Genomic DNA, 105828 nt, shown 5'->3' with positions numbered 1-105828 from the left:
TCGTTTGTCCCTGCTAGTTCATCCCTCTCCTTAATAAAGAAAGAAGAGGATATTCACAACAAATAAAGAAAAAAGAGCAGCTAATACGGAAGACTAAGAAAGTGCCACGCCCCGCTCCGAGCACCTGCTTGCTCAACCCGAGATGTAGCGTGAAACCAACTGATGTCATTATTCTTCTGAACAACATTAATTGACCCTAACTATAACTTACTTCTAATAACCTATATGAATTAAAACTTATGTAGCAGAAACTAAGAGAAATAACTTGAACAGCTTTTTAAACTTTAAACAGGTAGTCGAGGCTAAATGCCATTAATTACAAACTTACTTACAAACCAAACAAAAATTAAACAACTTAAACTTATGCAAACCATGTACATGATAAGATTAAAACCGACCCTTAAAAACTAACTATCAACAAGTTTCACACTGCAATCTGAAGACAACGGTCAGGTTCTCGAATCACGACCTCTACCTGGAAAGTGAAAAAACATTTTGAAAGGGTGAGCTAAAAAGGCCAGTGAGTAATAGTTTTATAAAACAAATATACTTTAAACATTTCAGAAATATAACATAAAGTCTTTAAGAAATCTCCTTTAACTTAACACTTTATAACATTCAAATACTTCTATCATAAACAAGATAGCAGAGTGCCTTCTATCATACTATCGCGTTAACCTCGATTAAATACTCGGTTAGGATAGCAGAGAACTGATCTTTTTATTCCTGCCTGAACTCGATCAAGATAGTAGAGTACTGATCATATTATTCTTGCCTGAACTCGGTGGTAGCGACTAAGTGGTCAGCATAGCTCTATACCTCTACTGTGCACATTGACCATCGAGAACTCGATATATAGAGTACCATGATTTTCTCTTTAAAAAAACATTCTATTGAGCTCATGCTTTTTATAAATCATTGCTTGTAAGTCTTATAAATACATGCTTGCTAAAAATGTTTCTAAACTCATGTTATAGAATACTTTTTTAAATAACATGCATTAATATTTTTCATAAACATATTGATAAATAGAAATAAGATTCACTTAAAAGCCTACTTAAATAATAGCTCGAAAAACATATTAGAATCATTATCATTTTGCAAATTATAAGTTGAAATAATCGTAGTAAATTTATTTTTCACTCACTGATCGCAGATCAAACCCTTGGAAGATAAGCTTGTCTAATTTCCCCTTGTCTTGAAATGACGGAAAACAACTCCAATTAATTCCCTTTTATTCTAAAACATCAAATACATCGCCAAAACTCTTAGAAAAACCTTCCTCAAACCAAAATGCATGCCCAACATGCCATGCTAATTTCTTAAACTCGGCCACTGCCCAAAACCTCATTCTCGGCCATAACTCAGCTTCTTTAGAGCTTTAGAACTTAAAATCCAGAACTCAAATAAACATATATCCTTCTACAAAGTTGTTGAAAAAACGTCTTGTTATTCATACCTAAAAGTTTCAACTTCAGATTTCAACGGATGTACTCTACAGCCCTCTGGAAGTCCACATTGTTCAGAACAACCAGTATTCTGACCTTTCTTGCTTTCTACCGCCAAAACGCAACTCTCTGTTACTCAAATTAAATAAAAAACCCCAACTTATAAAATAGACTCAAAATGAAAACTTTTAAGACTAATTTCACTCAAAAACACTCGAGTGGATTGTGAGAAACTTAATACTAAATTTGGCCTATTTATAGAGTTCATTGCATGAGTACAAGTTGACACCTCATCCTTGCTTAAATTCACCTTAAACCTTCTTAGGGAACCTCCTACTTACTTTACACCTTAAAATGCATGCTAACAAGGTTTTACACCTCACTAAAACCTTAAACCGCTTGCCCTTATCATGCCACATAGTTGTCCAAAACGCATAGCTAACTTCCAAGGTCATCTCACCTAGTTTCTCGCCCAAACTACATAACCCAACTTAGAAAAGTTATAACTTAAAATCCATAACTCTTTTGACAAAACTTTCTTCTACAAAGTTTCTCTAAATGTGTTTTCTTCCCTAAAAAATTTTTCCTGAAATTTTGAGGGAAGAAAACGCCAAACGATGCGTTCTGTAGCGTTCTAAGAGTGTAGCTTGCTCAGATTCACTCGCAAACTGACCCTTTTGCCTTCTTTTGTCCAAACGTCAACTTTCTCATATCCAAAAACGCCCAACAACCTTCTTCAATAAACTAGACTCAAATTATGAATTTTCAAGTCTAGATTGAGTGTAATTTTCCGAGTTGTGAGAAACTCCTTTCTGAAGTTAGCTAAAACACCTAACCTCTTTAATCTTTCTTTCTTGCCAACCTTAAACACTCAAAACCCTTTCTAACCTCTAAAACCATTTTGCCAAGTCAACCCAATACGCCTAAAAAAGTACTATTCTTTGATATTGAACCAAAAACTTTCCTTCTTTCAAACCTCTTAAACTCTTTGAAAAAGACTACACTACCCAAAGTTTGGGTCTTACATAAAGAAAGAAGAAGATAGACTCAAGATATAAAAATAAGGAAGTTAATCATCTCGAAAGAAAAGATATAAGGAGAATTTCATTTTGATGCCTCTTGATCTTTAACTCATCTTCGCTATTCCTTTCTACCTCTTTCCCCTTTATGTGGAAAGACCTGGTTGGATAGCCATAGGTCCAAGGTTTCTAGTCTTTTTACTAGTTTGGAAAGCCAACTAATTCAGTTTAATAGAGGTGTAAAACGGAGATTGCTTGAGTTCGACGAATGAAAGAGAGCTCGTACCCGCAGCTTTTCCTTGATTCTGCACTCTTGTGGGTAATAGGCTTTCCTTCCTTGTCGTAGGTTCCTTTTGTTGGGACTTTTTCCTTCCTCCTTCTTACTTGTTCATCATACCATAGTAATAAGAATTTCTTAGAAATAAGCTACTTTCTCTCCTTCAACTACTGATCAATTAGAACCTCGCGTCTGCACGCACCTTGTTTTTAGGACTTTAGGAAATGGAAGAATGTCAAATCGAATAATTTGACTTTATGTACACTAAGACAAGTGAATGGGTGTCTGTCTTTTAGCTTTTCTTGATATACATGATTTGAGCTAATACCTACGGTATTTCGACCATTATTTCTCCTTTTAAGCCACTTATCTAATAACCTCACGAATGAAAGAGTGATCCATCCTTAGCAAGAAGAGCTGAAACTGGGAATGAATAAAAGGAAATAAGAAGGAATGAGGCTTCCTGCTCCAAAAGAAGACGGTAAAGCTTTTGGTCTCGCCTTTTCTCCTCTGCCTTTCTTTTGCACTCCTTTCAAAGTCACTGATTATTATACATAATCAATTCTATTTCCCTTTCATGGGATAGATGATGGAATTTCCGCAAATTCGATTAGGATGAAGAAGCCCACGTAGCAGTTGTGAGTTTTTCACGGACTGACTCGTACATTATCGTTCTCAGCACCTCAATAGAGGGTTCCACTTCTTATGGAAAAAGTTCAAGACCTAGGCTTGATCTTTGTAAATGAGAATATATAGAAAGATAAAAATCTAAGATAGAAGAGTTGGGCACAAAAAAATATATAGAAGATTTTCGCTTGATTTTAGGCAATATCCCAAAAATACCCTATCTTATGGAGCCTTTGTTTTTGTTCAATGGATAAACAAGTCTAGAGGATGAGTAGGAGGTACGAAGAATATTGCAAAGATTTTTGGTTCATTTTGCAAAGGAAGAATATTGACAAAGATCATTGATAAGAAACTTTCTAGAATTCTTTTCTCATATGGACCCCGTCCAGAGGACTTGTTTATCCATTAAAAGAGTCATGTTCCTTTAAAAAGAAGTTTCTGATGTAGGCTTTTTATTTGACGTTAGGAGTTATTCCAATAATATCCATCCAGATTCCACTAAAGTTGCATACGTTAGGAGTATTAAAACTGGCTATCCATTAGGGAATTTGAGAGTTATTTCACTAAAGTCCTAATCCTTTATAAAACAATTTTTCACGACAAAAAAAAAGTGAAAGATAAAAAAAAAAAATCAGAACTATGTTGTATTTACAAAATATACAAGTTATTTGGTTATACATTACAATTTCTTTAATTATTTTTGGATTCAATATTTTTGGAGTTTGATTCAGTAAAAAGTTGGACAGTGTATAAAATTTCGTAAAAGAAACTTTTTTTTATATTTATTATTATTATTATTAATATTTTAAAGAAACTAAATACACTATAAGAAATAATATTTATACAAACTCAGAACCACATATATGCATAATGCATATTACAACTCAGAGCAATTTTATTAGTCATAAAAAAAAAAAAACAATGAAGGCATTCTTGTTGTATTATATAATACAATAATACTCATATCAAAAGTCAAAACATTCATGTGCTTGACTTCACAATTGACAATTGCCTTCCTATTATTTTCCTACATGCCTTAAGGTCTTTCTCTAAAATTACAAACTACTGACATATTACACCAGAACAACTTAAGCCAACAATGAAGGTTAGATTAATAGATATTGTAATGGAAGTCACTAAGTAGTAATAACATGTTACAACACAAAGGTAAAGCCAAAGATTAATGTTAGTGTTACAGGAAAATTCAGTTAGCTCAACCTCTATATGGAAAAGCCTAAGAAAGCTTAAAAAGCTTAAAGGTCGAGCTATAGTCAGAGAACTCAGAAAGCTACAGAGGATAGTAGAAGAAGATGGACCACTGCACAACTAAAAAATTTGGGAAGAATTTTGTAACAGCCTGTATTTTTTAATATACCTATATAACAAAAACATGGAAAACTTAAGAAATATGAACTTTTACAACTTACACAATTCAACGGAAGCAATTTATTACAAACAATTGTTATGTCAAACTATTCACTACCCTTTATTGAACCTTCTACCTCAAAAGGGAGAATACAAGTCAATTAACGCTAACCTAAACACAATTTAACTAACAAAATTTCTCTGATGCTCTACCAAGATGTCACCAAGCTCTTAAGAAAAAACAATTCAACTGCCAGAGTCATGTCTGATCATGAAGGCTTTAATACTGTTTTCACTCATGAAATGCACTGTTATGAGACAGCATAGTATTCCTCAAGACCGATGAATGAAAAAGGACAACAAAATCTTTCATTTAAACTTCTTTATTGGCCAATGCAATATTGCTACTTTTACCTCTGGAAGAAGCTAATATGACATCTGGTCTAGGTTTCCTTATAACTTTGTTCATAAGGTGAAGGTACCGATGCCTCATCCCCATCAAAGGGTGCTTCTCTACCAAAAAAATCTTTCTTATAAGCCTCCCGAAGAACTACAGTTTGTGTTCTAATCTTGTTTGAGACATAAAATATACCTGGGTGATGAACTATGGCTTTCTTAAACCTATAACCAAACCCCAAATAGTCTCCCAAGCAGAAGATGTTCTCCTTTTCGGTTTTCTTCGAGATCGTAAGATAAAGCAACTCATGGAGAACAGCCACAACCCATTTCTCAACTTGGTCCGTATTTGGTGCTAGATGGAATGCATTTTCATAGGGCGAAATGTAAGGCAAATCCTGCCACTCCTCCACCCAATTCATCACTTTCTTTTGCAAATCAAAACCCCTCGGGAAACTCATTGGAAATGGAATATGATTTATTTTCCTTCTCCCAAAATTTCCTTCCAGAGATTCCCTTTTCTTCAATTCAGAGACTGCAAGGTCTTTCCTCCAAGAAAGTAGCTCTAATGCAAGAGTTTGTTCACCTGTTAAACAGTCTCTCACACTACAAACTTGAAAATATTCAGGATAACCAGCAAGAAGGGTTGGAATGAACCTATAGGGTAAACCCAAATCCCATTGCAACCTCTCAATAACATATAGGGGAAATTTTCCAACCCCTATGAGCATCAATAGTTTTGCTAACCTCTTCACAACATCATCTCTATGCAGTCGAGAGTTATGAATGGTTGATTCTTCCTTGTGGAGAAGTAAAGCTTGTGAGGTGATTTTGACATGAGGATGGAGTCCAAGACTAGGCTGGAATTGGATGAAAACATAAGGGTATAACTCGAAGAACTTGGAGATGGTGGTAGTGGGAACTTTGAGGTTCTGATTAAGCAAAAAGACAAGAAGAAAGTGGAACAGATGTTAAAGGACTCGAAATTATTATATTCTTAAGGGAAATTACTTGTTTGAGGTTTTTCTCTCTTTGAACTGCAAAATCAAGGTATGGATCTCTAACCCATTTGACCTTTGCATCAATGAAAGCACAAATCTGGGTGAAACGATGAGGGATTATAGTAATTTGTAGAATCATAAGCAAGAAAGGTTAGAAAACATTGTCTAGATTGGGAAATAGAAATGGCTGACAATGGGAATCGAGAAGGCTAAACTGACCAAATTAGACAAGAGTTTGTAAAGATCAAATAATCAAAGGAAACGAAAATTCAACTTAGACTCTGCTTGGTGGCTGCTTCAGAATAGAGTCACCCTAACTACCCTTTAAAACTATCACCTGATTTTCCATCTGAAAACACTTTGAAATCAAAGATTAGTACAAAAATACTCAATAAGCAATTCTCATATCAAGCTTTGAAATTCACAGAACTTTCTGTCAAAATTTTTCTAGAAAGAATACTTTCAAAATCAAAATATTGCAAGCAAATAAGTTTTAAAACCTAAATGCTTCAAGCTGAAACTCCTATAATGAATGGTATTTTCATACTTTTTATAACACTAATATTTCAATACTTTCAAATGAAAATTCTTCAATCGGTAAAAAGAATTTCGATCAACAAATACATCCATACAAACAAAACTTTCAATCATTCAGTTCAAATACAAAGTAGGAAAAATGCATAGTTCATGTAGCCCAGCAGGTATGGCTACCCCTTGGTAAGATCAACAGTTCATTCAATCCGAGATGTCAATTAACAATCGACCACATATGAATCGCCATTTAAAGCATGCAAACAATTTTGAAACTAATTACCTCGATCGACAATCATCCTTGAAAATTCACTTCCTTGGACAAAGATTAACACCTATTGAACTTCCACGAGTGACACTTATCCCTAAGCCAAAAACGCCGCCGCAGCCGGAAACACACACTCAGTCATTGAAAACGTGATCTAGAACTTGTTGTTCGTTCACGCTGGAGTCTCGAACGAAGAAGAAACAATGCTCCTGAAGCCGTACAGAGTGAACGTAGACCGTCGTCGACTACAGAGCTGGGCGTTCGGTGGGTGTGGCCGCTGGAGTGTCGCCGGAGAAGAGGGTCGGCGGCTATTTGATAGAGAAAGGAAGACGACTGATGAGGCTAGTGTCACGTGGTTAAAGTCTGAAGCTAACCATACGTGCGGCACTTGGCTAACTACAATGCCCACGTAGCCAAGTAAGCCTTTTCGGAAGGGGTAGTGCGCCAAGCACTACACCAACGTGTTGCAGCGAAATTAATTGGGTTGGTTGCAAGACACGAGAGAGGTTGGAAGGATAAGGGAGTTTGGATGGATATGTCTTGGGAATGATACACTGCATTCCAAGAATAGATTAATACACATTTGGGTACAAATATGTTGTCTCTTGCTATGGGGGCCATGGGCAAGGAGACTTGGTATGGCAAGGTGACCTTGCTTGGCTAACACATGCAAAGTTGCAAGGTTGCAAGGCTTGGTACAAATGAGGCCCTCCCTAAGTATTTATAGACCTTCTACACCGACCTTGGGCCTTAGAAGGTCGGCCAAGGGAGTTTCTAGATGATACAAGATCATTTAGAACATTACAAGGAAGCCTAGAACATTCTAGAGAGGATTAGACCTTTTATGACACTTCTTAACCGTCATAATAGCCTTCTAAAGTGTTCCAGCACTTTCAGAATCATCCAGCACATTCTGAGGCCTTCTCGGGAGCTTCTCGCGCATTCCAGCACGTTCCAGCACTGTCTAGGGCGTTCTAGAGGCTTCTGAGGCTGTCTAGGTCGAGCATGGCGAGAGGCAGCACGCACATGGGTGTCTAGGTCCTTCTTGAAGCTTCTGGGAGGTTCTCGGAGTATCTGGAACTGGGGCAGACACGGGGCGAGCGCACTAGGGGCCGCGCGCGCCTGTCGCTGGTGTAGGCTGCGCGCAATGTTAGCATCGGCGAGCGTGCGCGGACGTCGTGCGCGCCATACCTGGGCGAGCATGGGCGGCCGACTGGAGCCCCGCCGCGGTTGCTTGGCTTGCCGCCTGGCCATACGCATGGGCCCGTGCGCATGGGCCCGATGGTGGGTGCTGCGGTCGGGTGTCACGGACATATTTTTTCCAAAGTGTGTTTACCTTTGGTTATATGCTCCGATTATCCCCAGTTTATCTCATCTTTAGTTTCCATGACTAGTTTAGTTAGGTGTTTGCTTTTCATTCTAGATCATAAATCTTGGGTGTGACGTTTCGCATTTTCATATGCAAGCCTGCCAGAGCTGAAAATGTTCAAAATGTATTATAGGGGAGACATACCAGTTGAATCCCCGCTCGAGCATTAGTTGTACTCTTTGGAAGCAACCATTTTTCCTTGCAATTGACGGTCTTTAATGCTTATCGTAACGTCTATTTCAATTTATTTTTTTCTTTCCCGCGTTTAATAAATAAAATTTCCCTAAAACGCAAAGGAAGGTTACGACATACGTCGACGTTACCTACAACTCTTGGATTTTTATCGACTTGCTTGTTCGTTGAGTTAGAACAAGTGTCGCACAATCGTCCTTCTCGAGGTTGAAACGCTACGATTGTGACAAGTGGTATCAGAGCCAAATTGGCTGACAGTTTAGACAGAGAGATGTTGACGGTAAAACGAACGGGCAAGACCCATGAAGAACGGTTGGTGGTGATCGAAGAGCAAATGCTCCACCTAAAGAAAGTTTCTGATTCCATCCGATTTCTGGAAGAACGACTTGAGAAAGTTGCCAAGAGAGTCGATGTTGTTGATGCGGGTCTGGTCGCCTGGACGGATTACCCATACATGATTGTTGGCTAGAGTTGACACGTTAGAGTCACAAATCAGGAAAATTGAAAATGTTCCCTACGAGCGTGGGAACAGTTCATCGGCTAGATAACTCTCAGAAGGATATAATGGAGATGATAAATGGTATGACAGAGGACTTTCGAGCCACCCTGGATGTCGTTAGAAATGAAATCGTAGAGGTGAACACGAAGGTGAACCTTACGATGCGAGCGTTGGCCAATCAAGCTCCGGCTGGAGGAGCGATTACAATTGGCAAGATAAAGATCCCAGAACCCAAGCCCTTCTGTGGGCCAAGGGATGCAAAGGCATTGGAAACTTTATCTTCGATATTGAGCGGTATTTTAAAGCCACAAACACCGTGGCGGAGGAAGCCAAAGTGACATTGGCGACCATGCATCTATCTGAGGATGCAAAGTTATGGTGGAGGTCCCGATATATTGACATTCAAGAAGGGCGTTGCGTAATAGACACTTGGACAGTTTGAAGAGAGAACTTCGCTCACAGTTTTTCCCCGAGAATGTCGACATTCTGGCTCGATGGAAACTATGGGAATTAAAGCACACAGGAACCATTCGGAAATATGTGAAGCAATTTGCGGGCTGATGTTAGACATATCTGATATGACCGAGAAGGACAAAATCTTCAGTTTTGTTGAAGGGTTAAAATCATGGGCAAGGACTGAGTTATACGAACAGAGAGTTCAAGACCTTGTGTCAGCCTATGCAAAGCTGAGCGTTTGTTTGATCTGTCTAGTGACGCTCAAGAGACGAGACGTCAATAAAGCTCTTCACCTGGGAGAGATCAAAACAGCCGACCAAATTCTTTCGAAGCTGTCAGTGGAAGTAGAAGTCCCGGTAGAGACCGCAAGCCTTTCTAGTCAAATACGGGGAACATGGGGCAAAGGCCCAATAGTCAGAGGACATCTCACACTCCTATCAGTTGCTACATTTGTAACGGACTACATCGGGCAAGGGACTGCCTACATAAAGCTGTCTTCTATGCCTTTCGGGCCTCTTTAGCTGCAGACTCAGATGACACGTCGAGTCAACCAGAGAAGGAAGTTGGGCAAGTAGAAGGAGTTCAGAATGTTAGAGTGGGAGCCATAAGACTCTTGTCGTCCCTTCAGAAGAAACCGAGAGAGACAAGTGGTCGTACTAAAAGGGGCCTAATATATGTTACACTGGATCAACCGAAAGCATGCAAAGGCACTATGGTTGACTCCAGTGCACTCATAATTTTATAACAGTGGTCGAAGCCAGACGACTAAACCTTCATTGGAAGAAGGTACGGGAAAAATGAAGGTCGTAAATTCTAGAGCTCTACCTGTCGTTGGGATAGTGAAACGGACAACGATACAGTTGGAAGGATTGAGCGGTTTCGTTGATTTTGTGGTTGTAGGCATGGATGACTTTGACGTAGTCCTCGAAATGGAATTCCTTCTCGAACATCAAGTGATCATAATGCCTGCAGCCAAATGTCTGATGATCACGGGGTCTACCCCCACCGTTGTGCAGACAGACCTTCGGCAACCCAAAGGACTGAGAATGATCTCGGCCATGCAACTGAGAGAGGGTCGTGTTCAGAAAGACACAAGGTGTGTCATGAAGAGATGTGGTGATGGGAAACGTGATAGTTTGCCCATATTGGAATCGCCTACGAAGAGTGATTGTCGTATGGCGCAGTCAGAGTCGTCTAAACTCCGAAGACAGTCAAGGAGATTGTCGGGTGCAGGATTCACTAGACCTGCAAAAGCTCCGTATCAAGCACAAGACTGCTTATGGAAGGAAGAGAAGGGACGGTTGAGTGTCGACAGCCGTGTCCTGAAGCAAGCCCCGAGGAGAGGGACAATTCTTGGGTCCGTGAGTGTGACCCAACCTATTAAAGCTTACGTTGAGGTGCGTAGTCATGCGTTGAGTGGTGCCTAACTGTAGAATAGACACCCTATCGCATTTGAGGGTCAGAAGAAGAGTGCCACAGAGGGCAATTATACGGTGTTTGAAGAAGAAACGTTGGCCATAGCAACCAGTCTAAAGGATGGGAGACAATGTTCCCATAGATCAACTTTTGTTAGAGAGATGAACAACGACGTTGCCAGCCAGTTCGGTACTCGGCGAATATGAGTTCGAATCAAGTAAGGAGACGAAGAGTCGTGCTCAAACTTGATTTTGGGTCAGAACGTAAGAGAAGCAATCATGTGACTCCACATGTGTCGGCTCGTACACAGGCCTGTCTGTTGGAATTTTTTGTCCTAAAACTCGTAGTTTGTAAATCATATTCTGTTCAATAAAGTTGTTTATTGAGAAATTAAATATTATAATCTTAAATCCAATAAATCAAGTTCCAAGGCTATTTTTGAATAAACTTGAACTTTATGTGTAAACATAAACGTGGATCAAGTTCGAGTATATAGCCTAAATAGTCTATAGTATATGAAATAAAGGTTGGGCGCCTTATTTAGAGAAACTATGGATGCGGCCCACTTTGTAGTACAAACGAGGTGATCCTAATCGTTCATGTAGAGACATGAAAGTGGGGATCCTATGTAAAATACATAAGACTGAACCATGAATTAGTCTTTTTTACGTTATAACACCGTTTACTGTTTAAAACTGACTATCTCAATTATTGATGACCTAGGTAACTTAGTCTTAATCCTGAGTTAACTATGAACTCCTGTTCACAAGAGATTATCCTTAGATCTGCATAGGTGAGGGCAGCTCATCAGCGTTGGCCCAATAAGCCTCCCATTTCAGAGGTAAGATCGGGTGGATAGCTGGGAACATAGGGTACAAGATGGAATTCACTCCTACCGCTTTAGGGTTAGTAGATAGGTTGTTCTCTTAAACACTGAATCCAAGTCTTGAACAAGGGGCCCCACCCTCTCATTGGCCCGAGAGGGATTAAGTTTATAGGATTGAACCTTAAACCAATTGTTCAATAGTGGATTAGTGGGACTTAAGGAGCAAGATGTAATCTTGGGGTAAAACGGTATTTTGACCCAGCCAAGGTTACGAGCAACCTGTGAAGGATTAACTTACTGATTATGGTTTTATCAAATGGACACAAATATATCTATAGTGAGGGGAGTGCAACTACGGGACTTTAGTGGAATGACCCGTTAGTTAACGAATGTGATTAACTCGGTTTAAAAGAGTTTAGCTAGTTAATCTTGAATCGTTGAGCCCATGATCTATAGGCCATTAGGTTCCTCTGCTAGCTCATATGGATTAAACTTAGAACAGTGTGATGAATAAGTCGAATTGTTCGAATTGGGAGAAGAAAGGGAAACCGACAAATATAGTGATATAGTCGTCGGTCTCTAATTAGAAATAGAGCTTTATGTTTTACATACTATAAGTATGAATGCGGATTCATACTAAGAAGCTCGGAATTGATAGAATTGGTCAAAAATAGTAAAAAGTCAAAATGTTGACTTTGACTTGAAAAGTCAAACTTTGACCGGCCTTATATTCAAATGTGATTTGAATTTTGGAAAAATGAATGTGGATCATGCTCGAGAGGTTGGAATTAGTCAAGACGGACAAAATGGTAAAAAGTCAAAATATTGACTTTTGACTAAGAAAAGTCAAAGTTTGACTTTTGACTAGAAATATCTAATGACCATTTTACCTTGACTAAGTTAGTGGGAAAATCCAACATTTTGTTGGATAATCCCACTAACTCTTAGTGGGATATGTGGCTATATGAGATATAGACACCTAGCCCACTAAGTTCCACTAATTGTTAGTGGAACATTAGGTGTTGAGATTGGCAAATGAATTGCATGCATTTTTTCATGTAATTAGGTTTAAATAGAGGTGTTTTCAAATGTTGAAAAATTTTGCCTCTTTTATCATTTTCATCATCTCAACAAAAGAAAAAAGAAAGCTTCCAATCTCATTTTATCTCCATTACTTTCTACACCAAAATTGGGTCCACAACCCGGTTCTTTGTCTAGAGGATAGCAGTTGAGTACTAGTGGTGGTCTCGGTTAGAATTGGTAAGAAGATATCAAAACCTTTTGAAAGCTTCAAAGGTAATATTTCTTAAAACCCTAATTTGATTAGTTTATGGTTACATGTTAATTGTGGCAATTAGGTAGAAATTTGATTCTTTTTCCGTGTGCATGACTTAGTTCTATCATGTGGTATCAAGAGCATGCTTCATTTTTACCCAATTGCATGTGGTGGGTTCATATTTATTAGATAAATTTGGTTTGAACTAAAATGGATACATTATGATTTTGGCTCTAGATTAAGTGTTTTTGTTCTAATTATTGTAATTAGCCTTGTTAATGGCTTATTTTTATTGTTGCAAAGTGTTTGTAATTTTAAAAAAAAAAAAAAGTCATTAGAGTTGAAGTTAGGCTGTAACTGGTTCAACCGGGTGAGAGAATTGAAAAAAAATGAAGAAAAAGGTCACAGACGCGAAAACCCGCCTTGACCGCTTCGCGACCCCACGCGCCGCATGCGCCCGCGCGCCTGCCTTCGCCCGACCCGTGTGCGCCTGGGCCGGTTCAAGCGGTTCGGTTGGTTTTTTCAGCCGGTTCGAAGTTTTTGGGAGTGGTTCTGTACTACACCAAAGTAATTATGTAATAATTTAGTACTTAGCTTAATTTAGGAGCCAAAAATCAGTCCATTTTTAGGTGTTTTTTTTTATTTATGCATGTGATGTATGATTAAATTACTTTAAATTTGTATGTGCATTTTGAATGTCATATAGATTTAAAATCCCACCATAGGTTAACATGTTCATGCATTAAAATGTATGATATAAAGGTTATATTGTATTGTATGCATGTTAATTGATTAATATGGAAATTAAAATCCCACCATAGGTGTTTGCTTTCATTCTAGGTCATAAAGCTTGGGTGTGACGTTTCGGCATTTTCATGCAAGCTTGCCAGAGCTGAAAATGTTCAAAATGTATTATAGGGGAGGCATACCAGTTGAATCCCCGCTCGAGCATTAGTTGTACTCTTTGCAAGCAACCCTTTTCGTGGCACGCGTGCGGGGCCTGTGAGCTGTCCTCGAGAGGTGCCTACCAATGTCATGGGCATATGTCCTGGTCACCCTTGGGCTGTCTCGGGACCACGTTGGGCTACTCCTGGGCCATGCTAAAGGAGTCATGGCACATATTGGCGCAATTTTGCGGGTGATTTTTGGGGTCAGAGCTTCACATGTGACATCAGACTTACTTCTTTTCATTTCTTTCTTTTTTCTTCTTCTTTCTTTTTCCCGTTTTAAATTTTATCTCTAAACCAAACTCCAACTAACTCTAGTTTATGTTTAGGAACTTGTAATTTTGGAGTACAATATAAGTATAATTGTTTGTGTTATATTGTTTTTATTATTATTATTACTATTAAAAATAGCCAAATTAATTAAAATATTTATAAGGTATTTTAAAATTTGATATTCGATAGATCGATCAATGTCACTAAACATATAAGGGCTTATCAATATCTATTATTAATATAATCTAGTAAATATTTTGTCGAATTATATATTTGTGACAGTTTTTTTCTATTCTTTTTTACATATATTCAATATATAAAATATCAATTTTTTGAAAATTTCATATAGGATTATTAACAAGTTTAACAAATAGATAAAATGATTTTCAACATTATTCTAATACTATGCTTAAATTATGTAAGAGATAAATCTCTATAAATCATGGATGAATTATTTTAGAATGGAAACAATACGAAAATGTGAGTGTTGAGCAAGAAATTTTGACCAATTAAATTACGTCACATCATCACAGTAAATGATGATTATACTTTTGTTTGAGTTTGGATAATTAAGTTACTCAACCCAACCCAATTCAGATCCAACAAAACAAATGGCTCAAGCCCAAGTCCAAGAATCAAATGGGCCCAAGTCCAAACTCATCTCGCAAATGGGCTCAAATCCAAGCCCAACAAGCAAATGGGCTCAAGTTCAAGCCCAGTAAGCAAATGACCCCAAGTTCACCTAAAGCCCATGAAATGTCTATAAATAGAGACCACTATCATTCATTTTAAAAGGGGTCTTTGGTTGAAAGAAGAATTGAAGCTCTGAAGAATTGAAGATTCAAACTCTACAAGCTCTCAAGACGTGCAAGTTCGTATCAACTTCGAGATCAACAACTTCTGAAAGATTGAAGACTTGGAAGATTAAACTTTTCTTGGATTCCAGAAGATCGAAGTTCAAATCAACGTGCAACTACAACATTCTGAAGATCGAAGATCAAAAAGTTCTAAGTTTTAACTTGTATTCGAGAAAAAACATCAAAAGAGTAATACTAGAGGTTGTATTCACAATATTCTTTAATATATCAAGTTCAACTCCACGAAAATACATTTCTTCAAAATCTCGTGTGAACAGTTTGACACGTCCAGTGAGACAATCTCTACCTTTCATCTCTTTCTCTTTTGAAGAACATCTAAAGAAATCATGTCGATTGACGAACAAATGACATCGGCAAGCAGCCAAATACTCACAGCCGCTCAAGGGAGACTCAATCATCTGAGGAAATGCCATCCTTTGAGGCCGCAAAGAACATTTGGGAGCAACTGTCCAAGCACCAAAAGGTGGAATTATAGTCGAAGAAAATCCTGTGATTGACGAACAAATTTCCTCATGTGAACGCTCGAATGAGAAGATGCCTCATCCAAATATCATGTCGATTATGGTGACTGACGTGGATACAAGTGAAGACAGAATGACTGAGCTTAAAAAGAAGATCAACATGCTCATGAAGGTCGTTGAAGAAAAGGATAATGAGATTGCATCTCTCAAGAATCACATCGAACGTCATGATGCTGCTGAATCAAGTCATACACATACTATCAAAAATACTGACAAAAGGAAGACAATTATGCAAGAAAGTCAACCACAAAATTCAACCTCAATTGCATCAAATATATTCAGCAGTTGCAGGAGATGATTGCAAACTCCATCAAAACTCAATATGATGGACTTGCTCAAACTCTCTCTCTATATTCCAAACCATATACGAAAAGGATCGACAATCTCATAATGCCGAATGGATACCAACCACCCAAGTTCCAACAGTTTGATGGAAAGGGTAACCCAAGACAACACGTTGCTCACTTCATTGAAACATGTGAAACTCCTAGTACGAGAGGAGATTTGTTGATAAAGCAGTTCGTTCGAACTCTGAAAGGAAACGCCTTCAAATGGTACATCGACCTGGAACATGAATCCATTGATAGTTGGGAGTAACTTGAGGGGGACTTTCTCAATCGCTTTTACAGTTGTAATTGAGATGACTTCAAGTGTTCCGCCATCAACACACCTTTATGATTAATGGAAAAACTTGGTCCAGTTTGGGACTTTTGAACCTGTACATGTTCGATTCCAACAAAGGATCGTGACAAAGAAATCTCAAAACAAAGAAAAGCCTATTGAAGATGATTGCGAAGGATGGATAGTCATGACTCGTAAAAAGGGGAGACAATCAATTTTCGTACAAACGAAGTCGCACTTCCATCAGAAGCATGGAAAAGGAAGCAACTCTCGTAAAAATGAGAAAAGAAATAAGATGTGGAAGTCTAAGCCTATCAAAGGAAAAGATGAGGACTTCATCCGACATCGACGGTCGATAACTTTGAAAGAATTTCTCCCAAGAAGCTTCCTTGATGATCATCCAAAGAAAGTATTAGAAGTCCTTGCATGTCATGTTGTCAGTATAACAGAAGTCGACAACAATTATGCATCTTCTGAAGAAATCGACAATTCAAATGAAATTAAGCAAAGGACTTTTGTCTTTGATCGTATCAAGCCTTCAATTACTCAATCTTCAATTTTTCAAAGATTGAGTATGACCATGAAAGAAGAAGAAAACCAATGTTTAACATCTACTTCCACTCAAACTTTAGCTTTCAAAAGGCTAAGTATCTCCACATCAAAGAAATATCAACCTTCAACATCTGTTTTTGATAGACTAAAATGACAAGTGATCAACATGAAAAAGAGATGAAAACTTTGAAGGTAAAATCACTTCATGAAGAAAATAATGGCGAGAAGATACGCAGTTGTGTCTCATCACGCATGAAGAGGAAGTTATTTGTTGACATAAACACAGAAGGTCCCTTGATCGTGAAGCCAAAAATTATTATATTCACCAATTCTACAAATGAAGAAGGTGAACAAATTTTTTACGAAAATATTTGTTAAATGTGTAAAGCTCCTTATCGCAAGAGCCTAAATTGCATGATGCTCTTAGTCCACAAGAGCTTAAAAGGTGAATACAAAAAAAAAAAAAAAAAAAACAACAAACTCAATTGAACTACGTTATGACTTGATCTCTGTGTTATAAAAAGGATACGTAGGCAGCTTAAAGATTACTTTAAGTTCAGTCGCACGAAAAAAAAAATTATGCTTCATCGTGATGATGTAATCTCAATAGAAAATGAAATTCATGAACAGTTACAACAGAAAAGAAATGGGACAAATGGGGCAAAGTCAAAGTAGCGAGCTCTACCTTTTCTCGCAAGTGTTGCAGCTGAAAAGATATTCATCTTCATCTTCTCTCAAGTGTTGCAGCTGAAAGGATCTTTATCTTCACCTTCTCCATGTGTTGCAGCCGAGAGGATTCATCTTCACCTTCTCCATGTGTTGCAGTCGGAAGGATTTATCTTCATCTTCTCCATGTGTTGCAGCCGAGAGGATTCATCTTCATCTTTTCCATGTGTTGCAGCCGAGAGGATTCCTCTTCTCCCACGTATTACAGCCGAGAGGATTCATTTTCATCTTCTCCCACGTGTTATAGTCAAAAGGATTCATCTTCATCTTCATCTTCTCCCACGTGCTGTAGCCAAAAGGATTCATCATCATCTTCTTCCACGTGTTGCAGACGAGAAGATCATCATTTTCATCTCCTAGGTGTTGCAGTCGTTATCATCTGCATCCCGATGTGTTGCAACCGTCATCATCTACATCTCTGATGTGTCACTGCCGACATCATCTGCATCTTCGATATGTCGCTGTTGTCACCATCTGCATCTTCGACGTGTCGCAACCGTTACCATCTGCATCTTCGACGTGTCGCAGTCGTCAGAATCTCCATCTGCATGTGTTGCAGTCATCATCATCTGCATCTCTGATGTGTTGCAACCGTCATCATCTGCATCTTCAATGTGTTGCAGGCGTCATCATCTGTATCTTCGATGTGGCTGTCACCATCAGAATCTTCGACGTGTCGCAGCCGTTAGAATCTTCATCTCCATGTATTGCAGTCATCACCATCTGCATCTTTGATGTGTTGCAGTTGTCATCATCTGCATCTTCGATGTGGCCGTCATTATCTTCGATGTGTCGCAGCCGTCACCATCTACATTTTCGATGTGTCGCAGCCATCAGAATCTCCATCTCCATGTGTTACAGTCATCATCATCTGCATCTCTGATGTGTCGCAGCCATCATCATCTGCATCTTCGATGTGGTCGTCATCATCTTTGATGTGCCGCAGTCGTCACCATCTGCATCTTCGACGTGTCGCAGTCATCAAAATCTCCATCTCCATCTTCGATGTACGAATCTTCATCTCCATCTTCGTCTTCCATGTGCTCCAGTTGGTCGAATCTCCATCTCCATTTTCGTCTTCGATGTGTCGCAGTCATTGGATCTCCATCTTCGATGTGTTGCAGCCGATCGGATCTCCATCTCCATCTTCGATATGTGGATCTTCATCTCCATCTCGGTCTTTCATGTGCTGCAGTCGGTCGAATCTCCATCTCCATTTCTGTCTTTGATGTGCCGCAGTCGATTGGATCTATATTTACATTTTTGTCTTCGATGTGTTGCAGTCGATCAGATCTCCATCTCCATTTTCGTCTTCGATGTGTCGCAGCCGATCGGATCTCCATCTCTATTTTCGTCTTCGATGTGTTACAGCCGATCGGATCTCCATCTCCATTTTTGTCTTCGATCAAGCTTGGTGTGCTCCACCATATAAATTGACCAAACTTCGTATAACATTTTAATCACACTTATGTCCAAATGCATAGTATGATTAAATTGACATATTAACTAGAACCAAATCCAAGAACAAATTCACTTATTTCAGCTTATCGTTTTCAGATTCACCCATCATATAAACGTGCACAAATCTCTAAAAGGAGACATTTGTTGAGCAAGAAATTTTGACCAATTAAATTACGCCACATCATCACAATAAATATGATGATGATTATACTTTTGTTTGAGTTTGGATAATTAAGTTTACTCAACCCAACTCAATTCATATCCAACAAAAAAATGGGCTCAAGCCCAAGTCGAATAAGCAGATGGGCCCAAGTTCAAACTCAACTCACAAATGGGCTCAAGTCCAAGCCCAACAATCAAATGGGCCCAAGTCCAAGTCTAGCAAGCAAATGAGCCCAAGTTCACCTAAAGCCCATGAAATTTCTCTATAAATAGAGACCATTGCCATTCATTTTAAAAGGGGTCTTTGGTTGAATAAAGAATTGAACCTCTGAAGTACTGAAGAATTGAAGATTCAAACTTCTACAAGCTCTCAAGACGTCAAAGTTCATATCAACCTGGAGATCAACAACTTCTGAAAGTTGGAAGATTAAACTTTCCTTGGTTCCATAAGATCGAAGTTCAAATCAACTTGCAACTACAATATCCTAAAGATCGAAGATCAAAAAGTTATAAGTTTTAACTTGTATTCGAGAGAAAGCATCAAAGAGTAAATACTAGAGGTTGTATGCACAATATTCATCAATATATAAAGTTCAATTCCACGAAATACATTTATTCGAAATCTCGTGTGAACAGTGAGAATATGGTTAACCAAGTTTAAATATATAATGCAACAATACAAACGTAGTGACCATAATCACAAAATTTAAACCGAACTCAAACAACACATGAACATAAAATAAAAAGCAACATACCAACATTGTTTACTATCGAATAATAGTCCAAATCAAATCATGGATTGGTCAAACATTATCTTTAGGAGAATATTACAAAGAAAAAAAAGTATGAAAAAGTGCATTTTATAAAATATTATTATAACTAAACTAAAAGTATTTTCTTGAATAACCTAAAAAACTCATTTTTGTTTAACATTTTTTCTAAAAACTTCTTAAAATAAAAACACAATCGTGTTTTAAAATATATATTTTAAAAAATATTTATACGTACAAATTTCTTTTGTTTGTTATATATACTAAAAAATATTTTTATAAAAAATCTTCAAGACTAATCGATGACAACGGTCGTCGAAGTTGATTATCGGAAGTTCGTCGATGGAGTCACTAGAGATGATGGTGGGAGATTGGCCGACCATGATCATTGAAGATTAGCCTAAACCCAAAAGATAAATAATTTTTTTGTAATAAAAGTAAACTAACATTTGACTGAACAATTTTCTCTATTCCTTTTGACTTCTTTTGGATTTTTTTTCTTTTTCAAAATAAGAATGGTCACTTTGATTCTCAATTTTGTCGGATTATAATAATTTATACTCAAACACATATTATAATAACTCGTACTATAATAATTTACACATAAACACAAATTATAATAACTAATATTATAATATTATGTACCCTAAACACGACTATAACAACTTAAACTATAATACTATGCACCAAACTTCTCCTAAAAGAATTTGTTTATATGAATATGATGTCTCTCTAAAGATGAAGAAACAATTTATTTATAGAGAGTGATATTGCAAAAAGTTAGTGAAACTTAGGAGTGAGCATTGACTTTAAAAAAATCAATTCAAACAATCGAAATTAACCAAATCTATTTATTATTTAATATTAAATAAAACAAACCGCTCATAGTAATTGTCTCGTTCCTAGATTTGGTCGATTTCCTAAACCTTAAGTCTATATTTTCATTCTATAGGTTTTGTTTACAGCACTCGGGTGAAAAAATGGCGCCCAAGGGAAAGAAAACCAATAGCCCTACTAGCGACAGCGACGAGGACGAAACCTTCTATTACCGGTATCCCTCCGCCCCCTCTTCTGACCCGTCGCTGCCGTCGTCTTCACAGTCGCACTTCTCATCGCAATCGCACTCACACTCACACTCTTCCACTAAGTCTGGCGGTGGTTCTGGAGGTTTGGTTCCTTCGAAGTCTACTCTCTATGTTTCCAATTTCGACTATTCACTCACTAATTCCGACCTCCACACTCTCTTCTCCAACTTTGGTAAGATCGCTCGTGTTACGGTGTTGAAAGATCGACAGACTCGCAAGTCTCGCGGCGTTGCCTTCGTCCAGTTTATTTCTCAGGACGACGCGGTGAAGGCCGCGAAACAGATGCACGGGAAGATTTTGAATGGCCGTGTTCTTAAGGCTGCTATAGCGACTGATAATGGTCGTGCCGCTGAGTTTATAAGGAAGAGGGTTTATAAGGATAAGAGTAGGTGCTACGAGTGCGGCGCAATTGATGGGCATTTGTCTTATGAATGCCCTAAAAATCAATTGGGGCCAAGGGAGCGACCAGAACCGAAGCGGGTAAGAAGGGGTGGAGTTGGTGCTAGGCACGAGGAGGATTGGGGATCGGATGTTGGAGAAGGGTTTGAGGATGACAATTGGGCCTCGGTGGTGGACGGAGATGCAGACCAGAGACTCCTGACTGGCGGTGAGAACATTGTAGAGAAGAAAAAAGAGAAGAAAGCAAGTTATTTCAGTGACGAGAGCGACGAAGATGATTAACTGAGCCTGTCTCTTTGGGAAGAGTTTGTAAAAGGTGCGTGGTTTTTACTATTGTATTGTTTTTATCTGCCGTTCCATTATATTTTGAACCTCTATTTCTGGTTGATTTTGGTGCATGATTTTTGGGTGGCATTGTTAGATGAGATAAAGCTTACAGAGTTTAGATTTTGGGCTGCCGGGTGCGATAAGTAATAATGAGTTACAGGTATGTAGTCTACACTTCGTGGTAATGTCAGGAGTAGTCAGGATTGGAATACTAACTCTTAACCTATGGCACTTGCTCTCCACCAATAGGTTAGTAATTGAAACTAGAAATGTTATGTTGAATTCAAAGACTCTCTTTGGAGAGCTGAAATGTATGAGTTTAATTACAAATCGGCTCTAAAACGCTGAATCCAACCATTGGTTATTGATTACATTACATTACAATCTCATCCGATGACGGTCTACCGAATACCCCAAGGATTTAGGCACCGCTGTTAACAGTATATGAGCACTACACTGGAATTTGGAAGTGGTAATAAATACTCATCTTCCAATGCCTCCTGTTTTCTTTTAAGAGTTAAGGATTTCTGCAGTCAGAGAGTATAAGTTGCTTATTCAATCTCATGAGCATGAGCAATATTTGTATTTTTGTACATTTTGGAATTCCCATATCATGATCTCGGCGTTTAATGCCAAGGGCTTGATTTCCCAATGTGCCAAGACTTGTCCAAAGGATTCTTTGATCAAACATTATTGTTATTATTATTCTTTTTGAGGAGACATTTCTTTTATCAGAAACATATAAATAATTTCATTGATGGGATGAAATTACAAAAGAGCACATATGCTGCGAGAGATTACAAAGATTATTCCATTGTGATATAAGAGAAGTAAGATTGTAATAATGAAAGTGTGGGGTGAATTTACACCAAGTGAAGGTTGTATACAAAAGATGATCGAAAAGTGAGTGAAGTCGGATTCCTTATCTTTGAAAGTACGATGGTGGCATTTGTTTCAGATGAGCCAAAAGAGAACTCTTCACTAAGATTAGATGAAAAGCAAGGGTGGGGAACTCCAGAAAACCCAAGGGACTTGGGAGAAAAATCAATCCAATGACATCAATCGATAATGAGAGTGAAGTCATTACTTAAACCTTTAAAGTGGATACACGTTCACCAATTTTAAGGTTCATACCTTGTGGTTTGGATCAGTGTTAGGTGGTCTGCTCTCTTCTAGTTAGCATCATAGTTCAACATTTTAACCTAATATATTGTAATCCTCTTCTTCCTACTGACTATTTGTCCATTTAGGCACATTTTCTAATAATTTTGCTTTTAGTTTTGTTTGTTTTCTTCTGTTCAAAGACTAGGAAAGAAAAAGTAGTTTTCAAGAACATTTTTATCAATTGTTCAAAGAAGTTTAGTCATAAGTAATTTTCATAAGCATAATTTTGTGAAACAAAATTGTTGCCAAATAGAGGCTTAAGTTTTTTTAGCTTTCAACTTGACTTTGTGATCAATCTCTTCATGTTTGAAAGAAGAAGGCATTTGCCACATTTTAGCGAAGAAGGCATTTGCCACATTTTAGCTTTCTCCCCTTTACCACTTTGTTTTAGTGGAGCTACGTGAGGAAAAGGTGCCATGTCTCTGAACTATTTTGATTTATCATTCATATAATTTCTTACTTCTAAATCTCTGATGTACCCAGCAAAAAATATTGCTAATATATTTGAATCTATCTATTCTATAACTTATATTCTTGCACTTTCAATGCTTTGATCATAGTCACAAGATGTGTGTGGAAACAACAAAATGCAACCTTAAACATATTGGGTTAAAGAAATATTCGATATCACTGATTTCAACTTTTGATTATCACTGATTCATCTATAATTTTGGCTGGATCCATGATCTTCCTAACTCATAGTAGTATATGTTTATCATAACCAATACGTCTTACTGTCGTTACAACATCTTTGTGGGTTTTTGTTATTGTTTTGCTTTGTTTTAGCTGTTGGTTTATTTGACTAGTGACTTACATGAGATTTAGTCTACCTTGACATTTCTCATAACACGACCCGTCCTTGTCTTCTGAGCTAAGAGGATCAGGCTTAGTCAAGTCTACCGTCACATTTCAATTTAATGATCTATTATGTTTGATTTTTCGTGAATTTGTGTTACTTAATGATCTATTTTGTTTCTCGCTTATCAAATAATTGGAATTAAGAGGAGATTTGTTTAACATTTGATGAGAATGGTGATGCGTTAAAGATTCGATTTTATTGCCAAGTGTCTTCGTGAGATTATGTCTTTCGGTAGTGTTGAAAGAGCTACTGTTTCTAATTTTGGTTCATTTCTTGTTATGGGAGATTGGTTTAAGATATGGAATAAATGTAGTTCATTTCAGGGTAATAATGTTGCAAAGCTTTTTAATATTCCTTCACACAACCATGGTTCCGTGTATTCAGTCACCTTTATTTTCTTGTGGCAGGCTACATTAAGATATATCAAGGTTGGAGACCAAAGTTGAGAGGCTAAAGTCGGTAGTACAAGTTAAAGATAGGGAGATTGCAACAGTTACACGAATAGTACAATCTCGAGACTTGTCTAAATTCTATGATTTCTCTCTATTTAACATTGAACAAGGAAGTTCTTTTCCACAGGAAGCCAAAGGTAAGGCTGCTTTTAAAGCTCAAATTGACAAGCTACAGTAGGAAAATGTTGAACTCCAGAGAAGGGTTATTGGCAATCAGGTTATGGTAGTTGGATGCTGTGAGATAGATACTAGTTTCTATGTAATAATTTTAGTACTAATGTTGTTTTCTGTTTGTGTGCAAAGCAAGTAAGAACTCAACAAATACATGAGATGAAGAAGAAAGAAAAGGAGTACATCAAATTGCAGGTGAGAACCTTTTAGTTATTTTTTGGTTCTAGGCTCAAGTTGGACTCTGTTAGAGGTGTTTATTATTTACAACTGAGATAGGAGCTTTTGTATGTCTAAACCAAGTCTTAAGGGAGAAAAAGAAAGAATTCCTACCAAACCCTTCCACCAAGACCATAGAATTCCCTTGAAGAGGCAGAATACATAATCATCAGTCTAAAGCTTACAGTACTCAAGAGACAAAAGAGTTGAATTGAAATGTTCATCATGTTTGAAATGCCAACAAAGTTAAATGGTAGATGAGATGTGTTGAATTCGTGATTGACTCAAAGTAAGTTCATCAACAATACGTAATATTTTCTTCTTCTTGTGTTCTTATTACAGTTTCTTTTTAATTTCTCAGTATTTCTGTGCTTACTAGGGGTGAGTAGAGATCTTATACATCTTAGATTGGTATTTCCAAGTGCTGTACTTTCGTACTTTTAAAGTATTTCATTTGGATGTCATCTACCTCTAAGCCTAAACGCTACAATGACAATGGAAGATATTAGGCTGTGCAGTAGGTGATAAATTTCAGGTTTCTCTTAGGGTGGAATTAGAAGAGAATCTAGGTGTTTTGTACACAGAAAAAGAGAGGGAATATAAATGATGATTGATCATGTAAGCAAATAATGTGTTGTTTTGTTAAGGAGTCAAAGGGAATTTAGATGAATGGGAAGGACAGGTTGGAAGGAGTGATTAGATTTTATGAAATTTATGGACCAAGTTACCGTGGGGGGGAATTACGTTGAATGGTTTGTCCAATTAAAAATTTCCATTACTTTTATGGTACCCTTATTGTCACCATTCGTCTCTTTTTCTATCACTCGAGATCCCTTCCTTGCCTTGCCTTTATCCAAATTATTGTCTATTTCTTGTAGCCAGTGAGTCCATCTAGCTTTGCTTAAAAATGTTAATTACCAAAACTTTAACTACGCCTTAATAATGCCTTTTATTGTTTGTTTTTGTTTTTGTTTTTTTTTTTCTTTTTTGATTTAACAGTTAAAATCTATGTGTTGGTATAACGTACCACAACGTATCTATTCTTATATTGCTATATCTTATTTACTTCAAATCAATGTCTTACGAGCTAACATCTTATTTCATGAATATACGCACTTACATTCTCACTTAGCGTGGCTCTACTTTTCATATTTCAAACTCACAAATGAGAAAGAGTGTTGGATGTTATGTTAAATTTACTCTCTTATCCATTAGCTTAAGCTTCTATATGTATTGGTGCTTTCTTGATACACTCAAATATTTCTCTTTTATTACTTGTTTTCTCAACTGATATGTATCATAAGACCTTTTACATGTCTTCATCAACATGATACTTAAAATACAAAGCTCAACCTCTTTTTTGCCACTCCATGGCATGAGTATCCTGGCCCATTAGTCATTTTTCTTGAAAACTTAAACCAGGTTATGGAAGACATATTTGAGAGTGTTTTTAGAAACTAGTTAACAAAATTGATTTTTACTAATAAATGTTTTGTTAAAAGTGATTTTCATGGCATATTAACGTTCGTTTGTGTCTATACTTTTAAAAGTGATTTTGTAACATAAAAAGTAATTTCCAATGACTCGAAAACATGTTTGGAACTTAACAGAGGTAGGAAAAATTCAAATGCAAAAATAGACATGGTATGTTGGCTTGTCTGATTCTTACTTGTTTTCTTTTATTTATTTTTTTGAAAAATTTGATGAGATATGACATTAGTTTGTTGTTGATTGTTCTATCATTATGGTTTTGATCTTAACCATCTTTTTCTCTCTCTCTTTGGTCTTTTGTGTTGCTTTTGATTCTATATGTTCTTAATTTTAATGTCTTGGGTCTTTGTCGGTGGTGGAGATTAGAGATGCTTGTGTTCTGAAGAAGATAATGGAAGAATTTTTTATTTGTATTATGTGAGATTGTTTTGAGTTTCATTTTGCATTTGTTGGAATGGAAAGAAAAATTACTCTGTTATCCATGCTTAGTTAAGTTTTAGTTAAGTCTACCTTGACATTTCTCATAACACGACCCGTCCTTGTCTTCTGAGCTAAGAGGATCAGGCTTAGTCAAGTCTACCGTCACATTTCAATTTAATGATCTATTATGTTTGATTTTTCGTGAATTTGTGTTACTTAATGATCTATTTTGTTTCTCGCTTATCAAATAATTGGAATTAAGAGGAGATTTGTTTAACATTTGATGAGAATGGTGATGCGTTAAAGATTCGATTTTATTGCCAAGTGTCTTCGTGAGATTATGTCTTTCGGTAGTGTTGAAAGAGCTGCTGTTTCTAATTTTGGTTCATTTCTTGTTGTGGGAGATTGGTTTAAGATATGGAATAAATGTAGTTCATTTCAGGGTAATAATGTTGCAAAGCTTTTTAATATTCCTTCACACAACCATGGTTCCGTGTATTCAGTCACCTTTATTTTCTTGTGGCAGGCTACATTAAGATATATCAAGGTTGGAGACCAAAGTTGAGAGGCTAAAGTCGGTAGTACAAGTTAAAGATAGGGAGATTGCAACAGTTACACGAATAGTACAATCTCGAGACTTGTCTAAATTCTATGATTTCTCTCTATTTAACATTGAACAAGGAAGTTCTTTTCCACAGGAAGCCAAAGGTAAGGCTGCTTTTAAAGCTCAAATTGACAAGCTACAGTAGGAAAATGTTGAACTCCAGAGAAGGGTTATTGGCAATCAGGTTATGGTAGTTGGATGCTGTGAGATAGATACTAGTTTCTATGTAATAATTTTAGTACTAATGTTGTTTTCTGTTTGTGTGCAAAGCAAGTAAGAACTCAACAAATACATGAGATGAAGAAGAAAAAAAGGAGTACATCAAATTGCAGGTGAGAACCTACAGGGTATAGGAATACCTACAGGAAAGCTGGATATGTATGTTGCTGCTGCTGGCATAAACCCTCAAAGAGTATGTTTTTCTTAGACAAGCTCAACGCCCTCCCTTCATCCAATGGTTGTTTATCCAACTTGATTTCAATCAGTTGTGGCTATTGTTTTAATTGTTTATAGGATTGCCTGCATTCAGATTGTTTTATCTTCTCATGTTGGGCTACTTCCAAGAAATTTTTTAAGCGGGATAATAGCTCGCTTGTTTAGTCTAAACTTGGGGGATTTCAAATTTTGCCCAAATTTCAAAATTTTTCAAAAGTTTTTCATTACAATAACGAGCATCATAACTTCTTAGATCTTGCATAAAAGGCATGACTGTCAACCCTTGAGCACTAAGCTCGGGTTTGTGACGTGAGATTCTGAATTTTGAGAATAAGCTTATGTCCTTTTTGTTTTTGCTAAGTTTCAACTAATACACTCGGTATTTATCTTTGTGCTTATGTGATAGATTTGTTATGCACTGTAGTGATGTGGGGTGTTTCCTTATTTTCTGCATCTTAACTACCTTATTTCCTGCATTTTAACTACCTTATTTCCTGCATCTTAAATACCTTATTTTCTGCATCTTAAATACCTTATTTTCTGAATCTTAGTTGGTACTGAAATTTGGTTTGTTTCAGTGAAAGAGGCACTATCAGCATTGACATGTACATGTGATTTTAGGCATGAACCAGGAGAGTGAGAGTTTTAGTGTGCCGTGTTTAGAATTTGCCGATATCTTTTTCCCGTTCCAGCAAGTATTCCTGATTGTGGGGTAACTCTCAAGTCTGCAGTCTTTTCTTCATGAAATTTGTAGATTATCTAAGAATACTAATATCATTTAATGTTGACATTTTTTTAGCAACTTTTCTTAACCCCACTTTTTGAATTTCATTAAGTTTACTCTTGTTTAATTGACAGATTCTTCCAGTAATGCTAGATATTGGTACTAACAACGAGAAGTTACTTAATGATTCTCTTTGTAAGTGAAAGGGAAACCTTCATGTCGTTTATCTCCATATTTTCCATGTAATGTATTGTGCTTATATTGATCTGTTTCTGTTGTCAATGGCGATATATTTGGGTTTTTTGTTGTTGTTGTGGTGGTGGTGGTGAAATATTTTATTTAAGTCTCTAGTTAATATTTATGCTTACTTAACAGAAAATTTGTTGCTTGAGCTTGCTTCATTTGGTTCTTTTACTTGTTTAAGTCCTCCTCTAACTAATTATACATTTCGTCCTTTTACTTGTTTAAGTCCTCCAAAAAGTATTCATTACTTTAATAAATTCCCTCACCAGCATCATCACCTCTTATTCAACAAACTGTTTTTTCCCAAAAGCAAAAAAGGAAAAAAAAAAAGATAAAGACAATCAAGAACAACCATCAACTACATGAAAAAAAAAAGAGAAGGAAAAGATAGCTACCGAAAAACATTACTACCCATTTTCATTATCATCATCCTCTACTATGCTTTTCCACCTTCTTCTAACCCATTTTTCCATTGCAGGATTTATTGGAGTTGAGGAGTCCCACAATCTTTATGTTCTGTTTGTTTTTCCATCACTTTTTCAAGGCTGTTCAATTGGAGTTCCATCTTCAGGTAATATTAATGTGTTTGTTTCTAAGATAATTTTGTTAAACACTTGTTTTTGTTGTCCCCATCCACCAGCTGTTTGATGAAATGCCGCATTGAATAATTTTGTGGGTTCTTGGGAAGCGTGTGATCTATGTGTTGTGGAATTTGTATAATTAGTTAGAGTGATTTAGGAAAACTTTTGTATTTGTAGTTGAAATAGATAATTCATTCCATATTTAGAGCATGATTAAGAGTTATTTTGAAATTGTTAAAATTACTTCAAAAGATATTTGGATAATTTAAATGACTTTCTATTGTATGTTGATCACGTTTGATAGATCGAAAACTTTTCTTCTTCTTCTTCTTCTTTGTTTCTTCCTGCTGCCTATTTGACCTGCAACTTTGAGTGTAGTTGCTTGGCTGTCTAATTGCCACCACTCAAAGTCACTCCTTCGCCTTCTTATCACTCTTAATTTTCTTGACAACAAAGTCAAACTGCTACAGAACAATCGAATTTTCGTTTGATTAATTTTCTATCCACAGGAGGCTTTTGTATGTTGATCACCCTTGTTTTCTTTGAAAAGTTTAAAATTCCATACACGATATATTGGGAAACTTTCACATTCCTCGGGACATTAAAAGCTCAAGAGCATTGATTTTGAGCAAAATAAAAATGAAAATCCCTTTTAATTTCCAGCAACACCATATTTGAAGTTCATTGTATTTTCTTCTTCCAACTACAGGTTGACGTGATTGTCTTGACAGATGGAAGTCGTATTCTTGGCCTCGGTGACCTTGGAGTTCAGGGAATAGGAATACCTAGATTGGAGGGAGAAGAGTATCTATCTATTGTTGATGAATTTATGGAAGTCGTGCATACATGTTGGCCTAAAGCTATTGTTCAGGTTTATTGGTTAAGATATCAAATTTTTAACTGTGTTCACTGCCAGTAATCAGTATCGTAATCTCGCAATTTGATTTTGAATGATGCCAGTTTGAGGATTTTCAAATGAAATGGGCTTTTGAAACATTACAACGTTATCGTAAGAGGTTCTGCATGTTCAACGATGACATACAAGTGAGTAGTTCATGTTGTATTCATGCAGTTGATAATTACTTAAAAGGACATTCATTTTCGTTTATTTCATTTCATAAAGGGAACTGCTGGTGTTGCTCTCGCTGGACTATTGGGAAATGTGAGAGCTCAAGGGCAGCTATTGAGTGATTTTGTTAACCAAAAGATAGTAGTGGTAGGGGCTGGAAGGTATTGTCAGCTGTTTAACTTTAACATTTTCTCCAAATAGCAATACTGCTAACTATTTAGGGATCATAAGCCTTGTCCTCTTTGTTGAAACAAAAGTGGTTGTTTGAAAGAGGAATTACTATTACTATTACTATTACTATTACTATTACGTGAATATAAGAGAAATGAAAACTTTGGAAACTATAGTTCAATCCTTTTGGTTTAACCTTCATTTGTTTCAACATGCTGTTTTTTCTCCTCTTTCAACTTCAGTGTTGGGCTCGGTGTTCTTAACATGGCTATTCAGGCTGTTTTGAGAATGGTAGGGAACAACGATTCTACTGCAAGAAATCGATTTTTTTTCTAATAGACAAAGATGTAAGAATCTTTTTCAAACTTTCATTTCTCAATTTATGCATCAGTCTGTCCAAGTTTTTCCTTCCATGAGAGTTACTGATTTCAGAAACCAATCGGATGGGGTTTGGAATTTGGGTAGCTTTATTATGGGTTAATTTGTATGACGCAGTTTCGTGTGAAAAGTATGAGGCAGTTGAAGAAGTTAAATGACTTGTGGTGGTAGTAATCAGTGTCAAACTCATGTGGTTTTTAACTTACAAAGAAAGAGGAAAAATATCAACTTAGTCCGATGCAGATTAGGGTTTTAAGTCTTCTATCTAATTGTTTGTGTGATAAATGCAGTTACTTTATCAAAAACAAAGAAGAAAAGGAAGGGACCACAAGATTCTTTAGTATTTTAATTTTATTGCATTACATTATATTCAATCTTCATTTTTCTTGGTTGTGCTGCAAATGGTGTTTCTTCTATTATGGATTTGCATTATACAACATTGCCATATTAAGTCATAAAGTTATGAAAATTAGAAACACACCCTTTGTAGGAGAGAACATGATCCTTCCTTTGAAGTAAATTGAGAGAATTTCCTCTACTGCCTCAATTTTAAGGCTTGAGGTTTGAAGAACAAGGATGAATAATCAACGAAAAAGGAATGAAGAGGTTTCTCGTTTAGGGAAAATAGCGATTTTTCGTTTTTCATACTTCCAAAACGACACAAGTATGAACTTATTGTGTATTAAATTGATCGAGAGGCCTTCCAATTGTTTGTTAATCTATAGTTTCTGTCTCTATTTTAATTAACTGCTACATGTAGAAGCCTAACTAACTTAGTTAGAGTTCTATCAAAAAAAGGAAAGAAAAAAAGGAAGAAGAAAGATCATGTGATAAATTTATAGAAATGCCATGCAATTATTTTCTAACTATTAATTTATGTTTCTGTGGTAAATTACTGCTACTAGAAATCTAATTGTGTTCGGTTAGTTAGACTTCATGGGTTTGATTTTTTTTTTTTTTTTTGTTAAAGAGGTTCCATAAGTATACCGATGGTTTTGAAATTTTGATTTGATGCATGTCTGAGAAATTTCAAGGCTAAATTATACAGAATACCCATAAACTTTGTACTTTATATAAAAATACCATTGAAAATACACTCAAAACATAAACTACCAAAAGTGTTAAAAATACAGTTAATATAATTATCCTAATTTTAGTAATAAATGAAATTGAGAGAACTTTCTTTGATTTTCAGGAACAAGGATGAATAATCAATGAAAAAGGAATGAAGAGGTTTATCCATGCAAGCTTCAAACCAAAGCCAAGGATGTCGATCCTTCCAGGGGAGTCCAAAGTTCTCCCTTATTTTTCTCCCTTTATTTTGATTTTCAAAAGTTTGCAATTTTTTAAGTGGGGGTGGGCAATTGCTTGCATGTTTAGTCTAAACTTGGAGGTTCAAATTTTGCCCAAATTTCAAAATTTCTAAAAAAAATTTCCTTACAATAATGAGCACTATACCTTCTTAGATTACTTAGATCTTGCATAAAAAGCATGACTAGCAACCCTTGATCACTGAGCTTGGGTTTGTGATGTAAAATTCTGATGTTGATGAGTATATGTGCTGAAATTTGAGAATAAGCTGCCGTGTTTTTTGGTTTAAGCCCATTTTTAGCGATATCTTATGGAGATGTGAATGCATGATTGAGAAAATGGTATGTGTGTTGTGAATGCTTGATTGCATGCATATAATAAATAAGTGCATGGATACTTTTCTAGCTTTGTCTTCCTTTGTTTCTTTGCCATGACTTACCTATGATGCGCTTAGTCCAAACCTAGCCTAGATAGAGTTAAAAAAGGATAGGAGGTACTCTTTAGAAATTGAGATGGTTTTAACAAATTTGTCTTGTCAAACATGAGTTTGGAGCCTCTTGTCTAGCCACAATGAACTAAATCCCTTTAGAAAGGGTGGGCATTAACAAATCTTGTTGTCACTTCGAAGGGAGCAGTCAAACTTAGAAACTAAGTGTAGAACCATAGAAAGGTTACCCCATCGGTTATTGTGTGCGTACCAAAGAAAGAAAAGAGAGACTTGCAAATGTAAAACTTAAGACAGCGAGACAATTAAGAGCTAAAAAAAACAAAGAACATATGCATTATACATCAGAAAAATCCCATAAAAAAATGAAGGGAAACTTCACTTTTGGCCTAACCAAAAGCAGACCACCTACTCTTAGCGTTCTAGACATAGCATTGAGTTTGATGAGGGCTTTGAAAAGAGGAGGAATCCTCCCCGTTCCACACTAGGGGAAAAACGAGACTTGTCACTCCGAAGGGAGCAGTCAAACTTAGCATTGAGTTCAAGGTATCCTTCTTAGATTCTTGAATCATGACTACATTAGGACTACAATGAGCACCATTGTTATGGATCAAAATAAAGTTCCAAATGTTCATCCAATCGTGCCATCAAATGTGTCAGAAGGAAATATTCATGTTAGCATTGGAAAGACGTCAATAGCAGTGGAAAGAATTGAAGAAAAAAGTGAAACAAAAGTGAATGGAGACAGGAAAATGAAATTATCCCAGAAAAGCCAACAATGTGTAGCAAATGGTACAAACAAGAGTTGAGAAAAGATGGGGCGTGATTTCATGGTTTCAAATGGGAAGTCATCATGTGTATTTAAGGGGAAAATATTTTGTTTTTCTAGTTCCTTTCCAGAAGATCGGGTATGTTGTAAAGATTCTTTCCTCTTATTTCAAACAGCATGATTAATGTACACTATGCACTTTAGGTTTTAGATGTATTATTGTGGTAAATAGCATCCATTTTTTAAAAAAATAACAAAGTAGAAGCCCTGTATTCAATATCAGTTGACTTGAGTAAAGAGTAGTTCATTACTGCTCCAACTCCATGATTTTAAAAGCAAGTCAATGGTGCAGATAGGATTCTAGATCTACGTTTCTTTAACACTCCGATCCTGTTAAGAGAATGATATAAAAAAAATGGAAAAATTACCTTTTTAGTCCCCAATTTTATAGAAATAGGTTTATTGGTCCTTGAGTTTTCAAAATGTACTCTTTTAATCCTTGAGTGCTTAATGTTATACTGGAGACTCTCAAAACCAATTTTTAGAAGAAGTTATTCTACCTTAAAAATGTATAAAGTTATATTGGGGACTTTCTAAACCAATTTTTATAAACTTAGAGACTAAAAAGGTGCATGACCAAATGGGTCTATTTTTCTAAACCTGGAGACTAAAAATGTACATTTTTAAAACTCAAGAACCAAACACACGTGTTCTTCAAAACCAAAACTTGGGGAGTAATTTTCCTAAAAAATTTAAGATAGTGCCAAATGTCATTTAGCATGTGAAATAATTACGATTTTCATTTTTCATTTGAGGAATATGCCTTCAAATTTTTTTTACATTTTATTTTTGAACACTAACAAACATGCATCAACTTTTGACTTCCATAATCCCAAATATTTTTTATGTATATTTTGAGATCATATTTGAAATTCTCCTACTAGAGAGCTGAAATTGTTGAATGGATAAATCAAGGGGGAGGCGAGGTTGTTGAAGATCACATGAAGCAGAAAGTGCACTTCACTGTTGAATGTCATGGTGGGATACCAAGGAGTACAGACGTTCATAGTACTTATGTGTCAAGTCATCGGGTTCGATCATGTTTAGAGGTAAGCGATAATTAATTGTCTTATTTGTGATTTCCGTTTTAGAGCTCTACTATTGGGTTTTGTTTGTGTTTCCCTTTTTGGACATAAAAGTCCACACAAGGTTGAATAGCATATTTTGTTTCATTTAGCCACTGCAAGTTTGGATTGTGTTTGGGTTGGAGCTTTGAATTTTGAGGACTTTATTTTGTTTGAGCCACGCTCTTATAATATGAAGGATGGATACTGTTTTTCCAAAACCAAACGCACATCAGTTTTCTAAGATTACAACAACTGTCGTCCCAGTGTAAAAAAAGGTATCCTCAAACCAACCAAAGAAGGGAATATGTGAGCAAGATTTATAGTAATAAATATCAAAAGTAAATTAGAGTTGGACTCGAGAACTCTTGCTGATGTATAGGAAAAGCAGACAAGGTATGGGAATATAAATTAAAACAGCCTTTAGATGAAAAGGGCTGCTACAACTGATCCTACCTCAAATGGGTACCGAAATATAGGACTTGAACCTCAGTCTTCTCCCTCGCCCGTTGTTCTTGGCAATGTTAAAGTATCTCATTATTCACACATTCATCTCCTTGTTTGAAGCAAATAACTCAAAGCCAATCTCTAATGTGTTTCTTGAAATTCTTCTTAGCCAAGTATTTAAGATTCCTCTGGAGAAGTAGCATATTGGAGTTGATGTTGATCTTGTTCTTTCCTGAGTGATAGTGACTGAGTCATCAAAGTGTCTCTGCCAGCACCCAGCTTTGTTGGTCTGATGAGGTGATGGCCGTGATCTTGTCCTCAACTGGCATCACACAATCAAATGGTCACATCCTTATTTTTTCCCTTTGCCACCAGATGCGGCTGGTCGATGACTCATTCTGCTTCTGCTCTGCTACTTTTTTCCCTAACCTGCAATCTGTATAGAACAATTGGCATAAATGGTGGATACTATTAAATTGGAAAATGGAGATTCAATCAGTTCTATCATTTTGACCTTTTGATGTTTTAGGGGAAGGTGGTAACATAAATTTACCTTCTCAGACTATCCATTAAGGTTGGTCTGAAAAGAAAAGGGTGGTTCTATCTTGGAAAACATATTTGGTTGTTCTCTTTTTTCTTCACTCTGTCTACATTTTGGAAATATGAGTGCTATCATTGTGTGAGAGGTTTCTTTATTGACAAAATTAATTGGAGTTCAACATTTGAAGAAGTCTTTCTATGACTGTCCCTTGAACTCCAAAGGTTTGCACTCATCCCTGTGCCAAACAAATAGATGATTTTTCTCTGGAATTGAGAAAGTATTGATGCACACTTCTGTTAAATGCGTTAAATTACGGCTTTGAGCCAATTTTGAATGGATAGCTGGCGTAGAAACTGCCATTATTGATGAAATTTGATACTACTGATGATTTTTAATTTTAATTTTATATATATTATTAATTTTGTAGCTAATTATGTTTAACTGATATTGAAATGAGAATTGAATATTTATCTTGTTTTTATTTGTTTACTGACTATTTCAAATAAACTCGTTATGAAGGATGGATGTTTGTGGATACCAAATGGGCACATTTTCTATTCTCCTCTTCCTTGCTGTGTCCTTTGCCTGGATTTGAAAACATACGGTTTTGTGTTTCACAATATGATGACAAAGACAGAGTATTGTTAAGAAAATCTGTGTTTTGTACTTGGGGCCAAAGTTTGTGGAGAAGCTGACAAAGAAGGTAACCCATCTAATATGCAAGTTCACCGATGGGACAAAGTATGAGGCTGCTTGTAAATGGGGGAAACAATGCATTACAGCTGAATGGATATATGAGTGTGTCAGCCAGGTACCTTTGTGATTTTGTTGCTTTTTCAATTATATATGTTCACGTACATGCATATCCTGATAGAATTCTAGACCCATTGTGTTGATATTTCTTCTCTTAGATATGGAATGATTTTGTTTGAATACAAAACTTTCAGAGAAAGATTGTCTCTCTTGATTTGTATCGCCCAAAGAAGTTAAAGCTCAAGACAGAGCGACAGGCTTATGCACTGTCAGCCAATTTCCTACTCAAGCTGCCCCAATGATAGCCAATGAAAAGCATATCCCAGTTTCCTATCCATTCTGCCATTCCGAGAGACCAATCAGCTGGAACTACAGTAGCTTTATAGGAGCAGCTGAACGAATAAGTTCTACGAAGAAAAGCGCAAGTTCTTTGACGAAGCCATAGAAAAGCATTCACTTTTGTTGGAAACAGATCCACTCAATCTGACTGCATTTTGAATTCACAAAACAAACTACATCAAATTCTTCTGTAGTAACTTCACACGTTCCTGATGTCGCTTCCGCAATTGAGGACTTTGTTGGAGCAGACAACTAAGGTAAAATCTGGTTTGAGCTACAATTCCATTACTTCATTCCATTTTTATTTTATTTTTTCCTTCAAATCCTTTGTTTTTCCTTTCTTTTTAAGATTCAAGATCAGAAGTCACCTGGAAAGACTGGCTGCGATGAAAGTATATCCTTCTATTAGGATTGATGTTTTTTATGTTTAAACTTTTGGTTTCGTTTGCATTTGCGTTTAATCCTTAATGGTACCAGATTTTCCTACCAAGACTGTTCGCTTGTTGGTCAAGACCATTCAGAAACTTCTCCAATTGGTGCTTTATCTAACCAGTGGTTAAAAAGGTAATTTTTGCCGTTGTCTCCTTGATCTTCTTATGGAAAGACCATGCTGAATTGAAGTGTTTAACAAGAACGGTCGCTGCCCTGGAAATATAGTGAGACCATTCAACGAAGTCGTTATGAAAGAGTTTATTTTCACTATAAGAGAAATATTTTTTTTATATTCTTTTAGTCTCTACTGATGAATTGCTTCCTAGAACAATATAATTTATAATTTCTTTCAAAATAGGTTCGTTTGAGTAATAGTGTTAATTATAAAACTCAAATCACACCGTTTGCAATGCTTGAAAACCAGTATTCACAAATAAATGCTATCCTTGAGCATTAACTTTTTCATGGGACATTTGCAAAAATGGTAAAACAAGTTATACTTTATTATTTGTGAAAATGATCAAATAAGTCCAGCCCACCCATATAAAGTCTGGATTTGATTATTTTTGCTATATTTTCAAAATCACAAACCTTAAAGACATTTTTGCAAAATACCTAAACTAATTTGCCACCCAATATAGTTTTCCTTTTTCATTTTAGAAAAACCAGGTTTGGAAATAAAGGCAGTAGGTTATTTCTTTAAAAACTAGCCATTAAATATCCCTGTATTCTAAGTGGATCTTAGCATAATGCACCATTAGTATGATCAAGTTTGCCATCAGTGCCTTGAACAGACGGGTGTGTTTCAACATTCCCATTCAGTTTTCTATCCTTTTTCTCTTTTTGACGATCTAGGCTCCTGATTGAAGTGTCGTCTTCTTTATCACTCCCATTATCATTCTCATTCTGAATGCATTTAGCAATTGATCTCGCATTCAATACACGCAAGCCTGGAACCCGTCGACAAATTTTTTTATCTAACTTAGCACTTTCAGCAATAGGATTCCCTCGAACATAAATATTCCTCAGATAGCCTAATGAACTCAATACCTTTAAATATGACCATCTCATGATGACATTATTTCCCAAATCCAAATTCAACAACTTCTTGTTATGAGCCAAAGCATTGGGAGCATCCTGATTTCATTGTGAGCAAGTCTAAGCTCCTTAAGTTCGATACAAAACTTGAGGGATTCAATAGATTGATGTTGCAGTTAGAAAGGGATAGCTTTTTCATTGAATTCACTTTCAACAAAGAATCTCCAATACTGTGGATTGGATTTCTAGAAAGAACCAGAGTATTCAGGTTCTTCATCTGATCAAGCTTGCAAAATAGAAGCAATCTCATTGTCATTCAAAATCAAAGCACAAAAGCCAACAAGGGGTCAAGTCCATTGACCGAAGCTTATCTTTCGCATTTAATCATTAGTCTAGAAAGCCCTTCAATTCCTTTTAAGTTATCAAGTTTGTTTTGTACAACTGAGAGCCACTTCAAATTGGTGCATGACTCCAACCCCTGAAGCGATGTGAGATTGTTGAATGTCAAATCAAGCTTCTCCAAGTTTTTGAAAAGGGACAAACCAACAATCTCACATCAAGCTTCTCCAAGTTTTTGAAAAGGGACAAACCATTTATATCAGAAAGAGCCTTTTGATTGAGCTTGAGAGTAGTGATGGTGAGTGGGTCTTTGGTTTTGTAATCATTGATAACTTGCTGTATATCCAAGCAAGACATAGTCGTGAAAACCTAGTTTTCTCTGTTAGGAACAGACACTGCCTCCGAAAACGCTTCAAACTCCGCTGTCTCTGCTGCTTGTGTGCTGGATTGATCATGGATTGTGTTAAAAACCCTAAGTATTCAGAATTCGTCAATGGGAGGCCCAGAGGAAGAATTCAAGCCTCAAGAGGGTTAAAGCAAGGGGATCCCCTTTCCCTCTTTCTTTTCTTCTGGTTAGCGAAGTGCTTAGTAGTTTCATCTCAAATCTACACTTGAACGGTTTGTATGAAGGTTTCATGGTAGGAAAGAACAATGTTCATGTTCCCCTCCTTCAATTTGCAGACAACACCTTAATATTTTCCAAGTTTGGATGAAGTTATTCATGAAAACGTTAAAAAGACGCTTGAAATTTTTAGTGTTATGGGCAAAAGATAAATTGGGAAAAATCATCTATATGCGGAATTAATATTGGGGAAAGTAAGATCTCCTTAGCGGCATCCATGAGGAATTGCTAAACATTCCCTCATGCCAAAAAAATCTCTAATTCCATTGAAAGAACCATGGAGGAGGAACTTTCTTTTTGAGAAGGGAACAACGGTAGCAAGTTGAACCACCTAGTGAAATGGGAATTAGTTTCCAAACCCCAAGGAGATGGGGGCCTTGGGCTGGACAAGCTGAAATTTAGAAACATTACTCTTCTTTGCCAAGTGGAGGTGGAGGTTCATGGCAGAACAAAACTCTCTATGGTATAAGGTGGTTTGTAGTATTCACTGGGAGTAGCCTCTTCAGTGGCACACAAGTGGCAAAGAAAATTCAAGTTTAAGAAGCCCTTGGATAAATATTTCTAGATAGTGTGGCAGCTTTTAAAGTTGGAAAGGGTGACAAATTTTGTTTTGGTTGGATCCATGAATGGATAGAATTGCTTTGAAGACCACACTCCCAAGCTGTACAGAATTGCCCTTATCAAAAGGCTCGGTTGTAGAACATTGGAACGCCTCCACTTCCTCTGGGTTTCTTGATTTCAGAAGATTGTTAGGAGCTTGAAATCTCTAATTTTCAACTTCTCCTGGGCTCCTTGGAAAGGACAAGATTATCCAATATTGAGAATAAAAGAATCTGGTTAATGGAAACTAATGGGGTTTTTTCAGTAAAGTCATTATCGAAGCACTTGTCTCCTGCCACTCGATGGACCTACAGTTGGAAAAAAGCCTTCAGAAATCTAAAAGCCCGAGGGTAAGTATAACTCTATCGATTATGTTGTTCAGGAGTTCAATTTGTGCATCCATTATGCAAAAGAAGTTACCCACTCATTATATTTCGCCACATATATGCCCATTCTATCTCAAATTTCATGCGGAACTCCAGCACTTGTTTGAAATGTGTATATGCTGCCAAGTGTAGGAGTAAACTCTTTCACATCTTTAATCTCAGCTGAGACCTTGATAAAGAATGCAAGAATAATGTTAGACAGTTACTTCTTGGTCCGGTTATGATGAAAAAATGCCTCCTTGCTTTGGTGCAATACCGTCAAGGAAATTTTGTTGGAACTGTGGTTTGAGAGAAATCTGCGAGTCTTCCACAATAAAGCCTCCTCTTGGTTCAATAGATACGAGTGCGCACGTCTGAATGCCTCTTTGTGATGCTCTCTACGAAAACAATTTAAAGACTTCTCTATGCAATATATCTTACTAAACTGGCAGCCCTTTTAACTTTCCTCCTTGTTGATGATTCAGATTTGGCTCACAGCCTCTGGTGTTTCCAACCGTTTCAGAATCTTTCTTTTTCTGGCTGTATTTTTAATTCCTAGTCTGGTTAGAAGTTGTTTCTTATGTCCTTTTTGAGTTGTATTGGTTGTGGTTAGTCCTGCACTTGGACGTTATTAGTTGTTCTATCTTTTTATTATGTAGGATATGATAAGGATACTAAGAGGGTGTCAACTTAGCTGGGATGCTCAAATCACATCCTTATCCTTGGTTTGAATGCTCATCGTATAATCCTCTTATACTATAAGATTTAGTTTCATTGTTCATTTATTATAAACGAGGTTGTTTCCTTTTCAAAAAAAATCTAAAGGATCAACTTGATCCAATCTCTTTAAATCATATCGACGAGAGTAATGAATGGTTTCGAAACATTGGAATGAAAAAATGATGAAGCTGAAGTTGACAATGAGCTAGTTTTTTATGACAACGACCTCACATGGGGAGATGTAGCTCGTGCTAGCGGCGTTAGAGAACCCTCATGTACACTAGATCAAAAGGAAAGTCAACTACCTCTCCTCCACTTCTAGAGTTCAAAAGCAAGCACCAACTATACAAGTAGTTAGTAATGAAGATGAGGACGACGATGAAGAGGAATTAGACATCAAGGAGAACAATGGCCGAGGAGCAATGGACGAAACCATAGAGTTAGATGGGATGTTGATGAATTTGATATTTGATGGTGTTTTAAACTTGTACTTACAGAGTTCTGTTCATTTTTATTTTTATTTTTTGAAATGGAGACAAACTTCTTTATTAAATAGAACTCAAACTGAAAGTACAAGAGAATTATACAATCGATTTTGTTCATTTTTCTTGATTACAGAACTATTATTAATCTTTGAGGCTTTGACATTTGTCTATAAACTTATGTTCTACCTCATATATTATTTATTTATTTATTCATTCATTGCACCTCGCTTCGCTCAGGCATTGCCTTTATGTCGCCTCTCACCTTGAGGTGCCCTTGCGCTTTGAAAACACTGCTGAGAGAGAGCAGTTTCATGTTTTTTTGAAACGGAGACAAAACTTCTTTATTAATAAGAACCCTAAGTACAAGAAAATTATACAAAGAGAGCAATAAAGAAGAAATAGAAAGGGACATATCAACTAGGTCGACACCCCCATAGCGTCAATCATCATATCCGAAAAAGTGATGATAGACCACCAATTATTTTACAATATAGCTGGAGGAAAAAGGAGGCAGTTGCACGTGAACAAGAGAAGGGAAATGGAGAAAGAAGTGGAAACCACCTTGGTGGGGACCATGGTTAATTACATGGGAGAGAGTTAAAAGGGAAAGAAGGAAGGGAAGAGAGGGTGGTTAGTCAGTTTCTGGAAGTGGAGGGCTGTAATTTCCTGGAGAGCAGGGAATGCAGAAAGTGTTCAGTTTCTGTAGTCTGTAGCAAGTTATTTCCATTATCGTGAACTCCTTTACTGTTTTGTTGTTTTATGTTGAACTTTGTATTAGTTCTTGTGTTGTACTTTGTTTTCAAGACTCTGTGTTAGTTCTGTTTTCTGTAAAAGTTTGGCTGATAAATAAACTAGTAGAACACACTACTTGGTGTTCTATCAAGTAAATATCAAAGCAAAACAAAACAAACAAACAGCCAATTACCAGGTCCAGAAAAAAAAACAGAAAATTAAAAGAAACCCCAAAAAACAATTACAATCTCAAATAAAATTAAACAAGGTCAAGACTTCAAAGCTTCAAACTTCAGACAGTAAGAACTGCAAATGGAGAGAAAATGAACCGGCAATGGTTAGGCTCGATTAAGAAAGGCATTCCAATTGAGGTAAATATCTTGAATGGAAAAATTAGCAGACTCATTTTTTAATGAACACCAAGCTGCAACACTAAGATCTACTGCACACATAATTTCTGCTCTTTGACTTTGCTTTATCATGGAAGAAATGTTGATTCCACTCAAACCATAATTCTGAAAATAAAGCTTTTAACAAAGTTATCCAAATGATGCGAGATTTTTGGGAAAAATCAGACTCGACAGCAGCTGAACCACATTAGCGCCTAGAGAGCGATCAAAAGTCCAAACTAAATTGAACAAGGACAAAATCCTTTCCTAGCCAAAATAAGAGACGGGACAAAACAAATAAAATGTGATAAAGGGTCTCACTAGAAAGAAAATCCTTTCCCAGCCAAGAAAATGTGACAAGAATTCCCCCAGATGGCGCAACAGATGCCACAAATTCTAGCCAATAACCTTGGACCTCCACAGTGATTTTATGAAAACAGAATTCAAACTATCTTTCTTAGACTCTTGAATCATGAACACATCTGGATTGCAGATTATGATGAATTTTTTAGTGCTGCACATTAAGAGGAATCATTTATGCCCCTAGTGACCCATGAGACAATCTTCATTATGGCGGAGAGAAGGATAGGGATGGCTGCACTTCTAAATTAGACACAATAATTCCACAATCACTGACTATTGACATCAACTCTTTAGGCAAATCTGGACAAAATTATTTGTGACAAAACCCTCCTCATTAAACAAAACATTTAAGTCCGTCCCTTCAATTTTTTAATCTAATTTAGGGTCAACTTCACTAAGAGCAACTTATTCTTCACTACTAACACTGATAGGTGAGAAAATTTTCGGCTGGTCTTTAGGAGTTAATTCAGCTTTGCATGGGGAGCCTTGCTGACAAGATGTTTTTGCAGTGGAGGTGGAGGAATTTGAAATGTTGAGACACTTGAAAGAAGTATTTACTGACCTGTAAAAACTCTCAGGGACCTGGATTTTAAAGCTGTAAACTTCCAAAAGATCTGGGTTATTGGCAGAAACTGAATGCTTGATGGTGTTATTCCGAAAACAGTCCAAAGGGGGGATTTTAAGGTCACAAACCCCATTTAATTCAGATTTTAGCAAGGCAGCCCACACATTGTTGAAGGAGGTTTGCGCGATATAGTGCTTAAGAATTTTGGAATATGTGAGGAATTGCTGTCTTTGGCACACTTGGAACGATTGAAAATACCCACTTTGAAGAAAGTTGGCCCCTGTTCGAACAAAAAGAAAAGAATCAGACGTTTTGTAACGTTTTTTTGCAATAAGTCTGATGGGTTTTCCTCCAAAATGCTTGGGCTAAATTCGTTATAACTCAAAGATTTATTGAAGTGGGCCCCTATTCTTTTATTCCTTTCATTTAAAGACTCAAAAGAGGACTCTTTGGCTACTGGAATATTAAAAACAGAAACATTTTGTAACGCTTTTTTGCAATAAATTTGCTAAGGTCCTCCGAAATTCTTGGGCTAAAATCGTTATAACTCAAAGATTTATTGAAGTGGGCCCCTTTTCCTTTATTCCTTTCATTTAAAGATTAAAAGAGGACTCTTCAGCTCTGAGGGGAATATTATGGTTTAGGAATTCATAATCTCCAAAATGAAGATATATATTTCCCCTCCTTAGATCAGTGACTTCAATCGTGGATGGCACAAAACCACAAGAATTCTTCTTAACTTGAATCCGAACTTCACTAACATTAATTAAATTTAGACTTTCGGAGGCTATATCTAAGAGACCTCCAAAATGATCCCCAATGACCTCAAAGGTACTCCTACACCAATAATCCCAGGGAAGTTTTTTAATTTTTAGCCAACCGCCATTCCTTTTTGGACGAGTGGCCGGCTGTGTTTAAATTTAAACCAGCTTTCAAATTTGAGAAAATTCCCCCAGGCTTGCCATTTTCCTTCCTCATGGATGAGATCTAAAATTGATCCTTGGTCAATGCTAATGAGGGCATTCTCATCGTATAAAGGATTTGTAACAATATTTTATTGGAAAAAAGCTTCCAACCTTACGGATCAGTTTCCAGTCATCTGAGGCAAATAACTTTGTTATAGTCCATAAATTTTCAAAATTGACTTTCACAACTTCAAGATTCTTAATCAGCAAATCCTTCTGTTTTGAAGGGGGAAGATGGACTAACTTTTGAGCCTTGCTTTTTTTACTAGGAGTCTGGTCAATTACCTTAAATATAGGTCTTGGAACAGGGGAACTGGAAAGACTTGATTTTGCCAATTCAACATAACTTAGTTTCCTATTCAAATTCGAAGGAGGAATCTTGAGGGAATTATTAGAAAACCATCTAGCATAATCCAGTTTTTCGACAAACTTATCTAGCATTGAGCAAAACAACTTCCAGTCTTGCTTCTCACTACCTAAGCACACTCTGATATTGAAGAGCCCCTGAATATGGCCAATGATCACAGCTCAGTATCCATTCCAACTTAGCTTGAAACTTTGAAATTCTCAATCTGCCTTTGTCGACATCCCCAAATTTCCTGAAGTGTCAACCTACCGGAAAATGATAAGATCAGTTAATGCTGACCAGATCCATCTAAGTTGGCAAACGGATAGAGAGATGCTTCTGCCGGCTTCTACATCTTCAATGAAGCAACAATCTCCTTCATGTCAAATGCAATAGTGTGACTGGTCAATTTTCCAGCTAACCACCTCCATGGTGATCTCTGAGACTTAACAGAGAGGACTGCTTAAAAAACCTGGCTGTCGGAGAGGGGAGATCGGAAGGAGTGGGGTGGAGGGAGGGGAGAGGAGAGGAGAGGAGGAGAGAGAGAACTTAGAGCAGTTTTATGTTTATTTAATGAACGTACATAAAAGAGAGAAGTTTGGATTTCTCATATGTCTTAAATCTCCAAGTTCAATTAAGGTTGTACTACTTGAATTCTGGCTTATCGTTGGGAGTCCCGATGTGCAGTAGTACACATCATGCTTCGACAATGGATTTTTGATACTTTGCCCCCAATACAATCTTGTTGTCACCAAACAAGTTCCTTGAAGTACCCAGTATAACATATCATGACCATGCTTCCATAATTAAAAAGATAAGACAACCAAAGTACTCTTAAATCGAAGAAAAACATTGCTGCAAAAACAAGTATACCTCCACAAGTTTCTCAACTTTTGTAAAATGACGACCAAAGGAGGAGTAGCGCATGCCATACAGAAATGGTGCAAGATATACTCTGAGTTTGTCTACAGTAAAGGAATTCACAAAGTCAGTTAAAAGTGATTGTTCAAAGAAAACAAAGAATTCAACGATGCTAACACATTTAATTCAAATACACAAAAATTCATTGAAGACCAAGAAAAAAGAACAAGACTTACATTGAGAAAAAAAATAATTATATAAGGAAAGACCAAAAAAATCAAAGCTCACACAAGTGAATCCAATTAAAGAAAGAAACTCCAGTCAAATAAATTACAACCTAGAGGACAGATGAAGAAGAAACTCCTCAATCATCTCCGTGATCTCTGTGTCTAATGTTTTTCAATGCTCAAGGCATAATAAAGCACAATAGTCTTTTAGGGCTTAAGTGCAAGGCGGAAAAAAAATGTGGGTTTTTTTTTTAAGGTGCAGTCTCTCTATATATAATACAAGATAATATAAAAATACAAGATAAAAAAGAGGATAGTTGAATTGGGAATATAAAAGAAAAAAAATAAAAGTAACCATAGGAAAAAAAAATATTCCATTTAGGCCAAGCAAATTTTATTATTTATAATTAATATGGAAGGAAAAAACCCTAATAATTACTTTTTTAAAATAATGAAAAAAAAACCCCAATGCCTAGGACTTTGGGCCGTAGGGCTTCACTGAAAGCACCACATCTGATGCACTTGTGTGCAAGGCGAGGCACTATGCATGCGCCTAGGAGGCTTTCTAAAACACAGCATGTGTCTAGCAAAAGGAAAGTCAAACACCTCATAGAAACAACTCCAAACTAACCAAACAAAGTCATGATTCAAAAAGATATGATTGAAGTCTTTTTTCTGCCCACCAATACAGAATGTGAAAAAGCAGCCCTACAAAAAGGATCATCTTTCTAAAAACCAATCTAATCTGTAAAAGTCTTCCTCTTTTCAGCCTCCTCATAGTGTTCTTCCTCCTATGATCTCGAGTTTGTCTTGGTGCAAGTTTTTGGTCGCCTTTTATTTAGAAGGATGTTTAGTCTTGTATTTGTATTTGTATTTCCCTGTACTTCTTTTGTGTTTGTTTTGCCTTTAGCCATTACTCCTTTGTTACGGGTTTTAGCTTGGTTGGATATGATGAGGGTGTTAAGGGGGTGTCAACCTAGTTGAGATGTCCAGGTGCACCCCCGATCCATGCTTACATGCTCATTGTATAATTCTTTTGTATTATGAGCTTTTGTCTCATTATTATTATATTAATATTAATAAAGAGGCTGTCTCCTTTTTAAAAGAAATATCTGTAGAAGTCTTCCATGATTGACTTACCACAAACAGAAGTGCTAAGTCTTCTAGAAAAATTTTACAAAATCTCTAAAAGAGGGAACTACATTCTTAAAATTTTCACAAAAGCTCCAAAAGAGGGAACTACAAGAAATACTTTTAGAAGGATTCAAGCTCCAAAAGAGAAACAATCCTTCTCCTTCGTATTAATATCAAATGTCTCGTTCGAGGATACAAGAGCCACTATGTCAGTTGCTTCTCTATCAAACAACAAATGACAGAATCCCAACAATATCCTAGAGCTACTAAAACGAGAAAAGGCATCTGCCACCAAATGATTCAGCATAAGGAAAAAGATGTAAACAGGAAAATAGAGAGCAGGGGCCGAATGTCTAAGATGAAAGCACAAAATAGTTCAAAACTTCGAAAACACAAAATATTAGTCAGTATAAGACCATGCTTTGTCAAAAATTTCGTCAAAGCAGCTGAGCAAATAAAAGCCTAAGAAATTTCTTTAGAACAGTGCAATAAGAAATTGTAAGCACCTTCCACTTAAATATGTGGTTAAGAACTTCAGGCTCACAAACAGCTTCTGCATCCTCAATGCAACATCCTTCCTCAAGCTTGCGCAGAGCAGCTCGAACAGCCTAACAACCAAAACAGTAGACCATTAAGGGATAAGAAACCACGAGATCACTTTAAGGATACAAAAGTTAATAATTTTCTTACCACAACTGACCCTTCCAACTTCCCCATCTTAATTGTCTTGTCCACTACATGTTTTAAAGAATATGCATGAGTAGATGGGACTTTGTGCTTCTTAATTACGTCTTCCAAAGTAATTGACGATGCAACATTTTTCATCATGTCCATTAACCTAGGTTAAAAGAAAGAATATTTTAGAAACAAATCCACTTTACCAAACATGCAAGCGTGCACTTTAGGGAAGTTTATAACTGTTGTCATTCCTTAATTCATTTTTTAAGGGTGAGGGCATCAAAACCAAATGTGAAGTACAAATGGCAGTTACCTCCTCTCCGAATTGGCATCTAATAGGAGCATCCCACTTCTATCCTCCTTGTAAATCTTACTTGGATCAAATCTCTTGGTTGGTATGGCAGACTTGCCAACTAAGGAGGATTTTTTCACTTTGATCGTCTTATCAATGTCCATGAGGACAGATTCTCCTTTTTGATTCAAACAGTTTCTTGAAATGTTACCAATTTCACATTTTTAGACTCAGAACTCCACAATGATTTCGCAGTCACTTTACCAAGAAGCTTCCCATCAGATGAGGACCTCTCAAATGATTTGGATACTTTTGCAGCAGATTTTCCCTGAAGGTCATCTGGCATAGATCCCTTCTTTGATACAACATTCTCCCTACTCCCACGAAAAACTATCGTCTTCCCTCGTCTTGTATCACTGATAGGAAGTTTCCTTTTCTGAATGGGAAGCCTACTCTCTTCAAGACCAGGAAATTTTATATGGTCTCTAGCAGGAGTCTCAATTTCTTCATCAATCTCGTGGTCCCTGGTCAAATTAAATGAAAAAAAAACATTAATAGGCCAATACTGATTAAAGGAAATAGTAGTAACAGCTGACACAGCAATCTTACAAGCAATATATCAAAATGCGATTAGGTAATAGCTTTTCCCATGCCCTGGTCGGGGTTTCACCATCCTCAGAACCTTCAAAAGTGATTTTCCTAACAAAAACAATGCATTCTTTAACCAATTAAGCACCAGAACTTAAAAAATTACACTCTGATTCACTATATAGAAATTCAAAGGATACCTTGGTAAGCATTTCCTGTGGTATGATTTTGGACACCGTCGACAAACAGCAAACTGTAGTTCCCATATTTTCTTATTTTCGCCGAGCGCACAAACAGAGCACTTATGCACAGGGCATGAGAAAGATTCTCCAGATGCAATCTTCTTCTCAAGGTCTCCAGCGGCAACTTTATTCTCCGGATGAAGCAATCTTGAAATACATTTAGGATGATAAAAATAACCACAAGTTGCATTTACGCATTGGAAGACCTAAAGAGCAATAGTAACTCATATTAGGTAATAATCAGAGACTGATGTCTAAATCATAAGTAAATCTCTTTTTCTAATAAGAAAAGCATATGTATATTCAACAAAAAAAGCCAAGAAGGACCATCTAAGAGGAAAGGGTTGAGGAAACCCCCACCCACAAAACTAATAAAGAAGAGCCTAGCAATTATTAATACTCATTAAAAGATCTAATTACAAAGGGAGATATGAGCTATTGGCAAAATTAACAATGTGTTAGAAAGTTGCTAACAAGAACAAGATATTAATTTATTATAATGAACTATAAGAAAATACAAGATAAACCCAAGTATAAGGCACTTGGAACCTCCCTCTTGAGTACTCTCACCCAAGCCCTAAATCACTCCACATAATAACCTCTCTCTCTCACTTACCCTCCCTCCATTTATAACAAGATGTAACCACCCTAGTAACCACACATAATAGCTACTAGTAACCACACACTTACACAATAACTACTACTAGTAACTTCCTAAGTATCTAATTACCCTTATACCCCTAACCCTATACTAATCTAATTACCCTTATACAATATAAACCCATGTATACAAATGTAGGTATCTAACACAATGCTAATAAATAAATTACATTAAAACTACAAAGATTCCAAACCTACAAACAAGAAACTAGCAAAAAAAGTCAAACAACTCAAACCCAATCAAAGGGTCGACAAAATTATGAACCAAAAGATTGTGAAAAAACTCTAGTGTAAATGTAAAGATGGAAAGATATTAGGGTCACCTAAGTTCATTATGATTATAATAAACAAAAACAAATTAATAAAACAAAAAAAAAAGGAGCCAATGTCTATATTGCGCAGGATTCATATAGTAAATATTCATATAATACGTGAAGGATAGCCATTTTAGTAGTGAAGTGTATGGTCAATCGATTTTATACCTACAATGAGTTATTTTTAGAGGAGTTTCATTGAATCTTTAACAACTTTCCAAATATAAGCAGAGTACAAATAAACTTGACTTTGTATTACTCTCTTTGTATAACTCTCTTGTACTTTGAGTGCATATTAATAAAAAAGATTTGTCTCCGTTTCAAAATAAATAAATAAACTTGACTTTGAGGGTGAGTATTTTTTGTTTATATGATGATAAAACCAATTTCAATGAGGAAAAAAAAAGAGAGAATAGGAGGCTAACCAAAAGCCAGCCCACTAAAAGGAAGGGAACCCTCTAGAAAAAGGGACCCAACTATGCAAAATAACACCTATAGAATAATTACAAAATTCCTTCGAATTCAAGGCCCACAAAGAAACATGATAACGTACAAGGGACCAAATCTCACTGGGGACCCTCTCCCCACCCCTAAAAACCCCATTGTTCTGCTCACCCCACACCACCCATAAAATAGAACACACCCCCATGACCCAAAGGAAGTGCCCTTCTCACTGGTCAGGGTTGAGAAGGAACTCCTCAAGCAACGCACACACATCTCTATGTCAAGTCCCCCCTAACGCCAAATGTCTAAAACAAAGAGTTCCAAACCAAAAAAACTCACAATGCCCAGAATGTGGTCCAGATCTCCCTCCCTTTTCTACAAAGAATGCAACAAGAAAGGACCTACAAGCGAGAGCATCTTCCTCTTAAGCCTATCCATCCTGTTTTTTTTTCTTTTTACGGTCGTGTAAAACTTGCCAACTAAAGAACTTAACTTTCCTAGGAATCTCAATCCTCCACAGCACAAGAAAACAGATAGACCTAGGGGAGAACCACTTCACCCACGTCTAAACGAGTGGCCCTCAAGTACCTCTATTGTTTCCCTATAGGAAAAAGCACAACAGAACCCAAAAGAGAGGGAATACGAGCTCCTAGACCACACGAGAATATCAGCAACAAAACAGTGTTTGTGATCAAGAAAATGATACGAAAGAGGGAATAAGAAACAGAGAGGTCTCTCCCCCATCCAATGGTCTTCCCAAAAGTAAGTATCTCTCCCCCATCCAATGGTCTTCCCAAAAGGAAGTATCTCTCCCCTTCCCCACCACAATGAATGAATTGAACAAAAGCAAGGAGATCTTTCTAGAAAATCTACGAGAATTCTTCGAACAAAAGATAATTCAGTATTTGTCCATACATGAGGGGAAGACTTCCACTTATAGAGTTTTAATACAAGTGGTGGTAAAAAATGGAATTAACCTAAGACTATGACCCAGCTAACCACATTCTTCTTACATCACCACTTTCCCCTTCTCCCTCCTGATTCAATTGATGCAATCAAGCTCTCTTTCAACCCTAACATCATTTCCAATTAAATCAACTCAGTTGACATCAATTTCATGAGGATCGAGCTCGTGCCATTTCTTCGAACTCAAAGAAAAGCCTCATGGTTGGCAAACCACCATCTGAAGTGATTCTTTAGACTCTATCACTTTTGAGTTGGTAGCAAAAACATATTCAGGGGAATTGATGTAGAGTGTAGAATAATGGGGGCCAAGGCTTCTGCTGATTATTCAAGTCAAGATATTAGTTTAAACTGGAGTGCTCTCATCTCCATGTAATTGTTGATGCAACCGTGGATAAGATGGCTCTCTTCCTCTACTACACTTCATAGTCTTGTTTTGCTATTTTTGAATATTCTTGGCGATGGAACAAAGATCAAGAACTTTTCTATTGATGTAGTGAGAAGAAACAACAAATGTTCAAATGAAACAGAAAATCTGGAAGTTGCTAAAAGGTAAGTTCTCTTTGTTATCCCTCCTCCCCCCTCCCTCCTGCTCCCTTTTCGGTTCTCTCTTTTCCAGTAGCCTCACAACGACTACTTTTCAGTCTAACAACGTTAGCCTCCTGGTGAAGTCTACCACAGACCAATCACTAAAGGTCTGGTGGTTGAGTTTCGTTTTAATTGCACAGGGAAGCTTAGAAGTGAGACTGCAATGGAAGTGGTAAGTTACGAAGTTCTTCAATCGTATTATCGCATTTGGTCAGAAGACGATAGCTTCCTTGTCAAAGATGTGAGCTGGTGCCTGAAAGCATTATCAGTGTTATTAAGAGGCCCAGCAGATTGTTTCTTCCAGAAATGGGGGAGTTAAACCAAGGAAGGTTGAAGTTGTCAAAGTTCAAGGCAAAAAAGGGTTGGGTGTTATGTTGTGTGACCTATGGCCATTTTCAGGTGGACACTCCTTCATTCGAGTGTGTTAGGGAGAAGACAAACAGGGTGGGTGGCATTTCACAAAATGCTGGAGAATTTCCTTTTCAAAACCAGAGTATATAAGTTGGTATTCACATAAAATTGCCACATCTTTTAATCCAGCCCAGGCTAAGAGTACAAGCTTCACAGATAAAGTTAAATCGGATGGTAACTTAACCCATGATGAAAAGAAAAAAAAGAGAGTGCCATTAAAGTTGATTATCAGGCTGTGACCAAAGATGAAGGAGAAAGCTCTCAAGTTTCCTCTATTTTGAAGAGAGCAAAACAGAGTCAGGGGGTGACAAATAACTCGGAAGTTATTCAAACAAAGTTTGAAAATGATGTAAGAAGACTAAGAGTTAATTGGGTAATTAGGTAATATTCTAGATTAATTCCCTTTTTAGCCCCATTTGTAATAGAAGTCTTCTCCTCTTGTATGAAGCACATTATTCATTCTAATAAAAGATTCTCAATCTTGGTTCTTGGAGGATTTCTCCTTGAGATTACTTAGGCTACATCAGAATAGTTGTGGATAGTTACAATACTCTTTGCGTTGATTATTGGAGAGAAATTCGAAAACTGCTGGAAATCTTTTTCCAAACAAGAATTATCATCAACCCACTATTGGATGAAAATGCTCTTATTAGTTTGGATCAAGGCCTGGTTGAAGATTTCATCAATGAACCTGAGAGATGGCAGGAGATGGGGCCATTTCACCTAAAGTTCGAAAAATGGGATAGATTAAAAAACAGCCAGCCGTTGGTAATGAAAGGCTGCAGCAGATGGTTAAGAATTGGAAACCTTCCTCTGGACTACTAGTGTAGAAAAACCTTCGAAGCCACCAGAGAGAATTTTGAGGGTTTAGAAAGCATTGCCACAGAAACGCTTAATCTAACCAATTGCAACGAAGCAAGAATTCAAGTTAAACCGAATTTATGTGGTATTATACCTACTACCACTGAAATTACAGACTTTAATAGAAGTAATTTTTTCTTGAATTTTGATGATATTGAGCCTATGGATCCCCCATGTATTTTCAAGGGAAGTCTTATTGTTAAGGATTTTCAAAAACCCTATTGATTAACTAAGGGTTAGGCAAGCTTTGGAAGATGAAGATGTTAATGTTTTGTTCTTCCCTCAAGAACTTGATGTGTTTAAATCCACTAAAACAGCTCCCTCCTTTTCAAGAAATCCATTAGAAGCTTTGAATCAAATTCATGTTTCCTCACCGGCGCCGGAGGCCGACAATCTGATTGGAAATGAAATATGTCCGTTAGAAATTAATAGGCTGTATCCAAGGAAGAGAGAGAATTCAGCAGAAGATATCTATGCATTTAATTCATTGGGCTTTGGTCTAACCTCAAATGGTGGAAAGCTCAAATGGGGCTACTTTCCAGCCTAGTATGAACACGAAAAAAGCTTTAACAAGGAAAGAGAATGTGAATGGAAATGATTCTCTGCAAAGTAATTGTTCTGCTTCCATCCGTAAGGGCACGAAAAAGAAATTTAAAAGAGAGCCTGTTGTAGTTCCTCCGTTATTCCTCCCAAAAGACAGCTCAGCAGCATTAACTAATCACTCAAGAACCCTTCCACCTTCCAGCCGTGTTCTCATATCTTCCTCTGCCTTGGAATCCAACTCTTCCTTGCCTTTTTCCAACCAATCAAACAGTACAGTGAATATAGCATTCCAATTGTCCAAGGATAACTCGAATAATGATCTTCTTCAGTCTCCATCTCACAATACGAGTGAGTTCGAAATACCTCAGAAATTTCCGGCTAACATTTGCTTGCATCAACGAATGAAGAGAAACAAGAAGTGCAAGATTCCTAAAATGTCTCAAGGAAGTTCTTATTTGGTTAAGCCTTTCCGAAAACACTTGACCAAGAAAAGGACTTCTTTTAGCAATTCTTGGACAAAAATCACAAACCCTGACTTGCTTGAGGCTGTTGTGTCAAGATCCAAGTCCCTGGCCTAAATCAAAACAGGTCAGCTTCTTTACCTTTTTTGAATAAACCTGGTTCCCATTTCGGATGTAATTCCCAAGAGTCTTTCAATCCTCCTTCTGTGCGAGGATTACATAGCAATTTTCAGACTTCTCATAAAGGTACGAAAGACTTTGATGAAGAGTCATTGGCAAGTGTAAGCAGTGAAGAACAGGAAAGAGGACAATGAGGAGATAGAAATTACAATAAAATGCCAGTTGATATGAACAAGGCTTTAAGTATTTTATTCCAATCTGAAGAGGTTCAATTACTTTCCATTAAGAAAAGCTTTCCTTTACTCCACTGTAAAAGAAAAATACATACCTAAAAATTGCATTCCATAGTGGATACCTGTGAAATCTCTTTAGCCTAATCCAAAGGAAAACAGGTCATTCGGTGGATATCCTCAGGGTTGAAAATTGAAGATTAGCTATTGAATTGCATGATGATTTGGACAAAAACATGGTGGCTGATTCTTAGAAGTTTTCAAAAGAAATTAGTCCAGACATACTACTAATTCAAGATTCTAGAATGGACAGCTTCGTTAAAGAAGTCATAGAAAGCATATAGAGCTCAAAAGATGTCGGCCAGATTTTAGTTGGAAGCTTTAAAGATTTTCAGGGACTTTCTTACAAGGTGGGTTGAAGGTTTTTTCAGAAAACTGACATTGCTAAAGCTGACTTCTCTTTGATAACTGGAGTAATGAGTTGAAGGCAGTGCTGGCAAGTTTATGTGGATTGGAAGAAGACTACTTCCAGATCCTCTGGACTTTGGATTGTGTTGGCAAGTTAGCTTTGAGGCAGCTGTTTGCATCTTCTTGGCTTTCATTTTCTCCTATCATCTTGAAGATTTGGATGTGCAGTACTTTTTATACGAGTGGAGTGGGCTAATTTTGAGAGAGTGTTTAAGTATTGCTTTTTACTTAGCTTTCTACTGATGTACTGTATTGTGTGGCTTTGATTAGCTCGTTTATTTTCTGATTCGGACTCGTATTTAAGTTTCCATCATATTTATGTTGCCCGATTATAGTCTTTGTTTATGTTTTAGCTTGTTTTTTCCCTTAGTTCTTTTGGTTTTGGTATAATACTCTTGTACTTTGAGCTTTAGTCTCATTATCCTTCATAAAGAGGCTTATTTTCGTTTCAAAAAAAAAAAATCTTGGCAATGATTGTAATTTTTAAGTTATTAAGTTATTTGCAAGTTTCTTTTCAAGGTGTTGATGGTACTAATGGGGTGTCAACCTAGTTGAGATGCCCGGGTGCACCTCCTGATCCACAGCTTTATGCTTGTTGTTTCCATTGTACTTTGAGCATAGTCTCATATCATTATTTTAATGAAAAAGCTTGTTTCTTGTCAAAAAAGGGTGCTGGTGCTGGTGCTGGTGGTTTCAAAGGGTACATAATGGTGTACAAGTTCGATGCTCCTCTGATGAAGGCAAGGCGAGGGCTTTTTTTCTCAAAGAAGAAAGGAGTGGGGAGTGGGGTGTGGGTTTTTTTTGCTTATGAAGCATGAATACTCCATGTGAAGCAAAAAATCGTATCAAATACGTATCAAATATCAATACTCCTAAATACTTCCCATATACATATCGGATAAGTGATTTGACATATTTGCTTTTAATAAAAAACAAATATCAAATGCACTTCTGAAGTGGACACGTTGGACCTTCTAAAAAGAAGGCATCTAATCTTTCCCAATCCAAACTAGGTAGCATATTTAAAAAGCCCATTGCCCCCACCCAAAACTAAAAGGAAAAATATTTAAAAAGACCAAACTAGAATCATCTAATCTTCATCCATCCCGCCTAAGTCACACAAAATAACCCACTTAAATATCTTTAACAATTCAATGAAGAAGTTTTTCATTTATCCTCGTACTTCTCTCTCTAATCTTCTTCTCCTCTGTCATTCTAACTCTGGTGCGCCAACCTTTTCTATTCTATTCCATTGCAATTGTATTTCAATATTTTTTAAGAGAAATTGTATTTCAATACCTTTGATAGTACTTCTGGTAAAGTATTTTGTAGTATTGTCATCAACTAGACCAGTGTTTTAAAAAGCGCACTAAGCCGCGCGCCTAGGTGCGCCTAGGCTCAAGCGCCCACTTGGAGCTTATTTGTGAGGAAGTGCGGAGAATTCTAAAAAGCCCAGATTAGGCGCGCGCCTCAAAGGCGCAAGTCGAATTAGGAGTGGGCTATTTTTATAACTTATGGGCTGGGCTTTAATTATAAAAAACTATTATTATCTAAATTTTTTAAACCTATTACGTGAAAGTGAAGAAACAACCCTTCACCCTTCTCCTCCCGCGCATGAATTTTCTTCAACACGACTCTTCATCTACTTTTTCGGTTCTTCCGTTCTGCTTCTACTTCAAAACTTTTTGCTTCCTTTTCCACCCTTCTTCTTCACACAAAACGTCAACAAATCTATTTGGTGCTGCGGCTGCCATTACTCTGTTTTTTGGTGCAAAAACAGGAAAAGAGAAGACAATAATATTCTGCTTCAGTTTTCACCTCCTCCATTTCAGCTTTATCGCGGGTGAGTATCTCAATCGTACGTTGTAAACTTTTTGCCTCCTCTTGGATTAGATTTAAATTCACATCAAGTGAATCTCTTTGTTCAGTTAACATCTGCATTGCTTTCTCCTTCTTCTGTAACTCTTTGACAAGAACATCAAACTCCATCAGCATCCCACTTTCTTTCACCACAGCTTATTCAATTCTCATTTGAAGCTCAGAAATTCTCTTCCCGTTCTCTTCCTTTTCCTGTTTGAAACAGAATGTACTCTGTTTTAATTGAGCAACTTCCTTCTCTAACTTCTCAAATCTCAACCTCCATTTCCAGCCCATTTTTTTCCTTTTCAATCTCACCTTTCTCCTTCATTTTCACATCCACTTTCCTCTCTAAATCTTCAATTACCCTGCCTGATTCCTCCAACAACTTCTTAATCAATTCATTGTCTTTCGTCAGATTCACATTCAAAATCTCACATTCCTTTTTTTCACTCAACAACTTCTTCCATTTCGTACATGCTTTTCAAAGGATTATTAGTTTTTATCCTTTTACTTTCATTTAACATATTGATTGCTCAGAATGGTGAAAAGAACAAATATGGATGAACGAACTTGAAATGTTTTCTATCTATTGCATCTTTTGGCTCTATTGTCATTTCCTCTAATTTGGTTGCTAAGAGAATGGAAGGTGGATCCTCTCTTTCATTTTCGAGAACTAAGTTTCCACCTACAATTCCAATGAAACTCGAGAGGAATGAGATGAAATATAGCAGAGGATTGAGATAACTACAATCAAGTTTTGACCAAAAGTCTATATTTCATGCTAAGCATAGTGGGCTATTTTTTTAGATGTCGAATTCTGAGTATCTCTCCTTTGTTGATTTGACATCTTGCATTAAATTTCATACTCTACTGTGACACTTTGTTGTGTCACAGATTCATTTGGTTCTAGTATGTTTTGGTCTAAGTTAGCTATCAATTTGCTGATTTGACGGCTACGAACTACATATGTCGTTTTGTGTTTTCATAGCGTGGTATACCCATTGAGTGACTATTGGTTTTGTCTCTTGACTTATTTATTGTGTGCAAGTTTTGGACATCTTCTTCTTCTTATACTTCTCGACCACAACTTCCTTCAATAACCCATCAAACTCAACCTTCATCCCATCCCTCTCACAACACACTCCCCTCCAATCCTCCATTTATAACAGCTTCATCCCATCCATAGATAGCTTCTGTTTTTTTATCTTTTTATAACAGCTTCTGTTTTAAATAGCTTCTGTTTTTTTTTTTTTTTTTATAACTTAGATCATAGATGGCTGATAAAAGTTCAAGAAAAAATCCGGCATGGAAATATGGTCAATTGCAAAATGACCAAGATAAAAATACGTTTGTCTGTGGATTTTGTTCGAAAGTAACAAAAGGAGGGGTATATAGAATGAAACAACACCTCGCTGGTGGTTACAGAAATGTCACCGCCTGTACAAAATGTTCGGATCACGTGAAGGAAGAAATTAAAGAGTACATGTCCAAAAAAAAAGAGATTAAAGAACAAAGAAATCTGATTGTGGACATTGATGTAGAAGATTACGGTATCGAGGATGAAGATGAAGGGAGTGTTAGTGTAAACAACATAACAACACCAAGGGGCCCGAGCTTGAAGAAGCCAAGGCAAAAGGGTCCAATGGATGCATTTTTTACTCCTAACCCAGAAACTGTGGTTCAAAATAGAAAGGACAAAGGAAAACAAACTTCATTGAATGGGGCATACAAGAAGGAAATGAGAGAGCACACCATCCAAAGAATTGCTCGATGGTTTTATGATGCAGGAGTGCCTCTGAATGCCTGCACATATGATAGTTTTGCCCCTATGATTGAGTCAATTGGGCAATTCGGTCCTAGATTGAAACCACCATCTTATCATGAGTTAAGAGTTCCATGTTTGAAAAAGGAATTAGAAGCAACAAATGAGTTGATGAGTAACCATATGGCAGAGTGGGCCAAGGTTGGATGCACTGTTATGGCTGATGATGGACCGATAGAAGAAATAGGACATTAATTAACTTTTTAGTTAACAGTCCTAAAGGCACCATGTTTATTGAGTCCATCGATGCTTCATCTTATGTGAAAGATGGAAAGAAGATGTTCGAGTTATTTGATAATTTTGTAGACCGAATTGGAGAAGCGAATGTTGGACAAGTAGTTACCGATAGTGCCTCAGCAAATGTGATGGCAGGTAAGAATGTAGACTACTTACAAGTTATAACTTTAATTTGTTAGATTTAGTTGAGTTCTACGTTAAATGTGTACTTATTTTCTTTGTTAATAGGGAGATTGTTAGAAGCAAAGCGACCACAGTTAATATGGTCTCCGTGTACCGCTCATTGCTTAGATTTGATGTTGGAGGATGTATACAAGATCTCGAATATTCGAAAAGCATTGAAAAGAGGCATGGAGATTAGCAATTTCATATATGTTCATCCTGGATTGTTAAACATGATGCGATGTTTTACTAACCAAAAGGACTTAGTTAGACTAGCTAAGACTCGTTTTGCTACTGCCTGCATTACATTATCGAGTATACATCGTCAAAAGAATAATCTGAGGAAGATGTTTACTTCAGATGAATGGAAGAATAGCAAATGGAGTAAGGAGCAACAAGCGAAACGAGTAGTTCAGACTATTTTGTTGGCTAGTTTTTGGACTACAATTGTTTTCACTCTTAAAGTATCTGGCCCACTAGTCCGAGTTCTTAGATTGGTTGATGGCGAGAAGAAGCCACCTAGGATATATTTATGAGGCCATGGATAGAGCTAAGGAAGCTATTGCTAAATCCTTTAATAATAATGAAGAAAAATACAAGGACATTTTCACCATAATTGATAAAAGATGGGAGCTTCAGTTGCATCGTCCCCTGCATGCAGCGGGGTATTATTTAAACCTGTCATTCTATTATCTGAATCCTAATATCCAGAAGGATGATGAAATAGTTAATGGACTCTACTCATGCATAACAAAAATGGTTGCTTCATTGGAAGTACAAGACAAAATACTTGCAGAACTAAGCAAGTATAAGAGAGCTGAAGCATTATTCGGACAACCTTTAGCAATCAGACAAAGGGACAAAATATCTCCAGGTAAATTTCAACTAAACGATTACTCAACGATACTAGCAACAAGTTCTTCTATTAATATATTTTTTTTGTTTGTGCCTATAGTGGAATGGTGGGATAATTTTGGACAATCAACTCCAAGCTTGCAAAAGTTTGATGTGAGAATTTTAGGTCTTACTTGTAGCGCTTCTGGATGCGAGCGTAATTGGAGTGTGTTTGAACAAGTTACCTTTTCTCTCCTTAAGTACATTGAGAATGAGAATCAAAATTTGTTGATTCACTGATAATGAAACTTTCTAATTTTTCAGCTTCATAGCAAGAAACGAAATAGGCTTGCTCAAAGTCGTTTGAATGATCTAGTGTTCATCAAATACAACACAGCATTAAAACGTCGATACAACCTACAAGATATTGTCGATCCCATCTCCTTAAAAGATATTGATGATAGTAACGAATGGTTGATTGGAAGATTGGATGACGATTCTGAGGAGGATGATGAGTTGGTATTTGACGATGATTCTTTAACGTGGGGTGATGTTTCTAGAGCTGTCGGAGCAAAAGAACCATCATTCTATTCTAGAGCTAGTACCTCTAGAGCAAAGACTAATGTTTCATGTTCATCCTCGTCTACCACGCAACGCAAACAAGTAAATTTAGATGACTTCGATTTGGAAGAAGAAGATACTGATGGCAATAAGTCTAACGAAGGAGTGAATGAAGACGAGGATCAATTTAGTGATGATGAGTTTGATCTTTAGGGATGAACTTTTATTTTGATTGTTGACTTGTTGTTGAATACTGGGTAGTTTTCTTTGTTTTGTTTTTGTTATATTGGGTACTTATATTTTATACATTGTTGCTCTGCTACGAGTGTATATATATATTTTCTTTTCTTTTTATATATAGTGCGTCTTATCAAAAAAAGCTCACGCCTTTTTTTGCGCCTTGTGCCTAGGCTCCAGAGGACCAATGCGCCTTAGTGCGCCTTGAGCCTTTAAAAACACTGAACTTGACACTTCATGTCTATTAGTGCATTACATTTAGCATCTTTATGTTAAATCTGCATATATTTGATATTCTCTTAATTAAAATAATGTATCTTCAACGTATCCATATCCTAGTTTTTCAAAAATTGGCATATCATTTGTATCCTATTGAATTATCCTATATTTGTATTTGTGTTCATATTTCCTACATTTTTTGTTGGAAGAGGAAGAAAAAGGGAGCTGGTGGGCTTTTCCTTTAATAGCAACAACGGTGAGCGGCACAACAATGATGGAGAGGGGTTGAAGGAGGAGAGGAGAGAGAGAATTCAATAAAATTAAAATTAGTATTTTATTCAACTTATTTATATTAATTAATAATATTTTTATTCATAGTAATTACCACATGTAGATCCTGTTAATAAAGGGAGCAAAATCAAGCATTTTTCAAATGTAGGAGACTCGATTGTTCAATTTTCAAACTTAGACAACAATTCAAAACAAACCTCAAGGATCAAAAGTGTAATTTTCACTTTGATATCTTGTTCAAATTGGATTTATGACCCATTTTATTCCCGCAAAGACACCTTCCTCTCTCTCATTCGTGTTTCTCTCTAAGAAAAACATACCCCGCAAAAACAGTGTATATTGAAAGTAAAAAAAATCAAAAACATCCAGTAAACATTATTAATCCCATACCTCAGCACCAGAAGACTGATCAGATGAACCTAAATTCCCGCAAGCATAGCACTGGTGCTGTTTGTACTCGCAATTCTTGCAAATAAAGGTTTCAATTGCCTGCCAGCAAGCCCATAGATATTGAAGAAAATTAACAAAGGGAGTTTGCAAGCATAGAAAACATACATGAATATTATCATACATCTACTTCTTCTTTAGAGAGACCGAGCGAGAAACAATCACCATCCTCTTCAGTTGCATGAAAGGACCTCATGCACCTCCCATCACAGCTATAAGAAAATCAAAATAGCTTATTAGGCTTAGCTTGATGCTTCTACTTGGGAGAAAATTTCCAATGACTTCTGTAATTATTCATTAGATCATATTATTTTGAACTAGAAACACTTTTGTGTGTGATTTCCTGGTCGAGCTGTCATTTCTATGTCATTCTGAGAAGAAGGCTAAAAGGGAAGGAAATTCCATCGAACTATGATTTTAAGAAACAAACAATTTTGCAAAGCCAGTAACCAACCTCGATAATTTAAAGTAGGGGAAAAAAACAATATGTGTATTGTGAAAAAAAGGCAGAAGGTATATTAAAAAATAACAGGAGAACAGGTATTGGCAGTTGAGATATGAAATATTACTCTCTCCACAAGAAAAAAAACCTTATCATTTAGTTAAAATCGGACACAAGATCCATAAAATGAATTATCAAATATCAATGGATCACTTTAAACAAAACAGAAAGGAATGCACTACAGAAAATGAATACTTCAACATTTCATCAAAAATAATGAAATATACAAAAAGGAAACCCTAAAACCAAAGAAGATACTGAAAACTATAGAGAGAGAATAGGTACAAAAAATTTAGAAAGAACACTCCAAGATGATGCTACAAAACTATGTACCACCATGTATTTTCTTGGCCTTTTCTCTAACAGGATACAATAGAAAGGACCCATTAACGAAGGCATTTACAACATATAAGCAGCAGTGATGTGGGGAAGGTTGGGGATCCAAAAGCCAAACCCTCCAAATGGAGTTTTCAAATAGGTCATCTATTTAGCAAAATCTGGTTCTTTAGCACAATGTTAATTGAAGATACCCAAAATTTAAAAGAATTCCTACTTAAAGGTTTTATTCATCTATCTCCTGCCCATTATAAGCTTAAATATTTCTTTCCAAACATAACTCCATACAAATTGCAAAATGAAGCACATCCGTAGATAATCTTCCCTATCCTTTGACTATAAGCCTAAAAGATTGGAAATCCAATGTTGACAACAAAGAGCAATCCTTCAATCATCTCTTACACCCCTTACTTTTGTGGCCCTGGTAGAACATTGTTTCTCCTTACACAGTTACAGCCAGTTGGATAACTTTTTTGTAACCTCCTTCAGCATCGGGCTTGCTTTCCTCCCCCCTCTTCTACAATATTATCATCTATGAAAGTGTTTCTAATTCAAACAAAATGACAAAGTATACCACTGAAATAACTATCATTTGAACAGTAACTATACTTTTTCCAAAATTATTCAAATTATAATAAATGCATGTTCCACATGCAAAATTTCCTTGTTACTATCTCTTGAATTAACTGGCAAAGACTCGTATTCTGTAGAATTAATTCAATTCAATAGCCCAGCGACTAAGTTGTGCAAAACCAGATCTCTTCTTTGTTGACATTTTTTTAAGTACCTCAACTAGTTAAACATTGTACCCTCTACCACTATTTTCAAGATTTTAAGGTCATCTAAAGTCCCAAACGTAACAGAATCTTCATTAGAGTTTTTGGAGTCTTTGTACTCTTTTATGCCATGAAATCAACACTTGTGAGATGATATGAAACATATATCCTACTTGGCTACTGCACTCTGTGCTTGCAAGCTGACCGCAAGGAGATTAACCGTGTGTACTTTCACAATCATTACCCACAGAAAATCAGGGCCTTGCATTCCACCAACTGATCAGGACAGCTCCCTCTAAAATTGAGGACTTGGATCTCAGATTGTATGGGAATTATCTTTATAGAAAATGAAAAGCCTACGGGGATAAATATGGTTCCAGAAGTCCTGTAGGAACTTTCTGAAAAGAGGGTATAAAAAATATTTTGAGGATGGAAGTCAACATAACCTAGAACTGTGGAATGGTTGAGTCAAAAATTTTATTTATCTTGCACTAATTGAAACTCTATTGCCGTGGGCGTGGCTTTGAGACTTAGGAATGTATCACGAACTCCTTCCTCCCTCCCCCCTGCCCTTTTGTTTCTTCTTCACATCCTTATAAAAAACTTTATTCAACAAAACAAATGAACATAATCTTTTCATTGTCTGCACAAGAATGAAAGAGAACCTGGACTTGGCCAATATATCATCACTTTTAACTGCTTCTCCGATTAATGACATGTGATCCACCAAATCATTCTGGAAGGCCTCACTTCATACAACTGCAAAAATGAATGGCTTAAAAAAAACAACAAATACAAAAGCATCAAAGTAAAAGATGAAAGAATTCATGTTACCTAAATTTTTAGCTAATAGATCCCACAAAGATTTGCTAGATGTATCTGGATTCCTCTTCAAAGCATGAAGGCAGTGCACTGTGATCAAGATGGTTCTAATGGTATCCTCAAAGCTCTTTCTAGCTTCTAAGTGTAATCCACACATTCTCTTTGGAAAGCACGATATCTCTGGCTTTGAACCAGAAATATTAAATCTCCATGCGGTAACCTGTTTATAAACCTTTTGAAGTCCATTATCAACTGTACCATGGAAAAACAGGTTCTTGACTGCCTCCAGTCTCTCCCCTTCATCCCATTTAATCGGCAAAATAGAGAATGAAATAGGTTCTTCCTTGTGATCCACAAAGTGATAATTTGAGACAGGTGGTACTGGTAAGGTCTCAGCCTCATCATCTGAAGACCATTACTCTATTGTAGTTCCAGTCCTGCTACTTAACAACTAAATTCAATGAGTGGAATAACAAAATAAAAAAATGACTAAAAATCCGACCTACAATGAAAGAGAATACTTCACTTTCCCTTAAGACTAGAACAAACACCCGTTCTTGAAACAGGAATAGGATTGATCATAGTGACATATCCATACGAAGTAATCCCTAAAATGCAAATACAAAAAGGGTAATTGAGAGACGAAGAAGGTACCTGAATGGCCTTCGTTGAGAGCCAATCCCTACAAGAAGCTATTCAAACTCGGAAATGGCAATACCGAACAATTTCAACAATGTTAGCAGCGAAGATAGCAAAGGAAGAATGGGAACAGATTGTAAACAAAATCGGATACCAGCAGCCCTACGGAAGAAAGTCAGGCAGAAGTTGGAGGTGAAATTAGTTCGCGACGGAACCGGCGAAGAAGAGAGCAATATTCTTTGGGAAAAGAAGTTACCAAAAAATTGTGAAAACTGAAAGCCACAGAATCGGTAAAATAAAAAAGATACGAAGAGGATGTTTTGGAGGCAAGAGGGAGGGGATGTTCGGGTAAGAGGTAGAATAGAATACTACGGGGTCGTTTTGGACTAAAATTATGCCCTTATTTGTAAACATTATTTCAATAAAAGCAGTTACTCTAAACACTTAAGTAAAATAAACTAGAATAATCATCACGGTTGGGTTGGATTAAATTAGAGGAAAAAAATACTGATCTGGTTCACCCAACCCTATTATGCATATAATATATATAATTGAATGTAAGAAGGGGTAGAATTCAAAAACAAAACTTTGTAACTCACGTTCTACTATTAAAATTACCATTTTATTCATCATTTTCTTCCCAACACTTGAAGTTGCATCATTTCTTTCATCTTTATTATTTCTTCTCTATTTGTGTTCTTTATGTACTCTTTGCTCTAAAAGACCATATTCAATTTTCTTTAACATCTCAAGTTATTGGTATTCAAAATTTTAGGGACATACATTAGACAGGTTGATATAATGACCCCTCATGGACACCCATTATGTCCATTTTTTCTAAGCTTTTCTCTTTGTTTATGTTGTCCTTTTTAAGCTTAAGAAGTCTTTGTGCTAGGGTTGCTGCATATATCTTGATTTCTCTTTACCATTTGGGCTAAGAAGAGTCGATATTCAAAGGATTCATTCCTATGTGCGTGGCTGTTGTTTCGTGTGAATGCTTGGCTAAAGATTAATTTGAAACCAATCTAATGACATTGCTTTAGGAGATCCTAAAGTTGGCTCTATCGAGAAGGGAGATCTCATCAACTTAGGGGAGTCTAAGTTTATTCGTGAAGGGAGTTCACAAGTAAAGAGGAATGATTAATCAAGAATTTCTATTATTTAGGGGAGTTTGAGTAGTTATTCACTAATAGTAGCATACTTAAGGGGAGCCTAAGTATTAAAGAGAATGTTTCCCAAGTGTCCAGTGAATTAGTTCTACGATTGTCTTTGTGAGCGGAAGAGTGTTTATACAAGTACAACTTTATAATTGCTTGACTTATTGATTTCCGTGGATTAACTTTCCCGGACACAATTCTCGTGTGTTTTTTCGTTTACTTCTTGTTGTTTTGTTATTATCTCTCATCTTGGTTATTGTTTGACAATATATTTCGTAGTAAAGAACAGTCATTACAGTTTTCATGTTTACAAGTTTATGTTTCTATTGTTGAGAAAAGTAAAACATGTGTAATTTTGTCTCATAATTTTTTCAATTAATTGTAAATAATTAACGTTAATGAAATATAAAATAAAGAAGTAAACACATTCTTTAAAGGAATCTAAAGAGTTGGAATGTAAAAGAATTTCTCATTTCGTATTCTCAAAAAGTTTAACAATTTTGTTTTAATAATAATCAGCTTATCTTTCCATTTAAAAAAATATGAAAAGTTTAGTATTTCAAAACACAAAAGGAAAGAAAAGCACAGTCCAAAGCGGATTAAGGGAGAATATTACTAGGCTACTTCGTCACGGAACAAATTTGGTTAATTTATATATATAAAAAACAATCAAAAGTATTTATCGTCCATATAAAAATAAAATAAAAGTTCATGAAGCCATTGTTATTTTTTCACAAGTTCCATGATTTCGTGGTTGGTTTCGAATTTTTTTGGATGAGTATTGAATTCCGACATATCTTCCTCATATTCTCACAACTTCTTGTTTGTGATTTCTTCATCTCTTGTTCCATAATTTCTTCCTTGTACGTCATCTTTCATCTTCTTTATTTTTCTTCTTTTTTACTAAATGACTGTGTTCCAAAATCTAAACAATCGTCATCTATCTCATATAGATCACTATCACTGTCTATCCTAAATAGATAAGTAATAGATTCAAACGGATCACTTACCAACATTAAACGATTGTGTATCAATATCTAAACGATATTTTAGACTATATTATACTATCGTTTAAATTAGAAGCTTTTTTTGTGTATGTTTGTGGTCAATTAATTCCGAGGTATTTTTGTTATTTTACGTTATGAACTTGTGGGCTCTTTCCTTTTTCAAAATTGTTCTATATGGTGCAAATAATTTTGCATTTTGTTCTACTTTTGGGGGAAAAACCAACAAATTATCTTAAATTTATCCTACGTTGTTTTATACTTTAAAGACAAACTTAAATTATCCTGATTAATTTATTTTACATAAATGATAATTCAAAGAAAAAAACACTCATTGTGTTTGTTATGGATTTTAATACTATAAAATAAGAAAAAGAAAATACATCAGAACAATGAAACAACACAAAAGAGAATAATAGAGAAGGGAGAAAACATGGAAAGCAATTGAACTCAATTATGGTATATCTAAGAAAGACATCACATATCTCTAATTATAAGACATGTCATGTCATGGTACAAATTACAATATGAATCTTAGTAGGATGAATGTTACAACATGGAATTGAATGAGAGTTATATGACGATTGATAACCTATGTTGGTTATGGATAGATGTACATTTACAATATATAACTATATTTGCAATACTCCCTTTTAGATTTCTATATTATCTATAGTATATATAAAAGCTTGAATGAGGAGAAATTTTTTTCTTCCATTTTTGACCTTCCTTTAGAAGTAGCTTCTATAATTAGGTAGATGACAATGTTGTCCTTTTCTATTTTTATGCTAATTGAAAAAAAAAATGGTCCTTAATAGTTGGCCAACAACGGTCATTGATACTTGCCAGCAACAGTCATAAAAAACAGCCGACAAAAGTTTACCGACAATGGTTGAGGAAAGTTAACCAGTAATGGGTCATCGAAAATGGTCAACGAAAGCTGGCCAACAATGCTAGTCGATCAACAATAAACAAAAGTTGTCTAGCAATAGTCGCTGAAAAATGGTCGACGATTTCAGAGGTTGACCAGCAGCGATTACGGGAAAAATGGTACAAGGAAGTTACTGCTAGTGATAAAAAAAAATAGTTGCCATAAAAAAGTTCATCAGAAGTTGATCGACGATGGTTGTTAGAAAAAGATTGTCGGGTTCGATCAACAATGGTTGTCGAAAAAACAGTAGATGAAAGTTGACCGTCGAAGTTGCTAAAAAATAGTAGCCAGAAAAGCAGTAACCACAGGTTCGCCGACGACTATTAATGGTCAATAATTTTCTTGTGACTATTGCCATAAAACAAGCATTCGAAGTTTGGTCAACTACAATTGTCAAAAACTAGTCATCAGAGGTTGGTCGGAAGCGATTAATGGTGGTCAACTTACTCTAACTCGATAACACTTATACTCAAATGAACTCCCTTTTTCAACAAGGCTCTTTTTCAATAGGACTTACCTTTTGGATCTAGGTCTTTACATACATACATATATATATACATACATACATACATACATATATATATATATATATATATATTTATTTATTTATTTATTTATTTATATTATTAGTTTAGTAAATGGAAAAGAAGTAGCTCAGAGACTTACTCCTCATCCTCACTTCATTCAACTTCAGTCTTCACATCACTCCTTATCTCTCTGACTCACTCTCTCCCTCTCGTTTGGATCTCTCATCTCTAGTGTTCACAATCTCCGACGTTCGCCATCTTCTTCTCAACTCGACAACCCAACCCAACTTATTCCATAATTTAAGGGTTTGATTGGGTTGGTTAAAAATACTATTTGGGTTATTCATATTGTCAATCCAACCAAGCTAAAAATATGGGTTGGGTTAGGAATGTCGTCCAACCCAACTCAATCCGTTTACACTCCTCCACTCTTTCATGTAGTTGTTATGATATAATGCACACCCTTTCTAACTTTTCTTTCACCCAGTTCGTAAAAATGGTAAATATGATGAAGATTTGGTAAATTGTGAAGCCTTAAATCTATGACACACTTTCAAGTAATATGTCAATATGTCTTTTTTGATTTCAAATTGAATCATTTGTGAAATCTCCAATCTTATAATGAAGTTCGAATTCACTTTTTTATTTCTTTGTCTTCTGTAGTGACCAATTGAATAGTTTTTTTTTCTGTTCATAAAATCATTGTAATATCATGTCAATTACAATAAAAACAATAAAAAAAACAAATTATTTAAACTTCATAAAAACAAACTATTGAAAGACAAAAATAAAATCAATTACAGTTTCTTTTCTATGAAATACAAAAATTTGTATGAAAATGTAAATATTTTATTGAGGGTAAATTGTTTACTCTTTTTGAAAATTCCCCATTTTCTATATATGTGTGTGTATGTGTATATATATTTATAAAGGGGCTGTGGGAGAAACATCATCTGCCCCTTTTAGTGAATGATTATAGGGATATTTTACCTAATTTCACCTTTTAAAAAAAAATTAAAATCTCACCTACTTTTCAAAGTAAAATTTCTTTTTTAAAAAATAGATTTTATCCTTAAAATCTAAAATTCACCCTAAAAGAAGGAAGAAAAAATCTTCCATATTTTTGTGCATACACGTTTAAAGTTGATTTTTTTTAAAAAAAAAATGAAATCTCTCCTATTTTGTGGATACAACTATAAAAAGAATCGGGTGATCTCTAAAGTTTTATTTATCATTAAACAAAAACTAAAATTTTATTAAAAAATAGTATTCACTTAAAAAATTTAAATTATGAGTAGTTTAAAATTTGGTTTATTTTAATACATGATTTAAGACCCAAATTTAACCGTAAAAATAATTGACTAAGTGTCAAAGGTTTAAGGACAAAGCGTTTAGAGGTTATAGGGTGATGTGTAGGCAGCCAAAAGAAGGAAATATAACCTCTAAAGTGGTTATTTAGGCGTTTGGACAAGGTAGGTAGCTAAGCTTGAGTGTGTGTTTGGCTAGGCGACAATGCTTGTCCGTAGAGGTTATTGGGTGAAGAGTGTCCCTAGGCGATCGAGAGCAAAAGAGGTTAGCAAGGCTATGCGAGAAAGTTTTTTAGGGCGAGGAAAGCTTGTCATTTAGAGGTTATTAAGCGTTAAGATGCTAGGCGAGAAAGCTAGACAACATGATGTTGGGCGAGTAGACTTGCACGCGAGGAAGGAGTGCTTGCGGCCATGTTTGAAGTTAGTTAGGTGTTTATCTTGATGTTCCACACTTACGTGTTTTGGTTAGACAAGATAATGAAGAGGTGGAGTCCATGGGTACTTTACAAGTGTTCTCTACATACTTAAGTTAAATTTCGGCAAGTAGGTCGTGTCAATAAAGGCTCATGTAAGACTCAATATAAATAAGAAACTTTAGAATGACATTTCTCCTATCATACTTGTGCGTTTTGGTTGAAATTACTCTCAATAGTTCACAAATTGACTCTAGTTTCTAGAGTAGGGCTACCGGATAAATTTGAGTAAAGGAGGTCTGAGTTTGAGTCGACGAAAGGGAGAATTATCAGCTTTCAGAGGAATCTGACACTAGAAGAAATTTACCATTTAATGTCGGTTTTAAACCGACATTAATGACCTTTGGTGTCGGTTCGGAACCGACATCTATGCTAGCCTTATTAAAGGCCTTTAATGTCGTTTTTACTTTGATATCGATTTAAAAACGACATCAAAGACATCATTAATGTCGGTTTAAAAGCGACATTAATGACCATTGATGTCAGTTTTAAACTGACAATTTTTATGGTGTTATTGTTGACCTTTAGTGTCGGTTTGCCTTTTATGTCGTTTTTAAACTGACATTAAAATCTTGTTTTTGGATCTATTTTTACAAAATTTATTTTTATTTAATTGTTGCATTGTTGTCTATTTTTTATAAACTGACATTAGATACGTGTAAATAAATATTTTTTTGCTCACTCCAACAAATCAATAAAATTAATATTATTTTAGAAACTACAATATTTTCTTTTACATTTGTATACAGAAAATGAAATCTTAATATTGCGTTTGTATATACATTCTATAATAATACATGAAACTAGATCCTAATACAAGACTTAAATAAGAAATCTTAAACGCCTTCACAATCTTCAACTTTCAACGATCGCTTCCATCTACACAATCGCTTAGCTTAGTTTGGCTGGCTATCTAAGACCAAAATATACTTTACAACCTGAGGAAGATTAAATCTAGAATCTGCAAAATTAGTACATATTATTTAAAATCAAACTAAACAGACTGCAATCTAAATGTGGAAAATTAAAAATTACTACAAAGTTTTCGTAAAGTAAATAATGTAGCAACAACAAAGAAGACGATTGAAATGACAACTCAAAAGTACTGCAGAAATAAAGAAGAAAATTAGCTTTTATCAAACAACTCGTTAACCTGATTTGGTTCTTCAAAGATCAACAACAAAAAGAGGAATACAACTAAAGAATAATTATACTATCCTCGACTCTGACTTCAAAGCAAATTTTAAATGTTCAATTTAGCAATGTTAGTCTACAGGCTTCTTACTCTTAATTGTATAAATTTACCCATCAATAACAACATTGTTTTTATAGAGAAAGTTGAATAATGGAGATGATAAATAATCTTACAAACTCCTATTGGATCGTTTTTCCTTTCAAATGAAAATAGTTAATGAATTTCATATATCGAAGGTGAAAATCCCAAATAGTAAAAGAACATGGAATATAAGGAAGTCCATACTCCACTAGCTAGGTATTGATCAAAGATAAATATATGGAAAAATAGATGCAACCTACAAATATATCAAAACAGACTAATACTCAAACTAAACTAAAGAAAACAAAAACATTACTACTAAAATTAACTAAAAGATAAAATAAAACACAATTGAAAACAATTAATTACCAAGACTAATCTCAATCGAAAACCAAAACGCATCACATTCTAAAGATATTTTGCTTCACATAACACTCCAAATAGCTATACCAAAAAAAAAAAAACATAAATATCTACAAAATAAATTTGATCCTAGCATAAAAAGCATCAATTTACAAGTAATAGGATGTGCGAGTTAGAAATTAATATATGATGAGCATTGACAGATAGCATGTGAAATGAAGTGCTACATCTTTATTAAAAGGAACAAGATTTCAATAAAATCGAATCTTTAATGCATCACCATTCTCATAAAATGCTAAACAAATCTTCATAATCGCTTAGCTTGGCTGGCTATGTAAGACCAAAATATATACTTTACAACATGAGGAAGATTAAATCCATAATCTACAAAATTATGTTGACAGAGGCCAACATTTGCTCCATCCACAATAGCATCACAATGATTATGTACTTCTATGAGTGCAACACGCCCGTGGCCATATTTTATAACGTTATATATGCAAAAGAAATATATGTATATATATATAACGAAAATTTTATGAACCTACGCATGCACACATTTAATAATAATTACTTACTCTGCATTTTTCATTTTGGCAAATCCACCAACAAGAATGGTGTAAGTTACCAAGCTCATTTCTATGCCTCCTTCTCTTCTTTCATTTTTCTAACAAAAGATGGTATGAATAATGTTGCACATCATTAAAGCTTACTATTATCGCAAAACGACACACTTGAAAAATATTTAGATTGAATTAATATAGTAAATATACTTTTGCAACGACATATCTACCATCAAAATATATATTTCAAGCATAAAATACTTAATTGGCCTTCTATACAAATCAATCAAACTTTAACCATATTCAAAACTAGAATGGTGACCTTTATGTCAATAAATGAAGCAAAAATATTAAGCTAACATTGAGATCAAATTAACATATGACGAAAGAAAGGGAGAAAATAGGAGTAGTTATTACTTTGTGTAGACATGAGACCATGGTTCTATTTCCCTAGCTCGCATATTTTCAAAGATTTCACGTGCACCGTTCATATCACCTCTCCTTGTGTAGTAATTCACCATCAAACCATACTCTTTCCTAGAAGGATTAATGATAATAGATTTATCCTAAAAAAAAAAAAAAGATCAAACCAATTAATATGAAAATGCTCAAATTTAGACTTTTCACTTTTTATGTATAAAATTCAGCAAAAGGTGAATGTGAGATGTCTCAAAGCTTGCTTACATTCATGCTCATGAACAGATCATTGTTGGTGCAAGTTTGAATGAATGAACTCGAACACGCACGATCAAAGCAATACAATTGAGATTCTTACCTTGTCTGTATGATGTTGCACAGTTATATTACATTGTCCAGTAGATACGTCCCAAATTTTGATTTGCTTATCAAGAATTTGAAATAAAATAACTCCAAGATGCAAGTGGGTCAACAATTTTAAGTGAAATGATTAAAATGGGAAATTGAATGAGCCTTAACAAGAAAACTAGCAGCTTACAATTCTACACAATAACAAAGACTATATTCAAACTTCTTAAAGAAACCACAGTGCTTCTAAGTCCACAAAGGAAGATGTAGTTATCAATTTACTAAAAATACAATATCTGGTCTTGTATTATTAACAAGATACATAAGTGTAACAATTGCACTAAGATATGGTACTTATAGGTCAAGAAGTTCTTCATTATCAACTCGGGGTTGAAATATATATTGCTTTACATCTAGTAAACGAACTTGCATTGGAATGTTCAATGGATGTGCTTTATCCATATAAAGTCTTTTAAAAAAATTTCCAATATAAGTTGATTGATAAACAAATATCTCATCTGCCAAATGCTCAAATTGCAAACTGAGGCAAAAATTTGTATTTCCGAGGTCTTTCATCTTGAATTCTTTCTTAAGATATTTTATTGTCTTTGAAAGCTCTTCAAGAGTTCAGACTATATTTAAGTCATCAACATATAGAGTTATAATAGCAAATCTTGGCTATGATTTATTTATAAAAATGCATGGACATATTTGAATATTTTGATATCCTTCTTTCAACAAATATTCACTCAGATGATTATATACCACATTAGTATTGATTGTTTTAATCCATATAATGATCTCTGTAACTTTATTGAATATAGTTCTCGAAAACTTGATTTATATATTTCAAGTATCTTAAATCCTTCTAGAACTTTTATTTAAATATCATTATCAAGAGATCCATATAAATATGTTATGACTACATCCATAAGATGCATGTCCAAATTTTTATACACAACCAAGCCAATAAAAAATCTTAATGTGATTTCATCCACCATCAGAGAATATGTCTCCTCATGGTCAATACCAGGTCTTTGTGAAAAACCTTGTGCAACTAATCTTCCTTCATCTCTTGTAATCTCATTATCTTCATTTCTTTTTCTCACAAATATCCATTTATATTCCACAGGTTTGACACCTTTTGCTGTTTGGACTACTGATTCAAAAACTTGACATTTTGAAAGTGAATTTAATTTTGCCTCAATTGATTCTTTCCACAAAGACCAATCTTTTCTCTGTCGACATTCTTCAACGAATTTTGGTTATGGATCTTCATTTTTTAATATAGTATCAAGTGCAAACTATTATCAACAACTGCATTAATTATATTCCATCTCTTTCCTGTCTTAGTTGTTTTATCTTCTTCGATATTTTGTGTCATAGGATTTCTTCTGGAACATCCATATCCTTAATCGAGTTATTGACTCAATTTCTATTTCAAGGATTTTTATCTTTAATGACAAGTTGTTATGTTGGGATATCAATTTTTTATGAGACATTTGCAACTCTGATATGTGTTTTAGTTACTTTCTTTGCATCTACAAATGCATCTAGTAACTGATTTGCTATATATATTTTGCAAATGAATTATTTTATGAACTTCAAGTTCACATTGATCTGTACGAGGATCCAAATGAGACAATAATGATACATTTCATGTAATTTCTTTTTCCAATTTTTTTAATTTCTCCTTATAACGTTGAAAAATTTGTCTAATTAAAATGATAATCAATAAATCATGTAGACCCGTAAGAGGTTCAAGATTTCAAGATATTTAATAATTTATGGAGAATCGAATCCAACATATATTTCTAGCCTTCTTTGAGGATCCATCTTAGTACGTTGTAATAGAGCAATTGGAACATATATGACACATCCAAAAATTCTCAAATCCCTAGAAGAAATTTTGCCTTTAATGTCAGTTGTCAACTGACGTCTTTGCAAGCATTATAAAAGGCCTTTAATGTCGATTTGACTTTAATGTTGGTTTAGAAACGACATTAAAGGCCTCTTTAATGTCGGTTTAAAACCGACATCAAAGGCCTTTAATGTCAATTTAAAATCAATATCTTTGATGGTTTTATTGAAGGTCTTGAATGTCCTTGGCCTTTGATTTTGATTTTAAACCGACATTAAAGAGGCCTTTGATGTCATTTCTAAACTGACATTAAAGACACCTTTAATGTCATTTTTAAAACGACATCAAAACCTTGTTTCTGGCCCATTTTTAAATTTATTTTTATTATATTGTTGCATTATTGTCCATTTTTTATGACATCAAAAATATTATTTGTCTCGAATTATGAGAGGAAATGTTCATCATCGTATATTGTGAAAAATGTAAAAAAAATTGTTGGCACGCTTGCTAGCTATAGAATGCTAGAGCTACTACTCCATGGCAAACCTTATACACATCAAATACACTTTTCCACACTTCTTCCATATAGAATTAAACAAATACATATAATCCAACACCTATATATATTCACATATCAAATAAATGCATGTTGTCCTCTATGACAAACCAATAGGATTCCTATTTCACCCGCAATGAATAAGATCCAACACATAATATACCAACACACTTTTTCACACTTCCATAAAGTACTACAACAAATACACATCATCCAACACACACACACACATATATATATTCACATATCAAATAAACACACTATATCCGATGACTATAAGTGAAAACTCAAAATCTAAAAATAATAACATCACGAAAGGGGCGTACATTTGCATAAGAGAGTTCTTTCCTAAACAAGGAACAATCATTTCTACATTTATGTATCTTCTCGTACTTCATTCCAAGAGTACACAAAATCTTTTTGCTTCATAAGTAGAAGTAGGGATTTCATTAGGAGTAGGTAAGATGTCACCAATTAATTTTAACAACTCCGTGATACTCTTTTCACTCCATCCAAATTTAACTTTCAAATTATATAATTTTATCAATGTAGATATTTTGGTAAAAATTTTACAATTAGGATATAATGGTTTCTTGGCATCATCTAGTAGTTTCTCAAAATTTTCTAACTTGGTCATTAAAATAATTGTGTGCACCCTCAAACATCCCAATTATGTCACCAACATCAAACATCCCAATTATGTCATCAACATCATCCACGTTAATTTCTTCTCTTGCACTACTAAAGACACTTTCATTGTTTCTCTTCATTGGTAGTGATTCACCATGAAAAATTCATACTTGATAACTCTTATCGATGCCGTTAAAAAATAATAAGTGATCTCTAATTGTATTCACATGTAAAGTCTTTGCATTTACGCACTTTAAACGAGAACAAGTCATGATGTTCGATGTCTTCGAATGTTTCAACCCATTTTTAATAAACATCTCAACCCCAACAACATAATCAGTTAACATTCTATTATTTTTCATCCATGGCTTATCCATATTATATAAGGATGCAATTTAATCTACAAAAAAATGTCAAAAAAAACAATAAGGAATATTTAAGTAATCTTACACTTGTGAACTCAACTATAATCAACAATAATACCTAAAAAGTTGAAGACTAAATATAATTAATGTAAATTTCTATATACACCCAACAACCAAACAATTAGAATAAAGCAAGACTATCAAATAAGCACATATGAAAAAGAAATCAAATTCTTATCCACATTCCAAAAACGTACTAACAAGTTCTATATAAACCCAAACAACCAAAAAGTTCTATATACACTCAAACAACTACAAAACTCGTAATCATATCACTCAATCAACTAACAAGCAAATCTCAAATTAAAACCATCGACGAAGACCAAACACAAACTTCTAACCATCATTATGACATTATAATTCCAAATGAATGGAAGTAATTAGTTTGATTTTCTTTTACTAACAATTTGAGGTGTGTTAAAAAGCCCTCCGACACGCTTAAATACTGACAACATATACCAAGTACCAAATATATCTACAAAAGACCGATGAGCAACTTAAAAAAAAAAGAAGAGAAACTTCAATTAAATACAAAAAGTGCATGTGCACTCGTGTGCATGAGTATATATTATCATCGCACAATCAATTAAAATATACATGCATGCATGCTCCAAGATTTTGTAATATTGAAGCACAAACCAATTCAATAATTACAAATCGAAAGCATCCATTCATTCTTTGGATACACAAGCGTAAAAAAAACTTTTCAAAATCTTAAAGATAATACAAATAAATAAAAATACGGATTTAATTTTCAAGGAGTATCAATCATTACCTCTCCTTACCCTTCTTTAAGAATCACTTAAGCAACTTCTTCCTAGCAATTGGAAGATATGTTAGAAAACAATACAAATTAGCATAGAACATCACAGTAAACAAAAGCGTTCAGAGTAACGTACACAAAAGTATAAGAGTTTATCTTTTTTAAAGCTACAAACTAATGGGTTCACCAGATATCTCATCAAATAGGTTCACCGGTGACTGCTGAAACGTGTGGGTTGTAACTGCTGAATCAGAATCAGTCCGATTTTAGGTGGGTATCTAACCGAATGGGTTCAGAGTTGGAGATTTGTGGGTGGTGAATGTTGAATCTGGCTATCTCACAAACACGATTCACTGGAGAGAAAAATATTTTGATGGTGGTCGTGAGAGCTGGGCACAAACGTAGATGAAGGTGGATGAAGGAAATGATTGATTTCAATATAACACCCCAAAACTAGTAAGTTAACTTTAATGTGTGTTATATTGAAATTTTTTAGGTGTTATGTGTGAAATTATTTGATTTGTGGAAGTTAAGTACGTTGGAGTGATATGTGGTTAATTCTGAAATTTGAAATCCTATTGTTAAAGTGGTGATTTTTGGATTGATTGGTTGGTAAATTAAATTTGTAAAGTTTGAAGTATTATGAGTAATTATTGTTTATCAGTATAAGCAAAGTTATAGAGGAATAAGAATAATTATATTATGGGATAATATAATTATTCATAATATAATTATTATGGAAAAGAGAGAAGTTATTGATGATATATTGAGTCGGTAATGAAGAAAGAGAAAAATTATTTGAAATAGAAAAAAATGAGTTCGTTGGGGAAATTAAATAATGATAATAAAGATAATGACAATAGTAATGATAATAATACTGTATTATTATTATTATTGTATATATTAAATAAGCCTCTTTCATTTTTCATGTCCATCTTCTCCACCCCTCTTTCTTCTTCACCATTCAACCCTAGAGCAGTCGCCGCCCACTTCAGCCATCGTCGCGCGCACAATACTCCAGTGAGAGAGTCCTCGTCACGGTCGCATAGTCGAAGCATCACGGTCACGAAGCACAACCGTTCGTTTCTCTCTAGCCGTGTCGACTCGTGTTGCATCGGACAGTCGAACGACCCCTATCTTCTGTCGTGCGCTCCTCCTTCGCGTCGTCGATCGTAACCCTCTCTTTTGTCGAAACCATCATCGGTTGTAGCCTCCACTTGCACAGCACCGCCGGACATCATCGCGCTTGACAGTCAAGGATGCAAGCCATGACAATTTTCTTTTCGCGAGCCACACGTCCAAGCCGCGTCAGTTCAAGCCGTGTCCCTTCACCGAGCCGCGTGAGTCATCTCTGTTGATCCAAGCCGTTCCATGTAAGCCGTACGCGAGCCATACACAACTGAGTCGATCCTGTGTGAGCCGTATGCGAGCCGTGAGTCTCAAGACCCGAGCCGAAGCCTTGCTAGTCGAGCCACCTTCAGTTTTAGCCGTCTGCAACATATTTAAGCCCTTGGTGAGTTTTTGCTTAGTTCTTGTTGGGTTTGGTACGCCCAAATAATTATTGTTTTGGGTCTTAAATAAGTTAGCACTGGAATGAGTTGTATTATGTTTTTTGAAGGTTAAGGTGTGGTTGAGGAATTGGATTGTGCAAATTTCAATTTAAGGTTGTATTGAGATCAACTTTAAATCTTTGGGGTAAGTTTGATTGAATTGGTTGCCTAATTAAACAGTAAAGTGATAGATTGACAAAATTATTAAGTTTAATTTTGTTCATGTTTAGGACTGAGTTTATTGTGAGGATTTGACTCTCAATCAGAGGAGTACTATTTCTTTTGTGAATCTACAAGTAAGAGATTTTTCGTACTAAACCCTACTTGGAAGTTGCATGTATGTTATGTATTGTTTAGTAGTGTAAGTAAGAGATGTATAATATGTCTATTTGAGATGGCCGTATAAATAGTTACTTAGTAAACCATATTATGATTTAGATATAATATTCTTTGTTGAGGCATGCTATGATCAAATATGTGACTTTTGAGTTATGTGTAACTGAGCTAAGATGTTGATGCTATGATAAGCATGTATAGGCTATAGTGTTCTGTTAGTTTTGCCTGTTAGAGTCATATAGCTAGTCCTTTGACCCAACTAAGCAGGAAGGGGACTCCTTTTGTTTGGAGTCCAGCGTGTGAGAGCAGTTTCTAGAATCTCAAGCAAAAACTCGTTACTGCATCGGTCCTTACAGTGCCTAATGGATCTGGTAATTATGTGATATACAATGATGCCTCTAAGAAAGGACTGGGTTGCTTTTTGATGCAACAAGATATGATGGTTACTTATGCTTCTCGTCAGTTGAAAAGTCATGAGCAAAACTATCCTACACATGATTTAGAGTTGGCTGCAGTAGTTTTTTGCACTAAAGATTTAGAGGCACTATTTATACGGTGAGAAGATTCAGATCTTCACCGACCATAAGAGCTTGAAGTACTTCTTCACTCAGAAGGAGTTGAATTTGAGGCAGCGAAGATGGCTCGAGTAGGTTAAAGACTATGACTATGAGATTTTATACCACCCAGGTAAGGCAGATGTGGTAGTTGATGCTCTTAGTAGGAAGATATCACATTCTGCAGCACTCATTATTAGGCAGGTTCATTTGCATAGAGACCTTGAGAGAGTTGAGCTTGTAATTTTAGTAGGGGAAGTTACCTCACAGTTAGCTCAATTGTCAGTACAGCCAACTTTGAGGCAGAGAATTATTATTGCCCAGCTCACTAATCCTTATTTGGTGGATAAGCGCCGCTTAGTAGAAGGAGGGCAAGTTGAGGAGTTCTCTATATCCACTGATGAGGGACTCGTGTTTGACAAACGATTATGTGTGCCAGCAGACAATACAGTTAAGACCGAGTTGTTGACTGAGGCCCATAGTTCCCCATTTTCTATGCATCCAGGCAGTACAAAAATGTACTAGGATTTGAAGCGAGTTTACTAGTGGAGAAATATGAAGAGAGAGGTGGCAGATTTTGTTAGTAAATGTCTGGTGTGCCAGAAAGTGAAGGCACCAAGACAAAAGCCAGCAGGGTTGTTACAACCCTTGGGTGTGCTAGAGTGGAAGTGGAAGAATGTATCTATGGACTTCATTTCTGGACTACCTAGGACCCTGAAGAGTTATACAGTGATATGGGTTGTTGTTGACAGACTCACGAAGTCAGCACACTTCATTCCAGGGAAGTCCACTTATACTGCCAGTAAGTGGGCACAAGTTCTGGGTTTGAGTCCCAGGCAACCCATATAATTGTATATAACTGAAGTAGTGAGGTTGCATAGGGTATCGGTATCCATTGTTTTTGATCGAGATGCCCGTTTTACTTTCAAGTTCTGGAAAGGACTTCAGGCTACCATGGGCACGAGATTGGACTTCAGTACAACTTTTCATCCTCAGACTGATGGTCAGATAGAGCGTTTGAATTAGATTCTGGAGGATATGTTGTGAGCTTGTGTGTTGGAGTTCTTAGGGAGTTGGGACTCCCACTTGAACTTGATGGAGTTCGCCTATAATAGCTACCATTGGCATGGCACCGTTTGAAGCTTTGTATGGTAAATTGTAGATTCCCGGTTTGTTGGGGTGAGGTTGGTGAGCAGAGAATGTTAGGCCTTGAACTAGTTCAGCCCACCAACGAAGCCACACAGAAAATTTGAGCTCGCATATTGACAACATAGAGCAGACTGAGGAACTATGCTGATGAACGACGTAGGGATCTTGAGTTTGACGTAGGAGACATGATTTTTCTGAAGGTAGCACCTATAAAGGGTGTTCTAAGATTCGAGAAGAAAGGGAAGTTGAGTCCACGTTTTGTAGGGTCGTTTGAGATTCTTGAAAGGATTGGCCCTGTAGCTTATCATTTGGCCTTGCCTCCGCAATTATCTGCAGTTCATGATGTGTTTCATGTCTCCATGCTGAGGAAGTATGTGACAGATCCCTCACATATAGTCGACTACAAACCATTGCAAATTAACGACAACTTAAGCTATGACGAGCGGCCAGTTGAGATTTTGGCTAAGGAAGTTAAACTGCTTTGTAACAGAGGAATTACATTGGTCAAGGTTTTGTGGCGAAACCACGAGGTTGAGGAAGCTACTTGAGAGAAAGAGGACAACATGAGAGCGCATTATCCCGAGCTATTCGAGGATTAGATCTTTCAAGGACGAAAGTTTCTCAAAGGAGGAAAGATTACAACACCCCAAAACTAGTAAGTTAACTTTAATGTGGGTTATATTAAAAAAAATTGGGTGTTATGTGTGAAATTATTTGATTTGTGGAAGTTAAGTGCGTTGGAATGATATGTGGTTAATTCTGAAATTTGAAATCATTTTGTTAAAGTGGTAATTTTTGGATTGATTGGTTGGTAAATTAAATTTGTAAAGTTGAAAGTATTATGAGTAATTATTGTTTATGGGTATAAGCAAAGTTATAGACGAATAAGAATAATTATATTATGGGATAATATAATTATTAAGGAAACAAGAGAAGTTATTGATGATGGATTGAGTTAGTAATGAAGAAAGAGAAAAATTAATTGAAATAGAAAAAATGAGTTCGTTGGGGAAATTAAATAATGATAATAAAGATAATGACAATAATAATAATAATAATACTTATTCTTATTGTATATATTAAATAAGTCTCTCTCGTATTTCGTGCTCATCTTCTCCACCACACTCTTTCTTCTTCACCATTTAACCCTAGAGTAGCTGTCGCCCCGCTCCTCCAGCCATCATCGAATGCAGCACTCTGGTGAGAGAGTCCCTGTCTCAGTCGCATAGTCGAAGCGTCACGGTCACGAAGCACAACCGTTCGTTTCTCTCCAGCCATGTCGACGCGTGTTGCATCGAACCGTCGAACAACCCCTGTCTTCCTCTGTGCGTTCCTCCTCCACATCATCGGTCAGAACCCTCTCTTCTGTCGAAACCATCACCCGTCGTTGCCTCCACTCGCACAGCACCGCCAGACATCATCGTGCTTGACAGTGAAGGATGCAAGCTGTGAAAGTTTTCATTTTGCGAGCCACATGTCCAAGTCGTGTTAGTTCGAGTCGTATTCCTTCACCGAGCCTCGTGAGTCATCTCTGTGGATCTGAGCCGTTTCGTGTAAGCCATACGCGAGCCACGCGCAACTGAGCCATTCCTGTGTGAGTCGTATGCCAGCCGTGAGTCTCAAGACTCGAGCTGAAGCGTTGTTAGTCGAGCCACCTTCAGTTTTAGCCGCCTGCAACATATTTAAGCCCTTGGTGAGTTTTTGCTTAATTCTCGTTGGGTTTGGTACACCCAAATAATTATTGTTTTGGGTCTAAAATGAGTTAGCACTGGAATGAGTTGAATTATGTTGTTTGAGATGGTCGTATAAATAGTTACTTTGAAAACCATATTATGATTTAGATATTGTATTATTTGTTGAGGCATGCTATAATCAAATATGTTACTTTTGAGTTATGTGTAATTGAGCTAAGATGTTGATCTTATGATAAACATGTATAGGCTATAGTGTTCTGTTAGTTTTGCCTATTAGAGTTGTACCGTATGGGGGTCCATCAGGGTCACCACCTGTGTATGCATGTGTGACTTGTTTGAGATGTGATTCGACGGGATCACTTACAGTTTGACTCTCCTATAGGATGATTCCTTCGGGTTCACCGAGAGCCTAGATGTGTCCCTACGGAACCACTTGATAGTATGCGTTCGGGAGCGCAATAGTATGTGGTACCATGCTACAGGACTCTAACGAAAGGTTAACAGACACATAGTGAGACCACTATGGGTCTCTTACTAAGTATAAATTTATACTCACTCAAATACATATTTTTTTCTCACACCAACAAATCAATAAAATTAATATTATTTTAGGAACTACAATATTTTTCTTTTACATTTGTATATAGAAAATGAAATCTTAATATTGCGTTTGTATATACATTCTATAATAATACATGAAACTAGATCCTAATACAAGACTTAAATAAGAAATCTTAAACGCTTTCACAATCTTCAACTTCAACAATTGCTTCCATCTACTTAGCTTAGCTTGGCTGGCTATCTAAGACCAAAATATACTTTACAACCTGGGGAAGATTAAATCTAGAATTTGCAAAATTAGTACATATTATTTAAAATCAAACTAAACAGACTGCAATCTAAATGTGGAAAATTAAAAATTACCACAAAGTTTCAGTAGAGTAAATAATGTAGCAGCAACAAAGAAGACAATTGAAATGGCAACCCAAAAGTGCTGCAAAAATAAAGAAGAAAATAAGCTTTGATCAAACAACTCATTAAGAAGAAGAAAATAACCTAATTTGGTTCTTCAAAGATCTATAAGAAAAAGAGGAATACAACTAAAGAATAATTATACCATCCTCGACTCTTACTTCAAAGCAAATTTTGAATGTTCAATTTAGCAATGCTAGTCTATAGGCTTCTTACTCTTAATTGTATAAATTTACCCATCAATAGCAACATTGTTTTTATAGAGAAAGTTAAACAATGGAGATGATAAATAATCTTACAAACTCCTATTGGATCGTTTTTCTTTTCAAATGAAAATAGTTAATTTATTTCATTTATGGAAGGTGAAAATCTCAAATATATAGTAAAAGAACATGGAATATAAGGAAGCCCATAAAAAGAAGAGACTCCACTAGCTAGGTATTGATCAAAGATAAATATATGGATAAATAGATGCAACCTACAAATATATCAAAACTGACTAATACTCAAACTAAACTAAAGAAAACAAAAACATTTACTACTAAAAGATAAAATAAAACACAATTCAAAACAATTAATTACCAAGATTGATCTCAATCGAAAACCAAAACGCATCACATTATGAAGATATTGTGCTTCACATAACACTCCAAATAGCTATACCAAAATTACTTACTCTACATTTTCCATTTTGGAAAATCCACCTACAAGAATGCTAGTTACCAAGCTCATTTCTATCCCTTCTCTTCTTTCATTTTTCTAACAAAAGATAGTATGAATAAGGCTGCACATTTGAAAAAATAAAGACAATTAATAATCAATAATGCTACCTAGCAGTCACAAGTTAACAATCAAATGAAGAAACCCAAGGATTTTTGCGGCGGAAGCACGATGAAGATTGGTTGCCGTTCGCGATCTAGGGTCACAGATTGAGAAGAGAACAAAATTAGAAACTAACTTGGAGAGAAAGAAAAGAAAAACTGATAGGGAAAGAGTAGAGTAAGAAAGAGAAAAGTAAGAAAGAGAGGAAAAATTTAGTTTTTAAAACCTAACAATTTTTTAAAAAGAAATTAAAAATGGGGGGTCATTAATGTCAGTTTTTACAAAATACAAAAAATTAAAAAAAAATAAAACTGGCTGATCATTAATGTCGATTTAAAAACGACATTAAACCCTTATCATTAATGTCGGTTTGATCCACCTTTTCAAAAACGACAATAAAGACAATTTTTCATTTTTTTCACCTGACACTACAACCCAGATTTGTTGTAGTGCTATTATGGGTTGATGTATCTTTTTCAGATAAAAAATGCTATTTACTAAAATTCAAAAGAAAAAGTTGTTTTGTCATTTTTTAAAATGACCCATAAAAACGTTATTATATCTCTTATGACAAAGAGTGTGGATTTACTATTCCATATTTGACTTGTTTTTTGTTGGTAAAATTGGATAAGATCGCTTTATATTGATATAATTACACTAATGACACTCTTAAATCAATATTAATAGAAATTGTTTTTTTAAATTTAATTCATTTTCACATCTTTGTGCATATGTACGTGTGTGCGTGTGTGTGTGCATATGTGCGAGTGCGCGTTTGTCCGTGCGGATTGATGTGCGTGTGCGTATGTGTGTGTGCGTGTGTGCATGTGTGCATGTGTGTGTAGATGTGTGTATGCATGTGTGAATGTGTGCGTGCGTTCATGAGTGTGTTCGTGTGTGTGCATGCACATGTGCTTGTGTGTGTGGGTGTGTGCATATGCTTGTGTGTGCGTGTCAGAGTGTGCGTGTGCCCATGTGGGTGTGTGTGTGTGCGTGTCTGTGACTGCACATGTGCCCGTGTGGGTGGATGTGCGCGTGCGCGTGCGTGCATGTGTGTGTGGATGTGTGCAAATGTGCATGTGTCCGTGTGGGTGGGTGTGCGCGTGCGTGCATGTGTGTGTGGATGTGTGCAAATGTGCATGTGTCCGTGTGGGTGGGTGTGCGTGTGTGTGTGTGTGCACATGCGTTCATGCGTGTGTTCGTGTGCGTGCATGCGCATGTGCCTGTGTAGGTGGGTGTGGGTGTGTGTGAGTGCGCATGTGCTCGTATGGGTGGACGTGCGTTCATGCGTGTGTTCGTGTGTGTGCATGCGCATGTGCGCATGTATGTGGGTGTGTACATATGCGTGTGCGCATGCGTGTGCTTGTGTGTGTGTGTGAAAGTGCGCGTGTGTTTGTGTGGGTGTGTGTGTGCTCGTGTGTGTGAGTGCGTATGTGTCCGTGTGGGTGAGTGTGCATGTACGCATGCGTGCATGTGTGTGGGTGTGTGTGTGTGTGCATGTGTGCAAGTGCGCATATGTTTGTGTGGGTGGGTGTGCGTATGTTCGTACACGTGTGTGTGTGTGTGAGCGTGCGTGTCTGGATGTGTGCGTGCGTTCATGCGTGTGTTCGTGTGCGTGCATGCGCATGGGCGTGCGTGTGTGTGGGTGTATGCATGTGCGTGTGCGAGTGCACGTGTGCCAATGTGGGTGGGTGTACGTGTGCTTGTGTGTGTATGAGTGCACATACGCCTGTGTGGGTGCGCGTGCGTGCATGTGTGTCGATGCGTGTGTGCCCATGTGGGTGGGTGTGCGTGTGCGAGTGCATGTGTGTGCACGTGTGCGCGCGTGCGTATGTGTTCGTGTGTGTGCATGTGCATGTACGTGTGCGTGTGTGCATGCGTATTTGTGCGTGTACGTGTGCTTGTACGCGCATGTGCGAGTGCGCGTGTGCCCTTGTAGGTGGGTGTGCGTGTGTGTGAGTGCGCATGTGCCCGTATGGGTGGACGTGCGTGTTTGCGTGCATGTGTATGTGGATGTGTGCATGCGCTCATGCGTGTGTTCGTGTGTGGGTGTGTGCGTGTGCGTGTGCGAGTGCGTGTGTACCCGTGTGGGTGGGTGTGCGTGTGTGAGTGCGCATGTGGTCGTGAGGATGGGTGTGAGTGTGAGTGTGCACATGTGTGTGTGTTTGTGTATGCGTGTGCATGTGTGCGTGTGTGCATATGTGTGTGCACACTGCCTTCACATGGATGTCAAAGAAGCAACCCATTGTTACTCTCTCTACGTGTGAAGCATAATATGTGGTTGCTACCTCATGTAACTTGGTTGAGAAATCTATTAAAGGAGTTATGATATTGCCAAAAGAAGAGCCAACCAGAAATTTTCATAGATAACAAATCAACAATTGCTTTGGCCAAAAACTAGTTTTCCACAACCAGAATAAAGCACATTGATACACATTATTATTATATTAGAGAGTGCATCAGAAGAAAGGAAGTATAGTTAGAGTGCGTGAAGACTCGTGATCCGGTAGCCAACATTTTCACTAAGCCTCTTAAAAAAGAAGAATTCACAAAATTGAGAGACCTGCTTGGAGTAACAAAATCAAGTTTAAGAGAGGATGTTGAAATATAAACTTGATTTTGGGTTTAACAATATTTAGGCATAGCCCAAATAAAAGCCAAATTTCTATAAAGTATTAATTACTACAATATTCTAGATAAATCAATTGTAGGAGATATTTAGAGAAGATTGAAGATACATTTAGAAAATATAAGAAATGAGTGTAATTGTAAAGAATATTCTAGAGAGTCATTTGTAACCGTTAAATAAAGAATGTGTTGCCAAAATCCTAGCCATTCATTTAGGAGTGACAACTAGGATAAATAAGAGGGATGTCCTTCGACTTGTATTAAGTCAAAAAAATAGAAGTGTCTAATAACACAAGTAGCCTCTTATCTCAATTCTCTCTTCCAAATTTCCTCCAACCTCCAAAAATCCTTTCCAACAGTGTATCATTGTATGAGTTAGTAGTAGTAGAAAGAGGAGGGCGATATTTGTTGGCTTCATCCCGTCTTTTAGGCTTATAGAACGTAGTTTGGGAGGGGGTGTCCACTAAAGTTGATGCCAAATCTTTGTTTTTGGAGGCATAAAAAAATGATGAAATTGTTAAGCAACTCTTAGAAAACAATACAATTTGACATTTTATAGTTGAGGAATTGATCTGAAGATTGATAAGCTTATTTGCTTGGACTAAAAAAGTTTGTTTAATTTTTTTAAAAAATGAAAATGGCTACAATTAGGTTTTTCTCCCAGCGTTACTAAAGTTTGATTGAAATGCCTTCAGATTTAAATTTCTAAATGGTTTGTTGAATTAGTGTTTAATTATCTCATAGGTTAACTTTCGCTCTTACTATTGATGCGTGACTACAATTGGTATGTCTGAAAGTGAAACCTAAACCTTTCCTTCACTAGAAGAAATATGGGCTTTAGTGTCAGGTGAAAAAAATGAAAATCTGGCTTTAATGTCATTTCTGAAAAGACGGATCATTAATGTCGGTTTTAAATCGACATTAATGATATTTCCATTTTTAATTTTTAAATTTTTTTTTATTATGTGAAAACTGACATTAAAGACCCTTCCCCTTTTTAATTTCTTTTTTAATTTTTTTAAGTTGTAAAAATTAAATTTCCCTCTCTCTCTTACTTTACCCATTCCTATCAAAATTTTCTCTCTCGATTTCGAATTTCCTTCTCCCTTCTCTTCTCATTCTATGACCTAAAACTCATCGTCGTCTTTGTGCCCATAATTCATCCCAATCGCCGTCGTGGCTAAAACTCTTCCTTCAAGTCTTTCCCAGTCGCCATTGTGCTTTGGCTATCGAGAAACGCCTCTGTTGTGCTCAATCATCTTCGACCATTCGCAGTCGCCCAGAACTCTTCCTTCAAGTCTTTCCCAGTCACAGTCGTCGTCGTGCTTCCGCCGCAAGAGTCCCTCGTGTCCAATCATCTTCAAATCCACCACCATAGCCACCACCGTGCCCAGCCATTGCAACCATCGCGTGCCCAGCCGTCATCTTCGGCTAGCACAGGGCAGACCAAGACAGAGGGCAACTCAACCCTTGAATACCAATCTGGTATTACTTCATCAGACATTGGACGAAAGGGAGTGGACTACAGAGGCCCTTTCGAGCCTTCTTCTGGAGGTTCAAAGAATTTTCATACGCTTTTTTTTTTAGGCATCAAAATAGATCATTGAATCAATCTTTAGTAGGTTCTAATTTCTGTTGTCTGCTTTTTGTTATTAACATATTGGTATGTGGATTTAGTTTGGTAAGAAAATGTAATGGTAAATAGAGAGTTGATTTGGAAGATATGAAGAGGAAGTGGGCAGTGGGTTAATGGAGATTGGGGTTTAAAGGTAAAGAAGGAAAGTACCAAAGAGAGTGAAGAAATGAAATAGTGAATGATAAATATAAAAGGTAACTACAAATAAGAGAAAGGGAGAGATTTAGTTTAGCATTGTTTGGAAATTGGAACGTAATATTCACTTCTCTATTTTCCTCAATTTAATTTAGGATTAACTTTTGAGACATTTTTCACTGACTTCGTGTTATTAACATATTGGTATCTGGATTAGTTTGGTAAGAAAATGTAATGGTAAATAGAGAGTGTTGATTTGGAACTTATGGAGATGTAGTGAGAAGTGTGTTAATGGAGATTGAGGTTAATAGGGTGAAGACTAGATTTATATTAAGTGTGTTATAGGGACGGTAAGTTCATCTTTTGTTTTTAAACATATAATAATTATTTGTGTTTTATTTCTATTTCTCTAATCTTAAAATGTTCTTATTAATTCTTATACTTTAGTTTATGTAGTAGTAATCTTTGTTTATTTCAAGTTTGGAAATTTATTTGACAAAGGTTTAATGTTGGAGACTACACTTGTAACATCTCGAACTCTAGGGTACCTTATTATATATATGTGTGTATATATATCTTTTTTTTTAGAAAAGAAGTTAAGGGAGAAAGAGATTTGGAAGGTTAAGATAATAATAATATACATTTAATAATATTGTTATAATTTTTTTTTAAATCATTAAGTTAAATAAAGAAAAAGGAAATAAAAAAAAAAAGAAAAGAAAATCAAAGATTTTCTTTCTCTCTCCTCTCTCTCTCTCTCTCGCACGTCCCTTCCCCGTTTTTCTTTTTCTTTCTTTTTCTCTTCCTCTTCCTCACATCTTCCAGCCGCCCCACCCCTCTTTTTCTTTTCATCTCCGATTCACGAAGCCGCCGACCGAAGGTTCTTCCACCGTTCAGATCCACGACAGCCACCGCCTCCCTCTGATTATGCTTTTGGGGTTGAGATGTTTATTAAAAATGGGTTGAAACATTCAAAGATGTCGAACGTCATGACTTGTCCTTGTTTAAAATGCGTAAATGCAAAGACTTTAGATGTGAATACAATTAGAGATCAATTATTTTTTTAACGACATCGAGTGGGGAAGAAATTCTTGTACAAACCATCACGTTCTTATGCAACAGTTGCTACTTGTGGCAATTCATGGTATTTTATGAAACATGTAAGACTTGTAATTGTTCGACTATGCTTCTTCTTTAATGCTATATGTAAGAAGACAGTTGGTTCATCACAATTAAAAGGAATGCAAGAAGATGTTGTTGTCACTCTATGCCTATTAGAGAAGTATGTTCCACCATCATTTTTTACCATAATGGTACACCTTGTTGTGCATCTCATAAGAGAAATTGAGTTATGTGGACCTGTTCATCTAAGGTGGATGTATCCTTTTGAACGATACATGAAAGTTTTGAAAAATTATGTGTGAAACAGAAATCGACCAGAAGGATGTATGGTAGAAAATTATATTGTTGAAGAGGCTATAGAGTTCTGTTCAAAATTTATGGTGGGTGCTAGCACTATTGGACTAAACTCATCTGTAATAAAAGCAGATTCAAACGTGGATAGATCATTATCAGCTTCTTCTTTTATCAGACCGATTAAGGAGCAGTTAGATCAAGCTCATCTTTACGTTATTCAAAATGTAAACGAAGTTCTACCATACATTGAGTACGTTCTAAATCCCATCTATTCTCATTTTACATAAGTTGGTTATGTAATTACCTAATAATTTTGTTATTTCTGACAGAAAAAATATGGAGAGTTTGTGTAAGCTTAACTCTGGTAAATATAGAAGTAAAAAATGGATTCAAGAAGAGCATAATCGAACATTCAGTCGGTGGTTGTCCACACGGGTAATTACTAGAACCATACACTTCCATGTTTATTTTAGATCTAAACTAATCAGATCCAATATATTTTGTAGGTTGCCCTCGCTCTCGAAGTTCCTAAAAATTCCATCACGCCTTCCTTAAGATGGATAGCTCATGGACCTTCTCCACATGTGGCTACATATTCTGATTACATGATCAATGGTTATTACTACCACACAAAAAGACGTCGATGATATTAGGAGAGTTCAAAATAGTGGAGTTAGTATAACAACCACTACAATGCAAGTGTCTAGTTCTAAAGACAAAAACCCAGTCATATCAGATATGACATTTTATGGCATAATACAAGAGATATGGGAGATTGATTACCATCAATTATCCTTTGTTTTATTTAAGTGTGATTGGGTTGATAATAGAAGTGGAGTCAAAGTGGACGAGCTTGAGTTTACCATTGTGGATCTCAAACGTATTGGACATAAATCAGACCCATTTGTTTTAGCCTCCCAAGCAAAACACATATTCTATGTGAAAGATTCTGCAAATCCTAAATGGTCAGTGGTTTTAACATCTCCACGTAGAACTATTGAAGAAGATTTCTTTGAAGATGAAATAGGAGATATGCTACTAGAGTGTGGTTATGGAGTTGTTCAAAAGATGCCCAATGTTGATACACCTCACGAGATTGATGATACAACTTCATCATATATTAGACATGATTGTGAGGGTAGATGGGTTGATAAGTAATAATTGTATAAATGTTTTATTAAGGTATGCCATTTACTTTCCTTTATAATAGATTTATGTTCAGAGATTGTAATTACTAAGCTTATTTTATGTCCTTACTTTGCTCACTAACGTGCTTACTAATACATATATGTTTTTTTTTGCAGATTCATAGATGGAGGAGTCACATACTTAAGTGAGGATGAAAGAAAAATGATTCCCCAAAGCAAGAAACAAATCATTCGCGCCATGTGGCCCAACGACTATGCCAGAGTTAGCATGTAAGAAACTGGGCAACGGTTGCCCGTTCAATTTAATGAACATGGGCAACTTGTAAGAGCTATATCTAAGAAAATTCAAAGTTACATTGGTGTGTGTGTTCGACAACAGATTCCTATCACATACAAATCTTGGAAACAAGTTTCGAATGAGTTGAAAGATAAAATCTACGATTGTATATCGGTATGAATTCTATAATTACATTTTTCTTACAATGTAGTTTGATTTCCCTAAGTCTAAATATTTTTTTCTTTTTTCTTGTGTAGATGTCGTTTGAGTTATATCCCAATGTTAGACATTCTATCCTAATGTCTGCATCTAGAAAGTATCGAACTTTCAAAACTACGTTAACTCTTCTGTATATACTTTCGTTTAAGGATCAACCATCATGTTTGTAGTTTCCTCCTAAGATCTATTCTCATATTAATCAAGAAGATTGGAAATCCTTTGTGGACGCTAGACTGACTGAAGAATGTGAGGTAAATAAATTTAATTACATGTTAACTTTAATGTTGGTTTGGTATGTAACTACAAACTAATTTTTTGTATAGGATTATAGTCGTATTCAAAGGGAAAGAAGATCAAAATGCATATACAATCATCACATTGCTAGTAAGGGATATGAAAATCCTGCCGAAGAATTAGTAAGTATTTCTAATTGAATGAAATAATTTATCTTAATATGTTTATGCTAATTAAATATATATCTTTGGTTGCATAATATAACGTGTGATCTTTCCTATCGTTCAACTCTTTGGAAAGAAGCAAGAAAAGGAAAAAACAATGATTATTTTATGATGCTACTCGAGATTGTGTCTCTCGAATCGTAAGTTTGCTTGCGATTTACTTATATACAATATTTAATCTTTTGTTAACTTAGTTAATGATGAATACTTGTATTGTTCTATAGGATGCATTAGCTGAAACACATAGAGATGAGGACATATTGACTGAGTCATTGGGCTCTAAGGAGCATGGTGGACGTGTACGTGGCATGGGTGGTTTTGTCTCTCAATCACTATATTTCAAGACAGTGAAAGGGAAAGAGAAAATTGCAAGTTCTCAAGTTGTAGAAGATGACTCAAAAAAGCAAAAGTTACAAAAAGGGTCATAATCACTTGAGATCGTCCATCAGAAGTGTTAACATAGATCTCTATGCCGATGAGGATTTGGGCAACACACCTATGAACGAAGAAGTGAAGGTAATTAACTTTGTTGTCACTTTTAAAATTTTAATGTTTATAGGATAAATTGTTCTTAATGATGCTTTTAATACTTGTAAAGTAAACACCGTGCAAATTGGCTATAGGAACAATTAATAATATTGTTGCAATAGCAACCGTACTTGATGATAGCAATGGTGGTCCCAATGTTAAAATCTTGGTGGACTTGCTCATAGGAGGAGATTGTAGTTTACCTATTCCAGTGAAGGGCAAGATAGAGACTTTAAATCAAGCATTAGGTAATATTGTTGAATGACCTCGTTGACTTGTTTATGTGCTATTGAAGCTTTGATATTTATTTGTGATTGTATTTTAGGTTTTGATATTATTTTGTTTGTGCTTGGAGCATTCAACCCCAAAGGATGTTCTGTATTCTTCAAATTACATAAATGTTAATGGAACCATTAAGCTCTTATATGGACATGTCGTGAACAATATGAAGGATGTAGATATGGTTCGCATCCTAATGAACGAGCTAATATTCGGTAAAAACAAATTCATTTATTTAGCTCGTTAGGACTTGCTCCATTATTGCGGCATGGTAGAAATAGGCTATATGTGCATCCTAGCATACATTACGTAAGTAAACATCTTTTACTCATCTTTATGTCCAATACTATAGCTATAGTTATTTTGTTCCTTTTTAACTACGGTTGCTTTTACTTAGATATCTTTGGGATGAATGTGATTGTGGAAGCAAGTTTTTTGTTATGACCAAGCAAAAATAACATCACATATCAAGGATCGTGATCTCCGATCCAGAAATTTTGCCAACCAGTTAGAAGCGGCTACCTTGGAACAAATAGTTCTAATTCCGTATAATACTGGGTAAATAAATAAGATTAACACATTATTATGTGTTTTCATTGAGGTTAAATGTATACTCACATTGAAGATGTTTATTGTAGTTTTCATTGGATGTTGCATGTCATCGATCTTCGAGAGAACTGTGTTTATGTTTTGGACTCTCTTCAAAGTAAAGTTAACGAAGACATCCATGGAGTCATAAATGTGACTTATGATTTACTTCTTATTTGACTTCATTGTCTTCTAATTCTAATGTTTCCAAATGTATAGAGGATTAAAAACATGGCAAGCTAAGCATGATTTACAACATTATCGGTCAAATCCGAAATGGAAACCTATAAAGGTAATTTGCATTGACACATAATTATTTTCAATGAAACATAAGAATAATTTGTATGTAATTTATATACATGCAGTGTCCTCGTCAATTGGATTCGGTTGGGTGTGGGTATTATGTCCAAAAGTATATACATGAAATCGTGCATATTTCTAGTACTCCCATCACTAGCCTTGTAAGTTTCTACTTTCACTTTTTATATGTTACAAATTACATAAATTATCTAAACTTATTCTTTTCATACCTTTCTTTTTACGTAGTTTAATACAAAAAAGTGCATATACGCAAGAGGAGATTGACGAGATTCGAACAAAATATGCAAGCTTTGTTAGCCGATTTGTGTAAGCTTTTACACTTTTTTTGTAGTATATAAGTTACTAGTACTAATACTAATTGTTTTAATATATAAGCTACGAGATTCTAGTACTACTTGTTGTACATACTTTAATTTTGAGGTTTTCTGCTTGTAGTAGTTTATGAATAAGTGTTGTATTGTAGTGTTTTAGGTGTTGACTTTAGAGTGTATTTGTTGTAGTACTATGTGGAAAGTGTGTATTAGTGGAGGAATTTGTTGTACACATACTTTAATACTTTACATATTATTTACTTGATTGATATGTGTATTTTTGTAGTATTATGAAAGTGTGGAAAAGTGTATTTTTGTAGTTTTCCATGGAAGTGTGGAAGTGTATGTGCTGGTTTTGTGGCCTCTTACCATGTTGAATTCTATAGCTAGAAATAGTATTAGTTTGCCATTGGATGTGTGGAAGTGTATGCTGGTTTTGTAGGGGTTGATCTTCCTTGTAGGTGAAATGGAAATATTGGTTTGCCATGGAAGTGTGGAAATGTATGTGTTGGTTTTGTAGGTTTCTTACATGTTGAATTCTATAGCTAGAAATAGTATTAGTTTGCCATTGGATGTGTGGAAATGTATGCTTGTTTTGTAGGTGTTGATCTTCTTCCTTGTAGGTGAAATGGAAATATTGGTTTGCTATGGAAGTGTGGAAAAATGTATATATGTTGGGTTTTTAGGTGTTGAATTCTGTAGCTAGAAATATTATTAGTTTGCATCGAAGTGTGGAAGTGTATGTGCTGGTTTTGTAGGTTTGAATTCTATATAGCTAGAAATAGTATTAGTTTGCCATTGGATGTGTGGAAGTGTATGCTTGTTTTGTAGGTGTTGATCTTCTGCCTTGCAGGTGAAATATGGAAGTAATATATAAGGTTTGCCATGGAGTGGTAGACAGCTAACAATCATGCAACAATTATTTTTTATACTTTTTTAATATTCGATGACGAACATTTCATGTCGTAATTCGTAACAAATAATGTCGATTTCGACACCATGAAAAATAATTAAAATAAATAAATTAAAAAAACAAACAAGGCTTTGATGTCGGTTTAAAAACGACATTAAAGGAAAACCAACAATAAAGGTCAACAATTACGCCATAAAAAATGTTGATTTAAAACCGACATCAGTGGCCATCAATGATGCATTTGATGTCATTTTTAAACTGACATCAAAGCAAAAATGACATTAAAGGCCTTTAATAACGCTAGCATAGATGTCAATTCCGAACTGACACCAAAGGCCATTAATGTCGGTTCTAAACTGACAATAAAGAGCAAATTTCTTCTAGTGCTTGCTCCATATTATAAGTAGATTTTCATTTAGCTAACTGCTAAAGTGAACTTATGGACTTCCACTTAGGGTTCAGTCGTTATATTCTCGATAGTCGAGCCCCATATTATTCTCGATAGCCGAGCCCCATATTGTTTGCAATGGAATGAGTCCTCACATTATAACCCTTGAGGAGACGAACATGAGAGCTTTTCCCTTCTCGTAACACGAAGAAGTGAAAGATTAGCTCTATTACTTGTCACCAGAAAGCCCTAGAAGAGTGAATATCACGCTTTGGAGAATGCGAAATGGACTATGAACTGTGCAGAAGTTTTGCAAATGAAACCTCCCTTTCTCAGTTTATCTCCTCATGTTTGTCCCTTGTGTTTGCATGCTTTAGAAGATTTACATCATATTTTCTTCTCCTGCCTACATGCAAAGAAGTGTTGGTTTTGGCTTACTTGGCTATCTTCATTTGAATTGGATTTTCGACTATAGATTTAGGAGAACGCGGTCCAGCTTATTTCATGTCCCATTCTCAAGAAGAAACCAAGATTGATTTGGTTAAATGCAGTAAAGGCCATTTTACCAGAAATTTGGTTTGAACATAATCAACTAACATTTCAAAATAAAGCTTTCTCTTGGACAACTCGAGTCGAAATGGCTAGAATCAATGCTTCTACTTGATGCTCTCTTTCAAAAGACATCAAAGATTTCTCCATACAAGATATAAGTCATAACTGGCCGACTTTCATTTTTAATTCTTAGTCCACTACTGTACTCTTATTTTATTTCTTTTGGATTTCTAGCGGTCTTAAATCTATGTTGTATAGTTATTGGGCAGTTTGTATGATCTATTCTAAACCTTGTCGTTGGTTTAGTCTTTTGGTTTAAGTCTCGATATGGTGAGAACGCTAAGTGGGTGTCAACCTAGATGAGATGTCCGAGTGCACTAGCTGATCCTAGGGCTTCTTTGTATTATCTTTTGTCTTGTCTACTCATTTTCAGCTTAATGAAGAGGCTCCTTTCCTATTTCAAAAAAAAAAAAAAAAAAAAAGGTAAATGTGTGATTCTTATAAAGTAAATTATCCTACAGATTAAAAGTTTGAACTTAGACTATTCCAAGTGCTTCACCAAATCTTAAATATTTGAACCAAGTGCACCAACTTTGCACAACACAACAATGTAAAACACATTAACTACTTTCTCTTTTATGCACATTATATATCAAAATAAAAATATTAGAAGGGAAAAAATGGAGAGAAAAAAAACATACTAACAACGATAAAATATAATAAGCTTCAATCGAAGAGAGAAGGTTTGAAGAACATAATTCAAAGGTTCCCAAAATCATATCATAATTAGAAAGCCAATACCAACCACCAATTCAAAGAGAACACCTAATTTACCATACAAAAGTCTAAATATAATTTTTTTTTTTAATCTTGTGTTTTAGTGTATGATGCAAGTGAAGCAAAACAATATTACAATATAAGATCTTTTTACCCTGATATTTATTAATCAACTAAGAAAAATTTGCGTTCAAAGTTGACCAAGAATCCAAGACTTTCAATCGGCAAAGGTAATATTCTGAACATGGTAGTTGGATGTGTTCCCTTTAGCATACTATCTTAAATAATCACTTTTTGTTATTTAAGAAAAACTCCATTTTCTCTTATTACGGAAAAAGGATTTGATAATAGGTAAGTATAATTTAATAGAAATTCTAACTAAAGAGAACTAATTATAAAAGAAAATAACGTCTAAAAGGAATAATTAAAAAAATAACTAAGGCAACTATACAATACAAATCTACACTTGGTAATCACAACTTTCGATCTTCCTTGTATGGAGTAACATTTTAAAGAGGCCGAACTAAGATAAAGATCTAAGCGAAAACTTCATCGATGGCATAAGAAAGATGGATGGAAACCTTATAATGATACATATTCTTACAAATCCAGATGTACGGGTGCTCGTGTGTGTTCAATAAAGTAAATAATAGAAAAAATTTCAAGCAAAAACCAAGCATAATAAATTTCTATGACCATTAAGACATCCATATTCTTATCGCTTCTCTCCCACGTTTCACGAAGGCCCTCAGCCATCTGCCAATTCCATTTGAATTATTTTTGATAAAGCCCATTAAAAAAAAAAGTTCAAAATGCACTTTGAGACCTAAAATGACAACCAAGTATGCAAGTGAAACAAACTTAGTCTTAAACAAGTCTCAAAATGGCAATCAAGTGGGTAAGGTCAACAAACTTAATATCTAAAATTTACATATACTTTAAAATTTATTTCTTCTCTTTTCATTTTTTTTCTCATATTTCATTTCTCAAGATTTAAATAGTTTTTTTGTTTTATCTGTACTTTTTTTGATAGGTTATGAGTTATGAGCTTATAGTTTAGCATTGTTAGGTCGTTTTGAAAATTCAAGTGATACTCCAAGGTTATTCTTGGAATATTCTTTTACATTATATTTGTTAAATCACTATTTAATTTATTAAGAGCTTGATAAATAACCACTAAACTAAAACCATAGAGGATAATTGATAGACCACTAGTACATGTTCTATCACTAACTAACAGACGGTAAAACTTTGTTATATTTGTGAATATCTTCAGCAATTTTATCATTTAAGACAATTTTTCGTATAATATCGACATGAACATCGTAAGAAAACTCAAATTAAGTAAGTTAAATTAAAAAAAAAAAATTGTATGAATGTTTCGAGAACCATTAATTATAAATTCAACATTTTTGAATGAAAAATTGGATTGGTTTGTGGTGACGGCTAACATGCATGTCTAACAATTATTTTTCAATTTCTAATACTTTCATCCATTGCCAAAGTTGGAAACTAATGTTCACAATTTTTTTTATCTTATTAAATGAAATTTCACATTTCTTGAAAATTATGGATTATAATTATTTGAAAAACAAAATATATTTTTTTTGCTTGACAATTTTATCTCAGTTTTTGCAGTAAAATTTGATTTTTTTAGTCTAAATTTTAAAAACAAAATATTTGTTTTAGTTATAAAGAAATTGTTTTGGGTTTTAAATGAGCTTTATCACAAATAATTCAAATATATATTAAATGGGTTTTTCTTCACTAAATCCTTTATAGTTTTTCCCTCATCTCCCCTTCTCTCTCACTCACGTTTCCCTCAATCAAATATGAATCCTACGGCTGGAGTTTTATGAAAAAAGCCAAAGCCCCTTATTGGATTTGAACCGATGACTTACGCCTTACCATGACGTTACTCTACCACTGAGTTAAAAAGGCCTATTTGATTCAATTTCTGAGTAAGCCACTAGCCACGATGAGTCTAGTGTATATAATTCTTATAAATTATAAATAATAAGATATGTACATAAATATATCTTATCTAATGAGTATAGGTAAAATGGTTTTTTATATTGGATTTATCAATGCAATGAATTGTTTCATCATAAGACCGATCCCTAATTAAATTGACGAGCCTCATCCTAACGAAATGAACTTGATTCATACATGTACACACACGAATTGAACATAGATACATTCATCGAATCGTTGATAAAGCAATTCTACTTGGCGAGGAAAAAATTTTCAATAACTTGTTGATCCCTATCCCCAGATTTTAAAGATTTTTTTTTTTTGAATATTTATTATTTTTGTTTATTTTAGACATTTCTTCTAATCACTATTTTCATTTGATATTCTATAATAAGTAATATAACTATATATTCCAATTTGCAAATTTATGTATATTATTTAAATTAAATAAATAAAAAAAAGAAATTAAATAAATAAATAAATAATGCAATTGAATTTTAAATAAAAGAATTTCTTCCCCTACTTCTTCTCTAACGGCTCTTTCTCTCTACTTTCTCGTCCTCTCCCCTTCTCTTATCTTCTTCGTCTTCCTCAAAATCGCGATTCACGGCCATCTTCTTCTCCTAGCCCTAACAGCGCTGGATTTCTCAACTGTCGATCGAGTGACAATCATGCCTGCCTGCTTGACAAAGCCTTTTCGGTCTACCAATAAAGGAAAAGCGATTGCTGGTGACACGAAAGCTGTGCTCGACGCTCTTTTTCCTATTCCACTGCGCGTCGTGGTCTTTCCCTTGCTCTTTGGATGACTACTGTGGACGAAGAGCACAACTACTTCCAGTCTCTGGTCGATAAGTACCCAAGGAAGGTAAATTCCAGCGGAGAAAGTCGAGAGCTCCTTAGTTGATCACAAATCCTTCCAAATTCTTTGTTCGTAGACTAATTTGAAATCCTTCCAAATTCTTTGTTCGTAGACTAATTTGAAATCCTTCCAATATGGATCCATGCTGTCTTTTATATCCATAAGATACCAATTAGATTGTGTTAATTATTGTTTATAAGAAAATATTTGTGTGCAGAGTTGCAGTGGGTAAATCTTAATGGCTGCCAGAAAATTGGTTCCGGATATATTACTCTCAACACAAAGTATTTTTTATCAGTTTACTTCCCATCGGGTATTTGCTCTTCCTATGCTTTATCCTTATCCCATCTTTCTCCGCTCTAGTCTTCATAGGATGGATTTCTGTGGTGTAAATTTATTCATCTACTTTGTTTGATTTATGGTTGCATTTAGGGAGAAGGTAAATTACATAAGCCAAAGTAGTTATGGAAAACATCTCCAATTTACAGCAAGTTAAAGAAAAAAAAAGAAGAGAAAAACAGCAGTTCAAAAAAACTGGGCATCTTGCTTCTTTCTTATTGATGTATGTAATTTACAAAAGGTTTGGTGGAACACCTACAACAATCTTTTTGAACTTTTTGGTAGGTTATGAATTACGAACTTGTATTGAATATTTGTTAGGTCGTTTTAATAATTCAAGTGATGCTTAGAAAATGCAACCGAGCTTAAACAATTCTGCACATTTTTCTAAAATTTTTAGTTTAACCTTTTTAATAAAATTCGATGGAAATTCTTGTTTTCTTTTTTGTAGGAATAAAGGAAAATGAAATATAACCAAACTTGGGATCTTTGCAAGCAAGCTTCCATGAAGAAACTAGGTTACAAGGGGAGGTCTTCTGTTCTCCTTTTCTTTTTTTTTTCCATCCGTAGAATCTTGCTTAAAATGCTTTTGAAGGACAATGCATATTTTTTAAGTGGGGGGTGGGGTTGTAGCCTTGCACATTCCATGTCCTTTGGGAAATTTTCATTTTGCAAATTTTGCTAAAAATGTCAAAATTTAGAAACTTTTGCAATGCTCTATGCTTAGAATAAGTACCATGTCTACTTCGCTTTTTAGCATAAAAAAGCATGTATGCCTAACGCATGAGAACGGAGCTCGGATTTGTGATTGTATTTGTTCTTTGAATATGTTACATATGTTGAAAATGCATATATTGATAGCTTAGAAATGAGTAGAACACTTGGTTCATTTTCTGAATATTGTGAATTATGTACATAATAATATGTGCGGTTCTCTTTTTTATCTCAATTTTAATCCCCTTTTTTGCCATATTCTAATGCCTTTTTTATATTAATTTTAAATCCCTCTTTTGGCCATACACATTTGTATAAGATTGTTTGAAAGCAAAATATGATTGTTAGGTCAGGTAGAAAGCAAAGTCGGCAAGTTCTTAGAGTTCTTCACCCAACATAACAGCCGATAGAAACAAAACAATACGACCAAGCTGCTAAGGGTTGCAAAACCCGACCCCCGCCTAGTGGGTCACTAGAGTTCCCCAGCATGGCAGCCGGTAGAGAGGGAGCGAGAAAAAAAAGAGGGAGCCAAGCCAGCCGCTTAGGTCAAGTAAAATGCGTGCCGAGATCCCCCGGTTTCAGAGTTTTCGTGGGGATCCTCTCCGCTTTTATTGCCTAAGCAAAACCCGATCCCGCCTAGTAGGTCCTTAGATTTCTTCACCAAGCATGGCAGCCGGTAGAGAGGGAGAGAGAAAAAAAAGAGGGAGCCAAGCCAGCCAGCCGCTTAGATCAAGTAAAATGCGCGCCGAGATCCCCCGGTTTCAGAGTTTTCGTGGGGATCCTCTCCGCTTTTCTTGCCTAAGCAAAACCCGACCCCCGCCTAGTAGGTACTTAGAGTTCTTCACCCAGCATGGCAGCCTGTGAGAGGGAGCGAGAAAAAAAAAAGGGAGCCAAGCCAGCCGCTTAGGTCAAGTAAAACGCGCGCCGAGATCCCCCGGTTTCAGAGTTTTCGTGGGGATCCTCTCCGCTTTTCTTGCCTAAGCAAAACCCGATCCCGCCTAGTAGGTGCTTAGAGTTCTTCACCCAGCATGGCAGCCGGTAGAGAGGGAGAGAGAAAAAAAAGAGGGAGCCAAGCCAGCCGCTTAGGTCAAGTAAAATGCGCGCCGAGATCCCCCGGTTTCAGAGTTTTCGTGGGATTGATCATTCAATTTCAGCAAACCCACTTGTTATAGTCAAAAGCATATTTAAGTTGACAATGGTTAGAAGATATAATATTACATTTACCTCATCACATCTCTTTGTTCTTCCAACAACCATTAAGAAAAATCCCTGTAAACCGAACCCCATGTATTCCCTTTTCTCCTCACTCGCCAGAATTTTGCCCACTCTCCAAACAAAATCATTTCAGCCTTATTTTTGTTCACTGCCCATTTCCAAAAATTTCATTTCCCTCTGAAAATCTTTGTCGATGGCCAAACTTGTGGCTGGGAACCGAATGTTCTCGATCATGTCCAGTGCTGAACCTCCCGATGGACTGCAAGGATCAGGGGTTAATGTTGGTTTTTCTATTTTTGTTGGTTAGAGTTCGTGTTCTGTTTTTTTTTTACTTTGAGTTAAATCCTTTGTATTTGAAGAAATTAAAGTTATGGGATGTGATGCATGTTGGCAGGGAGCTGATTCCTTAAAAGTTGGTTAGTGTTCTTTTTCTGTTTTTTTTTTTTTTTACCTTGAGCTAGTTACATTGTTTTTGAAGAAATGAAAGTTATGGGATGTGATGCATGTTGGTTGGTAGGGAGCTGAATCCTTTCTTAGGAACGTTTTGGGGAGCATGGAGGCTGTTTATTTGAGTTGGAAGCCTGCTGCAAAATCTGTTTTGGAGTTTGTTCGATCTGTCCATGATGATACAAATTTGTTATGATCATACTGCATTTTGAAGTTTTGGGGTATTTTTCTTCCATTTCTTTTCTTCTTCCAATTTCTGCTTATCTTTTTATTCTTTCTTCTGTATATTATTTTCTAATGGTCACTTGTTGTGCAATGTCTTTCTTTTAAGTCATTGGCTACTTTATAAAGAGAAGAACAAAGTGAACTATGTTATCTTTCTACTCTTTCTACCCCATTTCCGTAAAGAAGCAAGAAAACAACTAACAGGCAGATCAATCTGCTTAAACATTCAATTGGCCATTTAGTCTTTTGGGTTTTAACATTCTGCCATTCTTGTCGTTGCTCTTAAATCTCCTCACAATCTCTTTGTTAAATCCCTGTTAACCGAACCCCATGTCTTCCCTTTTCTCCCCATCGGCCATAATTTTTCCCACTCCCCAAACAAAATCGTTTCAACCTTATTTTTCTTCACCACCCATTTCCAAAATTATCATTTCCCTCCGAAATCCTTTGTCGATGCCGAAACCTGCTGATAGGAATCCATTGTTCTCGATCTTGTCGAGTGCCGAACCTTCCAATACACTGCAAGGATCAAGGATCAAGGGTTAAGGTTTATTTTTTAGTTATTGTTCTGTTTTTTTCTGTTTTGATTTCATTGCATTGTTTTTGAATAATTTAAAGTTATGGGTTGTGATGATCCTTTCTTAGAAACAATTTCCCAGTCCTGGAGGCTGCTTATGTGAGTCAGAATCACACTGTAAAATCCATTTTGGAGCTTGTTCGATCTATTGATGGTGATACTAATTGGTTATGATCCTATTGCACTTGCAACTTTTAGGGTATTTTTCTTCCATTTCTTTTCTACTTCCAATTTCAATTTCAATTTCTGCAAATTTTTTAGTTTTTCATATGTATATTGTTTTCCAATGGTCATTTGTTGTGTGGTGTCTTTCTTGTAAGTCATTGGTTACTTTGTAAAGAGAAACACATTATGCACTATGTCATCGTTCTACTCTTTCTGCAAAATTTCCATAAAGAAGCAAGAAAACAGCTAGCAGGCAGATCAAACTTCCTTAAACATTCAATTGGCCATTTCGCCATTTTGGATTTAACATTCTGCATTTGTGTCGTTACCCTTAAATCTCCTCACATCTCTTTGTTCTTCCAACAATCGTTAAGAAAAATTCCTGTAAACCGAACCCCATGTATTCCCTTTTCTCCTCACTCGCCAGAATTTTCCCCACTCTCCAAACAAAATCATTTCAGCCTTATTTTTGTTCACTACCCATTTCCAAAAATTTCATTTCCCTCTGAAAATCTTTGTCAATGGCCAAACCTGTGGCTGGGAACCGAATGTTCTCGATCATGTCCAGTGCTGAACCTCTCGATGGACTGCAAGGATCAAGGGTTAAGGTTGGTTTTTCTATTTTTGTTGGTTAGAGTTCGTGTTCTGTTTTTTTTTTTTACTTTGAGTTAAATCCTTTGTATTTGAAGAAATTAAAGTTATGGGATGTGATGCATGTTGGCAGGGAGCTGATTCCTTAGAAGTTGGTTAGTGTTCTTGTTCTGTTTTTTTTTTTTTACCTTGAGTTAGTTACATTGTTTATGAAGAAATGAAAGTTATGGGATGTGATGCATGTTGGTTGGTAGGGAGCTGAATCCTTTCTTAGGAACGTTTTGGGGAGCATGGAGGCTGTTTATTTGAGTCGGAAGCCCGCTGCAAAATCTGTTTTGGAGTTTGTTCGATTTGTCCATGATGATACAAATTTGTTATGATCATACTGCATTTTGAAGTTTTGGGGTATTTTTCTTCCATTTCTTTTCTTCTTCCAATTTCCGCTTATCTTTTTATTCTTTCTTCTGTTTATTATTTTCTAATGGTCACTTGTTGTGCAATATCTTTCTTTTAAGTCATTGGCTACTTGTTGTGAAATGGTGTCACTTCTTAGGAACGTTTTGGGGAGCATGGAGGCTGTTTATTTGAGTCGGAAGCCCACTGCAAAATCTGTTTTGGAGTTTGTTCGATCTGTCCATGATGATACAAATTTGTTATGATCATATTGCATTTTGAAGTTTTGGGTATTTTTCTTCCATTTCTTTTCTACTTCCCATTTCTGCTTATTTTTTATTCTTTCGTATGTATATTATTTTTTAATGGTCACTTGTTGTGTAGTGCCTTTCTTTTAAGTCATTGGCTACTTTGTACAGAGAAGAACAAAGTGAACTATGTTATCGTTCTACTCTTTCTACCCCATTTCTGTAAAGAAGCAAGAAAACACCTAACAGGCATATCAATTTGCTTAAACATTCAATTGGCCATTTAGTCTTTTGGGATTTAACATTGTGCCATTCTTGTCGTTGCCCTTAAATCTCCTCACAAACTCTTTGTTCTTCCAACAATCATTGAGAAAGATCCCTAGAATCGGAGCCCCATGTCTTTCCTTTTCTCCACGCCGGCCAGAATTTTGCCCACTCTCGAAACAAAATCTTTCCAACCTTATTTTTCTTTACAACCCATTTCCAAAAAATTCATTTCGCTTTTTGGAAAATCATCGTCTATGCCGAAACCTGCATCTTGGAACTGATTGTTCTCGATCAAGTTCAGTGCTGAACCCCCGAATGGACTGCAAGGATCACGGGTGAAGGTTTATTTCTTTCTTATCGTTGGTTAGAGTTTTTGTTTTGTATTGTACTGCCTTGACTTAATTCCATTATTTTTGAAGAATTTAAAGTTATGGGTTTTGATGATCCTTTCTTAGGAACGTTTTGGCAAGACTGTACACTGCCTATCTGAGTCGGAATCCCACTGCAATATCCATTTTGGAGCTTATTCGATCAGTTCATGTTGGTACAAATTTTTTATGATCATAATGCATTTGGAAATTTTGGGGTATTGTTCTTCGTTCCATTTTTTTTTCTACTTCCAATTTCATTTTTAATTTCTGCATATTTTTTATTCTTTCTTATGTATATTGTTTTCTAATGCTCATATGTGGTGCAATGTCTTTCTTTTAAGTCATTGGTTATTTGGTGAATAGAAAAACAAAGGGAACTATGTCATCGTTCTACTGTTTCTACGACATTTCCATAAAGAAGCAAGCCAGATCAAACATTCTGCCATTCTTTTGGTTGCCCTTAAATCTCCTCACAACCTCTTTGTTCTTCCAACAATCATTAAGAAAAATCCCTGTAAACCGAACCCCATGTCTTCCCTTTTCTCCTCACCGGCCGAAATTTTTCCCACTCTCCACACAAAATCCTCTCAACCTTATTTTTCTTGACTACCCATTTCCAAAATTTTCATTTCCTTGGAAATTCTTTGTCGATACCGAAACCTGCAGCTGGGAATCGATTGTTGTCGATCATGTCCCCGGTGCTGAACCTCCCAATGGACTGCAAGGATCAACGGTTAAGGTTTATTCTTTTGTTATCGTTGGTTTGACTTCTTGTTCTGCTTTTTTCTGCTTTGATTTAATTGCATTGGTTTTGAAGAATTTAACGTTATGGGTTGTGATGCATGTTGATAGCAAGCTGAATCCTTTATTAGGAATGTTTTGGTGAGCATGGAGTCAGTTTATCCAAGTCAGAATCCCACTGCAAAATCTGTTTTGGGGCTTGTTCGATCTGTTCATCATGATACAATTTGTTGAGATCATATCGCTTTTAGAACTTTTGGGGTA

At 35.8% G+C, this 105828-nt stretch overlaps 4 protein-coding genes, 2 long non-coding RNA genes and 3 pseudogenes across 9 annotated transcripts; 5 read left to right on the top strand and 4 right to left on the bottom strand.

Moving 5' to 3' along the window:
- Nucleotides 1-4765: 4765 nt before the first annotated feature.
- On the bottom strand, nucleotides 4766-6733 carry LOC116406171 (annotated as a pseudogene).
- Nucleotides 6734-20819: 14086 nt separating this feature from the next.
- Nucleotides 20820-27429, top strand: LOC116406175 (U11/U12 small nuclear ribonucleoprotein 31 kDa protein-like). The gene is made up of 5 exons (XM_031889861.1): nucleotides 20820-21677; nucleotides 24119-24215; nucleotides 24291-24300; nucleotides 24467-24529; nucleotides 27398-27429. Exon 1 carries the CDS (start codon nucleotides 20858-20860, stop codon nucleotides 21641-21643), a length of 786 nt encoding a protein of 261 aa, XP_031745721.1. The 5' UTR covers nucleotides 20820-20857; the 3' UTR covers nucleotides 21644-21677; nucleotides 24119-24215; nucleotides 24291-24300; nucleotides 24467-24529; nucleotides 27398-27429.
- Nucleotides 25852-32109, top strand: LOC116406176 (NAD-dependent malic enzyme 59 kDa isoform, mitochondrial-like). Its single transcript, XM_031889862.1, has 10 exons — nucleotides 25852-25865; nucleotides 26988-27084; nucleotides 27160-27249; nucleotides 27336-27477; nucleotides 28946-29038; nucleotides 29758-29919; nucleotides 30009-30092; nucleotides 30172-30278; nucleotides 30531-30635; nucleotides 31862-32109. The coding sequence occupies exons 4-9, from the start codon at nucleotides 27442-27444 to the stop codon at nucleotides 30622-30624; spliced, it is 576 nt and encodes a 191-aa protein (XP_031745722.1). The 5' UTR covers nucleotides 25852-25865; nucleotides 26988-27084; nucleotides 27160-27249; nucleotides 27336-27441; the 3' UTR covers nucleotides 30625-30635; nucleotides 31862-32109.
- Nucleotides 32110-32200: 91 nt separating this feature from the next.
- On the top strand, nucleotides 32201-36971 carry LOC116406177. 3 transcript variants are annotated; one of them, XM_031889864.1, is made up of 4 exons: nucleotides 32201-33330; nucleotides 34136-34300; nucleotides 35983-36114; nucleotides 36887-36971. In XM_031889864.1, exons 1-4 carry the CDS (start codon nucleotides 33238-33240, stop codon nucleotides 36953-36955), a joined length of 459 nt encoding a protein of 152 aa, XP_031745724.1. In that variant the 5' UTR covers nucleotides 32201-33237; the 3' UTR covers nucleotides 36956-36971. The 3 variants fall into 3 exon arrangements, with proteins under 3 accessions (XP_031745724.1, XP_031745723.1, XP_031745725.1); XM_031889863.1 differs by lacking the exon at nucleotides 36887-36971 and adding an exon at nucleotides 36251-36373; XM_031889865.1 differs by lacking the exon at nucleotides 36887-36971 and adding an exon at nucleotides 36215-36264.
- A 597-nt stretch (nucleotides 36972-37568) lies between these two features.
- LOC116406170 lies at nucleotides 37569-38561 on the bottom strand (annotated as a pseudogene).
- A 6407-nt stretch (nucleotides 38562-44968) lies between these two features.
- On the bottom strand, nucleotides 44969-75739 carry LOC116406169 (annotated as a pseudogene).
- A 4172-nt stretch (nucleotides 75740-79911) lies between these two features.
- On the top strand, nucleotides 79912-80924 carry LOC116406168. Its single transcript, XM_031889860.1, has 3 exons — nucleotides 79912-80029; nucleotides 80390-80411; nucleotides 80507-80924. The coding sequence occupies exons 1-3, from the start codon at nucleotides 79912-79914 to the stop codon at nucleotides 80922-80924; spliced, it is 558 nt and encodes a 185-aa protein (XP_031745720.1).
- A 1802-nt stretch (nucleotides 80925-82726) lies between these two features.
- On the bottom strand, nucleotides 82727-84039 carry LOC116406179. Of its 2 annotated transcripts, none has more exons than XR_004219186.1 (3): nucleotides 83873-84039; nucleotides 82995-83064; nucleotides 82727-82913 (listed from the first exon to the last, which is right to left on the bottom strand). It is a non-coding gene; the product is annotated as an uncharacterized LOC116406179 (long non-coding RNA). The 2 variants fall into 2 exon arrangements; XR_004219185.1 differs by lacking the exon at nucleotides 83873-84039 and adding an exon at nucleotides 83719-83737.
- Nucleotides 84040-92186: 8147 nt separating this feature from the next.
- On the top strand, nucleotides 92187-93324 carry LOC116406172. Its single transcript, XR_004219180.1, has 4 exons — nucleotides 92187-92297; nucleotides 92495-92557; nucleotides 92986-93146; nucleotides 93227-93324. It is a non-coding gene; the product is annotated as an uncharacterized LOC116406172 (long non-coding RNA).
- Nucleotides 93325-105828: the final 12504 nt, after the last annotated feature.

Source organism: Cucumis sativus, unplaced genomic scaffold (assembly GCF_000004075.3).
Source record: "Cucumis sativus cultivar 9930 unplaced genomic scaffold, Cucumber_9930_V3 scaffold70, whole genome shotgun sequence".
In the NCBI taxonomy this organism is placed as follows: Eukaryota; Viridiplantae; Streptophyta; class Magnoliopsida; order Cucurbitales; family Cucurbitaceae; genus Cucumis; species Cucumis sativus.
This window is presented reverse-complemented; position numbering and strand designations above follow the sequence as displayed.

Bases quoted from the DNA above. Each gene is read 5' to 3' on its own strand.
- LOC116406175 (XM_031889861.1), top strand. From the start codon at position 20,858: ATGGCGCCCAAGGGAAAGAAAACCAATAGCCCTACTAGCGACAGCGAC.
- LOC116406176 (XM_031889862.1), top strand. From the start codon at position 27,442: ATGTATGTTGCTGCTGCTGGCATAAACCCTCAAAGA. The intron at 29,039-29,757 runs GTAATATTAATG...TTCCAACTACAG, and splicing joins AATTGGAGTTCCATCTTCAG to GTTGACGTGATTGTCTTGAC. The intron at 29,920-30,008 runs GTTTATTGGTTA...GAATGATGCCAG, and splicing joins GGCCTAAAGCTATTGTTCAG to TTTGAGGATTTTCAAATGAA.
- LOC116406177 (XM_031889863.1), top strand. From the start codon at position 33,238: ATGGGGCGTGATTTCATGGTTTCAAATGGGAAGTCATCATGTGTATTT. The intron at 34,301-35,982 runs GTAAGCGATAAT...TTGGGGCCAAAG, and splicing joins GGGTTCGATCATGTTTAGAG to TTTGTGGAGAAGCTGACAAA. The intron at 36,115-36,250 runs GTACCTTTGTGA...CAAAACTTTCAG, and splicing joins TATATGAGTGTGTCAGCCAG to AGAAAGATTGTCTCTCTTGA.
- LOC116406168 (XM_031889860.1), top strand. From the start codon at position 79,912: ATGGACTTCATTTCTGGACTACCTAGGACCCTGAAGAGTTATACAGTG. The intron at 80,030-80,389 runs GTAAGTGGGCAC...GGTAAATTGTAG, and splicing joins GAAGTCCACTTATACTGCCA to ATTCCCGGTTTGTTGGGGTG. The intron at 80,412-80,506 runs GTTGGTGAGCAG...AACATAGAGCAG, and splicing joins TCCCGGTTTGTTGGGGTGAG to ACTGAGGAACTATGCTGATG.